Source organism: Peromyscus californicus, unplaced genomic scaffold (genome assembly GCF_007827085.1).
Source record: "Peromyscus californicus insignis strain IS unplaced genomic scaffold, ASM782708v3 Scaffold_23__1_contigs__length_62951481, whole genome shotgun sequence".
NCBI classification, from domain to species: domain Eukaryota; kingdom Metazoa; phylum Chordata; class Mammalia; order Rodentia; family Cricetidae; genus Peromyscus; species Peromyscus californicus.
This window is the reverse complement of record NW_026294534.1, coordinates 23052360-23196538: the sequence shown is the minus strand read 5'-3', so window position 1 is coordinate 23196538 and position 144179 is coordinate 23052360. Positions and strand designations below refer to the sequence as shown.

Here is a 144179-nt window from a genome sequence, read left to right as displayed (position 1 = left end):
CCTGGCTCCAGGTTTGTTTTTATTAATGAGACCTTTTAAGATTCACGCTACAGTTTTGTCTGCCCAGTTCATGGCAATAGTTCAGACCCACAATGTCTATCAAATCCTCAGAGAGCTAGAAAGCCATTTCAATCCTTTCTCTTCATCACCTAGAATTCATAAAGCTACTAGTCTAAAAATGGCCATGCAACCCAGCCTCCACCCGACAGCTATCCAGTCTCCTGGATCAGATTTCTGAAACATAAATACCAACCTCTCTCCTCAACCTTCCTACATCTGCTGCTGAGGCTGCACTGATCTGTTCATTCAGCCAGTGATATCTATTATTAATACCTATGGAGAATGTGCTTTGTATAATAAACTACTAAGCATTGGGAATGTATGAAGTTGAAAACCGGACTCTTGAAAAGGAATTCTCATAGGTGAACATCATAAATTCAAGTATTGATACAGACTCTAAGGGAGAATCAGGTAGAGATGTTTGAAAGGTTTAGGAGCAGATGCCATTTTGAAATGGCAATATATTGTCAGCAATTCCTGGTTAACAAAACAGAACTACCAAGAGTACTTGGTACAACCACAAATTCTGTTTATGGCTTTGACTGGCTGTGTTTCCTCATGAATGTCTAGGACATATCATCCTTCATGTGCCCTGAGCATCACTTTTGCTCTCATTTCTTGGGGGAGGCTTCTCTTCCAGCCCTCACCACCGCCTAGTTGTAACACTCCCCTCCCTTTGGGGCTGATGGCTGGAAGCTTGTTGTTGGCTCTGGGCCAGATGTGCTCTCTCTGAGCGTGGTGCCCAGAACTGATATCCCTTAATCCACACTAATGCAGTAAAAGGGACCCATCACCTCTGCTATTCTTTATTCTGCATACTTTATGTCTGATGGTGCACATGTGACCATGCCTATTCTTCGTTTTCTTTTGTAACCATTTTACACTATTGTCTCATACAGAGTCTACCAGATTGCTAAGGAATTTTTGTTTGTTTGTTTCCCAATTCTTCAACCCCAGGCTCTTTCTACTCCATGGTGTCTCCCCCCTCTTGCTTTTATTGACTTTAGGAAAAATTAGAGTCGGGACAGTCGCTGTGGCAACTGGGACACTCAGCATGTAATGACCTCTAGGCATCCTCTCTGCTCCCTATAATTCTGTCTAGTTCATTTAGAGATTTGATTAATGCCACCCTAAATCTTCAAAACACCGAATTACCATCTGCCTGTTCCCTTCTTCTATTTAAGAAATCAATCAGTGGGAGAACAAGGAAAGAGATACCATGATAAATGAAGGCACCATGGGAATAGGGAGAAGCAGAGTGCTAGAGAGGTCCCCAGGAATCCACAAAGATGACTCCACTATAGACTAGTGGCAATGGTCGAGAGGGTCCCTGAGCTGACCTACTCTAGTGATCGGATGGCCAAACACCCTAACTGTCATGATAGAACCCTCATCCAGTGACTGATGGAAGCAGATGCAGAGATTCACAGCCAGGCCCCAGGCAGAGCTTCAGGAGTCCAATCAACAAGAGAGAGGAGGGATCCTATGAGCAAGAGATATCGAGACCATGATTGGAAAAAGTACAGAGACAAATAGCCAAACTAGTGGAAACATATGAACTGTGAACCAATAGCTGAGGAGCCCCCATGGTACTGAACTAGGCCCTCTGGATAGATAAGCAAGATAGTTGTTTAGCTTGAACTGTTTAGGGGCCCCCAGGCAGTGGGATCAGGACCTGTTCCTAGTGCATGAGCTGGCTTTTTGGAACCTAGTGCCTATGCTGAGACACTTTATTCAGCATTGGTGCAGGGAGGAGGGGCTTGGACCTACCTCAACTGAATGTACCAGGCTCTGCTGATTCCCCAGGGGAGGAGACATTGCCTTGGAGGAGGTGGGAATTGGGGGTGGGTTGGAGGAAAGGCTAGGGGGTGCGAGGAGGGAGGAGCCAGGAGAATCCATGGTTGATATGTAAAATGAATAGAAAATCTCTTAATAAAAAAAAATTCTATAATTAAAAAAAAGAAGAAATCAATAGCAGTTCATGTTTCTGTTCTTTGTTTCCCTTGCCAGAGGTGAATCTTGTTGTCCCCGAGCATGAGCAGGCGGTGCGTCTCCCTGAAGCCTCTGTAGTTACTAGTGAAGTCACAGAAACATTTAAATTTTCCTCTCTGCCTGACACTCCCTCCTCTAATTATGATAACTAAGCTGTGTGGCACAGAGACTAACCCTCTCGCTCTCAACACCAGCGTATTCTTTTGTACTCTAAAATCCAAAGTAACAAATAACAAGGCACCAAGAGAGCCTACCGCAGCTGTCTTGGCGTTTAAACCCACTAGCGAGTAGCTGCAGATTACTGGGCACACTGCTCAGCTTCACATTAGCTGTTCCCTTCCTGTAAAATGAAGTTAATAACAGTAGCTGCTTTCAAATCACTCAGTAAACATTAAATGAATCCACATGTGAAAAGCACTTGAGACAGGAACCCGCACATAGGAATCACCACTGAAGAGTTCCTTTCATTTGGTCTTAAAATTAAATGCATGAGATTCATAGTTTGCTTCTGAACATTTAAAGGCAGATTATCTGCACTGTGATTTCCTCTGAGAAAACAGAGTCCTGGCATAGGTACTCAAGCCAGGCAAAGAAGCAGTAGTGTCTGAATTTAGCTGCATGACATTGAAAATTGTATTTATCCCAGGTGAGCCTCACCTGCATCCTGGACAGATGTAACAACATGTCCTAGAGCTGCCGTGAGAGTGAAGTGGCCATATTGGACATACAGCTTCAGACATAAAGAAAACAAAGTGCATTCTCAATCTTGGAATACCGCCTTGCCTTTTCGTAGACTCACACAGCACAGGTTGACCTCTAACTTGGTATGTAGCTGAGGATTGCCTTGAACTTCTGATCTTCCTGCCTCAGCTTCCTGAGTAGTGGGGTTACATGTCTGTGTCACCATGGCAGTTTTGCATGGTGCTTGGGAACTGAACCAAGAGTTTCATGAATGCTAAGCAAGTACTCTACAAATTGAGCTGCAGCCCCAAACCCTGACTCACTTTTTCTAACAAGAAGCCATACTCCTGTTCTGCTGATCCAAGCCACACTATCCAGCGGGTTTAAAAAAAAATCCTCAGTTCCAATCCTATATGCTTTGCCTTCTGGCCCTATGATTCCACAAGACTATCCTCAACCTAGCTGGTTCCCTTTGTCAAGACCCTATTCATTATTCAGAACAATTTTCTAAATATGACTCCAATTATTGAAACCATAAAGACATTCCCAGTAATTATGGACTTTATAGGTTACTCTTTGTGGCTTGTTAATATTAAAGGCTTTCCTTGAACAAGGTCAACAGTAAATCAGCAGTAAGATGGGCACATTGGAAACTGAACCAAGTGTTGATGAAAGTGGGAAACATGGCATCTCAAAAACAACTCAGTCACTCAAAGTAAGTGGCTAGCTAAGTAGCCTGTGTGTATAAGATTTTTTTGTCAGAGAAAAATCACATAATGCCAACAGAACATTATTTCCAATCCTATCAAGTTTTCCTTCGGTAAAACAGTGACAGAAACTTACAGAACTACTTAGAAGATAGTAGAGCTCAAAGTACCTGCAGGATCACTTCTTCAACGTCACACATTTACATGAATAAACTTAAAAGTGACTTATTCATGACCACAAAGGGAAGGAATGATAGCTATGTCTAGAGCCTGGTCCCAACTTCTGTTCTGTTTGACACAGATTTTACTATAGAGTCCAACCTGGCCTTGAACTTGCAACCTTCCTGCCTTTGCTTTTCTACTGTTGATATGATAGACAGTCCCACACCAGGCCCATAATTTGTTTTCTCATTCTTTCCACTGCATTATGCCTTATTCCTTCTGGAACTCAAACTCTGCCCTACAATGAGTGTTCTAAGTAGCCCATACTTTTCTCATTCTATTACTCAAACCCAGATTGTTCACTTTAAAGGAAAAGAAATCACAACTGTATTTCACGCCAAAGCCAAAATGCTCCAAACATTTAACCTTAGAGAAAAGGATGCTCAAAATGTGCCAACCATCCCCCCAATCAACCATTCTGAATGCATTTGGGGCTTGTGATCTAATGTTCCAGGTAAATGTCATCAGCTACCTTGAAGCAGGTCATTTCCTGCTGATCAACAGCCCTTAACAAGGGTATGGGCAGTCAGTGTTTCCACCTGGTCAGTAACTGCTGGAAATGCCCTAGCTCCACGTTCCTAATTGCTTAAACAAATGGTTTCCATGGGTGATTAAGCGCTAGAGTGAGCCTGGTGCCTGCTGATAACGAAAATGTATCCACACAGTTCCAGGAACATGGAATGAGAGAACAGTGGTGGTCCTGAAGAAGGGTGTGAAGGTCACATCATTCTGAGAGCAGGAGGGAACTAAAGAGTGTGGGCAAGTGTGACAGATGGGTCTGGCAGGAACACTCCAGTGTTAATGGGATTTAAGTCTCAGTTATAATTATGTTGAGAAACTTTTGATAAAGGGAGCCCTAAATGGGAGCTAAGGAGCATTGAGTTGAGAAATGGTCTCAGTGTCATGCTATACCTGCTTCAGCATCTTTCTGTTGCACGTGCATTAACACCTAAGCACTTGAGCACTGTTTTCCTGCCTTGAGTCCAGGAGACACTAAGAAAGGCTATCTCAAAGATAAAATGAGAAACAAACTAACTCTAATAAATGAATACATCAGAGGTGGCTGTGGGGAACTTTATCCCTCATTCTCATTGTTCTCAAGCACATCTGAAACTTAAGGAAGACTCCCCATCATTTGAATAAGAAGATCCCTTTCACTTTAGCTAGAGAGGAACCGGCTTTGAAGAATCGATAATATCTACTTTTTTCTTTTGACTTGTCTTCATGGTGGACTGTTTAAATCCAAAGACCTCACCCATTCTATTCGTTCTTTAAAACAAAATGTTTTCCTCCTATTTAGATTATAATTATAATGAGATGAGGAGCTTAAGACATATGTAATCTTGTCATTTTTCAATACTGTCTAGTAGTGAGTACAGAAATTACCACTGCTGCCAACGATCTGAAACTCCTGTATCCACCTGGAAACATAGCCAATGCTAATACAGAAGTGTTGGCCAAGGGCCGACTTTCTTCCCTATATCTCCTGCTACAGTGGATCTCAACCTTTCTAATGCTGCAACCTTTTAATACAGTTCCTCATGTCATGGTGACCCCCAACAATAAAATTATTTTCATTGCTATCTCATAATTGTAATTTCTCTACTGTTATGAGTCATAATGTAAATATTTTTGGAGACAGAGGTTTGGTAGAGGGATCGAGACCCACAGGTTGGGAACCTCTGTCCTATTATATACTACAGAATGATTATCATTATAGCTATGACAAGGCATGAGTGAGTGACCCTTGGATGTGAACTTGAATAGTTACCTTCCTATTTCTATGGTGCTGAGTAGGATCATGAGGTAGGAGAGACTCCTAAGATTTGTTATGCAAGAACAGTTTCTCTCTCCACTGCTCAATTTGTCAGACACATCAGAGCTAAGGGGAAGTCTCTCTGAAGTCATCTATGGTCACTAAGTAGAAATAAAATTATGGTTGTGGGCCATGAAAACTGATTTCAAGAGCAAAATTAGGCCATATTTGTGACTATGATGAAGGGTGATACAGGGTGAAGCCAAGCAATGATTCTTTTCTCCTGTTCCCTTCTCACTTGTGGTGAGGTATTCACTGCCATTAATGTCTGAGTCTCCATTTGAAGGCAACTTCTGAACAAGTTCACAAAGTAAGGGTTCAGTGTCTTCTGGCTCCTCCCACTCTGCCTTCAGCACCCAGACACCAAATTGAGTTCCTTGCCTGTTTTCATTACCTCTAAAAGAGCCTGAGGCATTTCCAGCCTTACTTCTCACTTCTTCATCCTCCCCTGTCTTAGTTAGGGTGACTATTGTGATGATGAAATACCAGGACCAAAAACAAATTGGGAAGGAAAGGGTTTATTTGCCTTATACTTCCACATCCATGGTCCATCACTCAAGGAAGCCAGAAAAGGAACTCAAACAGGCTGGGAACCTGGAGACAGGAGCTGATGCAGAAGCCATGGGGAAATGCTGGTTACTAGCTTGTTACCCATGGCTTGCTCAAGCTGTTTTCTTATAGGAGCCAGGACCACCTGCCAAGGGATGGCCCCACCCACAATAGGGTAGGGCTCTCCCAAATCACTAATTAAAAAAATATTCTACAGACTTGTCTCCAGCCTGATCTTATGGAGGCATTTTCTTAATTGAGGCTCTCTCCTCTTAATGATCTAGCCTGTGTCAAACTGACATAAAACTAACCAGCACAATTGACCCCTTGTCAGTTTGACATGTTTTAAGATATAACATTTTACCATGATTGGAAAAAGCACAGGGGCAAACAGCCAAACAAGTGGAAACACATGAACTATGAACCAATAGCTGAGGGGCCCCCATGGAACTGGATCAGGCCCTCTGGTAAGTGAGACAGTTGATTAGCTTGAACTATTTAGGAGGCCCCTAGGCAGTGGGATCAGGACCTGTCCTTAGTGCATGGGCTGGCTTTTTGGAGCCTGGGGCCTATGCTGGGACACTTTGCTCAGCCTAGGTGAAGGGAGGAGGGAACTGGACGTGCCTCAACTGAATCTACCAGGCTGAGCTGAATCTCCAGGGGAGTCCTTGCCTTGGAGGAGATGGGAATGGGGGGTGGGTTAGGGGGAGGGGAGACAGGAGGAGGAAGGACAGGGGAATCCGTGACTGATATGTAAAATTAAATGAATTATAAAATTAAATATATATAAAGATATAACTTTTTTTGGTTCATTCCCAAGCTGTCAGATTGATAAATATCACAAATATAAAACATATTACGAACTTAAATGTCTTCCAGTCTTTACCAATCCCAACACTTTGCAAACCCAGTCTCTGTAAAAATTCAGTCTCTTTTAAAATCTAAAATCTCTTTAAAATTCAGTCTCTCAACTCTAGGCTTCTATAAAATCAACAATAAGTTAAATACTTCCTTACTTCAAGACAGAAGAACCAGGCCACAGTCATAATCTGAACAAAGCAAAACCACACCCCAACAGTGTAAATAACCCAACGTTCAATAGCCAGGACTTACTCGTGATACTCTGGGCTCCTCCAGGGGATGTGGATCACTTCTCCAGCTCTTTTCTCTGTAGCACACGCAGCTTGTCTTCTAAGTTTGGGTCATCCCCATTCCACTGATGCTGCTGTTCTTGGCAGTAATCCCATGATAGTGGCATTTCCAAAAAGCTGGGGTCTTCTACTGCAACTGGGTTGCACTGGTGAAAGTCAGTAGCCTCTCCTGGGCTCTCTTCATGGTTCAAAGTCTCAGTTGCTCTCCATGACCCCTTCCATCCTGGGGCTTCCACTGCTACTCCAGCTGTACCCTCCCCAATGGCCTCTCCTGGCCTCTCATGGTGCCAAGCCTCAGCTGTTCTCCATGAACCCTTCATGCCTTCAAAACCAGTATCACCTGGGAGACTCTTGCACTTGACAAAGTTTGGCTGCCAGCACAAGGTACAACCTTGGCCCCCTATGCACAGAGTTTGCATGTGATGACTCTGAAGAAACACTTCTCAGACGATTTCACCTCAATAATGCTGACCTCTTCTTTATCACAGCTAATGATTCTACAGTCCCAGCTGACCAGCATCCACTGTCCCAGCAAAACAAAGGTTTGACTTCAGTAGTTCTGGGTTCTTGTTAATCACAGCTGATGCTTCCATTCCAGCTGATCCGCTACCACAGATTCTTCACACAAATGGCCAGATAAAGTCTCTCCTTCCCTCTGAAACTTCACAAGCCAGGCCTCCATCATCTGCACTGCTCTCAATTCTTATCTTCCAAGTTCCCAGAGAAGAGCCCACTCAATGGCCTTTCTAGTCCAAGGTTCCAAAGTTCTTCCACCATCCTCCCAAATGCAACATGGTCAGATCTGTCACTGCAATACCCCACTATCCTGGTACCAATTTGTCTTAGTTTGGGTTACTATTACTCTCCATGGCAAAAAGCAAATTGGGGGAAAGAGTTTATTTGGCTTATACTCATCCTTAGTCCATCAGTGAAGGAAGTCCATCACTCAAACAGGCTGGAAACCTGGAGGCAGGAGCTGATACAGAGGCCATAGAGAGGTGCTGCTTACGGGCTTGCTCCCCATGGCTTGCTCAGCCTGCTTTCTTATAGAACCTAGGACCACCATCCCAGGCATGACCCTACCCACAATGGGCTGAGCCCTCCCACATCAATCACCAATTAAGAAAATGCTCTACAGGCTTGCCTCCAGCCCCATTTGTGGAGGCATTTTCTCAACTGGGGTTCCCTCCTCTAAGTGGATTCTAGCCTCTGTCAGACTGACACAGACTCAGCCCTCACATCCCCTCAACTGCCTCCTGTGGGACCATGCTCATGATCTCACAGTCTTGTTCTCTGTTGCTTTCTCAATGGTCAGCTAATCACCTGTTTAATATATTTGCAAGCAATGAGCCACGAACAATATCCCAGTCTCAAAGGAAGGGGATGAATGATGGGACCGGAGAAAAGGTGTTGGACAAACTGGGTGTTGAATCTTTTGAAGCTGTAGGCACAAACAACCTGTTACCTATGCTTCAGTGCAGCCCATCTTTACACATGGGTTCCCACATAAGAAGTCCTTGCAGTAAAGTATGTGGGCTCATTTTGTTTCATACTGTTATACACTTATTGAGAGCCCTTCTTCCTGGAGTTTAAATTGCTCCACAGCACACTGGTTCTCTCACCATTTTGAGAAGAAAATATTGAGTGTTCAGAACTTTATGCATGTTTTGAAAATTCAAACTAGGATCAGACACATACCTTAGTCCTGTGGTATCTATTATTTCCCTTATAACAAAGAACAAGGTAGGTAAGAAAAGGGAAAGGTTTATACATATGTACAAATGCATATTTTATATATATAAACGTTGTTAGCTCCAACTTCCTGCTCTGCTACTGGTTGGAAATCTTTCGGATTTTCAAGCCAGCTGAGAGCTTTAGAAGGTACAATGTCACCTGAGTTAGGGAACACCACTCAACCCTGAAGTTCCATATGATACATTCAGTGAAGTGTGACTATGGGTCTGCTACTATCAGTCCCTGTTTTCCACGTTTCTGCTTATAATTTTGCATTTCCACAACTACTTCATATAACGACCATTTTGGAAAATTCTGAGGTTACCTAAGAAAAGGGATTTTACCTCAACTATGAGAGTCTTAGACTTAATTTGCTAGTGGATTAACTGATGCTCTGGCTGCCAACACATTTGTAAGCAGATTTATGGTTTTGTGTTCTTCCCTTCTCAGAACGAATTAAGAAAGAGTATATCCAATAATATGTTGACAATTTTGTAGAACAAAATTAAGTCATAATCAATGGTAATAAGATCATTTTCAAAAAGCTGGTTCTTCTTTCAAAACCTGGAATGCTACATTATAATTTTTGTTTTTGTTGGTGTTGATCTAAATTCTTCTAGTCTTGGAGATTTAATAAGAAAATGTTCCAAAATAAGTAAGAGTTGCAATTGATCCTCTAGTTATTTATCACTATATACACTTAAAATCAATAATTAAATACCAGGCACACAACTATAATTCAAGCACTTGGAAGGTTGAGACAGTAAGATCATGGATTTAAAGCCATGCTAGATATCTAGTCTCAAAACAAAATTCAACAATTAGTTGTTAACTTTTATGGTTCCCCTGTAGTTGGGCCAAAATGGGTCTTCTTACCTAGGTCTCATACTCTACATGGAACTGGAGCTTCTGTGAGCTCATCTGAGCTGTACAAATAAGACAGCCCCTCTGAGGCCATGGTGACATCTGGGCCCAGGAGAACTGGCTCTGCCCCTTGCCTGAGGGAGGCAGTGTTGTTTATTTTTTACTCCTTGGCTCTCTTTGGGGGTCCACCACCCAGATCCCAAATAAATCACACTTGGAGGCTTAATCTTACTTATAAATGCCCATCCTTAGCTTGGCTTGTTTCTTGCCAGCTTTCTTTAACTTTCTTTAACTTAAATTAGCCCTATCTATTTTTTGTCTCTGGGCTTTTCTTATTCCCTTAACTCTGTACATCTTACTCTTACTCTGTGGCTGGCTATGTAGCTAGGTGGCTGGCCCCTGGAGTCCTCCTCCTTCTCTGGCTACTTCTCTCCACTCCTCCCAGATTTCATCTTCTGTATATTCTCGTCACCTGCCAGCCCTCCTTTCTCCTGCTTTGCTATTGACCATTCCGTTCTTTATTAGCCCATCAGGTGTTTTAGACAGGCACAGTATCACAGCTTCACAAAGTTAAACAAATGCAGCATAAACAAAAGTAACACACCTTAAAATAATATTCCCCAACAGGGCAGTCCCAGAAGAGGCCTGGACTGACCACTCAACTACCACCTAGATCCACATCCAGTGCTTTGAGTTGGCCCATCCCAACATCTACCCCATCTATGGCCTGCTGGAAAGCATGAAGGAACTGGTCCTGTGGAACCAGAGCTGCAGGATCTCCATGACTTGGGGCAACAGGATACCTGAGTTGAGTTTCAGTGAGGGTTCAGTATTGATGGTGTACCAAAAGCCAGAGAGGCTTTGAATCACACCAACCACTCATTACAATGAACAATTCCAAGTAAAGTTGTTTGGACAAAAGGGTATACTACATGACACACTGCAGCTCCCAATGTCACTAAGAATAATGAAGAGGTGAGAGGAAGATGGAGGATCAAAGTGTTTTTTTTAATTAATATTTTGTTTATTTGTTTTCCTTTGTGGGGGAATGCTGCAAGAGTGAAAAGTTGATATTGAGGGACTGGGAAATGAGTGGAATTGGGGGTACATAATGTTAAATTCCAAAAAAATTGATTAAATAACTATGTTTTTTAAAAAACATAGTCATTCTGTGGCTGAGGCTGTAACACGAATTGCTAAATGGTCTTATTAATAAAAAAAAAAAATCTGGAACCAGATATTGGGGTAAAAGCTGAAAGATCAGAGAATTAGAACAAGCCAGCCACAAGTTCTTACCGCTAGGAAATCCTCAGTACAAGAGAGAGCTACTTCCTGTACACTCATGCCTTATATACCTTTCTGTGCCCTGCCATCTTACTTCCTCTCTCTGCCCAGCTACATCACTTCCTCTTTCTGCCCAGCCCTATCACTTTCTGTCTGTCTGTACAGACCTCCAGACCTCTATAGTGCTGGGAATAAAGGCATGTGCCACCATGCCTGGCTCTATTCCCAGTGTGGCCTTGAACTCACAGATATCCTGATGAATCTCTGCCTCCCAAATGCTAGGATTAAAGGCATGTGCTACTACTGCCTGACCTCTATGTTTAATATAGTGGTCGGCTTTTTCCTCTGATCCCCAGGCAAGCTTTATTTGTTAAAGCACAAATAAAATATCACCACAGAGGGCTGATGCTGGTTAAAGACTGGGAAAAGGCAGGGGTTTAAACTAGAGTGCTCAGTGGTAGACTTCATTTGGGATTTGGCTTCTTGTAGCTAGCAAGGCTCCTTGGAAGCTGAGTTTTAAGAGGCAGAGTCAAAAAAAACCCAAACATTTCAAGAGGCTGCAGGGCCCAAATTATAAAGCCTTTTGCATCAGACATTATCATCTATGATACATTTTGCTTGCCAGTAGTGAACCATTCAGATTCAAGCGGAGAGGATAACATTAGGTAATAGTCAGTGGCTTGGTTCTCTGGAAAGTCATCCTTAGAGACCAGCAACAACAGACCAGTGAGTCATACGCTTCACATGTGCAAATGCATTTCCCTCTCTGAAGGCATCTAAGTCTGGTCTCATTATGCCATAAAGTTTCAATTGTAAAGTCTTGTATCCTGTCATTAAATCAGGTCAAGGTACTGAGAGGCTCCAAGGGTGTAGTTCCCCAGATGCAATTTCTCATTTGGTATTAATCCTCAACTCCTCAGCTATCTCTGCATAACAAGCTACTCCAAGTCCAGCGACTTACAACAAGCATGGTATCTTGTGAATCTGGAGCTTCCAAAAGATACAGCTGGGTTGCTTGTGGCAAGGTAGCTACTGAAGTAACTGTGTCCGGTGTATTACTTTCAAGATGCTGTCTTCCACTTACAAAGTCGGTATCTTAGTGCAACCTGTTCTGTGTTAGAATATTATGTTAAGGTGTGTTACTTTTGTTTATGTTGCACTGGTTTAAATCTGTGAAGCTGTGTTACTGTGCCTGTCTAAAACACCTGATGATCTAATAAAGAGCTGAATGGCCAATAGCAAGGCAGGAGAAAGGATAGGCAGGGCTGGCAGGCAGAGAGAATATAGAGAAGGAGAAATCTTAGAGGAAGAGAGAAGGGAGGAGGAACCAGAGAAGGAGGAGGACTCCAGGGGCCAGCCACCCAGCTACACAGCCAGCCATGGAGTAAGAGTAAGATTTACAAAAGTAACAAAACAGGAAAAGCCCAGAGGCAAAAAGTATATAAGTTAAGGAAAGCTGGCAAAAAACAAGCCAAGCCAAGGTCAAACATTTATAAGTAAGAATAAACCTCTGTGTGATTTATTTGGGAGTTGGGTGACAGGCCCTCCAAAAAGAGCAAAAACAAACAACAACACTGTTCTCTATCTATCTACCTACCTACCTATCATCTATCTGCCTATCATCTATCTAGCCTCTATCTATCATCTATTTCCCACCTGCCCCTCCATAACATGGAGGGACAAATCTTTTACATATCTTCATATGACATCAGCTTTTTTTTTTTTTTTTTTTTGGTTACAAACTGTATGGCCGTACCAGGCTTCTTGCTAACTGTTCTTATATCTTAAATTAATCCATTTTTATAAATCTATACCTTGCCACATGGCTTGTGGCTTACCGGCATTTTCACATGCTGTTTGTCATCATGGCAGCTGGCAGTGTCTCTCTGACTCAGTCTTCCACTTCCCAGCTTTATTCTCCTCCTTGTCCTGCCTATACTTCCTGCAAGGCCACTGGCCAATCAGTGTTTTATTTACTAACCAATCAGAGCAACACATTTGCCATACAGAACATCCCACAGCACTTCCCCCCCCCTTTTTTTTCATAAAGGAAGGTTTTAAGACATCAGCTTTTGATAGCAGGGTACTTTTGGTATATATAATATTACCTGATCACTGTCTTTCCCAAAAGATGTTGTAGAAAGTCTCAGAATATTTCTTTTTACCATTATTCAAATGAGAAATGCTCAGATTCAAGGGGAAAAAAAACAGATTTCTCTATATCAGTGTTTCTCAACCTGTGGGTCACAACGGCTTTGAGGTTGAACAATGCTTTAACAGGGGTCCTATATCGGATATCCTGATATCAGATATTTACATTATGATTCATAACAGTAGCAAAATTATAGCCATGAAGTAGCAATGAAAATAATTTTATGGTGGGGAGAGGAGGATCACCACAACATGAGGAACTGTATTGAACTGTATTAGGAAGGTTGAGAACCATGACTCTACATGAAGGCAAGGAATGCATGAAGGAAATGACTTGAAGGTAGCCATTCTAGAGACAAGCTACCAAAACTCTTTATCATCCACCCAAAGCCCAGAACTCTCCTAGGAATTTGCTTTTGTCTGCCAAAGCTCATCCTAATACTACTTGCCTCGATCCCCCTAGAACACTTAGGTGTCCCTTCTGACTGTGCCTATAATAGACACATCTGCCACGTCCATTCCCACTCCATTTGCTAATGTGCCTTAACAATGTGTGCCCTTGACTAGTTGCTGCGGTGAGCATCTGTCTCGCTCACCTTTGCATCTCTAATACTCAGACTGATACACTGCCCATGGTGGACCTTCAGTGAATGCTTTATGGATGGGGAGTTGAAGCTGACTGTGTCCACAACTAACTTGGAGCAATCCTTTGGTTTCTGAGGTGGGACAGAATCCTTGGTCTTTGTGTTACCTTTCTATGTCCCCCCCCCCCCCAAGTATAGAAGAGCAACATTTTCTGTTTGTTTTTGTTGTTGTTGTTGTTGTTGTTATTTGGCTCTTTTGTGGGGGGGGGCTGCCACCCAGTTCCCAAATAAATCACACACAGAGGCTTATTCTTAATTATGAATGCCCGGCCTTAGTTTGGCTTGTTACTAGCCAGCTTTCCTGAACTTAAATTATCCCGTCTACCTTTTGCCTCAGGGCTTTTCCTGTTCTCTTACTTCTGTAAATTTTACTCTTACTCTATGGCTGGCTGGGTGGCTGGGTGGCTGGGTGGCTGGACCCTGGACCCTGGAGTTCACCTCCTTCTCTGGCTACTCTTCCTTCTCTCTTTTTTCTCCTCTCTCCTCCCAGATTTCTCCTTCTATCTATTCTCTCTGCCTGCCAGCCCTGCCTATCTCTCTCTCCTGCCTTGCTATTGGCCATTCAGCTCATTATTAGACCAGTCAGGTGTTTTAGACAGGCAGAATAACACAGGATCATGGAATTAAACAAATGCAACATAAACAAAAGTAATACACCTTAAAGTAATAGTCTACAATTTTCATGTTAAGAATGTCCCTGAACTCACTTGTTCTGCTTTAGCTCCTGAGAACTAGAGGAGTGATCATCAGGCACAAGACCAAAGGAGAGGAGCCTCAGTTGCTTCTGGAAATTAATCTACCATGATGCACCAGCCAGGAGATGACTTAATAAGGAATGTGATCTTCGATTTGCTAAGCATAGCTCTGCAAGGAGCCACAAGTGGGGCTTGTGACAGGCCACTTCCCAGAGGATTCTAGCTGCAACTGCTGCTATTGGGAAGGATTGATGACACAGAAAGGGATTTGAACACAGTCCTCGTATAATACAGAGGGCTAGGATTGTCAGGCTAATTGGCAAGGGAGGCATGTTCGTGTGCATACCATCCATAATGATGCATATAGATTATACGAGTAGCATCGTGGAAGGGTAGACTCTTTAAGGGTAAAGCAAAAGCCAGAAGGACAAAGGCAACAGGCAATCTAATCCACTTAATGGGGCAAGAAGCTCAGAGCGGAGCCACAAATGCATCATTTGATAATGGTAATGAAAAAGACAGCAATCTATATGTACAAATAGCATTAAGGTAGATTTGGTTTAGAGGCCAAACCAAGTTGATGTGAAATTTACGAGACTGACTGTCTTCTCAGATATGCTTGGTGAGGGGGTGGAGTGCATTCAATTCCTTTTATTTTCCTTTGGAGAACACTGGAAATTAGATTCTGTCTCCAAGGTGGGCTTTCCTAATATGTGGGACTTCGGTGTTTTTTGTTTGTTTTTTTTTAATAGCCATTAATCATTTGTTTCCCAAGATTGTGTTGGTGATGAGACTGCCAATTTTATGAGTGAGGCCTATTTAAGGATGCTTGAGAGTATTGTATTTCCTATCCGGTGTTTGTGGCTCTTGCAGGGAAACTGTGTGTGTGTGTGTGTGTGTGTGTGTGTGTGTGTGTGTGTGTGTGTGTGTGTATGTGAGAGAGAGAGAGATGCAAGTGACTTAAGTTGTAGTTTGTACTAGGACACATGTCTGAATCCTGACTTAGCAGCTGGTCCAAGAAAATATTTATAGTCGAAATGTTTCTTGATGATTTGGAGTGTGTGCTTCACAACTGCAAATCCCATTATAATATTCCTGTGCAAAATGCTATTGGCAAGGGGCTTCCCTTTCGAACAAGGTTCTCAGACATTCTCCACGGTAATGACAGCCCACTGCATTACACATATGCAGGGTGCATTAAGCTTTTTCTGCTTATGATGCCTCGGTTGATATCAGGTGGCAGGCACAAAGGGTAATGAAGTCTGCTTTCAACACAACTGTGTGCTGATTGACCTTCACTTCCCACCGCACCTGGGCTGAACGGAGACCTGATCTACAGTGCAGCGCAGAGCACGTGCAAATCAGATGCCTGGGCAGAAGCTGTGAGCTGGTCCCAGCTGCATGAAATGGGAGGATTTACTCGGTCCCTGTTCCTAACTCAAGGAAAGGGAAAGCAGGTGGAGGGACAAAGGAGAGAGTTGGAGTGAGCATGTGCAAAGTACGAGATGCATGTATGAAAATGTCATCACGAAACATACTTTCTACGCTAGCAAAAATGTAATCATAAAAAAGTATATGTGATGATGAACCAAGTTAGAAGTTTGGAGATGTATTTGAGGAACTCGGTCTTGTCTAATGTCTTCCAAAGATCTAAATTGCTTTGTGAGAAATCCTGTAATGAGCAGTCGCATGTCTTACTCCACAAAGCTAAGCATCCCTTCTCCCTCGGCAATTCTTTCCTTCCCACCATTTTCAAACAACCCAAAGAACAGGAACCTGATCTTCATTCCCAGTATCACATTGTCACAGAGGCTCATGGTTTCTGAAGAAAAAAAAAAAAAATCACAAAACTCCTTTAAATATGGATCCTTCTTGTCTCTGCTTCTGGTAACTTCCTCTCAGCACGATTGCCAGAGTAGATATCTCTACAAGGAATCTTCTCACACACTTCTATAAATTCCACACTCCTCAAACATGAGAACTCAGGTCCAGCCAGATGAGAAGCCCCGCCACTTTCTTTATCCCAACCTTGCACCTTCTCACACATCTTCTCATGCAACTTACTCGCCATATCTTCTTGATGCTGGTCCTTATATCTAGAAATCCCATCTCCATAAGTACCAGAGTAGCAGTCTACCCCAATGAGACTTCACCTGGACCACATGTTTTTCCTCTAGCATTTTATTCAACTCTAGATCCCTAGTATTGGGAAGCAGGGACAAATGGATCTCCAGGGTTGCTTTGTTAACCTAGTAAACATGACTCCCAATTCAGTAAGAGACCCTGACACAAAAAATAAAGTGGAGAGCAACTAAGGAAGACACCTGCCAGGCATCTCTGGCCTATCATTTGTCCCATGGTCATTAGTTGTGAGGAGCCTGTCCCTATTTGATTATGACTATTTGAATGTACCTGAGCAGTTAGGCATCAGCACACAACATTTGACATGTTTCTTTTTTATGTTTCTCAGATCACTGAGGCATAAAACACTGAAACTTTCATTTTGGAAACTGCCAGGAAACTGCCGACAACAGGGCTGAATCAATTCCCTCTTTCCAACCAAGCAGAGGCCGCTTAACAACATCAAGACTGATGTGATCGATTTTTAGTAGCTATTAGATACCATAAAGTTTTGTGATCTGGATGTAAGATAGCTGTTCCTTCTTTTTCTAACTTGAACATTCTCAGCATAAAGAGGAAGGAAAAAATGGTGCTGGAAGCAGAGTCTCTTTGCATGGTTTTTGTATTGCTAAAACAAAATACACGAGGCTGCGTACTTTATAAAGACGTTGATTTCATTCGGAGTCTTGAAGACTAAGTCTGAGGCCAGAGGGCCTCATCAATTTAGCCCTAGGTAAGGGCCCCTTGGTCTGCATCACAACATGGCAGATGGCATCGTGGCAACGGTATATGTGAGAAAGAGGTCGTCTACTGAGTCAAATAGCCAGTGTAAGCAAGAAGGCATCAGTCTTGATCTTATTACTGCATTCTGCTCTCTTACTAACTGAACAGGGTCTTGAAAAACCTGCACTCATTCAACTCAATGGGACAGCTTTCCCATGATCTAATCATTTCCCTCCCAGCTCCACTCAAGCTTCAGTGCCGCTCTACCAAGTTCAGGGTTATAGAGCTTGAACCTTAGAAGGACAAGCCAACTATATAACCATAGCAGGCTATTCTTGGACTCACTGTGGTTCCATCCAGTTCCATCAAAGTTTGGTGGCTTCCAATTAATAGTGTGAATAGTGTGGTTTCAGAGACGATTAACTTCAACCCAATACCCTCTACGACTGAGAGCCTCTCCCAGAAGGGCCCCACCATCTGTTCACACACAGAACTACACCTGTAGGTTAAGCACTGTGCTGTTACGCACAGTGTTGAACAGTTAGGCCTGCCGTGGCTACCTCTCTGGCAGCTTGGTGATGGTCACGTGGAACTTCTGAGAGTGATGGGCCCTTCCTTACCCCACCCCTTCTACATGTGGCTTCTTGGGAACTAAGTTGAGATACAAGTTGCTGCCTCAATTCCCCGCTTTGTACTACAATCTATTTCAAGATTTCTAGTATGCCTAAGTGGTAGTCCTTTTCGCTTCAAATATCCCTAGAACCGAATTCTTGGCGTTCAAGGATGCCTCCAGAGTTCAGAGAACATGTAAGATCATGGGCCTTGAAGGAGGATGTGGTACTGCTCCAGGATTCCAGTATGTTCCTCTAACACCCTTTAAACATTCACTACTAGCCGGGCGGTGGTGGCGCACGCCTTTAATCCCAGCCCTTGTAAGGCAGAGGCAGGTGGATCTCTGTGAGTTCAAGGCTAGCCTGGTCTACAAAGCGAGTTCCAGGAAAGGCACAAAGCTACACAGAAAAACCCTGTCTCCAAAAACCAAAAAAATAAAATATAAACATTCACTACCTAGAACAACTTTGTGATTCTAGAGGGTTGAGGGCTTAGCATTCACTCCGTCCAAGCCAGGGGCATCATTCTCTAGTTCCTGGAGCAGCCTCCAGGCTTTGGGTGACGCTCTCTCAGATCCCCTCTGGCTTGGCCTTGGGCATGAGAATCATTAACTCCTCCCCTGGAGTACTGCATTGCTCACTCAGCCAAGACTTCCCTTCCTTCTCGGCCCATCTGCTGAAAAAAAGAGGCTGAGGAGTGGTAACAACCATACCACATACACTTCCCTGCCTTCTCTAGGCATTCCTGGAGAAGGGCTGCTGGCCTTGTATACTGAAGAACTTGCAGGATATGGTATGTTTAGGGGCTTTCTTCTTCAGCTTTGTATCTTGTATACAGTCACAGTACTGAAAAATGACTGCTTTGCAACTATTTTTAACATCTTTTACTATAGAGATGTAGACTTCTGGGTACCTTGTCACTGTTTCATTATATAAGTGTGTGTGTATGTATGTATGTATGTATATATATATATATATATATATATATAATAGACTACATATTCTAAGTATGTGGCTCTCTGCATATATATAGAATATATGTATTATAATATATATATATTTTCTAAGTATGTATGGCTCCCTGCATATGCTGGAGACCCTTTAGAGGAATACATCCTCCTCCTTTTCTATCTCCATTTCTCAGCACAGCCTGCAGCATCTTGTGGGCATGCAATCAATGTCTGCCATACTCTTTTCTAATCCCCCAACAAAGCTGAAGGAAAACCCCAGCATTGGGAGATGCCAAACTCCTCATTTTTCAGAAGAAATCCAGGCCCAGAAAGATGAGGTCATTTATCCAAGGGCACACAGCTAGCTGGGATTCCATTTCTCATACAAATTCATACACTTAATGGTGCTGCAGAAGCAGAAGCAAGCCAAGCACATTTGATGACTGGCCTTTGGAGAGTCGAGAGTGGGTAATGGAAAACACTCTACAAATTCCAAAAGTTAATTTTTGCAGATGAAGCACATTTCTCATTCCCTGATCTGGTAGAGTTTGCCAGTGTGCACCGTGACTAATGTTGGCTCAGCCCAGACTTCCTGTTTTCAGGGCAGCATGACAGATTTGTTGGTATAATTTGGCTTTAATTCATTTCAGGCCAATCCTGGAAAGGGGAGGCTATGTCATGTCTCATTGCAACATTAACTCCATTTCTCTGCCTTCACTCCTTCTATTAATAAGCAGGGGCCACTCGATGGGGTAATCTTAATGGCCTGCTGCAGGTGACAGCCAGAAGTATAAATAACCTCTCATTTGGTCTTTTATTCCTTTCCAGGAAAGCTGATGGTTTTGCTCTCATATCTCTCCAGTGGATCCCAGGCTGATAAACTCATTCAAGGCAGTTCACATGTTTCTTGGTGAAATGGATTTCCAGGGCCGACTGTTAGAGAAGGGGTTGCTTTTGTGGAGATAGCTGATGGCCTTAAAGTTGTTCAGGGTTAAGAAAATAGTTCCCCTGGCCCCAGTGGTGTGTCCTCATTTAACTCCATCTATTTAGAGAACAGGGTGGATGGAATCTTTTTCTCCTGCTTTTCCTAGAGTTCGCCTTTTCCTAATTCTAGATTGAAGAGGAAAGTAAGAGAGGCGGGAAGCCAAAGTCTGCAGATGTACAAGGAGTTCTCCATGTGAAGGTGGCTCCAGATACATGTGATGGAGAGCGGCCTTCAGAAATAGGCCTAGGGAGGAAACACTGGGTGAGTTGGCATTATCTTTCACTGCATGGATACCTATGTGGATTGTCACCCTCAGGTGTTGAGAAGTTCCTGATCTAAAAAAAAAAAAAAAAAAAAAAAAAAAAAACTATCCACGGTCCAAAGCTCTCCTTGGTAGAGAAATAGAAGCCATAATTATTCATTCCCTGGTGAGCTTTGTACCCACCAATTACCATAGCAGACTTAGAACATAGGCTGGCAAGACTGTAGTGGCCACATCAAATCCCAATGAATGACAAAGCAGCACCTGAAGAGACTTGAGGGCAAGGGAGGGGCATTGCCTGGGGGATGAATGCTACTGGGCAGACATCTGTTCATGGGCAAAGACCTCAATGCACTTTTTAATTCATATTTTAAAATTCACTTATTCACACGTTACCTATTCTGGTATTCCATGTGACTTTTGGGTATCTTATGGAATGCTTGGTGAATCGTATTTGGACATAATGCCCAAATATATCCTCCATAGACTGTTAAACTGTGTATTTCATGCCTAGGAATTGTATACAACACTGTCTTCTATTTTCCCAAAAACACATCACACAGAGGTAGAGTCGGAATTTGACCCAGGTGGGATGCAGTGTGAGAGTGTGACTGTATATTCCAACTGTTTCATTTCCTTGCTTATGACTTCAAGGAGTCAGGTGGGGAAAAAGTTTAGAAATAAGAATGAAACATATGGAGAGTCTTCTGTATTCCCCTTGACTGAAAAAAAAAAAAAAGTTTTCTATTAAAAAGAAAATGGCCAGGCTGTGGTGGTGCATGTCTTTAATTCCAGCAGAAGCAGAGGCAGAGGCAGGTGGATCTCTGTGAGTTCAAGGCCAGCCTGGTCTACAGAGAGAGTTCAGGACAGCCAAGGCTATACAGAGAAACACTGTTTCAAAAAACAAAACCAAAAACAAACAAACAAAAACTTGCAATGTTCCAGGACATTTAGAGAGTCCACAAGGACCTGATGATTTCCCATTACAGTTTGAGAAAGGAAAGGAACAACCAGATTTTCTGGGCTTGAAATCTGGTTTTCACAAGGTATTTTATAAGAAACTCTGATGCCTTTGTTTAGGCTGGAAAACTAAGAGTCTCTCCTCCCGTTGTGTTTCTTCTCTCTTTATTATAATACTGGACTCGCCACTATTACTTCTGAGACAAATTACCTTACACTGCAAAGGGAAATTAGTCTCTTCTCCCATTCATCACAAGATGTGACTTGGAGTCCCCAGTGTTCCAAACAATGCCACTCCCCAATCCCATGGACTTGCATTTCACTCTTAAGCAAATATGGACAGCCAAGAATTATGAGAACTCATAATGAAGCATTCTGGCAAGATTTAATATGTTTCTAGGCGGCCATCAATGCAATAATAGGCCATGGATATTTTTATAAATGGACCTTTCCTCTTCAGAGTGGTTTTACTTGCTTTCCATCCAAAGATTCACTTAAGCAAATGCGTGGCTGAGTGGGGAACAAAAGAATAATGATTCTTTTTACCTTCTCATTCACCTCAGCATGAAGATGCTTTCTGCTAGGGAGGAGAGATGAGAGAAAGAGGGAGCATCTAGAGAAGGAAGATGCTTTGGGTGAGGCAAGGTGGAAACAGGGAGAAGGGATTACAGTTCCTTAAATGTTTGCTACATTCCAAATGCTCCTTGTCACCAGGGTCCTGATGAGGAATGTAGGGCGGGTGAGATGGCTCCATGTCTGCAGTTCTTTACACGACCCCTTGTCAAGCCAGATACAGTAGCCCCTGTCTACAGTCCCAGCAAATCCGTGCCTGGAAATCGGAAACAGAGACAGGAGACTCCCCAGAAGGGAAGAGGAAAGCCATGCATTTATTATCTAAGCAACAAATTTGTTTTGTGGAAGAAAAAAAAAGTTGGTTTCATTTTAGCTTCTCTCCTGCATCAATTATATTGACGCATGAGCACTGGGAAAGGAAGGGGTCTGAGCTGTTTGACTGACAAGCCAACAAATTACAAACAACTCTTATTGCCATTAAATCTCTCTTCCTTCCTCCAAGCATCCTTTTCCCCAGACCATTATTTCCCAATGGCCTGCAGGGAGCTCACTCATTCCTTAACAGGCACACCACTTCACTACACAACCGCCATCCCTTGTGAGATTCATCTTAGTATGAATTCATATAGAAGTCGACCCAGAGACCTACACTTTGGGGACAGAAGACTTTACCAGAATTGCCTCTTTGTACTATGTTGATAACAGCTCACCTGTTTTCAACTCAAGTGGGCAAGAAAACAATCCTCCGGAAAGTAGGGAAAACACACTTAAACCACGACTAACTGCTGAACTTCCCATGAGGTCTGCCTCTAGTATATGACAGGGAGTTGGCCCAGAAAGTGAGGAAAGGGCCCACAGGGAAGAATCAGCCAAGCCCCACGCAGGATGGACTTACACAGAGCATTGAGAGACAACAAGCCAATCAAAGTGAACGAAAGGAGTGAGGACTGGAGTGATCAGAAGAGGCGGAAGCAGGGGGCCCCAGGGTCCCTGGGAAACAAGCGTCAGACCACCCAGGAAGCAGACAGCTCTGACAGCATCTGTGGGTGAACAGACATGCCCACTGCCTTCCTCTCCAGTATACCGAGGAAGAAGGGCATAAAAGTAAGTTATCGCCAACAGAAGAACTGTGAAACAGAAAGGAAGGAAGGAGGGAGGGAAGGAAGGAAGGAGGGAGGGAGGGAGGGAGGGAGAGAGGGAGGGAGGGTGTGAGGGAGGGAGGGAGGGAGGGAGGAAGGAAGGAAGGAACGAAGGAACGAAGGAACGAAGGAAGGAAGGAAGGAAGGCATAGAATGCCAAATGCATAGAATGAAGGGGGAAATGTGTCTGTGGGCTTTACAAAGGGCTTCCCGAGCTCTTTAAAAACAGCTATCCATGCATCAATAGAAGACATGAGAATTCAACATTCCCAGGACAGGAAACAGAATAGGCAAAGGTCAAGCATTGAGAGAGTAGAGAGCGTTTGATAAAAAGTCGGTGAAGTTAGTCATCGAACCTAGGAGCAGAAGAGTGCGGAGAAGTGAGACAGGCAGGCAGGACAGCTGCAGCCAAGGAGCCCTTGTGAGTCATAGCATAGACTTAGGTCCGCGTCCACAGGACACTGAGAAGCCATGCTCGGCAGTGGAGTGATACAGTCAGATTGAAGTTTCAATAAGGCTGAGTTGTTAGGTAACAGCGTGGTGGGCACAAGTGACAGAAGAGACTGCCAAAGTCACCAAGGACAAGGTTGTGTGAGAAAAAGATCTAGGAGAATATTCTAGGAAGGAAGGAAGGAAGAGAGGAAGGGAGGGAGAAAGGGAGGGAGGGAGGGAAGGGGGAAAGGGAGAGAGAGAAGAAGGAAGGAAGGAAGGAAGGAAGGAAGGAAGGAAGGAAGGGAGGGAGGGAGGGAGGGAGAAAGGGAGGGAGGGAGGGAAGAGGGAAAGGGAGGGAGAGAGAAGAAGGAAGGAAGGAAGGGAGGCAGGGAGGAAGGAAGGAAGGAAGGAAGGGAGGAAGGGAGGGAGGAAGGGAGGGAGGGAGGGAGGGAGGAAGGGAGGGAGGGAGGGAGGGAGGGAAGGGGGAAAGGGAGAGAGAGAAGAAGGAAGGAAGGAAGGAAGGGAGGCAGGGAGGAAGGAAGGAAGGAAGGAAGGAAGGAAGGAAGGAAGGAAGGGAGGGAGGGAGGGAGGGAGGGAGGGAGGGAGGGAGGGGAGGGACAGAGAGAAGGAGATATAGAAGAAAGGAGGAAGGGGAGAGTTTAGCAACCTAACATGTAGTAAAGCATACTGACACTTATCTTCGAAGTATCCCTCCCTCTTCAACTGACTTCCTTTTTGGTGACCAACAAGGCTGAAAGTTTCTTTTTTTAATCTTATTCTTTGTTTCACATGGGTCATTTATATTAGTTATTCTCACATTTGCATGTCTATATTTGAGAATCCTCTGTACCATTTTAAGAGGAAATTTCTTATCTATGCCCAGGTCTGGAGTAGAGCCCACAATGTTCTATTTCTAATGTGCTCTCTGGTGGTTCCCTGCACGCTGGGCAGTAAATCACAGTTCAAATAACAAGGCCATGTACAGTTCTAGAGCCAAACAGACAATTAAACGAGTTTGAAACACACATCTGGCCCAAAGGTATGGAAATGTGCCCATAAGTACTAGAGGTAGAAGTCAGAGAACCACAAGTTCAATGCCATCCTGGGCAACTTAGTGAAATGGTGTCTCACAATAAGATAAGAAGGGCTTGGGTTAAAGCTCAGTAGTAGAGCCCTTGCCTGGCATGTGTGTGTAGGCCCTATGTTCAAACCCTAACATCACCAAACAAAACCTCATCACCAAAAAAAAAAAAAAAAGCTCTGTCATTTTATTGTCCATTTTCATAGCACATGGGTGTGACATGTTTTCCACCACGTGAATTTAGGAGATGTTTAACTCTAAATGCAACCTCTAGTCATTCCTCCAGAAGCCTGGAGCCCTTCTGAATGTGACCCTACACCACAGTGACACCTGCTGGTCAACTGATGAGTTACATATAAAACCTAAGCTATAGAAAAAAACTGCCAACAAGTGAGGACACTTTTTCACACTTCAGACTTTACTGAAGTGCACTTTACCTAGGTAGGGGCTAGGGGAGTTACATATAAATTATAAATTTTATTGATATAAATGATCATAGCATGTGGATCACCAGAGAGCACGTTATATATAGAACATTGTGGTCTCTGCCCCAGACCTGGGCATACATAAGAACCTGCCTTTTAAAATGGTACAGGGGATCCTTAAATATAGTCAGGCAAATATGAGAATAACTAATATAAATGACTCATGTGTTGATAATCACAGTGAAACTAAGAATTAGATTCTCACAGAATGCCTTAGCTTATTGTTACCAAATTTGTGTAATAGTTCTGATCTATAATTCCAGTCCAATCATTATTTGACATGGAGATAACAACTAAATGCCTCATTAGCATGTAATTTAGCAAAGAAACCACCCAAGTCACTGGTGTCATGAATGTAACCCTGATACTGATGTTGACTGGGGTTTGTGTTTGTGTTTCAAAGGCAAGAGGAAAACAACACAGATGTATGCTAGAACTCCACTCATCTGTCAGTACAAGCCCAGCATCTTCACAGAACTTGATAGCAATTTTGAATAATGGAAGACTTTCTTCAATTTGGAGGCTATTTACAATGTAACTGCTTCAGACATGACATAAATTTTAAATCTAATCCATGTCAACATTTTCCTATCTTTTCTTGAGTAGATAGTCAACAAAACAACAAATCCAACTCACGTATGTAGCACTTTCCAACTTCTTTAGCATAAAAATCATATTTAAACTGTTTCATCAAAAAAATGATGAAAGGAGGCTTAGCTTGACTGTTCGGATACTGCCAATCAAACCATGAGATACCACTCATCTCCATTAACATGGTTTCTATTAGGAAGAGTGTGTGTGTGTGTGTGTGTGTGTGTGAGAGAGAGAGAGAGAGAGAGAGAGAGAGAGAGAGAGAGAGAGAGAGAGAACAAGTGTGTTTGTTAAAAATGGAAAGAAATTGGAGACTTCATTTTTTGCAGATGGGAATGTAAATTAGTATCCCCATTGTGAACGCAGTACCATGGTCCATCAGAAAATTAAAAATGGATCCAGCAATTTCAGTGTATGTAATTTATGTATGTATGTAAAAGAAACGAAGCAGGGAATAAAGTAGATACTTCTCCACCAAGTTGTTAACAGTAGTATTATTCACATTAGTCAAAAGAGACAAGCAACCCAAGGAGCCAAGAAAATGTAATATATACATGTGGTGGTATATATTCAAGTTTAAACAAATGAGAATTCTGAACCATGTCACTCAATGGCTGGAACTTGTAAGCACCATGCTTAGTGAATAAGCCGAACACAAAGGAAAATATTGCACCTTCTATTTTTATAGGGTACCCAGAGCAGTCACACTCCAAGGCAGAGCACAGGAGCGTGGTTGCTCAGTACTTCGAGGAGGAGGAGGAGGAGGAGGAGGAGGAGGAGGAGGAGGAGGAGGAGGAGGAGGAGAAAACGCAGTTCACATTCAGAGGTTTACTTTGGGAGGATGAAATTTTCTAGAGGCAGATGGTGGGGGGTTGCACAGTAATATGAATGTTTTTAATGCTAGTGAACTACATGCTTAAAATAGTCAATGTATGCTACCCTACTTTTACCACAACACAAATTAAAAAGGCAAAACACAAAAGAAATGACCATGGATCCAGACCCACTCATGCCGAGGTTGAGTGAGGAACCTAGACATTCACTCTTACAACACTATATAAGTGTCCAAGCATCCATGCCTGAATGCTGTTGAAGATTGCAAAACAGGGAGCTCAGGCTGCATGAAATGACACATCATTTTAGAGAGTCAGAGAGCATAGTCTTCCTCATTGCTAGGCAAAGACAAGATTTCCCTCTTGACCCTATTATGATGAATACAGAGAAGGTCTAGAGACTCCTCACAATGCCCATTATTACCCAGCAAAAAGGAAACCACCACCACTACCACACTCACGTGCGTGCGTGCGCGCGCACACACACACACACACACACACACACACACTTCAGTATCAGTGCATACAATATGGGAAGTTGAGCTTCCATGCCTACCCATCAGTAATGAGTGCCATCAAAAACAAAGTGGGACACCAAGGTTTATCCCTAAGTGACGGTGATAAAACAGTGTATCCCTTCCTTCCGCTGCTGGAGAGGGGTTATAAAGTCAGTTAAAACTAAATGAAGTCCAGAAATTAAGGCATGGTTGTTATATGTCCGTGCTTCATTTTAAAACTTCATCCATTATAGCAGGAGTCTGGAAGTTCTTGAACTAAATGAGAAGGAAAGAAGGAAGGGGGGGGGGGGAGTCAATGGATGCAACATCAGGATTCATGGGGGGTGGGGCAACAATTAAAGCAAATGTGGTATTTTTACATTCCTGGTGCTCAAAATAGCACGCTTGAAAGAACTGAAGAAATAGAAAGTTTCAGCGAAGGAACTAGAAAGTTCCAAGAAAGATCTGGAAGATACAAAACAGATATGAGTGGAAATTACAGAACAAAAAAATGTATAATATCTAATTCCTTAACACTCGCTGAAAATCAACAGTGGCAGAGAAGGAGAAAAGAACCCATCAAATAAAAGCTGGGGACGACGGGGGTGGAGGAGAAATTACCCAAATCACAACAGAGAAAGCAGGATAGAGCAAAGCACAGAGAGCCCTGCCTGCAGGACAGCAGAAGATCAGCATTTATCTTTGCAGTTCTGAAAGGAAAACAATGGGAGAAGCTGGGAATGTACACAAAGAAGTAAGCTGAAAACCTCTTAAACTCGGGGAAAGACAAACTGACAGATTCAAGATGAGGAGACGCACATGAAGACACAGAAAATAGACTCAAGAGTCCACATCAAAATGTATCATAATTAAAACTCTTACAATTAGGGCTGGAGAGATGGCTCAGTGGCTAAGAGCATCGTGCAGAGGATTCTGGTTCACTGCCCAGCACCTAGATCAGGTGGCTCCTAACAGCAATAATTTCTTCCAACATCCTAATGGACACCTGCACCCATGTGGTACACATAAACTCATTCAGGCACATACCCATACACATAAATAAAAAAAATCATTTTTAAATTCCGAAGATTAGAGATAAAGAAGGAATATCTTGAAAGCACCGTGGAATAATGATTTTTCCTACTCAGGAAAAAACAGCCCAAAAGAAAACTAATTGTTCCCCACCAAAAGTACAACCCAATAGTTTCTAATGTGGTTTTACACCAAAAGTCTAGACCAATAGTTTCAACAACAAAAAAAAAAAATCACCTTGCCGCATATCCCTTCTACCCAATCCCAAACTGCCAAAGCATGTAATTCCCAGCTTGTGGTTTTTCCCTATAAAAACTCTCTACCCCTGGGCCTGCCACTGCCACTGCCACTGCTGCATTTCCCTCCATCTGCCTGGTGGTGGCCCAGGTTGAACCTGACAATAAAAGGACCCTTATGTGCTTGCATCAGAAAAAAGAGAGAGAGAGAGAGAGAGAGAGAGAGAGAGAGAGAGAGAGAACTAATTTTTTCATCAAGAAACTATGGCAGCCAGAAGACTGCCAAGACCTGAAAGGAAATGAATGTCAACCTGGAGTCCTATACCTGGAAACATCCTTGAGGAGTGAAGAGATGCATATATGTTCAGATGAAGGAAAGCTTGTGTTTTGACATAAAACTACCTTTTAAACATGGCTCAACAACTTCTCTGAAAATAAAGTAAGTTATCAAAGAAAGAATAATAGAATAATAGAAAATCAGGAAGGGCCCACTAAGTAAATACTTTTACATCTTTTCAAGTTGTCCAACTTAGTATGATGAGTGATAGCATGACCTGATAAGACTCTAAAAGCATCCTGAGTGGATGTTTAAGGCAACTGTAGGGCAAGAAGTTTAAAGAAGGAACAAAAGCAGATTCTGTTTCTTTAACCATTCAAACCGGTAAATGGACGACGACATTGGCACTGTCTATTTCTCATGGTTTTGGAGGCTTGGGTTTTGGTTGATTGGTTTTTGATACAGGGACTCTTACTGACTTGGAATTTGCCAAATAGGCCATGGTAACTCAACAGCAAGCTCTAGAGTTCTGCCTTTTGCCACCTCCTCCTACTGGGATCATAAGGATACACCACCACGTGGGCTTTTACTGTTCATGTGGGTTCTAGAGATTCATGTCAGACCCACATACTTGCAAGACAAGCACTCTACCCACCAATCCATCTCCCTAGCACCATATATGATTATTAAATTGTACATATAAAATAATATTAAATGCCAAAAAATACAAATTTACTCCATACTTACAAAGAAAAACATATAAAGGCAATGATAAACATATATTGAATGTAAAACAACCTAAAATGAGATCTCATGCAAACATTAATCAAAGAACCACCACTAGCTCCATTCATTTGAAATAAGGTATACTTCAAAGCCAAGCACACATAGAGAGGGTCACTACATAATGATCAAAGGGACATTTGAACAAGAAAACACAGGAACCAGGGTAAGCACTAAATGGTAGAGCGACAACACAGGCGAAGTGAAAGATAATAGGAAAGCTGAAAGAAATAAGAAAACAACCACAGCTGAAGATGACAATATTGCATAAACACTAACAGAGCATTAAATAAGAGTAAAACTACTGAGAATTCAACCATCAACCAATGGGATCTTATTTATACTTTAAAAATCACTCTGTATCAGAACACATACTTTTCAAGTGCTCAAGGAATACACACCCAATATAGGCAAACCCTGAATAACAATCAATCAATCAATCAATAAACCTAAAATGTTTTGAAATGTTGAAATCATAGATTGTGTTCACTGGCACAGGAATATGATCAAAATGCATTGTGTGTGTGTGTGTTAAACTGTCAAAGAATAAATTTTTATTTTTAAATATATTCTAAATGAAGATGTAATCACATCATCTCTTCATCCTCTTTCCTCCCTCTAGTCAGTTCTATGGCCCCACCTTTGCTTCCTCTCAAAATCACGGCCCTTTTCTTCATTATTGTTACATATATGTATAAACCTGCTGAGTCTGTGGAGTGTTGCTTATATGCGTATGATTTGGGGAAATACCACTTTGAATTGGATAATCAGTTAGGGGGCTCATCCCTGGGAATGACTAACTCTCCTCTCGTAATCCTTTGATATTTATCTGTAGTTCTCTTAGGGGTGGGGCCCTGTGAAATTTCTCCCATTCCTGATAGCATGTCTACTAGTATCATTTCTGTTTAGGCAGCCATATTGTTAAGGTACCATTAGTGTGGCTTCCCCACCATTTCTAGGAGACAAAATCTCACAACAGATTTCTTGGTCCTATCTAGTTTTAAAAAAAAATTTTTTTTAATTAACCATTGCCTTGCTATAAAACCAAGCAATCTTACCGTACTGTATATGTCCAAAAGAACTAAAAAACTGATGCTAAAACAAAAAAGATGAGATACACAATTTAAATCCATATCACTCAAAGAGACTGAAACAGTACTAAAAGACTCACAACACAGAAAAGCTCAAGACCAAATGGACTCACTGACCAATTTTCTAACCCTTTAAAGGCTAACACCATGCTCTTTAAACTGCTCTATAAAAGACAGTGGGTCTTCTCCATATGGCTTCTTAAACAAGACCTGAATAGTAACAACACAGGTTGACATGCCAATGGGGATGAGGGGAATCACATGGGTCTCCAATTCTAGATGAAGAGCTATAAGCAATTAACAACTGATGAGAGAGCATTTGTTTTCCCCTGGGGATGAGCCCCCTAATGGTAATGGGTGGCCATGAATTTGAGAAGCAGAAGCAATGTGGGGACATGAGAGAAATCAGAGGAGATGATATAATTTTATTTTAGGGAACACTACTGAACTCATTCTATGAAACCAGCATTTACTGGGATATTAAAATCAGATAAGGACACAACAGAGAAAGAAAACTATAGACTAATTTCTCTAGTGAAAGAAAAATATTTTTGTATTACTAATAAATAAAACTTTATCAATAAAATTCTTACAAGCTGAATTCACAAACACGTGAAGATCACACACCAAGACCAAGCTGGCTTCACTCCAGGGAGGCAAAGTCAACACATGCAAATCAAAAAGTGTAATTTATCCTATGAATAGACTTCAGGATAAAGATTACATAATCACGTCAATGGCTGCAGAAAAAAAGTTCTTTTCCAATGCTCAAGTTTTCTTTATGAAAAAGGCCCCCAAAGAAACTAGGAATAGAAGGAATGAAGCTCAACATCAGAAAGGCTGTCTGTGACAAATCTACAGTCATTATACTAAATGGAGGGAAGCCTGAGAGCATTCCCTCCAGCACCCAGAAGAGGACACGGGTGCTCATTTTCTTCACTCATATCCAATATAATTCTCAATAATGCTTTGTCACCCACAGCAGTAAAGCAAAGAGGAAAAGTAAAAAGGATTCAAATAAGAAAAGAAAAAGTCAAATTTTCCTATTCTGCAAGTGACGTTGTCCTATACGTAAGAAACTCAGGTTAAAGTCACAGAAAATATTTTAAACAAAATCATAGAAGAAAATGTCACCAACCTAAAGAGGAGATGCCTATCAAGCTACAAGAAGCTTGCAGAACACCAAATAGATTGGACCAGAAAAGAAATTACCCTCAGCACACAATAATCAAAACACTAAATGTAAAGAACATAGAATATTAAAAGCTACAAGGGGAAAAAAACCAAGTAACATATAAAGGCAGACCTACAAGAATAAAACCAGACTTCTCAATGGAGACTGTAAAAGCCAGAAGGGCTGGTCAGATGTACTACAGACTCTAAAAGACTACAGATACCAGCCCAGACTATAATACCCAGTAAAACTGCCAGTCACAATAGATGAAGAAAATAAGACATTCCATGCTAAAAGCAAGTTTAAGCAATATCTATTTACAATTCAGCCTTACAGAGGTGCTAGAAGGGAAACTCTAACCTAAAAAGGTTAACCACACCCATGCAAATACCAAGAATAAATAATCCCAGACTAGTAAATCAAAAGAGAGGACACACACACACACACACACACACACACACACACACACACACACACACACACACACACACACACCACAACAGGAAAATAACAAAAATCAACAGTGTTCATTGATATCTCTCAACATCAATGGTCTCAATGTCCCAATAAAAAGACACAGAGTAACAGCAGAATGGATACAAAAGCCAGATCCATCCTTTCTGCTGTATCTAGGAAACACACATTAACATCAAGGATAGTCATAATCTCAAGGTAATAGGATGGAAAAAGATTGGACAAAGCAAGCTGATACAGTCATTTTAATTTCTAGCAAAATAGACTTCAAGCCAAAACTAATCAGAAGAGATAGAGTAGGACACTACATATTCATCAAAGGAAAAATCCACCAAAAAGATATTTAATTTTAATTTAATTTTTAATTGCAATCTATGCACCAAACACAAGGGCACCTCAGTTTGTAAAAGAAACATTACTACAGCTTAAATCACATGTTGGTTGACCCTCACACATTGATAGTGGGAGACTTAGTACCCTGTTCTCACCAACAGTCAGGTCAGCCAGACAAAACTAAACAGAGAAAAGCTGGAGTTGACTGACATCATAAACCAAATGGACCTAACAGATATTTACAGAATATTTCACCCAAACACAAACACCTTCTCAGCACCTCATGGACCTTTCTCCAAAACTGACCACATACTTGGACACAAGACAAGTCTCAACAGATATAAGAAAATTTAAATAACACCCTGAATCCTATCTGGCCACCATGGATTAAAGTTGGATATCAGCAACAACAGAAAGCTTACACACTCATGGAAACTGAACAACTCACTACTGAATGAAAAATGGGTCAAGAAAGAAATTAAAGACTTCCTAGAATTGAATAAAAATAAATATACAACATACTCAAACTTATGGGTGGGATATAATGAAAGCAGTTCTAAGAGGCAAGTTCATAGCACTAAGTGCCTATAATTAAAAAAAAGGAGTTATCTCATATTAGAAACTTAACAGCACACCTGAAAAATCTAAAACAAAAAGAAATCACACCAAAGGGAGTAGATGGCAAGAAATAATCAAATTAAACACACACACACACACACACACACACACACACACACACACACACACCATAAGAAGAAAAAAGGAGGAGGAGGAGGTTCTTTAAAAATAAAGTTAATTTTCTTGATACATATCACTTACTAAAGTTAAATAAAGGTCAGGTAAGCAATTTAAACAGACCTATAATCCCAGATGAAACAGAAGCAGAAATTAAAAGTCTCTCAATCAAAAAAAGAAAGAAAAAGCCCAGGGTCAGATGGTTTTCGTGAAAAAAAAAAAATCTACCAGACTTTCAAAGAAGAGTTAATGCTAATACTCCTCAAATTATTCCACAAAATAGAAACAAAAGGAATGTTGCCCAATTCTTTGTATGATGCCAGTTACCCTGATACCAAATGACCCAAAACCTAAGAAAAAAAGAAAACTGCAATCCAATTTCCCTTATGAACAGAGATGCAAAATTTCTCAATAAAATACTCACAACCTAAATCCAAGAATGCATCAAAAAGATCATCCACCATGATCAAGTAGGCTTCATGCCAGAGATGGAGGAATGATCCAACATATTTAATTGATAAGTAGTCCACCATATAAACAGAACGACAAAAACTATATGATCAACTCATTAGATATAGAAAAAGCCTTTAATAAAATCCAACACCCCTTCACGATAAAAGTTCTGGAGAGATCAGTGCTACAAAGGACATTCTTAAGCATCATGAAGACCATTTACAGTTAACCCATAGCCAACATGAACTTAAATGGAGAGAAACTCAAAGCAGTTTCACTAAAATCAAGAATAAGACAAGGTTGCCCACTCTCTCCATACCTACTTGATAGAGTACTTGAAGTCTTAACTAGAGCAATAGGACAATTAAAGGAGATCAAGGGACCACAAATTGGAAAAAAAAAAAAAAAAGTCAAAGTATCTTTATTTGCATATGATACATAAGTGACCCTAAGAATTCCACCTGGAAACTCCTACAGCTGAAGACAGAGAGAATTCTTGGGAAATGCCATTGTCTGGGCACAATACAGCCATTACAATCGTGAATTCACAGCATGGTGGTTACTAACACTCGCCCTACACAAGACTGGTCCTAACAATAGTCAGCCATAGATGGGGAAGAAGCTCATGGGGCCCACCCCCTACTGCTGAGCTATTGGCTTCTGACAGATTCTGGGTGAGGGGGAGCTATTATCTTCAGTCATTTACCCACTCCGTGACCCTACCAGGCTCCAGGGGATAGTTCCGAACCCACAGCACACACATGGCCCAGGTTAAACTCAATGGGCCACAAAACCACACCTCTTGATTATAGAAGAGATTAGTTGAAATGAAAGGAAGTTGAGATGGGTAGAGGGGGGGATAAGAAAGCGTGGGGAGAATAACCATAATGCACTACATAGGAATGAAACTGTTGAAGAACAAAATTATTTTTAAAAAGTAATTGTGTTGTCACTCTATAACCATTAACAACCAGCGTCAGATGCCAACATCTAGGCAAGGTCCTCTAACATAAAGGAAGAGTCACTGAAGACTCCTATGATTAATGTTTTTAAATAAGGTACTTTGAAAGTCAGGTCTATACGTTGCTTTTTTAGATATAACTGCACTGCACATTCCATAGACCATAATATTATGTAAACATAAAGTTTATATGTACTGGGAACTCAAAACATTCATGCAGGTCACTTCGTTGTGGTATTTGCTTTACTGCTGTGATCTAAAATTGAGTATCGTATCTCCAGGCTATGTCTGGTTAATGTCTCATTAATACTCATGCCAAAGTAGCACTAGCAATCATGAAGTACCAATACGGAAACTGAAGAAGGAGGAAGCAAGCCACTCCCTGTGCTTGCTAGCTGACCTCTCTATGGTAGCGCAGCCATGCTTGCCTTCAGAACCAACACTAACCCAGGTGTGGTAATACTACAATGCTAGCACTGTGTATGCTGACGCTAGAAGATCATGAGTTCAAAGCCAGTCTGAGCTATATCGAGAGAGAGAGACTGTCTCAAAAAATAATAAAAAAAAAAAAACATAACTTCTTATTTCAGGTCAACAAATTTTCCTATAGAGTAAAAGCATTTTACTTATCCCATCCATCACAAGCATCTGACTTGTCCAATCATTCATCACAAACATCTCAATTCTGGTGATCCCTAAGGGGAGAAAATGGGAGATGATCATTCTAGAAAATTTGCAACTCCAAAATTTCAAAGAGAAACTTTTTCACCATCATCATCAGTCAGACTAAAGAGTCCTCAGGGTAGGAAGTGTCTGTGCTACGTCAGTTGCCAAGTGGTAAAAAGGCAAAATGGGAGGCCAAGCCTTCCAAGCCCACACGCCTTAATCATCTTTCCACCTACACAGATTGCATCACACAGTGCTGGGAATTTGTAAGCTTTTCAGGTTTCGAAAATTAAGCGATTTTTATTTTTCTCTGTTAGTTCCCTTACTCTGTTAAGATGAACGATCACTAAGAACAAACAAATGAAGTTGTGTTAAACTGTCCAAGCCTTGATGTTCTTAAGCCTTTCGAAGAGGGAAAGGTGCCAGCTTCTTGAATCCTTCATGGCTGAGAACAAGCTGTGCTCAGGGATTTGAATTCATCACTGGCTACTTTGGTGCTGTGTACCTTACAGCCAGACTCCTTGCGGTAAGGTCCCTTAGTAACCGTGAATCTATGGTCGATGAATATTTGCAGATTGGAGGACCAGGCTTCTAAGCTGGCCTGACACTTGATCTCTGGAGTCAAACTCATACTAACAGCTCACTGTGCCCTCCAAAAGCCTTTCTTGCCCTTAATTGCTGCCAATCTCCCACCTTGTCTCAGGCAGCACCTGAAAGCTTCAAATTAAAATGGCTAATTGGATGATGGTGGAAATGCATCCTTTTAATGGAGTGAGGGATTATTGTCTGGGTTTTCTCCTTCGTTTGCTGAAGCAAAACAAAAACACACGTGAAGACTGTCATGTGGAAAAACAAATTAGCTCATGCTAGAGCCACAGAGTGTATGCCTCGGCTAACCCTAAGGTGTTTGAGAGACTACTGACTCATATCCAAAATACCTACCCAAGATAGCAGCTGCCAAATTATCCAAGAGGCAACCTAGTAATCCCTTGCTCAGTATACATTTTAACAGTGCAATTTACCCCATCCACAAGGCAAGTTATTCATACATAAAGATAATTTCATCATGGCATGGTTTTATGGCAATTTTATAACTGTGACACCTTATGTGGGTCTCAGGAATAAACAGAGCAGAATAATTAGACATCAAAATAAGGATTGAATGTGAAATTACCTAATGCAATTGAGAGTCACAGGAAAGCAAACGTGACATCTTTTTCATGAACATTCTGTTGTTCCAGTAATTTCTTATGGACTAATATGGTTTGCATTAAAATCAAATCTGCATTTGATTCAAGAGAGAAGACTATGTTACATCAACCTATTTTATGTAAAGATGTAATTAAAATGTACACGGAGCAATTTCATCTTTTTTATTAAATTTTCGTAAAGAAAAAGCAGTATTGCCACAGAGTGATTAAGACACTCATATTCAAAGGAGTTTGAGGGTGAGATAAGTTACTGAATTCATGCCATTTACAAGCTGGGTCCAAGATTAAGGTGGTGATAATTTTCTTCTGATGGTTCATGTCCAGTGTGATACATTTTAATGTGTTTTTATACTCTGTCCTTGAGGGCTAGAATTAAGTAAGTGCAGTGAGGAAGTACTATCATGATGGCAGAGGGGGCAGTGAAGAGGTACTACCATGATGGCAGAGGGGGCAGTGAAGAGGTACTTACATGATGGTAGAGGGAACAGTGAAGAGGTAGTACCATGATGGTGGAGTGGGCAGTGGAGAGGTACTATCATGATGGTGGAGGGGGCAGTGAAGAGGTACTACCATGATGGTAGAGGGAGCAGTGAAGAGGTACTACCATGATGGCAGAGGGGGCAGTGAAGAGGTACTATCATGATGGTAGAGGGAGCAGTGAAGAGGTACTACCATGATTGTGGAGTGGGCAGTGGAAAGGTACTATCATGATGGTGGAGGGGGCAGTGAAGAGGTACTACCATGATGGTGGAGGGGGGCAGTGAAGAGGTTCTATCATGATGGTGGAGGGGGCAGTGAAGAGGTACTACTATGATGGTGGAGGGGGGCAGTGAAGAGGTACTACCATGATGGTGGAGGGGGGCAGTGAAGAGGTACTATCATGATGGTAGGAGGTGGGGGCAGTGAGGAAGGAAAGAAAGAAGTTGGTCAACAAGAAATAGCAGAATCCTGTGTCTATTCAATATTTAAAAAGTTGTGCAATGCTTAGTTCAAGAGAAAAGACAATTCTGTGAGAAATGCTCAAAATACATAATTAATTATAAGCTAAATTTCCTTTAGTTCTTACTGTACAGTGTTTCAAACATGGTGTACATTCGTTGTATGTGGTACTGGATTTTGCAAAGACATGTTCATACATGTATATAATGTACCTTGACCATGTCCCTCTCCATGCCCTCCTCTCCTCCCCTCCCACTAGTCCCCTTTATTTCCATAGATACTTTTGTCTCTATTTTCATGTTATATATACATGCATGATTTTTTCTCTCCATATAAAATCTAGGCTCCACAGCTGAGAAAAACTGTGTTGTCTTTCTGAGTCTAACTTAATTTGCTTAATATAAGAATCTCCTCCGCATCCATTTTCTTGCATATAAAAATTTTTTTATTATTTTGGCAGGATTTTTTTAGATATTCCATGATGTAAGTGATTTTTTTTATTATTCTTTGACAATTTCATACATGTATACAACGACTCATGGGCATTTTCATCCCCCATTGCCTCTCACTGAATCCTTTCCTCTTCCCAGCACGCCCCCTCCTATAGTTTGAGGGATTGGTTTAGTTTTGTGATCCAGTGAGTTCAACTACAGTTGCTAGTATGAGCATGCGTGGGAGTTTATTTGCTAGAACATGGGCAAAGAAAGCATCAATGGCTACAGCACTGAAGAATGACACCCCTCTTCCCCAAGCATTTTCACCTTGGAAAGAAGTATGATAATTATAACGAATTGTAATGATAAACCTGAAATTATAATGCATTGTTGGTGTTTGTAAGGCATCTAGATCTCCAGGGGGGCTTCTTGAGAAATTTACTGACTACTTGGGTACTTGGCAACACAACCTACTCTTCATATCATTTATCAAAACCCAAAGGACCTCCAGGGTTCCCTCTCCTGGGCCTGTCACAGGTGCACAAGAACAAGAGAACTCTCTGGGTTCTTCCAGTCCCCGAGGAAAAATATACAGCCCCACCCCAGTTTATATCATCCACCTGCTACACAGACACTGTTTCCTCCTCTCAAAGTACTGATGAGAAAAACTGTGCATATCTTGTTTGTTTGCCTCTTCTGTGATAGTTAATTTTCTTCCCTGTTAAAATCTACATGCTCTATGAACATGAGGGTTATGTCTATGGGTATACCTCCAGCAGTGAGACTGGAAAGCAATCAAATGAATTATCCAGGCTTGGATTGAATTTCTATCTTAAAATGTAATGCAATGGTTTAAAGGCATCAGCACTTGACAGTATTGCCCAGGCTTGCTCCTAATTTTAACAGGGAAAGTAATCCAAATTAAAACACATTTGTAGATATGCAAGCACATTTTCTCATGTTCATAAGCAGGTTTTTAATTAAGTCAGAATATTGTACTTAATGTGTCATTAACTTCAGTAATAGAAATACAGGTAGGATTCAAGTCCATAATTCTGCCAGGTGCTGTTCATATGAGAAAAGATGTCACCTGATCTTCAAGGAACTCAGTCTGCAGGAGACAAATAGGTAAACAGGTTCTAAAAAGAATATGAATCCTTCTCTAGGCTCCTGGTGCTAAGAGCATACTAGACTAACATATTGGACAGTAACAGGAAAGGCAGGTGATAATTCAGCAATACTCAATGGACCATTCATATAGTATTGTAGATGCTACATAACCCTAAACACAAGAGATAATGAACACACTGTTCCCCTTCTAACCCTTCATTGAGACCTAAAGAACTGGAATGTAGAATTCTACCCAAAAGCCAACAGCGTCTGTGTTACTCCGGCTCAAAAGTATGTGATTGCGCACACACGTGAGTATGTATGTATGAACTTTCCCAGTTACCTGGTGTGACCATTTGGGGAATGGGATACAGTGCTCACTCCATTCTATAAGTATATCCTGGCAACTCTACAAGAAACACACACAATGTGTAATGAAAGGAGGAGGAGCTGGGCACCCTTAATCCCAGCACTTAGACGGAGATGGAGGCAGGAGAATCAGAAGTTTAAGGCCAGCCTCAGCTATGTAGTGAGCTCAAGTTCCATCCCGATGTGAGATCCTGCCACACAGAGGAAGGAAAATGACCACCTCTTAGACTTTAGGACAGACTTCACTGAGAACATAGTCAGATCTGAGTCTTGCAGGATACATGGAGAATCGTCAAGCGAATATTCCCAGCAAGGGAAATAAAACAGTGTGCACAAAATGTGGAAGTGTGAAGATAGCAGGGAGAGTCCAGACAGCTTGTAATTACACTGTATAGCCAGAACCTGACTACATACTGGTTATATACTTGAAAAGTCAAGGGAAGGTCAGATATGACCGTTTTTATCAGGATAGAGTAAAGGGTGTTTGATTTGGAGGGGGTGGTGCCTGAAGTGAGTGAAATATAGTTTACCCACATTTGGAGGGAAGACTATATAGGAAAGTCAGAAACCGGAACTGTATGGACATGACCTTGGAAGAGTGACTAAGCTGGGTATGCACAATTAGGGAAACCTAGTGGGAAGGAGTGATTGGTGTTAAAAGTGCATCTACTCTGAAGACCACTAGTGCCAGAGAAGTGCAAGGAGTGTAGTGGCCACAGGCAATGCCCAAGAAAATAGTGCTGCCAGCTGCTCTTCCTGTGGCTTTCTAACAAGGGCTCTGTGTGTTTTCTGTGGGACATTGTAAGTGTGAGATTTGTCTGTTACCTGTTAAGTCCATCTGAAATGACCCACTGTGGCCATATCTGTTTTCAGCATCCTGTGTTCTCATATACTCCTTGAAACATGGGGGGGGGGTTCCTTTGTGACAAAAGGGACAAACTATGTGGTGTGGAGATGGAAATGTCCCTGTTCTGTGATGATGCATCTCTGCACATTGCACAAGAACTTGCTGGCAAAGCAAACAAGGGACTATGTTTGTGTCGGTGAAGATTAAGAAAGAGCAGCCAAGTGTGGTGGCCCACTAGTCCCAGGACGTAGGAGGTGGCAGCAGATAGTTTAGTGATTCAAGGCTAGCCTCTACTACACAGTGAGGTCAAGGTTAGCCTAGGTTACATAAAACAATCTCTCAAAAATTAATATAGAGAAAATATGGAGATGCTGCCTAACACATATTTTAAATACTTATTACATGTATTTGTGGTGTGTGTGTGTGTGTGTGTGTGTGTGTGTGTGTGTGTGTGTGTGTGTGCATTCATGTGACAGAGCACAAATATGGATGTCAAAGGACAGCTTATAGCAATAGTTCTCTTCTTCCACCATTTAGGTACTGGGGATTGAACTCAGGTCATCAGACTTGGCAGCAAGTTCCTTTGCCCCCCTATTCAATAATTTACCAAGCCAAGTATGTTTGAATTTTCATTTTTCATAACTCTTCTTCTGTTTACCATGAAAGAGGAGAAAGAAAAATAGATTTTATCAGTGAATAGCTAACAGATGGAACCAGAAACATTTAGGGGAGAGGACACAGAGACAACTATGGTTGTCATGGTTTCTTTGAAATGAAGCAAACATAGGGACCCAAATGGACAGTGAAATCCCCCACTGGGAAGAGCCACATGTTGCTGCTTTCTTCCTCGGATAACGGCCAACACACAGTTTGAATGATGGGAGTCCATGCAAGATGAGTAGAGGAAATGTCACTCACCCCTAGCTATTCTCATATTAGATTAGCCTTGATCATGCTATCCTTCTACACAAGTCATAAACAAGCACTGGCTATTTTAAATTAATCAATTATCCTGGTGGGCAGTGCCTAAAGGAAATACGTAAACTCAAGGGAAGATGAATATGGCCCAAGCCAGAGCTCTGCTTCCCTGAAAAACAGAATGTAAGAGAACATTTCAAATGACTAGTCAATTCTGGTGTACACATCTGGTCCTTAGCATCACTTTTGAATCATCTATAAATTTGTTCAAACCCCAAACTTCCATATAACAGCATATCATGCTTTTATTGTTCAGTGTTTCCCCCAAATATGTTTGTGTGGATGATAGAAAAGGAGAGAGTGGGTGTAGGTAGAGCTCTCTTGATATTTCCCAGGGCAATGAAGACCAGGCCCGAGTGCTGTCAAACAAACATTGAACACATGGTTTGGCTGAACTCACATGTTTCGTCTAGAGGGTCTGATCAAGTTGACACAGACTGAAAAGTCTTTTCCAAGGTCACTTCAGAGGCTGCCAGAGATGAGATCACTGTTGAAAAGAGTTCTACAGCAAGGCCTTTCTCACCGCAGCCCAAACAGATTCTAGTCCACACCAGATCACCACGGGTGGGTCTCCTTGTTGTTTTCCACGTCTCCTACGACTGACCCTCCAGTTCACCGGGGGATTGTGCAACCTCACCCGGGACTGTGTGAGGTTGTGGGGGTGATGGTTGCGTGGATCAGACATCAGTCTGCCGTGATGGATGGCAGTGCTGAGGGCTTCTGAGCCTCCCACATTGGGAGCCAGACAGTGCAGCTTCTCCTTGGCTCAGTGACACGTCTTCAGAAGCTAAAATGTCACAGAGCACTTTTTAGACCATTGAAATTTGTCTCTCTTATGAAGAGTCTGTCCCCGAAGCCCAAAGCTTGCAACATCATATTTCCTGTTTGGGGATTTCTTACAAATGAAGTGTAGGCATTGTAGGGGGAAAAAACCCACAGGGAGCCTTTCTTTCTAGAACTATCTGTGTATCAGCTTCGCTGAACAATCTGCCCCAGCAGCTTAACACTCTTCCAGCACTTCAGAAAGGGCTTCTATGATTCTTTCTCTACGTTTTCCATACTCGTCTGTTCCATGTTGCTAGTCTTCCAGAGTTTGGGAAAATTTGAGGCTTTTTATAACAGATGGTCCCAGACTTATGATGGATCAACTTACAGTGTTTGCAACTTCATGATGTTATGAAAGTAATACACATTTATGGGACTGTACTTCAAATTTTGAATTTTAATCTCTTCCCACACTGGGATCATGCAATCTGAGACTCTCTTGTGAGTTTGGGTGGCGGCAGCAGGTCAGGCACCAGTGAGGCGCAGGACCCTCGGGGGGAAAACAACAGGACCGCACTGTACTCTCTGGCTGAGATGGAATTCGGCACTCTAGATGGACAGAAGGCATTTTTAACTTACAAATGTTATGAAAGTACTTTCAAAGTCAAGGAACATCTGTTTAGTAAAGTTTATTTGGGGACATTTGTTTTTCAATAATGGATGAGAATACAAATTTGGTAAGAACCAATATGAGATATAAGTGATATTGATATAGCTATAGATGAAGACAGGCGTATACATAGACAAATGTCATGAGATTTGCCTCATGTGATTATAGTTGTCAAGAAGCCCCTCTACCTACCATCTGTGGCTGGAGAACTAGGGGAGCTCTGAGGATAATTCCTGGTCTAGGAATCATATAAAGACTGAAAAGGGCGGGTTGTGGGGGTAGCAGGGGAATTCCAAGCTTGAGTCCAAATGCCCCCAAGCCAAGAGCATCAGCATTTGGGGAGGAGAAGGTGGAAGTTCTGGCTCAGGAAGAGCAAGGAGATGCTCCCTACTAGGCCTAACTTCATCGTGGTAAATTATAAAATCCAATTCCTTTTAATATGAGCATCTATCCTTTCTGTCTCAAAAATCCTCTTTTGTAACTATTCTGATGAATCTAATAACTTTAAGTGATTATTAGTTCTTGGTTATTATTGCTTTACAAAGAGAAAATTGGGAAATAACTTGTTCACTGAAAAACCCCATTTTCAAATGGCTTTATTCATTTGCTATCACAGGTACTAATGTGTTTCTCTGTAAACCTTAGTGTTTCGTTTATTTGTTTGTTTGTTTGCTTTTTGCCTACCTGTTATGGTTTAAAATGTCTCTAAAGGCCATTTGCAAAAGACTTGGTCCCTAGAGGGTGGTATTGTGGGAAGGGGTGGAAACTTCATAGAGAAGAACAAGTTACAGGAGATTAGATAACTAGGATCCATTCGTGTGTGTGTGTGTGTGTGTGTGTGTGTGTGTGTGTGTGTGTGCGTGTTATACTGTATGTGTGTCTTCATGTGTATGTAGCAGCCAGAGATTAACATTAAGTGTCTTCCTTTATCATCTTCTGCCTTATTTTTTTAATTGTTGTTGTTGTTGTGTGTACATGTATGTATGTAATGTGGGGAAAGGTATAGGCCTCCGTGCACATGTGGACATCGGAAGACAACTCTACAGTCATTTCTCTCCTTCCAACTTTATGTGGTTTGAGGGGTCAAACTCAGGTTCAGGTGCGTGTGGCCAGTGCTTTACCTACTGAGCCGTCTCTCAAGCCTGCCACCTTAATTTTGAGACAGGGTCTCTCAGTGAACCCAGAGGTCATGCTTGGTTAGACTGCCCAGCCAGAGAGCTCTAAGGATCTGCCTGTCTCTATCTCTACTCCCCATTGTCCAGTCCTAGGGTGGCAGATGCATACCACCATGCTTGACTTTGTGATTCCTTGAACAGTCTATTGGAACCCTGACTTCCTTCTCTCTCTCTCTCTCTCTCTCTCTCTCTCTCTCTCTCTCTCTCTCTCTCTCTCTCTCTCATTTCTAACCCCCCTACCTTTTATTGCCTTCTTGTACCATGAAGTCAGCATACCCAAAATGATGGTTCCAAGTTACATGGATGGAAAACTCTGAAATTATGATATGAAACAAATCTCTCCTCTCTTTAAGCTAGCTCACCATTTTGTCATAGAGGTGAAATACACTCCTTTTCTTTGTCTTAATCTCAAGCATTTATTTCACACACCATTGCATACATATGGGTATCAATAATGGGTCAATAATGGGTTACCATCCCTGGCTTCCTTTCCCATAAGTCTCTATCTGGAGGCCACTGATGTCTTGTGATAAATGGTCTCAGCCATGGTATGGTTCCTTCAGCTCATCAAGATGTTCTAAATAATAGTAAACTTAAAAGAGAAGGAGCCTAAGAATTTAATAATGAAACAACAATGTTCTGCAAGACAAATGGCTTTGACCCTTCATAAATGTCAAGGTCATAAAAGACCCAAAACAAAGTAATATCAGCAGCCAAATTGTTCTAGACCAAAAGATATAAAGCTGAAAAAAAAACACTAATTCAATGTGTGATATGCAATTGGATCTTAGATTGGGAAGTAAGTGAGCCATAAATACCAGTGTGTGCTCTGGAGCACTGGTTGTGTGGGCACTGAGAAATGGGTTGACTTTGACAAGACACAGTGTTGCAACATGCCTGAAGGGACAAGCTCAGTCATGACATCTGAACTTTGGAAGACACTCCATGGCAAGCCTTAAAAAGCACAAGAATTGGTTCTTAAACGATAGGACTGTGTGCTATTTTCCATGGGAGTTTCTGAAAGATGAAGGGCTGCACTGCTTGGAGAGGCTCTATGTGGGAAGGAACACCTAACGACCTTGGCCCAATCACTCAAATAACAGTCATTGGGTCCCTGAGCCATTAGGTCCCTTGTAAACCTCTGAGAACTGCCTCAGAAAACACTCAGAAATTGGGCATCAGAGAGATTCACTTCATCATTGTTTAGCCAAGAGCCAACTATAATTCTTACCACCAGAGGTTTATGATTTCAAGGATCTGCAGACCCTAGCCACTTCTATCAATCATTTGGAAACTGTACCTTTCTCTATAATACCCCACTGAGGACTGCAATCAGCTATGGCATGTGCCATGGCATCTATTCCAGCTGCCCAGCTTCAACAAGGTCTCTATGGCTGGAAACATGTAACAGTTTGGGCACTTAATTTAGGTCGATATAAAGACCTACGATGCATGAATATGGAAAACAGCACACCTGACAGACTTACTATTTTATTTGTAAAGTAGTGTCACTGGGTGCAGTGACTGTGGTGCCCCCTTCAAAGGACTATGACAGTCATGTACTGTCTCTAAAGGAGTTGACCATGTGGAGTCTCTATCATGCCCAAGACATTTCTGGAGGATTTGAACTTTCTGTCTCTATTATCATCACCAGAAGTCTCAGGAGCTCCTGTATTGCCCAGTGGGGCACGGTCACTCATGTAGTGAACTCATTTGCCTTCATCTACTCCAAGCTCCTCCCCTTGAAAGAGACACGGATGACAGGGATCTCTGAGAGGACAACTGCTGTATCATTGTGGTGACAGGAAATTGAGAGTACGGACTATCAGTTATTTCCAATGATTTGAATATGCTTTGTCTCCTCAGAAAATATGCTGAAATTAAGCAATTGTGGAACATTAAGAATAAAACCTTTATGGTGTCTAGATGTGTGGCCTTCAGGAGGTGATTAGACTTAGGAAGGTCATCAGGTGGGATCCCCGTAATGGAATACTGATGGCTTTATAAGAAAAAGGGGGATGGGATATATTTCAGTGGGATGGGGATGTATCTCAGTGTTAAAGCATTTGCCCAGCAAATGTAAAGCTCTGGAGTTAATTCCCAAATTGGATAGAAACCATGAGGGAAAAGACCAGAGGATATATACACCTTCCCTATCTCTTAGAGGTAGTGCCCTGCAAAATCCTGGGACTCTTAACAGTGAGAAGCCATCACCAGATACTGCCCTTCCACCCAGGAACAGAATGACAAGCCAAAATAGTCCTCTCTTCTTCAACACTTAACCCAGTCTCCGGTACTGTGCAACAGAGCATCTATAAGATGGCCATTGTTTCCGCTCTATCACTTCCAGGCTGACTGAAGACTGGAGCCGCACCCAGGAGAACAGGAAGTGAACCACAGCTGTGATTAACTCTGATCCTGAGGGATGCTCACCTGAGTCACCTGCGATCTCTCAGACCAGCAGACTGAAGGGCCAATGGGTCTTCTTATTAATGGTGTGTGAACTATTTAGATTCTACTTGACTGCAGCCCGAAAGATAAAACTTTGCCTTTTTGGAGCTGCTCTGGCTAAGGAAATGCTGACTCACGAGGGCCTTTCTACAGATATGCACAGGCTGGCTAACTGTTTGCTTCCATGGATTCTCCATTGTTAGTTCCACAACCGGCCCCCAATCTGAGTTCTTGTCAAAAATTATCCAACTCCTGGGCAACAAGATTAAACACTGTGTAAAGAGAAAGGGGGAAATACACACACACACACACACACACACACACGCACACACACACACACACACACACACACACACACACACACACACACACAAATGATTGCTTCTAGACATGCCAACTGTAGAACTGAACTCTTCTTGTTATGAATATAGCCCATTTAATACACTCCATAAATATTGCACACTTATATCACATTTCACATGAAGTAGTCAGGGCCCAGAGGTAAATTTCATCTCACCAGGCTCTTATGAAAAGAAGTAAAAGCTTCTTTGAATGTTTTATGTTCTACTGTAGCATTTTAATTTTCATCCCCTACTAAAATTATGAACATGGTTTTCATCCGTTAGACTCATTCTTGTATGCTCAATAAACTTCTTTAAATGCATTAATAAGTTCTGGCTATTTATCAAAACAATAATTATTTTCTTGTTTTAATACATATACACATTTTTCTCATTCCTTAATTTATATTTTTGTTCCCCAAATAAAAAAACTAAAAACCTTCTTTTCCTCATTCATACCTATAACCGTTACTTATGTTACTCTCATTTTCAAATAATCAATATTTCATTTTGATACTTGTCTTTAGAAACAGGGTTTTGAGTTGTCACCTCAGTTGGTCTTGATATTGTGATCCTCCTGCCTCAGTTCACTGAGTACCTTGATTAAACTGGTGAGTCATCAATGTCATATTTCTGTCAATATTGTTGAAACCTCACTTAAGACATGTTTCAAATAAAATAAACAAACAATTCTCTCTCCACCACATTCTCTCTCCCTTCTTTAGAATTATAGAAACCAACACTGAAGAACGCCCCCCCCTTATCTAAGAAGATAAGAATCATCTTACCTTCATTCTGTGTCAAACATAGTATTTGTTAGTATAACCCTCCCACGTCTCCTCGGGAAAGTCTGTCCTGGGCAATTATCATGTTCATTGCAAGTAGATATTGGTTGCCCAAAATTTCAATTTTCACTCAAAGGCTGTTGTTTTGTTGTTTTGAATCACTGACAACCAATTCTATCAGTCTTTTAAAGTGACAGTCTCACTTGGTTTTCACAAAAACAAGTGAGAAAAACCTCAAGGTTGCATTTGTGTAGTTTTCCAGATGGTCCTTTCGAGTAAACATGATGTTCTCTGAAAGCACGTGCACTCTGCTCACACTCCCCCCCACAGGACTTTCCCTCCATATCTGGCTATGCTTTGTAACACAACTGTTTTTATTTGAAATCTGTATGTGTACCTGTTCATGTGTGCCTGTGCACGTGTGTGTGCACATATGTACACATGGATGTGGAGGTCTGAGGATACTGTTGGGTGACTTCCTCAATAATACTCTTTTTTTTTTTTTTAACAGTGTCTCTCACTGAACCTGGAGCTCACAATGTGACTACACTGGCTGGCTAGCAAGCCCAGAGATCCTCTTGTCTCTACCTCCCATCACTGAGATTATAAACATGTGACATATACCCAGAATTTTTATGTGTATGGTGGGGATCCAAACTCAGGCTTCTCAGGGGTCCTCAGGCTTCCACAGCGAGCACTTTACCAAGCGAGTCCTCTCCCCAGGCCAGCAGCATGCTCATGCACATTCCCAGTTTTGTCACTGTGGTTGGTTTTAATGTCAACTTGCCACAAATCAGAGTTATCTGACTAGGAAGCTTCACCTGAAGAACCATCCTGATTGCCTTAATTCTGGGTGAAAACCCACCAGATTGTGAGCAGAACCTCCTGGAAGCAGTCCACAAAGAAAGGGGCAGCAGAAGACTCCTCACCTTTTGCTCGCCTGACTTCCCTCTTAGGGGGTTGACTTCAGTTGTTGCTGCTGCTCATTTCTTCGCTGATACCATAACCAGTGTTGCCAGGCTGCCTTGGTGGACTAAGGACCAGCAACTCTCCAGGAACCTCCCAGATTTCAGGTGCCAGAACAAGACTGCAGAGGCACCCAGCCTTGCGGACTGAGCAGCTCTCTCTTGGGGAAATACAGCTGCTTCAGGACCACTCCCACATCGAAGGCCCCTGGCCTCAGGGCTGAACACCTATACAGTTTTCAGTTTCTTGGGTGTGATTCGGCTGCTAACCTAACCTAATAAATTCTTTATATATTAAATATGAATATATACCCATCCCATAATTTCTGTTCCTTAGAGGATCCTGACTAACACAGTCACACAGAATCAAAAGACACACAGTGGTTTAATTAATCATTTTTATTGCTTTATCAAAGGCATTCTTTGACAAAACTGTCCTTTCTCCCCTCCTTTGAGTAGACTCACCAAAAAAGTTTACTCTGTGATTGAAAAACAACTTGAGTTCATTTCAAAGGCTCTTGGAATATGCCCAGCCTCAAAACCATATATATCCCATCAGCTACAGTGACGGTCTTTAAGTCTGCTAATCAGCTCAATCATGGTTAAAAATTAAGTCCATGGCAGTACAATTTTGAATATTCATAACAGCCTGTGTAGGCTGGTTGTAGAATGTCTTCTCATGCTCTAGATTGGCTGACGCGGTTCTCATTTTGCACGTTAAGTAACATGGAGGACACATTTTTGGCCTCATGCCCAGATGTCCTCAGAAGCATTCATCACTGTCCATTCCTGTCTCATCGCAGAAGCTTCAGTGGCAGAGACTGAAAGAACCTTTCAGATCACTGTTCCAAGGAGTAGAAAGGAACAAGGGAGACGACCAATCAGGTTTCTCTTCTTTTCTTTTCCTTATTGATCTTCTGTGGATGAGTAATTGGGGTCCAGATCTGCAGACCTACATCCTCTTTCTTGGTCCAGATACATTAAATGGTCTGGTTCCAAGATTCAGGACAAGGTAATGGAAAGGCAACAAAAGATCTTTCTTGGGTTTCAGGTCTGAACTGTACTCATCAATCAAGCAGGAAGGTTTATTAAGGCTTGTCACCTACTGTCATGGGACTGGTTCAGGGTCATTATGTCATTTGAAGCTATGTGCAGAACTATCAGAAATCCTAAGGGGGTAACCAAGAATACTCTAGGCATTCTTCAGTACGTTCGTTTGGGTTTTTATGATTTATTTTATTTGTGTGTGTGTGTGTGTGTGTGTGTGTGTGTGTGTGTGTGTGTGTGTGTAAGAGAGGCAGGGTTGAGGGGATATGAGAAGGCACTGGATTCCCTGAAGCTGGAGTTCCAGTCTGCCAAACATGGGTGCTGGGACATGAACTTGGGACCTCTGCAAGAGCAGCAAGCACTCTCTTCACTGGGCCATCTCTCTAGCCTCCTAGGCCCTGGTTTCAATGTAGCTAGAGTTTTCCTGCCTGGCCCACAATCAGGACAAATCTCTGTCACCCGCCAGTCCCGCAGCCTCTCAGACCCAACCAAGTAAACACAGAGACTTATATTGGTTACAAACTGTATGGCCGTGGCAGGCTTCTTGCTAACTGTTCTTACAGCTTAAATTAATCCATTTCCATAAATCTATACCTTGCCACATGGCTCGTGGCTTACCGGTATCTTCACATGCTGTTTGTCATCGTGGCGGCTGGCAGTGTCTCTCTCACTCAGCCTTCCACTTTCCAGCTCTATTCTCCTCCTTGTCCCGCCTATACTTCCTGCCTAGCCACTGGCCAATCAGTGATTTATTCATTGACCAATCAGCAACACATTTGCCATACAGAACACCCCACAGCATTTCAACACCAACACAAAATCACAAGGCCCTCGCCAGAACCCTTCTCCTTCTTTCTCTCATGTCTTACATCACTACATTGCCTGTCACAATACCTACGTCCTAACGGTCAATAAATGCATATCAAATCACAAACAAGAACAAAGGGGCATCCCCCTGATACTATCACTCATCAGTCTGTCTTACTGGACAAATCTCTATCACAGTCTCCACGAGTAGAAGAGTAATGGCTACAGACACCACCAGCATTTACGTAAAATATGAAGTATGAACACCTGCTCATTTAATGAGCACGACTGTCTCACGGGAGGTTAGCTAGTACAGTAGGCATATGGTAGAACAGGTAGACGGACCAAGTAATTTGAGCAAGACAATGAAGACAATGCATTGCAGAGAATCAATGTAGGCTACGTTCTTCTTACTCTAGAGTCACAGTACATAATTCCATATCCCCTGACTTTTCCAACACTTTTGGTAATCATATATATAATTTATTATTATACTGTATGTACTATATGGTATATATTTATTATAGTATATATAATATGTTGATAATATCATATGCAGTGAAAATATTCACAAATAATAAAAATTTTTTAAACCAAAAAAAATTTGAAGAACCGTAAGGATGTTTTATAAAATATTCAAGACTGCGAAGTTTTTAAAATATAAACTAATCACCACTATTCTTTGAGCTTCCACACTACATACTTTGATGATTCCAAGACACATGACTTATGTAGAATTGTGCCCATCTTACTCTAGAGTGGTCAACTTACACTATACTGGTGCTACGGACTGAATATGCTAAAATTTTAATGTCAAATATTAGGCATTTGCCAGGTGTGGTGGTGCACACCTTTAATCCTAGCACTTGGGAGGCAGAGGCAGGCAGATCTCTGTGATTTGAAGCCAGTCAAATCTACAAAGAGAGTTCTAGGCCAGCCAGGGATACACAGTTAAGACCCTGTTTAAAACACAACAAAAACACATATATAGAAAGGTAGGGCCTTTGAGAAGTAAGTAGGGCATGTGGGTGGATAGGTGTTGTTATAAAATAAACCCCAGAGAACTCACTCACCCATTGTCATGTGAGTCACAGGAAGAAGACTGCTATGTGTGAACCAAGCAGCCCCTGACTGGACACCCAATGGACCAGCACCGTGATTTCCCAGCTTCCAAAACATAAGAAGTAAATTTTTGTTATTTCTAAGTCACCAAGTCTGTGATATTCTATAAAACAACCAAGAAAGACAAAAAAAGAACTTGGTATCCGAAGTGGGGTGCTGCCGTATAAGTACCCAAAGTGAGTTAAGTGTCTTGGAACTGGGGAAAGGGAAGGCCAGAAGAGATCCCTGATTATATTTAGCAGGAATTGTACTGTAATGGCTTTGAAAAGTATTTATCATATGAGGTTTTTTTCAAGTTCAGGTCTGTACTAAGCTGTGTTCTGCAGATACTGAGCTGGCCTTCCTATGTGTAATACATAATGTATGACTGGAAAAATGACATTCGTTTTCACTTTTTTCTTCTGAGCAACATACTATGCATCCAGTTACTACTACTAATAATGGCCCTAACAGATATTCTAGGTACTAGAAACCAGCTCTTACGCTAGCAAGAACTTAGGTTCTAAAACTGTAGGTTTGTTACATGACCAAAATCGAAGTTGTCTCCATTTTCAGGTGTAGAAGTGAAGACTACTGGCAAACATGAATAGTCACCTTCATAAAAATTCTGGTAGGTTTTCTGTTCACTTTCTCAGACCGCTTTGAAACTTTGTTCTTGTGAATAATCTATGTAAAATACACTGAGGCACGGAAGCGACTGCTGCATTGGTATTCCTTACTGTCATCCCTTGAGGCAGTTCACTGAGAGTGAGGCAAAGAGAAGCATGGCATGATAGCACCAACACAGGCAAGGTACACTTAGACATTCAGAGTGTGGCTCTTATTTGCAGACAAGAGGCCTTTTAGATTAGGAGACACTTCTCACACTATAACAGCAACTGTCAGGAGCAAGAAGGCATCTTATTAAGGAAAACCTAATAAAAATAAGCCTTGAAGCACATAAGTCTCAAATCTATGGGCACATAAAAGTCCCATAATACCACATTTATTTGCATTGAAATGTGTTCCATTAAAAATGTTTTTATTGGGCTGGAGAGATGGCTCAGCGGTTAAGAGCACTGGCTGCTCTTCCAGAGGTCCTGAGTTCAATTCCCAGCAACCACATGGTGGCTCACAGCCATCTGTAATGAGATCTGGTGCCCTCTTCTGGCCTGCAGGGATTCATGCAAGCAGAGCACTGTATACATAATAAAAAAAGGAAAAAAATGTTTTTATTAATTCTTTGAAAACCTCATACAATATATTTTGATAATATTTACCCACAAGTCCTATCCCTATATCTTCCCAAATACACCTGACCTCCTATACCCCACAATGTCCTCATTTTTCAATAACCCACAGAATCCAATTAGTGCTCTACATATAGTCCTGGGTGTGGGATGACCCACATGAGCATGGCTAACCTACCAGGATCCAAGCCATTGAGGAAAATGACTCTCCCTTCCCTAGACTACATCAACTGTCCACAGCTCTTTGGTTGCTGGTCAGGGCTCAAGAATCCATTCCCCCTCCATGCCAGAATGACTGGTTTGATCTTGTGCTGGCAGCCAGAGTTTCTGTGAGTTCAAGAATACAGCAGTCCTGTAATGTTCAGAGGATACCATTTCACTTCAGTCTTCCCTGACCTCTGCCTCTTACAAGCTTTCCGCCTCCTGTTCTTCAATGTTCCCCGAGCCTTGGGGAAAGGTGTGATGTACGTGTCCCATTTTCAGCCAAGCCCTCCACTGACACTCATTCTCTGCACTTTGACCAGTTAGTGAACCAGAGTTTCTGTGTTAACTACTATCCACTGCACAAAGAAACATCTCTTTGGTGTCCCACAGCTAGACTAGTATCCAGTTACAGAGATCTGAGTTCAGAAAGAGGTTTGACATGAGTGAACATACTACTATTATTTTGCTTTATGTACCGAGTACCAAACTGCTTTTTTTTTCTGTACTCGTTTTTATAGTTTTGGTTGTGAGCCTAGCCTTTAACAGCTAAGCCATCTCTCCAGCCCTGTACTCCAGTTTTTAATCCCATGGAATTCCCTCTTCTCCATCGTCAACATTGGGAAGGGTATTGCATAATCAAAGATTTTATTTCATATAAAAATTCCTAGTGATATACTCCAATGAAGTGTAGACAAAATTTCATTATGGAACTCTGGAAAAAGATCTATGATGGAACAAGATGATATGAAATATGCAATAGTAGCACTTATATCTTGATGGAAACTAATTGGACTTAAGGAACTCATGCTGGAGAGGACACAGAACCAAGAGGTGAACTCACTACTACCATCTTCCTAAATCAATACAGCTTCTAGCTGAATTCTAACATTTATTATTATACCCACAGATAATGGTAATTCTCATCCCAACAGGGGAGCATCATCATAGAAGGCTACTCTAGAGACCCACAAGTGGTTAAAATACAGAGAATAAATGAACATGGGGTATTGAGCTCCAATAAGTACATGTACCACACAACACTGAGCAGGGGAAGTGGACACAGGTTCCCACCCACTAACCAAGAAGCTACGTCTAATTGATGAGTGCTGGCAAAGGAAAAATTAGCTTTCCCCATTGCAGTCTCACTGGATATATCAACCACACTTCAGGGTAGACCCCATGCCCAGGAGTAGTTGCCCAACATAACACAAACTTAATGACATTTTTGTAGACTTCTTGTCTCATTTTGCTTTGTTTAGGCATTTTTTTTGTCTTGTTGGTGGTTTGCTTGTATGTTTTGTTTTCAGTTTTTGTAGGGTCTTGGAGGTGTTTCTTGTTTATTTGTTTATTTTTTTTTAGAGCAAGGTCATAGAACTGGGTGGGTAGGAAAGTGAGGAAGATCTGGGAGGAGGAGGAGGGGAAAGCAAGGTCAGAATATATTGTATGAAAGACAATTCAATTAGAAAAAAAAAAAAACAAAAAGATAGTAAGAGCCAGAGGACCATGATACCTGGTACAAGACAGTGTCTTCTAGACACAACAGGAATGCCGCACCCATGACAGTGTCTTCTAGACACGACGGGGATTCTGCACCCATAAAACCTCAACAGAATGGCTGCCCAAACAAGACCCGCATAATGACCACACCAGTGAACATGCCAGTGGAGATGGGCAAAACTACACAAGGGCCCATCCCTAGAAAAAGAACTATAGTCAGTGGCTGCTGAGAGAGGAAAAATCTGTTCTCTCTAGGTACAAGACCCCTGACAGGTGATCCAGTATCAAGTGGTCAGCCCTAAACACATGAACATACAAACAACACTAAATGAGCTCAGTAGGTTATATATACATACATGTGTGTGTGCATAACATTAATAATGATACATAAACAAGTCATGAATTTTAAAGTGAGTGAGGGGAGGAAGAATTAGGGGACAAAGATGGGTGGAAATGATGTAAATACAGTGTACTCATGTACAAAATTCTAGAAAAAAAATTTATTTATTTATTTTGAAACATGAAATAAATTTTGTTTATACCTGTAACAGAACCTTAGTGGAAGAAACTTCGCTTAGCAGTGGGCAGCAGTCACTGGAGAGATGTGCAACTAACTGGTCAACGTACTAAGAATAAAATGCTAAGTGCTCAGCCATAAATGGGACTTCTGTATCAATCACCTGCCCCAGTGAAGGTTCAGCAAACGTTGAGAAAAGGGGATAGAAAGAATGTAAAAGCCTGAAGGCAGGAAGGAGTGTTGTGAAATTCTGTCCGCCAGACACAGCATCGCTATCACACGGATGAACTCACATCAGCCTGTGTTACCTGTACAAGACCTGCACAAGATCATGTCAGTCGAAATCCCCGCAAAAGTGGGAGAGATGATCTCCAGGCTGTTAACAACGGAGCTTCTACGAGAGAGGATGTGGCCACTGACAGTGTTCCTATGAGCTAATGGATGGCCCCTCACACATGCACATATGAGTGGAACTGACTGGATTTAGTGTGTTCTAATATATTCTTTTTTTTTTTTTTTTTAAAGATTATTTATTTATTATGTATACAGTGTTCTGCCTGCACATACTCCTGCAGGCCAGAAGAGGGCGCCAGATCTCACTACAGATGGCCGCGAGCCACCATGTGGTTGCTGGGAATCGAACTCAGGACCTCTGGAAGAGCAGCCAGTGTTCCTAACCTCTGAGCCATCTCTCCAGCCCTTTTTTTTTTTTTTTTTTTTTGGTTTTTCGAGACAGGGTTTCTCTGTGTAGCTTTGCGCCTTTCCTGGTACTCGCTTTGGAGACCAGGCTGGCCTCGAACTCACAGAGATCCGCCTGCCTCTGCCTCCCAAGTGCTGGGATTAAAGGCGTGCGCCACCACCGCCCGTAGTGTGTTCTAATATATTCTTAAAGGACAAAGTTAGGAGGAATGGACACAGCAGGGACATTGGGAGAGGTGGGGAGGATCATATTTTAATAAATATTTGTCATACTCATCATATTTGAAGTTCTTGAAAATGTTAATAATTCCTGAAATACTGAGATTAAAGACACACGTGGAGAACTAAGCATTTGTTGTAGACATTTATGGAGAGAAAGTAAAACTACTATATTATTTCGTCAAAGGCATAATTCCTTTTGCAGACCATTTTCGAGGATTCAGAAAGAATTCCACTTCATTCAGTATACAGTTTAAAGCCTGACCTTACACCAACAACCCCCTTTCAAAGCTTTACTGCTTTGATGTTATCAGATAAAATGGTAGAGAATCCCCTCCATTCCCAATACTAAGTAAAATACATATGCTCCATTCTCCGAAAAATCTACTTCTATTGAAAAACACACATCTAAGCCAGTTTCTTCCCACATCAGTAAAAGCGCCTATAAAATTAAACATCTTAAATTTTCATGAGGAATGAAAGAACATTACCATCTCAAAGATCAGCTCAATCATTTCTTAAGACACAAAACCCAAGGCCCAAGGAGGTTAAGAGACTTACCTAAAATCATGTGGAATTATGACAGATGTAGGGTTCAGGAGAACCTCTCCACAGACAGGTTCTCCCACCAGCAAGGTGACCCTACTGCCCATCAAGAATGAGTTATTTTTCATCATTTCTTGTAGGCTGGACGACACAGCTAGAGGGCAATGCTTATGTATTCCCACAGTTAAGAACACAGAAACCAACACAACAGTCACCAAGAGGCCTTTGTGTGGACCGGCATCTCCTTACCATCTAATGGAATGAAAGCTGGTGTTGTTTCTCCTTGTTTTCAGAGAGCTCCAGGAGGTAACCAGACAATATGGTTGAACATTCTCTGACAGCATTAGAAACCAGGAAACACCCCTCAGCAGACTGCCTGCCAACCATGACAGGCTGTCTACATCATCCTAATGACAATCAACTTGGAACCAAGGAGAGCCCAGGCAGGGCATTCACTTCCCTCACCTTGATCAAAATAAATGGCTGTTTGCCATGAATATGACAATTCTTCCTCTCCTGTGCCATAGTGTAAGAAACAATTAGTGACATCTCACTGATGGGAAAACTGGGAGTCATGTCTTTATAGAAATTCCACTTCAGAGAGAAATGGGAGGCCACAGGTAAAGAGAATATAGACTAGGCTAGTTGAAAGGACCTTGAACTCAGCACAAGATAGCCCAAGACCAAGTTCTCAGCACAAAGGAGATTTATTTGCCCCAGAGGGACAGAGGACAGGGAATAAGAGAGACAAGGGAGAGAGGATGAGGGGGGAGGGAAGGATACAAGGGAGAGGGTGTAGGGGTATTTGTCTCAGAGGGACAAAGGACTGCCTCTGGATAGAGAGGAGACCCATTGGCAAATAAAGAAATAAAGGGAAACTCCATGTTAGGGTGAGGTTTGTTGGGCATGTTAATTAGGGCATCCAAAAGGAGCTTTTGATTGTTGGACTTCAATACTTTGATAGCTGGACCTTGGTGGTCCTCCTCAGGGGCAGGAAGTGGCCAAATAAGGGAACAGACCTTGGAGGCTAGCTTTGGAGATGTAATCTAACAGTTCAGCAAGGCAGAGGGAACAGGGATGGTCAAGGCCTACCAGAGCCATGTCCGCTATGGTTGGGCCAGCTACAGCCCCTTCGCTAGCGAGGTGGCTTGGAGGTGTGGAGACGAAGGAAGACATGCATGTGTCCTTTGGACTGGGAGAACAGAGATGCTTGACACAGCCTTCCTTCCTCACTCACATCCCTGAGAACAACAGCTGGAATCTCTCACGGCCAAGTTCTAAAGTGTTTCCTTCACTCTCAGCATCAAGAAACTGGGCTTGCCAAACACCAATGAGGTGCTGACAGGGCAGTGAGTCTCACACATCCACAGCTAGGTCTGCAGCTACGAAAGCACTTGACCTTAGGTCAGGTTCCACAGGAGACGGCGAGTCCGTGGGTCCAAACACATAAACTGAAGGCAACCAATGTCCATTCTAAAAAGTCTTAACTTTTTTTTAATATAAAAATATAGAGGCAACCACTAAAAGTAATTCACAGCTATTATTTGACAGGGCTCTTTGTGAGAACTGATGCAATTCGTTCTTATTCTAATGGCTGCTCAACAGAATAGCTGTTCTCTCCAAATATTAAGGCATCCAAGAAAATTAATTGAATTCTGTCATTCTAGCATCTTTTAAAATTAGTCTTTAAATACTAGGGCCCAAAACTCTTCAGATGAAAAATTTCGATTCCTATCCACCAGCCACCTTAGCGCCTGGGCTTCTTTCTTAGACTGCTGAAAGCTGGGGAGCCACAGCTCTCTCAACGATCTCCCACGCAGGGCCGGAGAAGCTGGAGATGAGAAGGTGAACAAGGCGGGCTCTGGGCAACTCAGGTGGCTAACGTCCGCCTTCCACTGTTTGGGTGGTAAGCCCTGCATGGAGAGAAGGAGAGAAAGAATTTAAAACCCCACATTCCTGCCACTCAACAGTAGGCACAACACACTTTCCATAAAGCTAATACTTTCCCTCCACAGTCTCAGCAGTTGTGTGGTTGAAGTGTCCAAGGGGAAAGTATCAACATGTACTGAGACTATTCTATGCACTGGACACTCTACCTGAGTACTAGCTGAGACAGACTCACTGAATTCTCCAGGCAATCAAATGCAACAAATACAACCACCATACTTTACAGAGACGGGAAGTGGCGTTCTAAGTACTGTCCCAAAACAATACAGAGGCACACTTAAGACGGAGCCTAGTTCTCCCTGGAGTCCTCTTCCCCTCTCCTGCTTGTTGACTTATTTAATTACTCTTCTCCTGTATGTCAATGCCCATATCCTCCTCTGCACAGGAAAGCTTTTTAATGTGATTAATATAGTTCTCGATTTTTTTGATATAATGTTAATTTTCTTTTTTTTTTTTTTTTTTTTTTTTTTTTTTTTTTGGTTTTTCGAGACAGGGTTTCTCTGTGTAGCTTTGCGCCTCTCTCCTGGAACTCACTTGGTAGCCCAGGCTGGCCTCGAACTCACAGAGATCCGCCTGGCTCTGCCTCCCGAGTGCTGGGATAATGTTAATTTTCTATTCCTGTGACCAAACACCAGGATGAAGGCTACTCATAGAGAAAAAAGTATTTAATTGGGTTTATGGCTTCAGAGGGTTAGAGTCTTGGATAGTGGAGCAAAGACACAGCCACAGGAACAGCTGAGAGCTCACATCCTCATCTACAAGCAGAAGGCAGAAAGGACACACTGCGAATGGTGTCTTTGAACACCTCCAAGCCTGCCCCAGTGATGCACCTCCTCCAATAAGGCCACACCTCCTAACTCTTCCCAAACAGTTCCACCAACTGGGCACCAAGTAATCATCTTTCCCCTCGGCCACATCTCCTGACACACACATGAAACTTGATGTTCTTTCTGTCTCTTAGGGAAAAAAAATCACACACACACACACACACACACACACACACACACACACACACACACAAATCACAAATAGGCCCACAGCCTCCTCACCCCTTCTGCAACACACAACTCCAGGATCTCCCAACCCCTCCTGAATCGCCTACCAAAACAAACCAAACAAACAAAACAAAATAAAAAACCTAAATGAAGCCAAAAGGACTCAGTTATCTTTAAGGGACTGGCCACTGGAGTTTGACCATGTTCCAATGAGTATATGAGCAACACATATGGGACTTGACATATAAGAATACATCTTCTTTTGTAGGAGACCAGGTCCGACCTATTGAAGGGTTCTTGCAGGGAGGAGAGAGGAATGAGGAAGTATTAGATAGAAAAATAGACAGAGACAAAGGATAGCTTCAGGAAGGCCCTGGGTCAATACCCAGTTGCCTTAAGTTTTATTCAAATGTTTTTTTTACATACTATCAAGGAGAGAGGCAAAAGACCTCCCCTTTTCAAGATCAAAGCACAACATACAGCCAAGTGTAGACCCTTCCAAACACCTGGTAACCACACCCCTGGCCAAACCATCCTATTACGCAGCCCTGCTGGGTAAAGCAAGCTCAGATTCTCTGACCTTGAGTAAGGTCTTACCAGGGAACCTCTGAGGGCCCCCACATTCTTTTTCCTTTCTTTTTGGGGAGGGGGACTCGAAGGTGCAAGGGTGAGCCTGGGAGGAATGAGAAGCGAGTGTGAAGCATTGTATGAAATTCCCAAACAATCAATAAAAATATTATGTTGGGAAAAAAAAACCTAAACAACCTGATTTGTGTTAGCCAATTACTCCTGGGCATAGGACCTGCCCTGGAGTGTGGCTGACATACCACTCCATTAGAGAAAACTGATTTTCTCTCTTCCAGCAGCTACCAATTGCAAATAGCTGGAGAGATTTAAAAAGAAGTTTCTCTAAAGTGAAACATGCCTGAAATCTGTAATTCAGTTAGTAGTGATGTACCAATAGTAATTTCTTAGTGTTGACACATGTACAGTGGTTATATAAAATGTTAGCATTAGGAGACGCTAGGTAAAGGGTATACAGACATTAGCTTTTCATTGTGACTCTTCTGTGAATACAATTTCTTCAAGAAAAATCATTTTTAAAGGCAATGGCAAAATGCCTTAAAATCCCCGCATTCAGGAGGCAGAGGCAAGTGGATCTTTGTGAGTTAGAGGCCATCCTGGGCTACAGAGTGAGTTCCAGGAAAGGCTCCAAAGCTACACAGAGAAACCCTGTCTTGAAAAAAAAAAAATTCCCAGGAAAACTGATGTGTCCATAGTTGGTATTTGGCTAAGGTATGTCATAAGCATTAGAGAAGAACGAAGACACCCCACACACTTGTCAGGAAACCACTGGAGGCTCTGATCAACCAAAACAAGGGAGCAAACGGAGATAGCAGAAAGCAGTGCCACCACGAGAAAGACCGGAATTCCTCAGGCTGACACTCCACATGCAGTACAGAGAGCAACAGTACCCGCAGACATGGTCACAAGGCTCAGACAATCTCTACACGGCCAGACGTCGTCATTACTGTGAGCAAACACTTCAGAGAACAACTTAAGGAAGGGGTTAGTTAGCTCATGGTTTTGGAGGCTTCAGTCCATCATGACAGAGGGCATGGTGCAACAGACCTCACAGCAGCTAAGAAGCTGAATGAAGATAGGAAGGAGCCAAGCAAGACATGCCCTTCTCTTTTAGATGACAGCTCATTTATTTATTAAAGGGGGGAGGGTGTCATGGTGTTCATATAAAAGTTACAGGACAACTTGCAGGTGTTGGTACCTACCTTCTATCATGTGGGTTCCAAAGATTAAACTCAGATTGTCAGGCATAAAAAAACATCTTTCTACACCATGCCATCCCGGTGGCTCAAGATATACCTTGAAGATTCACCCTCAGTGACCTGTGCCCTTCATCCAGGCTCTACTTCCCCATTCCCACCATTTTACAATAGTCTCTCAAAGTTAAGCCATTGGTCATATGAGAGCCCTCATGATCTAACCCCGTCCGGAAACGTTCTCACAAACACATCAGATGTAGACTCAAAATTGGGATTGCTTTGGTCAGGCATTGTGTTCGGGTACACCTGGGCAAGAGCTCAATAGATGCTGCTAAAGGAATACCAAAGGGATGACCAGAGACAATGGTTCACGTTCTCAGCAGTGGAAGAACCAGAGGCAGGCAGCGAAGAAGTGACCACAAAGGGGAAACACCGCACAACTGTCCAAACTGATGAGGGATAAACGAAGCTGTCTTTAAAGAGTAATGAAATCACCAGTACTGGAGATGCGCTAGAGACAGCGTGCACAATTAGTAACTGTATGGGCCACACAACCAGGAGTCCTCCTCAGCCACGACCCTGCCTAGATGTTTATATGAGGCCTTCAGTAATAACAGCATCTTTATGCCCCTCAAGAGAAGGGTCCACTGAATGGTGTAATGTTAAATTCCATCTGAAGGAAACACTACAGAGAGAAGAAACGTATGAAATGCCCTGTTTCAGTTTAAGGTTCCAACAGGAGTATTTCACAACATGATCTGAAGTGTGTGTTTGAGGAAACAGTCATGGCATTTTTAGAAATAACTAAGTTTCTACATCTCCTTCCAGCTGAGGACCTGAGTAGCAAAACCGGCTGTTTCTAAAATACGATTTTAAAAGACTCTGCTTCCAAAGAGAATATGGTTCCTAGGCTGAGAAGGAGAGACAATTCTGAGAGTCCTAAGATTCGGAACTCTTCCACGGTCTGTGAGAAACTGAATTCAGAGTGAGAATGCCTTCCCAGGAAAGATGAAGTGTGAACTGTAGCTTTAGGCATTAAACAGGAAAGAGATGGCTACCAACAAAGAGAGAACAGGGAATCACCAAGGATTTCCACAAATTCCGAAACGTCAAGGATAGGCTACCTTATCAGTGTGGCACAGCCAGGAGGCCCAAGTGCAAAAACGTCCAAAGGCACTCAAATGCTCTTCTCTCTAGGCGTCCAGTAAATACCCAAGGAGGAAGATAAAAACAGAAGAGAAAGCACCAAGGGTCCCCCTCTTCGGGACAGTGTAAGAATGGTGGTCATTCCCAATAGCTGAGGAGCCCCCATGGAACTGGACTAGGCCCTCTGGATAAGCGAGACAGTTGTTTGGCTTGAACTGTAAAGGAGGCCCCCAGGCAGTGGGATCAGAACCTGTACCTAGTGCATGAGCCAGCTTTTTGGAACCTAGTGTCTATGTTGAGACACTTTGCACAGCCTTGGTGCAGGAAGGAGGGGCTTGGACCTGCCTCAACTGAATGTACCAGGCTCTGCTGACTCCCCATAGGAGAACTTGCCTTGGAGGATGTGGGAATGGGCAGTGGGTTGGGGGGAAGGCTGGGGGGTGGGAGGAAGGAGGAGAGGGAATCTGTGGTTGGTATGTAAAATGAATAGAAAATCTCTTAATAAATTAATAAAAAAAAAAGAATGGTGGTCATTCAAGAATCCCAGATTCTTTTCTCATAAAGAAAAACCATCATGAGCCACTAAGGGACCCTAAGAAAATCCTTCTACCCCTGGATCTACACCCATGGGGAAAACAAAACAAAAATCATCTTTCTAATGGTTGTGGGAAATCTAGAAATGACTTTGTGACTAAACAGGCTACGGTGATACTAGAAGTCACCTGCCATTGGTGAGGGACATGGAATTCTCCCACCCAAACCACCCAGAAATACAAAGCATAGTCTGTCATGGGAAAAAGAATCAGGAAAATCTACACAGCTTTACCCCTAGATCCAGGAAATCAGAGCTGCCCTGAGTTTGAGGCTTCCAAGACAAAGAACCCAGCATGCCCCATCATGAACCTACCACATCATAATCCACAACTTTACTACACACAAGAGGAAAAACATTGAAGCCTCTGGAAAGTTAAAAGCAAGTAACAAAGGCCTGGGACTACTGTTCAATAGTGGAGTACGTCACTGATATGTACAAAGGCCAGAAGGTGATCTGTAGCACTGGGGGAGGGGGAGATAAACACGCAATCAGACTCCATCTCCACTCTTAACTAGACTGAGGAAAGCATATCCACTTTTGAATACAAGTGTTAGACTACCTCCATGTCTGTCCTGTTTCCTGCAGCACCAGCAACCAGTCAATCAGTCAAGGACCACGGGCCACATGAAAAATAAGACAACAGCTAAGTAAGCATGGTCAAGGGAAAAAAGAAACAAATGGAAACAGAACTGGAAGATGACTCAGACACTGACACTCTCAGGGAGGGCATTTAAAATGATTGCCAGTCACCTGCTAAAAAATACACAGTGGATAATGGAGGAAGTAGGCATGCTCCGGGGATCTGACTGAGAAACAGACAACGAGTCAAACGGAAATGCTATGTTTCAGTAGCTGAAAGGATGTTGAATCCAGTGATGCCCACGCTACTTTCCACTGATGTCCTACGACTGGAACTTTTTAACATGATTTGCTTAGGGAGGGTGGGGGATGCCATAGTGTACATGTGGGTGTCAGAAGACAGCCTCTGGGAGTCAGGCCACTCCGTCCCTGACACAGGTTCTTAAGGACTCTAACTCAGGTCACTAGGCTTGGGCAACAAGCATTTACCTGCTGCACCATTTCACCAGCCCATCCACCTATGATTTGAAAACCACTTCAAGAGGGGGGAAGAAGAAAAACAAAACAAGGACACTCGTGGTTTCTATGGGGGGACTGTGAGGCTACCAACAATCTCCAACTTGGAACTGTCTCCTCACATCTTTTATCTATAACGTAAAAAGCAGAGAAATTTCCAGGCAACATCCGTTACAGTAAATTCTATTAGCCTGAGGTCAAGCTGCTTTGTTTTGTAGAAGTGGAAACAGGAAACGTTTAAATTCTCTTGGATGGTCAGACCAGAAATATCCCCCATCTTCATATAGTATTTAGCATTCGAATCCCTCCAATGTCATCCAAAGTACATGAAATATTCTTTAACATTCCAAAATTTTGACCCAGGATATGTTTGTTGGATAACTTTTAACAGCTAGTCTCTGTGATACAGGAAATACTAATTGTGCATTCAGTAGACGTTAGATTAAAGCTTATTCATAGTAAGGGCTGAATGCTGGGGACAGAGCTCAGTGAGCAAACGCGCTTGCCTTTAAGACCTGAGTTAGAATCTCCAGAGGCCATGGAAAGCTGGGCTTGTGATAGTGTACATCTGCAAACCCGGTGTCGCTAGGGTGAGGTAAGAGGCCAAGACAAGGCACTCCCCAGAAGCTCACAGGCAGCCACACAACAAAAGCCTTATTTCAGATATGGTGGAAGATAAGAACCAACCCAAGGTCTTCATCTGATCTCCACACCTACTCTGTGGCACACATAACCATACTCACACATGTAAATGTATGCACATATACACACGCATACACACACACACACATACAAAAGAATAAGTGTGTGCTTGTGCGCTCTCTCTCTCTCTCTCTCTCTCTCACACACACACACACACACACACACACACACACACACACACACAAGAATAAAGCAATTCATTCTCTCCTGGCAAGTGTCCAGTTGATGAATTATGGTTATGATGAAGGTGCTTATTTAATACCAATAGCTGTATCTTACCAGAAAATTCTGAAATGTGACTCTGACTCCATTTAATTCTATCTTTTGTTACTGGAGTGTGCACTCTCTGGGTAGTTAATGGAGTCACTGTTAACAGTTAGTGTCCTCAGTACTACGGCAATTGTACTAAAAAGTTTCTTCCAATAATGAGGATGGCCCTTTGGAAGATTTTAGTAGAATCTGTACTGTAAATATTCTTGTTCCTCATCAGAGAATCTTTCCTTCACAGAGCCCATCCAAGTTGATTTCCGTAATTATTCAATGCTGTCTGTTCAAACTGCAAGCATATGACAAAGGCAATGTCTCTTATTGATGGCCATTATCTAAGCCAGTCCGAAATGAGGGAACTGCCTTAGTAATAGTTTCACAGCATTTTTTTTTCTGTAAATAAAATGCAGATATCCAAGCAAAATAATATTGACTGGACACATAGATTAATTCCACTCTCTCTTGAATTCCCACGAGATGAAAATAATATATTTTGTGTTACGGTACGGATTCATAAAGAAAAATTAAGATGATGAAGAAAACAAGAACCAAATTTTGGAGACTGTGAAGTTAATAGATGGGTGGCAGATGACCTCACTGAGCAGAGAAAGCCCAATCCCAACAAGCAGCAAGCACAATAAGATATTGTGGAATCTGGTGACAGACGGGATCCCTGGACATGGCTGTAAGGATGGGCTAACAGCAAGGCTAAGGCTCCTTGTTTAAGAAGCAGCTTCGGTGCCATGTCATTATTCTGCACACACACACACACACACACACACACAAAATGATGCTCACCATTCACAGCAAAAACAGGTCCACTTTCGAGGAATTTGAAGAGTGGGACTTGATTTTCTTAATAATGAGTTACGCTGCACTTTATTTACTTTGTGGGCAGGAGAGGGAGGGATGTGTATTGCTGAAGTAAGAGAATGACCTTGCAAGTCAGTTCTCTCCTTCCACTGTGTGGTTTCTGGGGCTCAAACTCGGGTTGTCAGCCTTGGCGTCAAGCACCTTTACTCACTGAGCCATCTCGCTGGCCTAACAGTGAGACTTTAGATTCCAAGGGTTAAGGGAGTGTAGATACCTTATTATTTAAATATCAAGTATCTCCTCCAAAGGCTATTGTATTAAAAACTTGGTGCTCAGCTGACGGCCCTGTTCTAGGAGGTTCTGGGACTTTAGGATATAGGATGTAACTGGGTGAAGTAGGTCACTGAGGGCCCCTCAGGGTGTCCCACTCCCTCTCCTTCTACCCCTGCTCCTAACTTCCACTTCCATTCTTCCCTGAGGTAAATAACTGACCACATTCCCGCTGCCATGGTGTTCTCCTATTAACACTAAAAAGACAAGCTCCAGTGCTGAGAACTGACATTTCTAAAACCATGAGCTAAAACAACTCTTTGCCTTACTCTGTCTGCATTAGGGATTTGTCACAGTGACATGACGGACATACATCTCATGTACCTGAAGAGCTCAGCTCTCTCTTGTTGCAACTGAGCAGGGCTGTGACCAAATGCATACCTCATCTCCCTCTGGGTGACTCTCCTTTATGACCCTCAAAGTTAACCAATGAAGCCATGGAACTCATCATAACCTTATCCCAACCCAATACAAAAGAGGAGCTAGGCTCTAGGGGGCCCTCTGTCTTTAACCAAAGGAAGACAATTCTGTCGCCTTCCTTACTCTGAAGACATGGTCCTGAGATGCATCTCGGTGGATAAGTACGAAGGTTTAGCCAATGAGGCTCATAGAAAAGAACTTCACCTCCCCCAACCCTCGCTCCTCTCTGGGGCTGTACTCCCTAATAAAACCATAGTCCTTAAGACTCAGTTTCCATTTTTGCTTCCTGTGGAGACCAGGCGAAGTAATCGCACAGAGCATTTGTTACCTGATGACAGTAAATGCTCCAAGGTGATTACAGAGCCTCGAGTATTAAGAACATCTCCAGCTCTGAGAAGAGCTAGCCTGGATGAACCACGAGAATCCTCTAGCAGCCCTGACCAGGCTGTGCTGACAAGAACAAGGGAAGCATGTGGAGCCCGTCTTTGAGGTGTGTGGGCTGAGGTGAAAGGGACACCGAAGAGCTTTCACAGACCTGGAGGGACACGCTCGTGAAACTCAATGCTGTAGCAAGAATAACTGGAGCTGTTTCCAGTGACATGTTGAATGGCTCCTTAAACTTGGATGTGGTGACAACCGACTGTAAATAGAGATGTCAAAGCTGCCCTGGCGTAACATTGAGCAAGGTGGTCCAAGAGCTCTGGGAGCTGGAAAAGCTAGGATAGGTTTTTACCATGTGATTATGATCCCTGTGACAGAAGACATTCCCCTTATGATATCAATATGGAAAGCACTGGTGGGAGGACTGTATCTACTTTTTAATTGTCCATAGGATCCATAATGTTGCATTTAAATAACAGTAAATACATAATGCGACCCTTTTCAGATTGTAATTACATTTCTCCCTTCTCTTTTCTCCCTCCAAACTCTCCTATAGGTCCCTCCCTGCTCGCTTTCAAATTCATGGTCTCTTTTTTCACAATTATTTTTGCATGCGTACATGTTTATGTATATACATATATATTCTTAAATATAACCAGTTCTGTCTATACAGTGTTACTTGTACACATGTTTTCAGGGCTGACTATTTGGCACTGGACAACCAATTGGTGTGCTCTGCCCTGGGCAAGACCACCTCTCCTGTTCCAGCTTTCCTTGGTTGCCTATAGTTCTTGGTGTGGGGTTGATACAGAATTGGGGAGCCCAGTGCCAATGGAGATACACACACACACACACACACACACACACACACACACACACAACACTCCCTCACCCAAGGCTCAGGGAACACTGCAGAAGAGGTGGGGGCGGGGAGATTGTCGGAGCCAGAGGATCAAGGAGTTTGCTTTGAGATTGTGCCTCCTAGTAACATCAGAAGCTGCACCCATAAAGTCTCACCAAGATGATCACCCAAATGTGAGCTGAACAAGGATGTCACCAGTGGACAGGAAAAATCCTACAAGGCCTCAACCCTACATTTTATATTTCTTAAAACCATATTATCGTATATATTTGTTGTACCTGTTCCTGTGTTATGTATAGACATTATACAAGTATATATGATACACTGAGTACTATCCCTTCCATATCACTCTACTCTCTCCTAAGCCCTCCCATTTCCATTAAGTCCCTTTGTTTCCTTAGACAGTTTTGTTTTTATCTTTTACATTTTTTCACATGTCATTTTATGAATCTACATAATCAAGGAACCATATATGAGAGACATTTATCTGAGACTGGATTAATTCATTTAATGTGATTCTCTCCAGTTCATCCATTTCCTTGCTAATGATTTAATGTCTTTAGAGCTGAAAAAAAAAAAAAAAAAAAAAACTCCCTGTCTATGAACCACGTTTTCTTTCTCCATTCCTCTGCCGCTGGAAAACTTGCTGATTCCATAACAGGGATTGTGAATAGTGCAGTAATAAATATCAGTGTGCAAGTTTCTCTGAGATGGGTTGATTGGCAGTACTTTACATAAATACCCAAAAGCGGTATAGCTGTGTCGTATGACAGATATATTCTTAGCTTCCTTAGGCACCTCCGTACTGACTTCCATTGCGACTGGACTAATTTACATGCCTACCAGGGTTCCATTATGACCACAACCTCATCATCATCTGTTGCTTTCACAATGACTGCCATTCTTAATGGAGATGGAACTTCAGTGTTTTCATTTATCTTTCTCTGATGACTAATGAGGTTGAGCCTTTTTTTTCATATGTTCCAGTGGCCATCCGTGTTTCATCTTTTAGGGCTTGTCTGTTCAGTTCATGGGCCCATTTATTGTTTTGCTTTCTAGTGTTCATATTTGCAGTTCTTTATAGATTCCAGATATCGACACCCCTGCCTGAAGTACAGCTGACAACAACTGTCTCCCATTCTGTAGACTGTCTGCTGCTTCTGCTGAGAGTTTCTTATGCTGTGCAGAGCTTTTTAACTTCACGAAATCCCATCTGTCATTCCGTGAGGGTATTTGCTGTGTTAATGGGGGGGGGGGGTCTATGTAGAAAGTCCTTGCCTATTCCTATACCCTGAAGTATCTTCCTCTAAGAGTATTGGCTGTTTTTAAATTAAGGTCTTTGAATCACACTGAACTGATTTTTGTTCAGGATAAGAGAAAGGAGTCTAATTTCATTCTTCTGCAGGTAGATATCCAGTGTGTTGAAAAAAATTTACTGAATAGGTAGTCTTTTTCCAGTGTCTATTTTTAAATCTTTGTCAAAAACATGTAGGAAGTCTTAAATTTCAATTAATTGAGATTTTAATGCAATGTATTTTGATATATTTACTGCTCAGTCCTCTCCCAGCTTCTTGCAGATCCACCCCTACACCTTTCCACCCTCCTACACACTTCATGACTTCCTTTAGTTTTTAAATAATCCAGCCAGTCCAACATGTGCTGCTCACATACTCATAGACTCCTGGGTGTGGGGCCATCCACTGGAGTATGGCCCTATCTACCAGGGCTCACCCCTTAAAGAGAACTAACTCTTCCTCCCCCAGCAACGACTAATCCCCAATAGATCTTCAACTGAGACTTCTTGACCACCGCCCACCTCCACACTGACATTGGTTTGTCTTGAGCCTGCATAAGCCTTGTATGTGCCGTCACGATTACTGGGAGTTTGCGTGTGCAGCTGCCCTGCTGTGCCCAGAAAACACTGTTTCAACGCTAACCCTAACCCTAACCTACCACCTCTGGTTCTCACTATCTTTCTCTTTCCTCTTCTACAATGATCCCTGAGCCTTGGGAGGAGAAGTGTGATCTACACATCCCATTTAAAGCTGAGCCCAGGCTCTTATTCTCTACTCCCTGAGCAGTTGTGGGTCTCTGTCCTAATTACCAGGAACTACAAAAAGAAGTGTCTTTAATAAGGCTGAGAGATACACTAATCTATGGGCATAATGATAAGTCTTTAGTACTTAGTTTAATACTATATCCATTTAGCAAAATAACAGTAGAGGTTCTCTCCTAGGACCTGGGGTCTATCTAGCCATAGCACAGATTCTTAGCCCTTATAATGGTGCCTGGTAGAAGTACTAACTTACAAAGAAGGCCTTAAATCCAATCAGAAAGTGGCTGACTATTCCCCTAACATTCATGCCACTGTTGTACCAGTGGGCATATCTTGCCAGGCCAGTCATTTTTTTAAGCTCACATAATTCACAGCTAGCTAAGACTAATGGTGATTTTTCTCCTCAGGTAGCATGTACAGCAAGTTCCAATACAAATAGCTTCCAGCGCAGTACCAGCTTGATTTCTCCATGTTCTATGGCTTGAATATATGGTATCTTCAGCAAGAGTGTCTGGAGGGAAGTCAAAAGTAATAGCAATATCCTATAACATTTGTGGGGGAGTCCACGGAACCAACAACTCCAAAAGAAGAGGTAACTCAGTCTTATAATTGGCTCTTGATAGCCTATGGGGTCTGGGAGGGGCACTATCCTCACATTAAAGGGTATCTCCATTATGTATATATCTTCTATAGTAGTAGGTTTCCATATGACTTTTTCTTTTTTTCTTTTTTTTCAAAAGATTTATTTATTTATTATGTATACAGTGTTCTGCTTGCATGCCAGATCTCACTACAGATGGTTGTGAGTCACTATGTGGTTGCTGGGATTTGAACTCAGGACCTCTGGAATAGCAGCCAGGGCTCTTAGCCACTGAGCCATCTCTCCAGCCCCCCATATGACTTTTTCAAAGGTCTGAAGTGTTATGTTAGTTATCCTTCCCTGTAATCCCTCTTCTACCCTAGCAATCCCACTTAATCCTTCTTGCGCCATTATTTCCCATCCCCCTTCATGTTACCTACATTCTATATCCCTGACCTTGAACCCAATCCCGCAAGCCTCTTACCAGTTTCTTGGCCTCTACGGATATTCCAAAACTATCTAGCGATTCAAAGCTAACATCCACAAATGTGAGAAAACATGCCATGTTTGTTCTTCTTGGTCTAGGTTATCTCACTAAGAATAATTATTCTAGCTCCAACCATTTACCTGCAAATTTCATGTCAGTTTAAGTCTTCTACTTTTCCACCTATGTTTTCTATATATTCATTTGTCAATTGCTACAAAAATACTTAATAGGCTTTCTATTGAGATTATGTTAAATCCCTATCAATTTTAAAACTGACAATATTGACAAAATCCTTGGGCATGATTTATCTTACCATTGATTTAGCTCGCTTCTCTGAACAGCATTTTTCACTTCTGGTGTATCTTATTTTCTAACTGGCCAGACAACTCTAATTAGTTCATATTTTATGATACTATCATAATATTTTTAAGCAATTTATTTTTTCTAATTGTTTATTGCTAGAATATAGAAAAATCATTTTATCAGCTTTGTATACTTCAATTTTATTTTCACAAATTAGTTCTGCCATGTTTCTTGTACATAGCCCTTGTTTAATATCCTTCCTTATGTTTTAGGGTAGTCACTAAGTATTCTGCTGTAGCAGAACACTATAAACTAGGTGTTTCTCACAATTCTGGAGTCTGGGTAGTACATGATCAAGGAGCTAGAAATTCCAGTGTTTGGTGATGTATTGTCTCTGCAACAGCATCTAAGATCTGACCCAGAGTTGACTCCCTCCTTAAACCCCCTCCTGTGGAAGAGTCCCTTAAAAAAATTACCCAATCTTGTCCCAGGGACTTGCGGTCAAGATGCCTCAGCTAACTGCTGCTTTTTACATCTGTTAAACAGCTTGTTTGTTCTACATCTATTTGCAACTGACAACCAGGATATGGGTTTTACCTTTAAAAGCTCCCTGCAGCTAGGCGGTGGTGGCACACGCCTTTAATCCTAGCACTGAGGAGGCAGAGGCAGGCGGATCTCTGTGAGTTCGAGTCCAGCCTGGTCTACAGAGCAAGATCCAGGACAGGGACCAAAAACTACACAGAGAAACCCTGTCTTGAAAAAAAACAAAAAAAAAAAAAAGAAAAAGAAAAAAAGCTCCCTGCAGAAAGTCATCAGTGTTAGCATTTAAGCATTACCTGGCTGGCCCCTTGGGAACCTTGACATCCTAGGTAGCTGCATGCATAGCCTGTTTGTGCATGTGCCAAGGCACCCCTCTCTCTCTCCCTCTCCTTCTCTCTCCCCTGTCTCTCCCCCCTCCTCTCCCCTCCCATCTCTCTCTCTTCCCATAAGGTCACGTCCGCACCTCCTCTCTTCCCCTTTTCCATTCTCTTCTTCTCTCTTCCTCTCTTCTGTCTCCAGAGGCACACTCTGTGTCCCTTCTTCCCTTCCCTTAATAAAATACTCCATGTGAGTGCTGTCTGCATGGTGTGAGTGACTTTCTGCCATGCCCCTTGACTCCAACTTGCCAAGGCCATCACCACACCACTTTTAAATACAACAGTCAGAGATGCTCTATGAGAACTGTTTCTCAACAGACAGTTGCCAGCCAGCTTAATAAATACCATCAAATTAGTAACCCTGTTTTGTTGAGTAGTCCTTGGGGTCTCTGCCCGGTGACATTAGCCTCATTGTTATTTGAAGTCTTTATATAGGTTGAGCATCCCTCACCTGAGACCTGAAAAAATCTTACAAGCTGAGCATCCCTCATGTGAGATCTAAAGATCTGAAATCCAAAATGCTCTGAAGTCTGAAACTTTTTGAGCAACAAACTTTCTAATTTTACAACATTTCAGGTTTGGGATTTGGGGATTAGAAATGTTCAACTGGTAAAGGCTATGCAAATAATTATAAGACGTGAAAAACCTCAACATCTGAAATTCTTCTGCTCCCAAGCATTAAGGTTAGGACAATTAAATTATATTAGCCAGCATGAGTATATGTCAGAAAGTACAAGGTCAAGAATGGAGACAGAGAGGTTGGGCGGTGGTGGTGCATGCCTTTAATCCCAGCACTCAGGAGGCAGAGGCAGGTGGATCTCTGTGAGCTAGAGGCCAGCCTGGTCTCCAAAGCGAGTTCCAGGAAAGGTGCAAAGCTACACAGAGAAACCCTGTCTCAAAAAACAAAAGAAAACAAACAAACAAAAAAAAAAAGAATGGAGACAGATGTAGCTAAATGCATATGCAAGATGAGTTTCCTAATGGCAACCTGTGGGCTTCAGGGAAGGGGACTTGCACAAACCACAAAATAGCAACAGAACTGATGAAGGGGTTACAGGACTGCTCATGCAGGCAGCAGGCAGACCTCTTTTTCTGATTTGGGGACCTTCTTCTGCAGTCCCATGTGTCAATGGCCAGCACCTGTAGCAAAAGTATCCTTCAGAAGGAACAAGGAGAACTGAAGGTCCTAATTGTAAGCATGCCAGCGTCCCCAAAGAGTAAAGCGATCTTCCACCTTCTTGCGTGGCACACCTCTCTGTTAGGAATGGAGAATGGTGGCGGGCAGCAGCCACAGACAGAAGGTCTGCACACACACACAGAGAGGCAGAGCCAGCCCACACCCCTCCTCACACACAGCAAACTTCCATTCACTCACCTGCTCCCGTAGCCGACTGTTTTCCCACACCCGGCGGCACACCATACACTCAAATGTATCAATGTAGTTGTCCTGGCTAATGTCTTGCACGCCCCACTTCCGCTCCCGCAGAGCTGTCAGAAGCCGCTGGTTAGAGATCTCCCCCTTCAGCTTCCATTCTACATAGGCCTCATACAATCTGTCATCATGATCCAGCTGTCTAATGAAACTGGCCAGTTCTTTGGGGTGAGAAAATTCGGAAACAAGAATGGCACTTCTGTTACTTGGGAGCCAGTCTGCGATGGTGGGGGACCCGTAATACACAGGCACGACCCCCAGTTTCAGCGGTCTCCAGAACTTCTCTGTGATGTAATCATCACAAACTGCATTCTCAAAAGCAAGAATGAACTTATACTGGGCGATGATCCTGTAGAAGCCATCAGCATCCATGGAGGCTGGATTCTGCAGCGGCTGAGGAAGATGTTTGTTCTGTAAACACTCACCGTACGAATCAACTTCAATGTAAGCCATCAGCTCACGAACATAGCTGTCCCTGTCTGACGGGGGATCACAGTCTGACTGTACATATACCAGTGGAGCAAGTTTTTGTCTCAGGTTGTTTTTAGACTGCAAAGGTACGAGGTATCTGAGTGACTTCAGGACTTCCACACCTTCCAGGTACTGGGTGGTCAGCGGCAAGTGGGAATGCCTGCTGAACGTGGCTGTGTGGTTGAATAAGGTGATGACTGGCTTGTGGAAGAGCTTATAATTGTTTTTGGGGGACTCTTCATGGAATAGGGCCCAGTCATGATAGACTTTCCGAGGCAAAGGTAAGCTGTCTATGTTCAAGTCAGTACCTAGGAGAAGAAAATAAAATATGAATGAGTATGTAAAAGGAAGTTTGGGATCTCGGGGTAAGAATATAATATAAAGGAGTGTTGTGGTGATCTGTTGTATACCCTAATAAACTTGCTTAAGGATCAGAGGACAGAGTCAGCCACTAGATTAGACATAGAGGTCAGGCAGTGGTAGCACACACCCTTAATCCTATCACTCGGAGGCAGAGATCCATCTCCATCTCTGTGAGTTCAAGGCCACAGTGGAAACAGAGCCAGGCAGTGGTGGCACACACCTTTAATCCCAGTACTGGGAAGCACACATGCCTTTAATCCCAGGAAGTGATGTCTGGGCAGAGAAAGGTATATAGGGTGTGAGGAAACAGGAATTCATTCTCTTTAGGCTGAGGATTTCGTAGCAGTAAGAACCAGTGGCTGACTGTTCTGCTCCTCTGATCTTTCAGCTTTCACCCTGATATCCAGCTCTGGGTTTTTTTTATTATAAGACCATCTGAGATTCAAACAACAGAGTGCAATGCTGTAAATAGCAAGTGCATATGTCAGTGCCCCTCCCTAGTGCCTAGAAGTCAACTGCGAAGCACGCACCTGAAAACTAGACAGGGAAAGAATCACCAAATATAAGGACTGTCCTTTTCATTCCTTAAAAAAGGTACAGGGAGGAGTGCCTGGGCAGACTTCAAAAGAGGTATCATTCTACTGCCTTCTGCAAATGGCTCTTCATTCCAGAGGCACTGTCTACAAGAAATCAGGAGAATGAAGATATCAAGACAGACAGTTCCTTTAAAAAAAAAAAAAAGGCAAGAAAAGGAAGCAAAATGGAGGAAAGCAACCGGTCTGGCAGATTGATTAACCGGGTTAAGTGGGAAGGAATCATCCAAGAGCGGCCTTAAGAAATATGCAGGATAGATTTTTTTTTTTTAATCCAAAATGATTGATTTCAACAGAGTGCAGTCGATCAATCTTAGTCAAGATGGTAGACAGGGGGCTGTTAAAGACCAAAACACTGATACTAGTCCTATGTCACAGACGGCTGCAGGGGTAGGCATGAATTAACAAGTACATCAAAAAATAAAGAGGCCTAACAGGCTTATAATTAGGAGTGATTCTGGCTTCCACGAGATGAATTGGAAAAAACCTCTGAAATACGATAATATGTAGATAGAGGTGATGGATGTGGTCAGCAGTTATTTCCTGACCATGTGGGTAGAGATCCGCTCAGGAAGAACTAATTTCTATGACTAAGGAAGAAAAATTAAGACTTTATCACAATATGGAATTTCTGAATGCTCCTGACAATGATACTGTGTACACTGGCTTGAGGTTGTTAAATATTAATGTAAAGAAACAGCAAAACCAAAACACACACACACACACACACACACACACACACACACACACACACACCAGAAGAAAACTCCATCTTCTGCCACCTACTAGGGGATTAAAATGTACCAAATAACTATAGCAGTATGAAACACAGTCTCTGGTGGGCTCACAAAAATTAGTTACGTAAGGTTAATTCAAATGCTCTCAAATAAGTACAAACTCTTTGATGTCAACTGTACATCAGTAAGAAATTAGGTAATCAAAAGGGGCTTTTAGTCCAGATTGATGAGACTGAATGTGGCCGCCACCTGAAGCTGCTTATTCACAACCTACTGAGCTCACATGGTAGACTGGGTGAGAGTCCTGAGGGTCACCCTGTACCTCCAAGCCAGCAGTCCAAGGTCCTTATTAACCAGATGAAATTCAACCCAAACTTCACTAGTAGGTAATATCTAAGTGGTGGGGCCTGTGCTTATAGAGGCAACAGTATCTCATACCTGGCTGACTATGAGGTATGGGCATGACAGGGCATTTCTGAGACTAGATACCACATGCTGCTGGGGTAGACACGCTAGAGGGTCCCTGCAATGCCCAGAATCTGGTGATCTGTTCCCCCTTCAAGTGCAGAATCCCCTACATGCTGCAAAGTGATGAGGGAACTGAGACATAACCAACTTTGAATTTTGTGACCATGTGTACCAATGTCGATAACGAATTCTTTCCTATTCGCTAGTTCTGACATGCATAATGCCAGCTCAATCCAACAACACACTGAGCAATGTTCTTGAGCTCCACAGTCCCTGTATTTTTCTCATTTATAACTCAAAACAAAGAAGCAAAAAAAAAAGGGGGGGTTGAAACCATCCTAGGTGACATTAAATTGAGTCAGAGGATACATACTGAGCACAGAGAAATTGCCGAAAAGCCACCTCTACCTCGGTGACGGGCTTGTGTTCTCAATCACGAGCTGCTGTGGCTTCTTCAGCAGAGAGTCAAGACTACCCATTCTCAGTGAATCGTGTGTCCATCTGTCTAATTTTTTTCCTTCAATCCCTCGCGACCTAGACCAATATGTCTCTGGAGCCTTGCTGTGTGCAGCTGAGCAGGGACACAGAGACCACTGCAAAGCATCCTCCAGTGTTCACAGAGCAAAGAGAGCCTGAGCTCACCTCTGCTTATCTACATCCGTAAAGTGCAGCAGAAAGTAAAAGCAGCCACATCAAGATTTCTGTGACCACCGGGCGGTGGTGGCGCATGCCTTTAATCCCAGCACTCAGGAGGCAGAGCCAGGTGGATCTCTGTGAGTTCGAGGCCAGCCTGGTCTCCAAAGCGAGTTCTAGGAAAGGCGCAAAGCTACACAGAGAAACCCTGTCTTGAAAAAACCAAAAACCAAAAACCAAAAAAAAAAGATTTCTGTGACCACCCTGAAGGTCCAGTCATGGTGTGTGGGTAATATGATTGGGGCTGAAATGAGCCTCTTACTCATTACAAGTGGTGAGCTGCTACAGAATCTCAATGACAGAAAGAATGGAAGACGATGAGCCCCTCGCACATGCAATCTAGAGTAACAAAATCAAAACAAGACCTTGCAGAATCTAAGCAAAACTATATTTGTTTATTAAGAATCAACACACAGAGCTGGACATGGTGGCACACACCAATAATCCCAGAATTTGGGAGGCTTGGGGAGAAAGAATGACTTCAAAGCCAGCCTGGACTACAGCCTGAACAATACAGCATGACCCTGTCTCTGAAACCAAGTATTGAGAATTTACCTTAATGGCAGAACGTTGTTCCTAGTGTGACACAAGAATATAGGCCCAATGCCCAGTGCTCCCCCTCCCCGAAAAAAACTAAATGTGAAAGTTTCCATTCTCTCCTCTTAATTCTGTTGAGTCTGCAGGGGTAGGAAAATGCCTCTACTAGTGAGATATGTCACTTTAGTAGAGAGAAAAGTTAAAGTAACTTACCAGAAGTACTTCACATATTTGCTATTTTAAAAAGCATTTCCCAGCACTGGACGGTGATGATGATGCATGCCTTTCATCTCAGCACTCAGGAGGCAGAGGCAGGTGAATCTCTTAAGTACGAGGTCAGCCTGGTGTACAGAGAGAGTTCCAGGACAGCCAGGGCTACACAGAGAAACCCTGTCTCAAAGAAAACAAAAACAAACAAACAAGCACTTCTCAGTATCTTTCCTGAGACATATGTGAAAAGTAACACAACCCCAAATCCCTAAGCACAGACATCATCATCACATTAAGTAAGTCTTCTGTTGACTGTTTCAAGCTAAAATTCCCCCAGAAAACAATTTTTTAAATGTCACTTTGCTCACCCCCTCATAAGCTACTATCAATCTTAGGCCTAAGCATTGGCTAGAAAACACTCAGAAACAGTAAAATCAAAACCACCACAGATCTCAACTACCACACTGGGGACATCACAGCCTACAGCAGAGTCTCAGTGCTGGACCATTCTACAAGGGAGTGGCTGAAAAAAACAAGCGGATGATTTAACTTCAGCTCCAGGATAATGTCTATCACCAGAGTGGAGCTGCGTAAAGCGATGGAAATAAAAATATGGTGCTCCATAAAAATCTGACTCACTATATATGTTCACCAGTTTATATAGTCACTTTTGTAGCCTCTTACATTTAACAGCTTTGGATTCAGACTTTGATTCCTCTGGGTGATTTTGTGTGTACTGAATATTGATACATTTATTAGTTCCTTTAAACAGCTGCTGATGAACAGAACTTACGCACTAAAGTACATTGTAAAGGGAATTGCAAATTTGGGATAAAGTTAATGCTGGCAAACCATGCCAGACCTGCTGACGACAGAGACCGATTTGCAATACCAATAAGGAGGAGCGACATGCTTCATGGGACATGTTTATGTGCCTTCCTCCTTCTAAGGGCACGCGGACATCTTTCATCATCCCCACACAAATTGGAGAAAACAGAAGACAACTTGGATTACTGACTCCACTTCAATCACAAAGGCTGGCTCCCTCATCTAGAACTAAAAAGCCAGACGAGGAGCAGGAGTCAAACTGGCCAATGGCAGATGGCCAATGGCAGACTGGCCAATGGCCGGAGACCAGAATAATCACTGGCTGATTCTACAGAGTGAATGAATGAATGAGTCTGAATGAATGAATATGGGCACCCTCCAGTGCTCCCACAAAAAATAGGCAACAACTTTAGCGCTCTGGTAATATGACAAATACAGTCTGCTTAGAAAAAAGGCACGGCTTAACCTAGAAGAGAGACGCGCTTCCCAAAGTGGCTTCCAAACCTAACAACAACAAAATATCCCTACCATGAAGCCAAATAAATACCCAGTGCTACAAAAAAAAAAAAAATCCTCAACAAGGACTAAAACTTTCTGAGAAAAGCAGTCTAGAACAGCCTGGTGTGTTATTCAGTGAGTACGTTTATTGCTGCTTTTAAATCCTTTTCCTGTGAATTTTCTTGACTCCATCAGGTTATTTAGTTTTTCCAGGGTTGTGAGCATAACTAATATTTTGAAATGACATCAGGGAAAATATTTTGAAGTGACATCCTGTCACTTGAAGCTAAATTCTGAACAATTCTGAACTCGCTACACACACCTCTATAGACACCCTATCTCTCTAGCCAGTTCAGAAGGGGCTCTGACAGGACACCTGACTCACAGAGTCTTCCAACTAACTGCTGGGCCCATAATCCTCCCTCCCCTTCCACTAACTCTCTCCAAGGGTCCCTGTGCCTGCCCCTTAACCAAGTCGCCATCATGCAGCTGCCTCTCTCAATTACACATACACTCATTAAGCACACCTAGTCCGTCCCTGGACATGGAAATTTCTCAAGCTCCTTATGGAGCCTGTGTTGAGGGCCAGTCAATAACTTTGGTTATTAAGGTCCCTTCTTAATATGTGCAGGACCTGAGGCAAAAGAAATATCAAGTCCCACACACCATGTGCCTAAATATTTTAAAGGCTAAAGATCAATCTAAAAAGCTATTCAGTGTTGTTGCCTTTTACCTTTGCAAACATTACTTTATGGCTACTAATGTGCACACACATGCACATGTGTAAAGCAGTAAATGACGTGTATTTGAAACAAACTTTTTTGTAAAGTATGGTACTACTTGCCCTTAATCCTAGCATACTGAAGGCTGAGGCAGAAAGACTGAAAGTTCAAGGCCAGCGTAAGGTACATAGTAAGTGAAAATAGCTTGGGCTAAACATCATGAGACCAGTCTTTAAAAAAAAAAAAAAAAGTCAGGCATGCCTATTACCCAGGATTCCGGAGGCTTGGGCAGAAAGACCACTTAAGACTAGCCTGGGCTACAGAGTGAAATCCTGTCTCAAAAAGCTAAGCTCAAAAACATCGTTTTTGTCAAAGATGATGATTCTCTTAGGAGGCTTGTTGGCATGAGGTGAAGGAAACAGAAGGTTCTGTTTAACATCATCAACATGACAGAATCCAGAGTCACCTCGGAGACAAACCTCTAGCTGTGTCCATGAGGGAGTCTCTAGGTTGGGTTGCCTGGGGTGGGATGATTGTGGGTAGCACCATTCCGGGGTCTGGAGTCCAAAATGGAATAAAAAGCAAAGAGGAAGCTGAGCACCAGTATTCACCTCTCTATTGTGACTGTGTATTCAATGTGACCAGAGGTCTCAAGTCCCTGCCACTATGATTTCAACACAGTAATGGTAGCCTTGATCTGTGAGCCAGATAAGCTCTTCCTTCCTTAAGCTGCTGCTGTCAGAGTTTCTGTTCTAGCAACCAAGAAAGCAGCTCAGACACTGACTCCCCTTTCATTCACTTTGGGCTGCCACAGTTGAAGCACCCCTCTTCCCTTCCTCCCACTGTTGGCACAACTCCAGAGGCACCTCAGCTTGTGGCTTCTGAGGTTTCTCCCCAGCTTCTCTTCCACAGACGACCTCTCTCCTACATCCCTGCTAGTACCAGTGGGTTCAAGGTCTTCAAAGAAAACAGGAAGATGAGGTTCACATTTAGAATGCTTAGGTCCTCAAATGTGTAAGCAAGACTTCTCCTGCTGTTGGACCTGTCCCACACCTTGAAAGATCAACCTATGAATATGCATATGGCTATCTCAATCTACAACTCCAGATTTCAGAGCTCCAGTCTCTCTCTTCTACCAAACTTTAGTCAAACTCCCCAGAGAGCCCTTCCCAACTAGATCCTATCTTCAGCCTGCTGAGTCGAGGTGTTTTAAAGAATCTCCTGCCTGGGTATCCTAACTTCCTACACTGGATGTCAAAGATCGCTGTCTGCCTTTAGTAAGAGCTTCCATACTCTTGATTTACTCTCTTCAACTTTCTTTCCCCTATCCCCACCTTACTAGTTGACTATAAACCCCAGCTGTCTTTCCTACATTCATACTTGAGCCCAGGTTTACAATAAAGTATCTATCCCCTACTGTAGTAAAGCAAATAAAGTGTCTTTCTGTTTTTAACAAGTATTTAATACAGAACTTTTATGGCTCATAATCTGCTATCACGCTTTGGCTAACCACCAAGCCCTAAGTACACACTAGCAGTACAGCCTGCCCTGGAGACTACAAACCAGGAGAAATGCCAATGTAATTCTGGACGTGGACTGACTCTAGGCCTTTGGGGCAGGGGATTCTGTAGTACTATTTCTTGAATATGATTTGTGCCAATGCTCTGTATTATATGGGACTTTGTCCTGCAAACCTGCTCTCTCGGAATCCCTGAACAACTGGTCTGTAATCAGGTCTGGCCACTGGGAGCATTGGGGGTTGGAGAGTGAGAAGGAACCTCCTCCACCTCCAGTGGAGCCTCAAGAGGTGCAGCCAAGTCACTCTTCATGAAGCCACTGCCCCTGTGTGGGGGGCCCACAAAGGCTCCCTAGTAAGGCTTTACTCAAGGTCAGAAAGTCTGAGCTTGCTTTACCCAGCAGAGCTGCATAATAGGATGATTTTGGCCAAAGGCGTGGGTACCAGGTATTTTGAAGGGTCTACACTTGTTGGTATTTTATACCTTAACCTTGGAAGGGTGCTGTGGGATGTTCTGTATGTCAAATGTGTTGCTGATTAGTCAATAATTAAAACACTGATTGGCCATTGGCTAGGCAGGAAGTATAGGCAGGACAAGGAGGAGAATAAAGCTGGGAAGTAGAAGGCTAAGTCAGAGAGACACTGCCAGCCGCCAAGATGAGAAACAGCATGTGAAGGTGCCGGTAAGCCACGAGCCATGTGGCAAGGCATAGATTTATAAAAATGGATTAATTTAAGCTGAAAGAACAGTTAGCAAGAAGCCTGCCATGGCCATACAGTTTGAAACCAATACAAGTCTCTGTGTTTACTTGGTCGGGTCTGAGGGGCTGTGGGACTGGCAGGTGAGAGAGATTTGCCCTGAGTGTGGGCCAGGTAGGAAAACTCTAGCTACAAATGGCGTCCAACGTGGGGCAAGAGTTTCCACCTAAAAACTGAGAAAAGATTCTAAAACGGAGCTAAAAACAGTTCCTAATTGTCTCTCTCAAATGAGCGGCAGCTGCCGGTTTGAGCTACTTGTGGGTTCCTGGTGTGAGCGTTCGACCTGCAGTATGGCAGGAATGAGGCCTCTGCAAGTGGCACATTAAGCTGCATGGTGGATTTAGCCTTTGCAGGTACAAAACAAAAAAAGGTTTTTGGGCTACATGCTGCTTGGATAAAAGCATAGACCCACGATAGCTCCCAGAGCTGGTGGTAAACTACCACTGCCATGTTGGGAAGCTGAGGTGGGTGGAGCTAGCAGCCACAGCTGCTGCAGTTTAAGGCAATAGATTCACAATAAGACAGATTCAGATGTAATAGTTTACATCTGTATGTAATGTATGTAAAAGATACATAGGCTTGAAAGAGACAAAAAAGATGATATATAGAGTTATAGAAACAAATATAGAGTTTTAAAAAATAAAGTCTTTAAAGAGACAGTAAAATTAATATAAAAATAAGCCACGTGAAGATGAATATTACACAGAGAATCTGGATTGTGTTGTCTTTGGGATTTTTAACTGCAGAAAAACATTTGATTGTAAAAGCTGTTGAGTTATGCCAAAATGTATATTTTAAAGAGATCTTGACTTAAAAATTTGGATGTAAGGATGTGTTGCTTTGGAAAGGAGACTCTGCTTTTGTTCCCACAGAAAGCCAAAGGCTATGGATTTGTTCCAGATTAAGATACATCAGGTTTGACCAGCCAAGACCCCCTGAAAGGTCTCCGATGACACCATGGCCCAGATGATCCAACATCCAGAATGGTTTGAAGGCAACTGGCTCAGACGATACACCCTCATGGACTTTTCCATGATCCTAAAATTTTCTTTGTATCCCCATAAGATACAGCGCCCCCCTCCAGCAGGAAGTAGTAAGAGAAGCTACGCCCAAATTCCCAAATTATATGTAATTTTACTTTGTTAAGGCTAAAACCTTCCTTTTTTTTTTTTAAAAAAAAAAAGGGGGGGAAGTGCTGTGGGATGTTCTGTATGTCAAATGTGTTGCTGATTAGTCAATAATTAAAACACTGATTGGCCATTGGCTAGGCAGGAAGTATAGGCAGGACAAGGAGGAGAATAAAGCTGGGAAGTAGAAGGCTAAGTCAGAGAGACACTGCCAGCCGCCAAGATGAGAAACAGCATGTGAAGGTGCCGGTAAGCCACGAGCCATGTGGCAAGGCATAGATTTATAAAAATGGATTAATTTAAGCTGAAAGAACAGTTAGCAAGAAGCCTGCCATGGCCATACAGTTTGAAACCAATACAAGTCTCTGTGTTTACTTGGTCGGGTCTGAGGGGCTGTGGGACTGGCAGGTGAGAGAGATTTGCCCTGAGTGTGGGCCAGGCAGGAAAACTCTACCTACAGAAGGGGGAAGTCTTTTGCCCCTCCCCTTGCTGATGGATAAAAGGCCCATTATGAATGAAGTTGGGCGACTGGGTATTGACCTCCCGAAGCTATCCTGTGTCTCTTTCTCTGTCTAGATCTATATTTCTATCTAATACTTCCTTGTTCCTCTCTCCTCCCCGCAAGAACCCTTCAACAAGTCAGAGCTGGTGTCCGACACTGCGCTTCACCAGCCCACAGTGGTTTGCTATGATTGTTCCTTTTCATAGCCACCTCCTCCTCCTTTTGCTTCGTCAGTCGGTGTTTCAAGTGCTGTGCAGCTGACCCTCTAACAAAGCTCCACTGCTTGTCACTCCAAGCTAACTCTGCTTTCTCATCAGAATATGAGCGACACAAAGCCCATTTCTGCTTTCCTTCTGCCAACGGCTTCCCCCAAACTTTATTGTAAATTTCCTCTTGTTCGTCCATTCCCTCACTCTTCTGAAAACGCTGTTTGTTTGTTTGTTTGTTTGTTTCATTCATTCATGTGTTTAACACCTTGTCAGCACCATTGGGCTTCAATTTTCCGTGCCAAGATTAACTTTCCAGCTTATTTCCCTTAGTACAGCTGGTGAAATGTGGAAACATAAAAATGCATGCTTCCTTTTTATATAAAAATTTTAAAATGTTTTGTTTTGTTTGTCTGGTTTTGATATTTTCAAGACAGGGTTTATCTGTGTAGCTTTGACTGTCCTGGTCACTTTGTAGACCAGGCTGGCCTCGAAGTCACAGAGATCCACCTGCCTCTGCCTCTCAAGTACTGAGATTAAAGACATGTGCCACTACCTTGCAATTAAAAGAATTTTTTTTTAAGAAAGAACCATCAAATGACTTACAAAAACAAAAAAACTCATTCCTGGACTACATCATAATTCTCCTTTGAGATGTGACTTAAAATGTACAGGACACTAAGATCCATGTAGCAAGATATATATATATATATATATATATATATATATATATATATATATATATATATATATATATATATATATATATATTAAATCAAAGGAAAAACGTATCAGAGTAGAGTCAGAAAGATGGCTCAGCAGGTGAGGGTGCTCGCCACCAAGCCTGAGGACCTAAGTTCGATCCCCTAGTCCTACCTGGTGCAAAGAAAGAACTGGCTCCTATGAGTTGTCCTGTAATTTATGTGTGTGCACGCCTTCTTCCCTATGCATACATGCATGCACATGTGCATGCACACACACACACACACACACACACACACACACACACACACACACACACATCAAACAGGAAATAAATGTAAAAGAAAAACTAAGGTCATGTTAACAGCTTTCCACAAACCACATCCTTGTCACTCATACATGCAGCCATTATATATGGAGACAGCAGAACTAACTCTGAGGTACAACCACTCTGGAAAAACACAGATTTGCTAGGTCCTGTTAATTGGACATTAAACTAAAACCCTGGAACTTCAAAGAGGAACAAAATGAGCCTCAGGGGATCTTGTGGTGATGATGCAAATGTTAAACCATTAGCTGAAATTCAAACTGGCGTATGATACATACATGCAGTCATTGCAGAAGAAAGAAAAGAGTAATTATGTCTGACTAGTCCAATAGACTGGTGCTGAACTACTGACAGGTACACAGAAAACCTAGTAATCAAAAAATTAGGCTCAATTACGAGCTCAAGACAAACAACAAAAGCAATCATTGTCTTCTCTGGTTTAGCTATGAATATAATCTATTACCATGATGATGGTAATGTAAGGAGAGACTATTGATCTACCAAACATAGTAGTTAACCATACAGGAAGGCAGAATACGGGGCGACTGAGTCTCATGAGTGTTAACAGGAATGAGTAAATGAATGAGTGCTCATGTTGCAAAACAGGGAGTGAGCGGACAATGTTTAATACAGAAAATCATAACAAGATGCTATCAAGTGTCACACACATACTGATTTCAGAAATAAGAAAATCTGAAAAGGGGGAAAATGTTTTATAACAAGGAGAGCTTTTTCACATAAATTGAAACATGTACAGTTGTGAACCTAGCATTATTCACGTAAACAGCAGGGAGTATTTCCACACTGGTGCACACAGAGCTGCCCTGTTCTGTCACATGGCATTACTCCACTGTGCATAACACAGTCATGTCAATATTCTTCCAAGATCTCTAGCTCGTGAAGATAAATCAATAGTATGAAAAGGGGGTCAAGAAAACACTCATTTCACAATTTAGGCACACTGAGTCCTAAGGCAGTTGATACAGAAGTTATCTTCAATCACAAATAAAATTTCAGTGCACAGTATGTATGTCTGTCACAGACCCTTGGCTAAAGGAATATTTGACTTAAGTCAAAACATAATACTGAGTCAGTCTACAGTCTAATCAAGATACCAATGACACACATTTTTCAAAGCAAGTCTATCAACCTAGTATATATGTAAAGTGCCAAGTCACTTTACCTAGAAGATAAGACTTATTAAAAATGAACTCATTCTCCAAACCTGTGGTCTTAACTCCATTTAATCATACTAAAGTCTCTCTCTCTCTCTCTCTCTCTCTCTCTCTCTCTCTCTCTCTCTCTCTCTCTCTCTCTCTCTCTTTAAGGAAGAAGCAATGCAGGATAAAGCAATGGCCTCTCATGTCAATCACAGCCTCATCGAGCCTTAATGACATGCCTCATCATTCAAGCGACAGACTTCATCAAGATCTGAGATCCACACTAAGAATCTCCAGTAATGCAAACTCCATGAATTCCATCTTAGAAGGCCATATCTAATGCTACCTACCGACAAGACTCAACTCTCTGTCAGCAAACAAAAGGTAAGGTGGTAAAAGTGTGTAAAGCAACAGAAAACAGGTGTTTTCAAATAGCTTTCTTTTATTTAACTGTTCTCAAGAAATGCCTAGTAGTAAAACATACATTACTAGCATAAATCTATTGAACTCAAGTGTGTGTGTGTGTGTGTGTGTGTGTGTGTGTGTGTGAATAAAAAGGAAGCAGAAGAAGAGGAAAAACAGCCCTACCCATATTCCTTACTCAACATGTAAACTTGGGGACTTTTCCCCATAGCATGTGCTTGTTTTGTGTATGTCACGGAGAAGGAGAGCATACATGTATGTATGAGCAAGAGTGTTTGTAGAAACAAATGAGGATATATTCTCAATTCACCAACAGGGTCACTGCTGACAGGTTTGCATTCTCATGTTCTCTGTCTCTCCTCTCTCTCTCTCTCTCTCTCTCTCTCTCTCTCTCTCTCTCTCTCTCTCTCTGTGTGTGTGTGTGTGTGTGTGTGTGTGTGTGTGTGTGTGTGTGTGTGTATGTGTGTGTATGTGTGTGTACATGAGTTCAGGCACACAGGAACCGTGGCACATGTGTGAAACTCAAAAGACAACACCAGGTGTTGGTCCTCACCTTCCACCTTGTTTGAGACAATGTCTCTCTTGTTCACTACTGCATACGTCACTCTAGCTGGCCCGTGAGCTGCAGGCAATTTTCCTGTCTCTGCCTCCCAATACCCAGTTGGAGGCACACTGGGATTACTGATGTGTATGCAACTGCATCCATCTTCTAGTGAGTTCTAGGGATCTGAATCCATGTCAGGCTTGCACATTTACTTATGGGGCCATCTTCTCAACCCCCAACAAGTCTTGAGTAAAATTAGGTTTCCTCGATATTGCTTATATATAAATTTGAGATATGTATTCAAAACTCCATCCTGTAAAGACTATGACTCAAAGAAAGAACAGAACAGGCCCCAGACAAGAAATGACAATCCCTACCACTCTGATCATAATAGGAATGCCTGACAGGCAAAGCTCCCTGATTCCTGACTCATTCACCACTATCCCTGGATGTGAGTGCAGTTCATGTCTGCAGCTGGGCACAGAGGCAATCAGCAGGCAAGCAGATACACAGAGGCACAAGCACAGCACACGGAAACTTTTCAGGGAGGGAGCTCATTATACAAAGTTTAAGCTTTGCTGGCTATTCTTGAGTAAGCAATGTCACAACATCTTCATCTGGTACAGCCATCATTTTATGGCATGGAAAGCCTCACCAACATGTGGAGAAAAGAGGGAATAAAAAAAATATGTTTCAATGACACTGAACTACTAAACAAAACAAGTCTACTTGCTCTGGACTTCTGCTTAAGTTAATAAATAAAGGTCCTTACCACTAAGCCACTTTTGGCCAGGCTTTTGACACTCATACACCTGAATGACACTGCCATCAGAGTGTGGTCTAATATATGGAGGTCGACACATGGGAGTTTAAGAAGCAGTGTAGATGGGACCTTTCCTGCTCTTCTTTTTCTGAAGAGTTTAAGTTGATTCTGACAGTGAGACTCTAGGAAGCAACTATTCCTCCAGGAAGAATTTTTCAAGTTGCCCAACTTGATGCTCTGCTTGATGCTCCCATTCGGTTATCACTTGGCCTTTTGCAAGCATCTTGACAGTAGCACTTACCATATTTCCTTCTCTTACTTATCTCAAGTATTTTGTGAAAGGGGTAGACATCTGATTAACACAGCACAATGAAAGAAGGGAAGACAGAAGGGGGAGTGGAATAAAAACAAGTACTGGTACACTAAGGAATCAGCACAGCTTTGAAACAACAAAGTGTGAAAAGTACTTAAATATATGTGTGTGTATGTATGTATGCACATGTATATATGTATATTATATGTGTATATCTATATATACATATGTATATAGTACATGTGTGAACCAGCTCAATAAAGTAGACAAAACTACAGGCCAAACAATTTCACATTAAAAAATTCTGGAAGAACAGCCTTTAATACGACTGGAATGTGGCTTGTAAAGATGAAATTTCATTGTTTCCTGGGAGACTTCTTTATGGTTTAAATTTTTCTACAGTGATATATTCGTGCACTATTTGTCTAATTTTTCAAACCCAGAAATTTATGGAGAAAGCCGAAGAACAGCATAAGAAAGCCTCCGAAATTTAGTAAAGTGTGGAAAAGGGCTCAAGCACATTCCGAAAACTGCCACATGGTCCCCGCCGCTCTTAAGAAATACTGCCTCTGGCATCCTGCCGGCTCATGAGTGAAGCGTGGATCATAATTTATATGGAAAAGTATGTGGCACCGTAAACTGCCAGGGGTTTCATCTACTCAGAGAGGGAAAGCACACATTATACTTAACATCAGCAGGGGAAGCACTCTGCCAATTCCCACCTGATGAATTATTTCAGAGGCAGATGAAGATCAACACACCTTCTGAGAAGTCATGTTAGAAAAACGCCCTTACAGTTCCGCCTAAAAATTGGCCATTAAAATTAAGCTAACATCAAAATAATCAAACCAAGCACCTTACATTGAAATAATAATACCTCATAGTTTAATGTATCAATCTTTTTTTTTTTTTTTCCAAGACAGGGTTTCTCTGTGTAGTTTTAGTGCCTGTCCTAGAATTAACTCTGTAGACCAGGCTGGCCTCGAACTCACAGAGATCCGCCTGGCTCTGCCTCCCGAGTGCTGGGATTAAAGGCATGCGCCACCACCGCCACCGCCTGGCAATGTATCAATCTTAATGCTTTTGACTGGGTACTACTTTTCAGTATATTTCAAAACTAAATGTTGATGAAGTTGGTGCTCTTAAAATAGCATGGTGGAAGACAGAAAAGTAATAAAACACAGAATGTATATGATTTTAAAAAAAAAGAAATTAAGTTATAAAAATAAGTTTTTTAAAAACTTGACTAGTTCAAATCAGGTGATGCTTATGCCTCCAGCAAATAATACTCTAGCTGGATTGGGCTTCCAAACGGAGCCTCTCCAAGTGCCTATCCCTGTCCCCTAGTGTTCCCCAGAGTATGTCCTAAAGAAGGGTACAGTGGCCGATTAATCCCAATTTACTCAGAATGCATATTTTCCCACTGAAAATCCTGTAATGAAGTGTTTCCCTGGTTCTGGGCAAGTTGAGATGGATCCACACTCATATTTAAAACAAACAAAACAAAACAAACAACAACAAAAGCCCTCCAATAGTATCAGCATGAGCAGGAAAGGCACGTAACTCTGCTCATCTACGCCTAAATCCTTGTAATAAAAGCGTGCAATGTGGGCTAAAGATCAGAATTTTGTTCCTCGACTGGAAAAAAGAGGAATGCCGAAAGCATCCTGTCCAAGAAGATGCCAAACACAAGAGGCAAGAATACAGAGTGTACGATCCAATTTACATGAAGTCCTCAAACTGACAAACATGAGACTCTGGTGACAGAAATCAAGTCACTGCTTGCCTGGCTCCTGGGGAGGTGACAGGAAGGGAGGTAACCTTAGAGAGGGCCACAAGGGAACTTTCTGGAGTTTGGAAATTTTCTGGATCTTGTCTAAGGTAGTGAGTACAAGATGCATTTGTCCAAGATCACCAATTGGAGACTTAAAACATAAACTTCCCCTTTCAACAGCTTCAACTGAAGTAATGCCTGTTCATACATTGCTGAGTGCCATTTACAACAGCAAAGCCAAGAAATCATCCAAAGCGTCATCTGCAGGTGACTGCATCCGGCATATACACACAACGGGTATTAAACACATGAAGAGTGGAATTCTGACATCTGCAGTGCTGAGACATAATCCTTCTGTCCACTGTGAATATGTATTGCTCTGATTGGCTTACTAAAGCAGCTGACTGACCAATAGCTGAACAGGTTAGATGATAAGGTGAGGTGAGAGAGCCAGACTGAGAACGCTGGGAGGAAGAAGGGTGGAGTCAGGAGTCACCAGCTGATGGAGAGGAAGCAAGACATGCCGGAGAGGTAAATACCACGAGCCTCAGAGCAGCGTATATGTTTGAACAGACTTAACGTAATTAGATTTAAACAAGCTAACCATGGCACATATGTTTACATAATGTATACATGTGTGCTGTGGGATGGTCTGTATGTCAAATGTGTTGCTGATTGGTCAATGAATAAATCACTGATTGGCAGTGGCCAGGCAGGAAGTATAGGCGGGACTAACGGAGAGGAGAATAGAGAGGACAGGAAGCTGGGTGAGGGAGACACTGCCAGCCGCCATCAGGACAAGGAAGATGTAAAGTACTGGTAAGCCACAAGCCACGTGGCAAGGTATAGATTAATAGAAATGGATTAATTTAAGCTGTAAGAACAGTTAGCAAGAAGCCTGCCACGGCCATACAGTTTGAAACCAATATAAGTGTCTGTGTTTACTTGATCAGGTTTGAGCGGCTTGGGACTGGCGGGTGAGAGAGATTTGTCCTGACTGTGGGCCAGGCAGGAAAACTCTAGCAACACATGTGTTGATGCAGTATAACGTAGCATCTTGTTTATAGGTCCAACAAGTATGTATCTGTTTGAAAGACTCACTATGTTTACAAGACTGACCTTGAGCTCAAAATACGCTTGCCTTGGTCTCCTAAATGCTGAGATTATAGCCACCACACCTGACTCAACTTCTGTGCTTTTACGTATTAGCTTAAAAAAATATTTTTAGGGGGTCGGAGAGATGGCTCAGCACTTTAAAATGCACATTGTTCTTACAGAGGACCAGGTTCCATTCCCAGTCCCCACAGAGTGTCTCACAACCATCTGTAATGGTTCCAGGAGATCCAATGCTTTCTTCTGACCTCCTCAGTTACCAAGCACACATACATACACACAGGCAAAGCATCATACACAGAACATAAATAAAATCTAAACCAAGATTTAATAATGATAATAACTGAGTAACATCCTTGACCCAGGAGCCAGTCTGTGATCTGATCTCGATGCCTTAGCTGCTTCCTTCAAAGAATGTTTGTGAGTTGGCTAGGTACGAGCTAACAGCCATTGACATTCAAGAGAGAAGGGTAAATTTACCAACAGGGGACCAGGGAATTCAGACAGATGACCTTCTGTGTACAGACGCAACCTTTGAACATTTGGGTTTTAGGCTTGTTAGCTTGCCCTGATCCGAGGAAACCGTGATTCTAATGAACCCCCAGAGGACTGGTATATGCGCTGCACATAGCTGGCATGTGGGGCTGCAACTGATGGGATCCACCTTGTTGCTATGCAGCCAGAGATAGAGCACAGCAACCAAAGGAAAGGCAGTGCTGCTGTCTGGTGGTAATGGTAGAAGAGCAAGGCAGCTCAACCCTTAAAATGACCCACAAGGACCCTTCTGGGAACTTGCATTGAAAAAATATCTCAAGTACAATAGCCAGAAGTCTCTCACTTGATGCATATTTGGCAAGGGATAAGGCTTGGGAGCGTGCGGGTGTGTGCAAGCACATACATTTCTACGTGCCAAAAGTCTTGCCGGTTTCTGTTAGCCAACAAGGCGGCTCTTTGCGCTGCACCAATTGAGCCAAACATCTTCCTGGAATTATTTCCCGGTTGGGAAATGGAAAGTTGTTGGATGGCCTCTTCCATCTAATGGTATGTAACGAAGTCTAGTACACAGTGGAGATCCTGGCCCAGTAAAACATCAGAGCCAACTGGATCCTCTGCAACCTGAGAGTCGAACTGGCACTCAGGGGCCCCACATAGTGCAGTCTGCCCAAGCCGGATCCTTCAGGACGGCCGCCTGTTCCTGATGACCACCGCTAAACAGCCACCGTGCTCAGGTTTCCTACCACACACTGGTCCCCTCTGCCTAATAATGTGCAACGGACAGCCGTCGGGTGTTATGGGCTGGGCTATGTAGATGCCAAATGGCGAAAATAAATCCTCCCCCAAGTACCTCGCAGCTAGTGCTTGGGAAAATAATGGCACTATAGAGATATCACTGTGTCTGCACGAAAGGAGTTTAGAGGCTTAGAACGGGCGAATGACGTTATGAGAAAAGTACCGCACGCACTGATCCAAGGTGAGAAAATTAAGATAGAATAACACAAAGTAGGAGGACCGGGAGACAGGGAACACTGAGGCAGTTTTCATCTACAGCACAGCCAGACCTGGGCCGAAATCGGAATCGTATTTTTACATTTGATGAACCTGCTCTCTGACAGACAGGGTAAAGAGGGTGTGCTAATTTCAATTTATTAAATGACTGTTTCAAAGAGAGAAACCTATAACTAATAAGAAGATCAAAGACAGACATGGTTGCATACACCTATAACCTCAAAATGAACTCTATATGGTTGAATGTTCATTTTGGATCGAAAAGAATAGTATGACAAGCTAAGAGGGTGTAATCTAGAACACTATCGTAGGACCATCTATATACCAAGCACACTGAGTATCTCCAGATGACATCGGAAAGTCCTGCAACTCAAACTCTCATGATGGCTGTTCAGGCACCCAGTACTCACATCTCTCAATGCACATGAATTTGCTGGGTCCTGAGTTTTGATTCTGCACACCAAGAATCAAGTCTTGGGTGCTTGGGCAGTAACAGGAGACATTTGACAGAGCTGACACATGAACACTTACTAAGAAACAATCTGTTGTATTGAAAACCCACCCTTACTGAATACACACTTTCTCGTCTTCTCCTGTCTAAAGACCCGGGGCTGTAAAATCTTCAATATTCATGAAACTCGGCCCCTTTGAAATCAGGCATTACCAAGTTAGTTTTTTAATGCCTCAACATTTCTTCAAGGACATTAGATACAAGGCCAAAGAAAATGAAAGCGATACACTGAGGATTAAGAGTAAGTCAACTGTGAACTGGTATAAAGGCCTCAGAAATAGACAGGGATGGTGCTCACACAGGCCGCACACGCGTGCTTCTGTTCCATTCGCTCTCACATGACAGAGACACACACAGGAGGCAAGAGTTAAAACCACTGTCACTCACATGCCCCAATGCAGGCACAGCCTAGGGAGCTACTCAGGCTTCTCCATGAGTGTTACTGTGGGTCTAAGTACAAATCATGGTGCAAAGCCTGCCCAGTCATTTACAAAAGCGTACTCTGTACCTAAACCTTTCCAAGCAATTATTGTATCTCTACTCTTCCATCTTAAGACCTTGTTTACTGAGGTAAGAGTCCATGAACTAGAGAATGAAAAAGTGTACTCCCTAGGTATATAGTGCCATAACAGTTTTATCTTTTCATTTGTTTATATTTATCTTCAAAAATGAAAATGCTAACATGCTCCCCTAAAATTTAATTGTTAAAACCCTAATTTGGTGATATTTTTAAGGTGTGACATCTAAGAAGTAATTAGGTTCATATGAGGTCATGAAAGGTGGGGACTTCTGTCCCTCTGAGAGGAAGAGAAACTACCCTCTCATTATCTCCACCAAGTGTAGACACAGCAAGAAAACAAATATCTACAAGCCAGGAAGAGGACCTTACCCAGTGTGGGCTTCAAAGCTCCTTGACCTTGTACTTCCCAGGTTGGAGACTCTGAGACGTGTTCCTTAAGCACTCAGGCTATGGGATTTTGTAACAGCAGCCCAAGCTAAGACACACTGCTATCCTGGAGAACTGTCATGTCTGTCTTCCTTTTTTCTGCTGCCTCTATGTTGCCAAGTTACTCTACCCAATTTCAGAACCATATTTCACCAAATAAGTCAGCAAGAGATTAAGTAAGCAACGTGATGATGATGTGGCATGTATACATTAGTGTACAATGCCATAACATCCCATCAGAAAAAGCAAGCAGATTCCAACTCATACAATGCCAGTACATCTCAAGCTCTAAAATAAGCTAAAGCAGCTGAATGTTTAACACATGCAAGGTCATGGGTTCAACTCCCACTGCTTATAAACAATAAGTAAATAAATAAAACTAAAGCATTGGATATCAAGATGAACCCGACTCGTACTTATAACTTAGTAAGTATATGCACTAACTTTAGGATTGTAAGAAACACCTGGGTGGATCAACTTGTAATGAGAATGTATATGGTGGCACTCAGCTTTGGAGCTTTCAGTACCTGCTTTAGGCGCACGGTGGCACTTCCTGACTAAGCACGTGACGGAGCAAAATTGCTTGTTTCATGACTGGCACATGAAGAAACACAAAGGGAGGGGTTGCAGTCTCCTTACCCCCATCCGTGGCATGCTTCCCAAGAATCTAAAACCTCCCACTAGGCACCACCTTTTAAAGGCTCTACTATCTCCTAGTAGCCCCTCATGGTGGACCAATGGGTTTTGCGGGGAGCAACTAAAATCCAAACTGTGGCAGCATCTTTCTTTCAAAAGCACAAAGCTCTGAAATTATCAACCAAAAATCTAACAATTTAAACTCCTTTACCTTAGTCATATTCTTCCTTCTTTTATTCCTAAATGAATATACCGTCTATTTCTGTGTGTGTGTGTGTGTGTGTATGTATGCATGTATGTATGTTTTAAAAGCCACAAAGTTAAATTGGGCATGTGAAGCTCGCAGCCAGGGTAAGAGATAGTACTGGGCTCAGTTCAGTGGGTTACACACTCCTCAATCTCCTGGTTAAACACAAGCCAGCTCTTTCCCCATCCCCAAACCACCACTGAAATAGGGAAAACAGAAACCTACAATACAAAGTTGGAGGAAATCGCTGAATCAGTAAGGGATTCACATGCATAGTTTGAAAGGTACAGACTGGTAGTTTGAATGTAACAGGCCCCCATAAGCTCATGGGGAGTGGCACTATTAGGAGGTGTGGCTTTGTTGGAGTAGGTATGGCCTTGTTGGAGGAAGTGTGTCACTATGGAGGGGGGCTTTAGGGTCTTATATATGCTCAAGCTATACCCAGTGTCTCAGTTCACTTCCTGTTGCCTTTGGATGTAGAAACACCATGTCTGCCTGCACATCGCCATACTCCCAGCCACCAGGCTCCCCATCGTGATAATGAACTAAACCTTTAACCTGATATAGGAGTCAACCCAATTCTAGAAAGCAATATTTCTAGTGAGAATGCATGGTACATTTCCTTGCATGACACAACATGGGATAGATAGTAACTCACAGGGAGATCAACAGGCTGATGAACTGTAATGAAATTGCCCTGTGTGACGTACTGATTACAAGAGTCACTGAAGGAAGAAGAAGCAGAACAGCAGCCATATCTAAAAGACAGAGGAGCAAAGCCTTCAGTTCTCAGGAAAGCGATGTTCAGCCTCAACTCTACACTCCCTTCACACCTATCTCAGTTAAGGTTTCTATTGCTGTGAAGAGACATCATGACCACAGCAATATTTATAAAGGAAAACATTTTGATTTGCATTTCCCTGATGACTAAGGATGTTGAACACTTCCTTAAACGTCTTTGGGGCATTTGAGATTCTTCTGTTGAAAATTCTCTGTTTAGCTCTGTAGCCCATTTTTTAATTGGATTGTTTGGTATTTTCATGTCTAGTTTCTTGAATTCTTTATATACTTTGGAGATCAGCCCTCTGTCAGATGTGGGGTTGGTGAAGATCTTTTCCCATTCTGTAGGCTGTTATTTTGTTATTGACCATGTCCTTTACCCTACAAAAGCTTCTCAGTTTCAGGAAGTCCCATTTACTCATTGTTGCTCTCAGTGTCTGTGCTACTGGTGTTACATTTAGGAAGTGGTCTCCTGTGCCAGTGCGTTCAAGACTACTTCCTACTTTCTCTTCTTTCAAGTTCAGTGTAACTGGATTTACGGTGAGGTCTTTGATCCACATGGACTTGAGTTTTAGTGGAGAGGGTGCCTGAACTGGCCTACTCCGGTAATCAAATCAGTGAATATCCCGTCATCATTGAGCCTTCATCCAGTAACTAATGGAAGCAGATGCAAAGATCCACAGCCGGGCACCAGGCCAAGCTCCAGGGGTCCAGTCAATGAGAGAGAGGAGGGATTCTATGAGCAAGGGGCATCGAGATCATGATGGGGAAATTTACAGAGACGGTCAGGCCAAACTAGGGGGACTTCATGAACTGTGGACCAATAGCTGTGGAGCCCCCATGGGACTGGACTAGGCCCTCTGCATAGGTGAGACAGTTGATTAACTTGAACTGTTTAGGGGGCCCCCTGGCAGTGGGATCGGGATCCGTCCCTGGTGCATGAGCGGGCTTTTTGGAGCCCAGTGCCTATAGTGGGACACCTTGCGCAGCCTTGGCGCAGGGAGAAGGGGCTTGGACCTGCCTCAACTAAATGTACTAAAGCCTCTGCTGACTCCCCACGGGAGGCCTTGCCTTGGAGGAGGTGGGAATGTGGAGAAGGTACGAGGGGAAGGCTGGGGGGCAGGAGGAGAGAGGAGCGGGGAATCTGTGGTTAGTATGTAAAATGAATAGAAAATTTCTTAGTAATAAAAAAAAAGAAAAAAAGAAAGGAAAACATTTAATTGGGACTGGCTTACAGTTCAGGGGTTTAGTCCCTTATCGTCATGTTGGGAAGCATGGTGATGTGCAGGCAGACATGGTGCTGGAGAAGTAGCCGAGGGTTCTACATCTTGATCCATAGGCAGCAAGAAGAGACTGCCACACTAGGCATGGCTTGAGCATCTATGAGACCTCAAAGCCCAACCCCACAGTGACACACTTCCCTGAACAAGGCCACACCCACTCCAAGGCCATACCTCCTGGTAGTGCCACTCTCTATGGGCCAAGCATTCAAACACGAGTCTATGGGGCCATATTTATTCAAACCACAACACCCTTCCTAGGAAATGATTAGAAAATGGGCAACAGCTACTCAGAGGGAACAAAACACAGTACCTAGGCAACGGGAGGGACTCCATTATAAAGCAGCAAAAATAGGAAGGAAAAAACCCCTCAGGCTACCTGAACCTCCAGAATGAGGATATTCCAGAATATTCAGCAGTATTAAAAACAAGAACAAATGTTCCCTATGGGAAAATCAAATTAACAGGTCACTGTAATAGGAGACCATTTACTTCGATTTTATTCATTTAGAACTTATTTATAGATAATTTGATGTGTGTTTGATCTGTCTAATGAAACACAAAAGTAACCTTAATTAATAAAATTTTACAAACTTTAAAGATTTAGTTCAAGGTAAATAAAATAGACAATAAAAAGGAAAAAGAGAGAAAAAAGAAATGGAGTCATTGGAACTAAGTTAAGCAAGGTTTCCATGGTGACAGTAATGTAAACAATACTGGTGAATGATGATCTGGGATCTATTTACAGTAATGTGAAGAAGATGATTTGGGAGTAATCAAACCCAAACAGGAAGCTGATGGCTGCTGCGGAGGGTGAAGAAAAGGAGATTTTTTTTCATTCTATCCGCTCTGATTCTCATGGGAAACGCGCCATGAGGAAAAGTTAAATTACAACATTATACTGTAATCGATTTCTGATGTAATAGACTATAACTATATTAGATTCGGGATAGAGGAATATATGCGTCTGGGGAAATTTATTAAAAAGGAAACTAAGAGGGCCAGTGAGGTGGCTCAACAGGTAATACACTGTTGCACAGCCTGATGACATGAGTTCAATCCCCAAGACGGACATAAAGGTGGAAGGGGAAAATCAACCCCACAGAGTTCTCCTCTGACCTCCTCCCGTGCGCCATGTCACACAGGAACCCTTCCAGACACACCACACACAATAACAATAAAGGGCTTTTTTAATTTGCTAAAACTAACAGTCCTCAGGAGCTGGAGGGGTGGCTCAGTGGTTAAGAGCACTAGCTGCTCTTCCAGAGGACCAGGGTTCAATTCCTAGCACCTACACGACAGCCCACAGCTCTCTGTGACTCTAGTTTCAGGATTTCTGACACCCTCACAAAGATACGCACGCGCAGGCAAAACACCAGTGCCCATAAAATTAATTTTAAAAAATGAAACAAAACAAAACGAAAATGTCTAACAGCCCTGTAACTCCAGTTCCAGAGGACCCAGTGCCCTCTTCTGACCTCAGCAGACACCTGCATACAAATGCTCCTACCACACATGTACACAAACACAAAGCAAAATCAAATAATAAAATCAATTTTAAAGGAATAGACATATTATTTAGAAGTGGTAATGCATTGCTCTCGCTGCAGGACCTGGAGAAACCAAAGGAGCTGGAAGCGACTTCCCTGCTGGGTAGCCTTCATAATGATGGAAGGTCACAGGCTGCTAAGGGAGAAGTGTCAGGTACACTCTTACTCAGCTGTGAACCCTTCATGCTGTGCTACTGACCAGCCACACAAGATATTCCCCTCTGGCTCAACCATAGCAAATAACTCTGGGGGGTAACCAAATGCTTTCTGATTCCCCCCTCAAGAGGAAATTCACACATCTGGTCCTATAAATCTGGCCAAAAGCCCATGGTTGGGAAGGCTATGTGTCCTAATAGGAAAGCTATGGCTGTTGTCTTTCTATGTGATCATGATGCACCTTCTAAATACTAATATTTACGTCCACAGAGTAGTGCTGTTGTCAGCTTCATTCGAGGACGTGTCCTCTGCAGAAAGTGACGAGAACAAGCGATGGTTGAATGCTCAGCCCTAAGTGAGACCAGCTCTATCACTCCCTCCAAGTCCTGGGGGGCATCAAAGAAGAGGAGGCAGAAAGATCGGAGCTGGAGTTTGGAGTGTGGTGGTCTACTAGCTTACTGGCATCATGTGGACACTGCACTATTAAGTTCACAGCAGCTGAATTTATTTGCAGAAGACCTGAACAACACTGGACCCCTCAACATCTGCCATGGGCAGGCTGGATGTCTGAGTTGGTAAACTCGCTTGATGTCAAGGCTGACAACCTGAGTTTCACACCCTCCCCCCAAAACCAACATAGTGGGAGGAGAGAACCAATTCCTCCAAGTTGTCCTCTGGCTTCCACATGTGCACCATGGTATATTACATGCACGCATGTACTCTCCCCCGCGCGCGCGCACACACACACACACATACACTCCCAATAAATAAATGTAATAATGTTTTAAATGACATCCTATCATGGATGGGGAAGAGAATGTAAAGGTCCCACCCTTCCCTGAGTATTTATAGGCAATAGCCTGGGTGGAGGGTTTCCTAAGGCCCCAAACCTCTCTGGAGAGCTACTGGAAGTTAAAGGTTGCTGAGGTAAAGGAAGGCATTCTCTCCCACAGTGGAGTCCCTGGCAAGGTGGCCATGCTCCTAGAAATAACCTCTCGGCTGTGATTCTGTAAGTAACCCTAATGAAGTTCTGAGATCACACCCGCACCCCAAAAGGAGGGGGACGAAGGGAAGCAATGGTACAGGGGGCACACAACTGTAATCCCGGCATTTGGGAGACAGGGGCAGGAGAATCCCAGGTTCAAGATCATCCTCAGTTGTACAGAGAATTTGAGACAGCCTGGCTACAAGAGATCATGTCTAAAAGTGAGAGAGGAAAAGGTAAGAGAGAGAAGAAATACAAACATAAATTCCAGAGAAAAACTTCAGGATAAGTAATTATAGAGGAAAAGAACTACCATTTTTTCCCCCAGAGATTACTACATTGCCTTGGATTGGTCTTGCATTAAAATTCTGCTGCTTCAGACTTGCCAGGCGGTGGTGGCGCACGCCTTTAATCCCAGCACTCAGGAGACAGAGTCAGGTGGATCTCTGTGAGTTCGAGGCCAGCCTGGTCTACAGAGTGAGATCCAGGACAGGCTCCAAAACTACACAGAGAAACCCTGTCTCAGGAAGAAAAAAAAAAAATCCTGCTGCCTCAGCCTCCTGAGCTCTACAATTATAGGCAGAGGCCACAGCACTAAGAGCGCACGTGCGTGCGTGCGTGCGTGCGTGCGTGCGTGTGTGTGTGTGTGTGTGTGTGTGTGTACTATTATTTTTAAATTTTTTTGACTTTGAGCATTACATTTAAATACTAACTTGATAATGTTATCAAAATTCTTCATCCTAAAGTAGATTTTGTTCCATGAGTACATAACCCCATCACTGCTTTCCTTCCTTTGTGCAGTGAAATGAAGCGTTAAAGACTGACACAGGAACATTTTAAAGCAGAACTAGAGGAATGAAAATCGATGCCCTGCTCCATTACCAGGTTTAACTGTACATAGCGCCCTCTAGTGTCACCTCGTGGGAAACCATCCTGAAATCTGCAAACAAAATTTACTTAGCAAGCCCCCTTGAATCCTCTACTGTCTTCACGTGTTCAGTCTACTCATTCTAGGTCCCAGAACTTAGCTAGGATGATTTCTTTGATAGTATTGCTTCATTGTGGTCTTTTTCAAAGGGTTTCACTACATCATCATGGAACCTAGTTAATGATAAATTTAGAGAGAAATATGTCCTAAGTTCCAAGCAAATGCTTCTTTAGTTGGAGAAAAACAAACAAACAAACAAACAAACAAACCCTGTTACTGTTCCCAGCGCTTTTTGAATCTACAGGTGCTTTCCCAATCAAAGGCAGCGTCGATGGAAGCTTGATGTCATGGGGTGTGCACACAGAGAACAGGAAGTGCCTGTGGCAGTTGCTTCTTCCATGATCACACTGGCGTCCTGACTGCCCCCACTGTCCTCACTGCCCTCACTGTCCCCACTGCCCTCACTGCCCTCACTGTCCTCACTGTCCTCACTGCCCCCACTGTCCTCACTGCCCTCACTGTCCTCACTGTCCTCACTGCCCTCACTGTCCTCACTGTCCTCACTGTCCTCACTGTCCTCACTGTCCTCACTGTCCTCACTGCCCTCACTGCCCTCACTGTCCTCACTGCCCTCACTGCCCCCACTGTCCTCACTGTCCTCACTGCCCTCACTGTCCTCACTGTCCTCACTGTCCTCACTGTCTCCACTGCCCCCACTGTCCTCACTGCCCTCACTGTTCTAACTGTTCTAACTGTCCTCACTGCCCTCACTGTCCTCACTGTTTTAACTGTCCTCACTGCCCTCACTGTCCTCACTGCCCTCACTGTCCTCACTGCCCTCACTGTCCCCACTGTCCTCACTGTCCCCACTGTCCTCACTGCCCTCACTGTCCTCACTGCTCCACTGCCCCCACTGTCCTCACTATCCTCACTGTCTCCACTGTCCTCACTGTCTCCACTGCCCTCACTGTCCTCACTGCCCTCACTGTCCTCACTGTCTCCACTGCCCTCACTGTCCTCACTGTCCTGTCTCCACTGCCCTCACTGTCCTCACTGTCCTCACTGTCTCCACTGCCCTCACTGTCCTCACTGTCTCCACTGCCCTCACTGCCCTCACTGTCCTCACTGCCCTCACTGTCCTCACTGCCCTCACTGTCCTCACTGTCCTCACTGTCTCCACTGCCCTCACTGTCCTCACTGTTTTAACTGTCCTCACTGCCCTCACTGTCCTCACTGCCCTCACTGTCCTCACTGCCCTCACTGTCCCCACTGTCCTCACTGTCCCCACTGTCCTCACTGCCCTCACTGTCCTCACTGCTCCACTGCCCCCACTGTCCTCACTATCCTCACTGTCTCCACTGTCCTCACTGTCTCCACTGCCCTCACTGTCCTCACTGCCCTCACTGTCCTCACTGTCTCCACTGCCCTCACTGTCCTCACTGTCCTGTCTCCACTGCCCTCACTGTCCTCACTGTCCTCACTGTCTCCACTGCCCTCACTGTCCTCACTGTCTCCACTGCCCTCACTGCCCTCACTGTCCTCACTGCCCTCACTGTCCTCACTGCCCTCACTGTCCTCACTGTCCTCACTGTCTCCACTGCCCTCACTGTCCTCACTGTCTCCACTGCCCTCACTGTCCCCACTGCCCTCACTGTCCTCACTGCCCTCACTGTCCTCACTGTTCCCACTGTTCTCACAGCCCCCACTGCCCCCAAGGTCCCCACTGCCCTCACTGTCCTCACTGCCCTCACTGCCCTCGCTGTCCTCACTGCCCTCACTGCCCTCGCTGTCCTCACTGCCCTCACTGTCCTCACTGCCCTCACTGCCCTCACTGTCCTCAATGTCCTCACTGTCTCCACTGCCCTCACTGTCCTCACTGCCCTCGCTGTCCTCACTGCCCTCACTGCCCTCCCTGTCCTCACTGCCCTCACTGTCCTCAATGTCCTCACTGTCTCCACTGCCCTCACGGTCCCCACTGTCCTCACTGCCTCCACTGTCCCCGCTGTCCTCATTCCTCTCACTGCCCCCACTGCCCCCACTATAGGCTTTGCCTTGCTGTGCCTGAGCACCCCAGCCCCGGTCCCTGACTTCATGATCAGCAGAGCCAGTGTGGGTTGGAGGTCTGTGACCTGGGATGACAGCGCCTCACCTCAAGGGACTGAAAGCCAGCAGAGCCAAGGCAGTGCAGGGCACTCTCTCTGTCACCTGGCAGCAGAGAATTGAATACGAGCTGATGCTTTGGCAGGGAGGGAGAAATACGCAACTTTATCAAACAGTCAATAACGCTTAGGAAGAAAACACATTCTTCTCAGGGCACAGAAGTGAGTGATAAAAGCAGTTGTTACTGTTGAATTGTGTGTTTTTCCTTTCTAGAAGGGATGGAAGGCTTCAGTGTGGGCTGTTGCTAGTGGCCCTTCCCATTTCCACCGGCAGGAATGATTTAGGTATATTATCTGTGTGGTCTTGTCCTTCTTAGGTAATTGTGGTCAAGCAGTTACTAATGGCAACAGTGTAACTGCTCTTCAGATGCCTGCAGATGCCAGTATGGGTGGTGGAAGCCATTACTGATGGCGACAGTGTAGCTGCCCTTCAGATGCCTGCAGATGCCAGTGTGATCATGGAAGAAGCAACTGCCACAGGCACTTCCTGTTCTCTGTGTGCACACCCCATGACATCAAGCTTCCATGGACTCTGCTTTTGATTGGGAAAGCACCTGTAGATTCGAAAAGCGCTGGGAACAGTAACAGGGTTAGTTTGTGGTTTGTTTTTTTTTTCCTCACTGTGTGTGACAGTGGAAGCAGTGAGGACAGTGGAGACAGTGGGGACAGTGAGGACGATGAAGACAGTGAGGGCCATGGGGTCATATGGGTAGTGGGAGTAGTGGGGGTCAGAGAGCCCTCTCCTGAGCAGGGGACTCTCTTCAGAGGACCTCACAGAAACCCTCTGGCTCACGGTCAGAAATTCGATGTCTCTGAAATGATTCTAATGCCGGTTCTTGAGCTGTGAGCTGAGGAACCGGTAGCAGCTTTGACCAAAAAAAAACCCTCACAACATGTTTGTTTGCTTCCACAGAAAACCAAGAGAACAACCCTGACAAATTTTCCCTTTGCAGACCAGCCATGCAGAAGTTGGACATCAGCCTAAAATGCAGCATTACTGCCCAGGAACCAACAAATACATAATCAGGGTAACAGCTTCCAATGGAGCTTTTCTGTGTGTGATGCTGGAGCTGGAATCCGGGGCCTTCCAGGACACTTAAGCAAATTCTCCTCCACCAACCTCAATCCGCCACCTTTCTCATAAAAAATCTGGTCCTACTGTGACACAGAAATGAAAAGGACATACTTATCTTTACACACTGAAAGTTTTTTTTTTAAATGCCAGAATCTTCACGTCTTCTGAGTATATTAGAGAGACATAGATTTGTGCACCAAAAAGGCTTGGATTAAAAATTCAGATCAGCGTGTGGATGATTGACAATTATAACTCACAGAGCAAGGCACATTCATCTTTCAAATGAGTTAAAGGGTGGTCTCAGTGGACTATTCCGTGTGTTTATAACAGAGTACTTTGGAAATGTTAGTTTCTACGCTCTTCCTTGTCTCAAGGTCCAGCCTGTTAGTCCTGGATCCTGTGCAGGGACAGAACTGCCACCATCTGTGTGCCCTGAGCTCCCAAAGGAAAGAAGCTGCTGATCAGAACAAAGTGTGCCCGGCCTCAGGCACCGCCACTCTGCAGCATGGCTTCCCTGTGTTCTGACTGGGGCAGGACCCTCTCCAGTCCTGCAAGGACCCCAGTGAATAAGAATGCCCAGACACAGACGGAGGCATGCTCACACATCCTGCCAGCCCCCGCTCCCTAACTCCAGCTAGAAACTTCTCACTCTCACCCCATTTTTCGTCTGAACAAATTGTTCTCTGGCTTCTCGGTTTCCACACTGACATCTCTCCCTCCCCTAGCCTGCTCCTAATTAAACAGCCTGACAAACTTGGTTTGCTAACCTCACTCACAGCGGCTTCTACTCTGGCAGCTCTCTGCTGCCCCCTCTTGTCTCTTGTGGAACAGGAGACTCTTAAAACTCACCGAGTATTTTGGCCTATTACACCTTCCACATGCCCAAACACACACAGATTGAAACACTTACTGAATGCAAATTATTTGTCTTTATATGTCAGAAGGGCATAATATGCATTCTAAATTGCTATTTGTTGAATCCGAGTGGGCATTTAGGCTGATGGGATCATAAGCCACTACTATCCCAAGGAGGACAACCAGAATGCGGTAGCAAGCCCTGGAGTGAATGGTGATGAATTCCAGCTAGTTCCAGCTAGGCAACGGTGGTCTGGCAAGTCAGACAAAAAGGGTGAGAAGCCAGAAATTCGGAATAGGTGGAGACTCATCCCTGTCATCAGTACTAGAATGAGGACCCGAGACACCTTCATCTTATCGGGGTGATTTTACAACAGGGGATCTGGGAGAAATAGGTAAGAGCTAGAAAGCAAGGCTGAGGAATGAGCAGAGACTGTGGTGAAAAGACAGAGATGGTTCTGCCATACTCCTGTGGAACTTAGAGTATAAAAGGGGAATCGCCCGTGGGCAGAGGAAGATGAACTGGAAACTGTGTTTTCAAGGGAAAGACGATACACAGTTTACTAGTGCGGTCTTCCCTCTGTCGGCGGGCACTAATTCTCTGGACTCCATCAGCAAGTGAGGAAGGGAAGTTGTGATCCCAGGTGCACCTGGATGAAGAGTCCTGGTAAGATTTAGTCTGGTCCCTGGTTAGTCTGTGGCACTTCAGAGTGCCCATAAGGCTGACCTGACTGCATTTCATGACATTAAGATCCAATCTACGATCTCTAAATTAACCCTTCACACTCTAGCATCTCAAGGGCAAATCATCAGCTAAAAAACGGCAAGGCCGGGCTGGAGAGATGGCTCAGCCGTTAAGAACACTGGCTGTTCTTTCAGAGGTCCTGAGTTCAATTCCCAGCAACCACATGGTGGCTCACAGCTGTCTACAATGAGATCTAGTGTCCTCTTCTGGCCTGCAGGGATACATGCAGACATTACACTGTATATATAATAAATAAATCTTTAAAAAAAAAAATGGCAAGACCTGCCTGACTCAACCAGTTATCAAGACAAAAAGAAAAGATTTTTTAAAATACCACATCGAAATTCATCACATCAGGACAAATATGATTAAAAATACATTGTGTAAATGTATCAAAGAATTAATAAAATATTTTAAATGTGACTAGTTTTATTTTGAATTTTCCAGAAATTTAAATTGAGTTTTCCAGGAATGCAGGATTACATAACTTAAAGAGAAAGTGGTCTGCTGTTTGAGTATCTAGTCAATGCACTCTCAGTTGAGAAATTTGTTTCGGTGTTCATGGAACTCAGTGCCAATATGGCATTTCTCTGTTGTCTACACTCAGGACTCTGTAAAGGACCCATGGTCACCATCAATGACTTCACACAGCCATACAAGTGTTCTTTATGCCTTCTGCGTGCCCCAAAAGACTTACAGTTACAAGAAAAGGATTGTGACCACAAATTATTACCTCTATGTGTGGACAGTACTGGGTGAGTTGGGAAATGGAAAGGCGTGCACAGTGGGGAGCACCCCCTTCCATTTGCTGCTGGCTATTCTTATGAGCAGTACTGCCTGCAAGCTGAGAAGCTTAGCAATGGTCTTATCTAAACAGCTTGAAACACTGTGGGAAAGACAGGCAGGCAAGGATGCAGTGGAAGCCACAGAAGGCATCTGTTTAAAGACAACGCTGTCAGATTTGCTCACGCGGTATGCAACGCTCCGAGGACAGGAAGTGTACTTTCTGGAGACCAGTCCAGTTTCTCTCAAGAGTTCCCATCCACTAGGCATAAGGGAAAACACCAAAGGTGGGCAGTGGTGGTGGCGCACGCCTTTAATCCCAGCACTCGGGAGGCAGAGGCAGGCGGATCTCTGTGAGCTCGAGGCCAGCCTGGTCTACAGAACGAGATCCAGGACAGGCACCAAAGCTACACAGAGAAACCCTGTCTCAAAAAATAAAAAAAAGAAAGGAAGGAAAGAAGGAAGGAAGGAAAGAAGGAAGGAAGGAAGGAAGGAGGGAAAAGAAAACACCAGATCAAACCAAGCTTAAAGCAAAACCTTGAAACCATTCTCCTGGGTAATGTTCTCCCTCTCTAGGTGAGAAAGTCCTATCTTCCAGATTTCTTAGATTAAAGATGAACAGGCCTGAAGAAGCATAATACTTACTGATGGGTGTTTCATTGACGTTTTTACCTGCCAGGACGGAGGTGAATAACTGAACAGACATTTTTATACACCGTAAGTATGGTAAGCTGGTGAGATAAGGATGGACAGAGTGCCTAGCAAGCCACGGAGTTAAATGAGTATGTTGTTAATTTTTCTCTTTCGACATAAATAATTCATCATCAAGTCATAAACTCCACCTCCAGCTCACATCTCCAAGCTTCCCCGTATTTCTTCTCCACTGACACCTACCCCGGGCTAGGGAACCAACCATCACTGACACTTACTTCGCCCACTCTAGTCTAGAGCACTTCCACCAACGCTTATTTTGAACTACATTTCTGTTTTCTGTTTTCCAGGAAGAAGCAATGAAGAATTTTTGGCACATAAATCAAAGCCAAACAAAATAAAATGCTGGCTGTGGTGCTGGACATCCCAACACTTGGAAGATGGGGACCAAGATAATCATGAGGGTTAGGCTAGCCTGGGCTACACAGTGAGACCTTGTCTCAATACAAAGAGAAAACAAAAACAGAAAACAAAAAAAAAATCAAATGAGTAAACAAATATCCAATCATGCCATCCCTGCTTAAAACTTTGATGCTTTCCCACATCATCTTTAACATATCAGACTTCTAAGATGTAGCTCTGTAGCTCTTACCTAGCACACACAGCCCTGGACTCCATCCCCATCTGGTAGCACCCTGCTTATATGTTTTACAAGCTCCATCTTATGTGCCTAACACCTGACACAAATACCACTGCATGCTATTTCCTTGAAAATCAGAACTCCAAGGACTGTTTCATCCACATCAGACCACCAACTTAGATCAGTGTTCTACTCTTTATTCTATTAATGTGGCTATTGTCTGACTAAAAACTGTAGTGGGTAGCCATTCCAGCTTTGGTCTGGAAGTTCCAACCCCCATTGAGGCTTCGGTAACTATCACGCCTATAAGGCGGGGCCGAGAGAGGGTCCTGAAGACCCAAGATCCGGATGCGCACGCTCTCTTGTTTCCTGGACCGTGGACACTAGAGGTAGGAGCAGAGTTCTCCAGAGAACACCGCCGGACTGCGCTGCGTCTTTCCCAGAACCCGCAACCTACCTATCCCTTCATTTGTAAGTTACGCCATTAAATAAATCTCCCTTTTAACTACGTGGAGTGGCCTTAATAATTTCACCAATAAATAACTACTGCTTGTTTTTTCTTACTATGTATGGATGTTTTGGCTGCATGCATGTCTGGGCACCATGTGTGTGCCTGGTGTCACAGAGCGCCAGAAGAGGGCATCAGATCCCCTGAAACTGGACTTAGACAGTTGCGGGCCATCACGTGGCTGCTGGTAACGGACCCTGGCCCTCTGGAAGAGCAGCCGACCATCTTAACTGCGGAGCCGTGTGTCCATTCCCATATGACTGTTTCTAACACATCAGACCTTTGCCCTCACTTCCAGGACCAGCACTCACGGTTGGCTTGCATCAGAGGGGCGATGTTTTCAGCATTTCCAGGGAGTTCCAGCACACGATGCAGTGTACGACACAAGTCCACTGTGACAAACGCTGGCCGACTTTGCCTGCACAGCAGTGACTCTGCTCCCAGACACTTTCATTTCTCAAAAGCCCCTGGAATCTACACTGTAGACCAATCCAGGCAGGGCAAATCCAGCTGCAAACATAAACATGGAAGGCAAGGTCCTGCTGCACTTACTCCATCAGTCTACACTGATTTTTGCTTTTAAATGTATTGATTCTGTTTTATCCATATGAGTATTTCACCTCCATCTATATATACGCACCTAGGGAGGCCAGAAGAGGGCGCTGGATCCCCTGAAACTAGTTACAGATGGCTGTGGGCTGCCATGTGGGAGCTGGAAACTGAGCCCATGTCCTCAAGAGCAGCAAGTGCTCCTAAGAGCTAAACTATCTCTCCGGACCCCTAATTTGATTTTTTTTTAGAAGAGAAACAGACTAAAGCTACAATTGCAGTCTGTATTAATAAGAAATAGCTGTCTGTGCCGATGACAGAACCCCCAGCTTGTCTCAGGGGACTTCTGGGCATCAGAGCATCTGACTAGAACTGAAGGAGCCAGACTCCCCACCTGCCCAAATTCATGAACTGCAGTCTTAGAAGCCGTCCGCTGCCTCCCGCTGCCCCCCGCTGCCCCTGGGAAGGAAGAACCTGGAACGGGCACTCATTTCTGCTTTCTTTCAGAATTGTAAAGTTAAACTTGCGAAAATTGGCCAGATTTTCAGGGAGTTATGCTCTTCCATTCTGCAGTTCTCATGTGCCACGCCAGACCAGAGTGCTTGCTCAGAAGGAAGCTGGAAACTCCTGGCTGATCAACCCTTATAATGAATGCTATCTATGTCCTTGTATCACACGATTGTGATTTTCTTTTTTCTTTTTGTTTTCTGAGGCAAGGTTTCTCTATATAGCAGTCCTAGCTGTCCTGGAACTCGCTCTGTAGACCAAGCCTGGCTTGGAACTCACAGAGATCTCCCTGCTTCTGCCTCCCGAGTGCTGGGATTAAAGGTGTACACCACCACCGCCCAGCTATTGTGACTTTACTAGGCAGGTTAAACGTCAAGTAACATTCACAGAAAGTTTTTCTACGAAAGGAAAGTTGACATTTCTTAGCTGTGAGAAATATTAAATTCTTTACACGTTAACGCTTTTCCTAAAAGCTATCTTAGAAAGCAAAAAAAAAAAAAAAAAAAAAAAAATCCAGGGAGCTGTTAATTTGTCCATAACTTTTGTTACTGCTTTTGTGCCAAGCTATCTCTGGAGAGGAAATGGCTTTATCGATTACACTTTTTATTTAAGCCAAATTAAATTACAGGTCTTTAACTGTGAAACACCGATTTTCTCAGGCAGTACACAGACATCAGTGTCTTCCCCATCCCCACTCCTTATTGCCCCATATGCCAGAGAGCACTACCCCCTCAAGACTTGCAAGTGACAATTCCTATTTTCTTCAGACATATCACACAGATAAGCAAGGGTTCCTTCCCACCATAATTCTTAGGAAAACAACCGGGTATTTGGGCTGCAGATACAGAGCTTAATTGAGATCAGAGGATCATACTGAAAAAAATAATTAGTTTACAGACTAGATATTAACAGCTCAGCTGCCTTTTCCAACTCAAGTCCCAGCAGGTTGTGATTCTCATGTTAGCCTTTGAGGACCCTGTTCTAGTCTGATTTCTGCTGCTGTGATTAAACACACACACACACACACACACACACACACACACACACACTGAACAAAAGCAGCTTAGGGGAGAAAAGAGTTTGTTTTGGCTTACAAATTCTAAGCCCATTGTTGAGGGAAGTCAGAGTCTGAACTCATCAAGCAGAAGCCTGAAGCAGAAGCTATGGATAAATGCTGCTGGCTGGCTACTGGCTAGTTTTGTTGTATGAACCAGGACCACCTGCCCAGGGAATGGTGCTGCCCCCAGTGGGCTAGGCACTCCTACATCAATTAGGAGCCTACCACCAAGATAATCCCCCTCAGACACACCTAAAGGCCAATCTGATCTGGGCAATCTCTCAACTGAGATACCCTTCTTGGGTGACTCTAGGCTATATCGTGTTGATAGTTAACTAGGTCAGATCCTCACCGGGAAATCTGACCAATCCAAGAGAAAATTCTGTGTAATGGCGACATCGGGCAATTTTAAGTTCACTGCAAGCTGGGCTGTAACTGTAATGTGGGGTTACGCTCATATAAATTCTGATAATAACCTAACTAAAATACTTATATTCCTTCGTAAGAAGTTGATGGATAAGGCCTAAAACAAAAACTGCAAAATATAAGTGACAATACAAGCATGTTCCTTGGAAAACAGCTAAAGAGCTAAACATAATTGCTTCTACAGACTGGGAAATAAGGATATTTTCTTCTGTCCTTGGAAATAAGCCTTATACCCAGATGTATACTCAACTATGTACATGAATAAATGTGAGAAAATATAATTTAAATAAAATAATTTTTAGTCACAGGTTCTGAATAACTCTTAGGGTAAGATGGCCAGGCACAGCCTGGGTAAGTAACCTCACATTCCAAGATCATACGAAGAGAAAATTACCCATATTTCCCATTTCTCGGCCAACGACATTTTATGAGCATGGATGTTCTGTCTGCATATATGTCTATGCACCACGTGTGTGCCTGGTTTCCACAGAGGACAGAAGGTATCTGATGCCCTGGGACTGCAGTTACAGACAGTTGTGTGTTAACATGTAGGTGCTGGGGGAATTGAACCTGTGTCCTCTGGAAGAGCGGGCAGTATTTTTTAGCCACTGAGCCATCTCTCCAGCCTCTAGGACAACAATACATGAAGATCAAGTTGGTGTCACTTATTCAATCATTCATTTAACAATGCTGCTTGAAGTTTTCCAGGCCCTGTTGTAAGTGAGGCTACCACAGAGAACCAAAGTTCCGCCTCTTGCCAAGATGAGTAACCAGTCACCAGGTGAGTAAGAGAACTTCAGGAGGTATTTGTAATTAGGAAACAAAAGATAAAGCAGAGCAAGGTTTTACACCAGGAGAGGTGGTGTGGAAGAAGGCTACCAGTCTAGAAAGATGAGGGAAAAGGTCTCTATGGGAAATGTCACCTAGGCAGAAATCTGTCTAGCAGGGAAGAGAATGCTGGGAAGCATTGCCAAGGCAGTGGAATGGCATGTCAAAGGTCCTGTCCCTGGAAACCCTTTGCTCTGAGAGAGAGAGCAGAGCAGTGGAGAGGGGCCAAGCACAGAAGGACAAGGGCAAGAGTGAACCTCAAGAAGTGAGCACAAGCGGGACAGGCAGAGCCGCGCAGCCAAGTGTAAGGACTGGGGAGGTGAAAGATTGGTTCCATTAACTCTTAATCATGCAAAGCTGTGTATGTCTGTGAAGGGAAATGCAGACACCTATGAAGCCAGAGGTATTAGATCCCCTGGAGCTGGAATAACAGATGGTTGTGACACACCCAACATGGGTCCTGGGAACAGAACTCAGGTTTTCTTCAATAACAGCAAGTGATCTTAACCCCTGAACCATCATCTCTCAGCCCTTCTCTTTTCTTTTTAATATTTGTTGGTTTTTATATTTTTATATGTGGGTGTGTGCCTGCATTTAAATCTCTGCACCATGTACATACCTGGTGCCCACAAAGACCAGAAGAATGGGCTTGGTCCCCTAGAACTGGAGTTCAGATCACTGTGAGCCTCCATGCAGGGGCTTGGCATCAAACCCAGGTCCTCTGCAAGAACAGCAGTGTTCTTAACTACTAAGCCATCTCTCCAGTTCCAAGACTTGAGATTTTAAGGAGATGTTAGTCACTGAAAAATCTCAACAGAGCTCCATGACTGGACTTCCATACATAAAACACCACACAGCTAATCGTTTGAATAGAACCAGAAAGTCTGTTTAAAATAAGGGAGTGGGTTACAGCATACAAAGTCTTCATCTGGTTATAGTCTTATTTTCTATATTTTATTTTATTACTAACAAACTTTCCAATTAAGCCCATTTTTTGCCACCTCCATAGTAAGTCTTGATAAATTTGGCATGCTGTTAGCAATTACCGATTATCTGCCTTCAATACACAGAGCAGCAGAAATGTCTACCCCTGAGGATGCTGAAACCAAATGCAATTCAAACAGCCAGGGGCAGCAGCCTATATTACATCAATGGTGATACAGTGAAGGTAAAACGCACCAGTTTACTTCGGTGCATCTGATACAAAGGGGGTCTGGTAAATGGCCTCTCACCTAACACATATATAATTGAACATTAGAACAAAGCAATAGGGTATCAAGATTGTCAAGTAAGTGTGAGACAGAATCTCCCACCTGCCTTCTCTCAGAGGGACTTACAGGGGGAAAGAAGGAGAACCCAACCCAGAGCTCTTGGTTTGCTGCACAATGTCAAGAGCACAGAGACAGGAAAAGTCTCAGAGACTAGGAAGAGTTTCAGTGGAAAGAGCTGTGGGCCAATTCTGAATGTCCAAGTTCAATGGTGCTTCCCAGAGGGCTTCAAGACATGCTAGACTGCATACATGCCTAGGCAACTCAAGGAACTGTATGCCAGGTCCCAACTCCCTCAGCCCATCTCCTCTGGACACTGAAGGTGGTGGAGGACCCCAGCGGAATGCTGCACTGTGATCTACAGCACAATAAACATGGGTGGGGTAAGAGTGGCTGATTATATAACTTCTCAGGTGTGAAGTCTTGGCTTCTCCCAATAAAGCCCTGAAAAGACACCGACCTCCAAAAAAAGGGGCTGGAAGTGTAGGATACTGGGAAAGGGGAATTGGCGTGCATAGCTTCTCAGAACAGAGACAGAGCTTTCTGGAAGGGAAACTACATAAAGCTAGATGTTCAGCAGGAAAACTTTACCTACCAGGGAAATGCCCCAGAACACAAGAAGTATACGTTCATCATCGGCCAGGTCTATCCAAGGACACCAGCTCTTGTCCCCTGGCAGGTACAAAGGATATGAAGTCATCCAGTCAACTAAGACCTTAATCCTCTCTTTCCTCACTGCCTCCATCTCTGACTGGCACAAAAAAAAAGCATAGAGTGAGGGACAGAAAAGAGCAATAAAGATGGGGTTCAGAGGAGAAAGTCCATGGCAGACTTCAACACGAAAGTGGTCCAGGAAAAAGATACAGCACAGGCATACCCAAACTTTGGGACTACATGGGACCAACTTCATGCCTAACAAGTTTGAATAAAGTGATCATAACTTTGCCTTTATTAGAGTAATCTGCCAGAGTTTTTATGGAAGGGGGCGTGGATAAAAACTAACCCCCTCTGTCAGGTTCTAATGAGACGGCAACAAGGAAAACTTAGAATTCTAATCTGCTGGTGTTATTCACACACCATGCCTGTTTATCATTCGGGTCATGAATGGAAGAATAAATGAACAAAGGAAATACCCAACAAGCAACAATGAACAAAATCCTAAACAATAAACAAAAACAATAACAAAATAAATAAAAACAATAAACAAGTCTGTCTGCATGAAACCCAGATAGGAAGAAGATTCATAGTGACAATCCCTGTTTAGAATTCAGGAGACCCCGAGTGTGTTTGTCAGAATTCCATGTGTGACAAGTATCTGTGATAAGATCAGCTCATTAGGAAGAAAGATGTACTGTGGCTTGTGGTGTCAGGGGTTTCAGTCCATGGTGACTTTAGCCTTGGATGAGAAGGACATCACTGCAAGGAGTGTGTCCTAGAGAAAAACCGCTCACCCATTGGCAGCTGGGAAGTAACAACGAAGTGTCACGGGCTGAGTTCCAACACCCTCCTCAGGGGGATATCCCCAATGACCCAGCTTCTTTCTATTAGGTTCCACCTCCGAAGCCTCTGTCACCTCCGTGTGGGGATGAACTGGGAATCACACCACCGGGAGACATTAGATCCAAGTCATAGCACTGGGTCTGACATGCTGTTTCTGAGCTCTGCTGCAGTGTGGAAAACATGAACTGGAAGAGCAGGGTGTTCTAACGGGACGCTCAGGGTGGGTACGAACTCGGGCATTAGCCATCCCACACTAAAAACCACTTATCTCACCCCTCAAGTAGAGTCATGCTTAGACAAACACGTGGTGTTGTGGTCACTTGAAATGAATATAGGAGGGTGTCTCTTCAGTCCCTGGCACAGAGCAAGCAATGATTAATGGCAGTGATTGGGATCCCAGTATTGTTAGGGATAGAAGCTAATCAGGCTCTCGCATTTTCCCTTACAAGCAGTGTACCGCTGCCAAGCTCACTAAGAACATAATGATTCAAGCTGCCTGTCTAGCAAAGCGGATGGTAGAGAGTGGATACCCTCTCAGTGAACATCATGGTCCTGTTACTGTGAAGAAACACCAATAAACCAGCTTTTACTGTAAGCACGAATCTCCTATCTAGATCAGCATCATTTGGTTCCGCAGGTCTCAAGGATTCCTTGGGAATCGGGAAAAGCGACTAGACACTGATACCAGTTCTGCCAGAAGACTGACCATGGAGAAGCCCTGCCTGAGCAGCTGGATTCCGCGACCCACCTCCCTCTCTTTTTAATTGCCCATGGTCACAGCCAGACCCTGAGCATGGACCGCTAAGTGTCCTCTGGAACAAAGACGACACCTACAAGCCTTGCCGCCCTCTGTCCTCACTGACTTTCATTACATCTCTCTGAAAACCCAGAGTCCACAGATTGTATCCACAGGACACTTTCAATCACTCAGGACAAGTACCAGCTGCGTCAGTCACTTGTCACCACAAGGTGGATTTATCTCCATTGCTCGTGGTTATTTCAGGACTCGGTGCACTCTCCCTTTTTATATCTATAACCTCTCTTCCAATTGCTTCCTCACAGTTTGTGATCATTAAGAGATCTCCCTAGGGGGCTGGAGAGATGGCTCAGAGGTTAGGAACACTGGTTGTTCTCCCAGAGGACCTGGGTTCAGTTCCCAGTACCCACACGGCAGCTAACAACTGTCTGTAACTCCAGATCCAAGAGATCTGACACCTTCACACCAGTGTACATAAAATAAAGTTAAATAAATTATTTTGAGAGACAGAGAGAGAGAAAGAGAGAGAGAGAGATCTCCCTAGGCCAGATGGCAGTAGCACATGCCTTTAATCCCAGCACTCGGGAGGCAGAGGCAGGCGGATCTCTGTGAGTTCCAGGCCAGCCTGGTTTATAGAGTGAGTTCCAGGACAGGCTCCAAAGCTACACAGAGAAACCCTGTCTCGAAAAAACAAAAATAAAGAAAGAAAGAATAACATCAGATCTATGTTACATCACACCTCCAGTGCAATCTGCAATTAGATGATGTTCAGAACAAGCACTCAGTGCTGTTCTGGCTTTTGATCTACTCTCGGGATAACAAGGCTGCAGCCTGGCCCTGAGGAGCCAGACCTCACTCTGATCCACACTCACATGTAGCGGAGAAGCAATCAGCCAGATCTGAATTTTTAAATACAGGTTGAGCATCCTCAATCCAAAAATCCCAGCTCCAAATACACTCCCAAGTCCAAGCTTTTTGACTTCCAACAACATGTTACAAGTGGAAAAAATCTCCTATCTGATCTTGTGTGACCGTCAAAATTCAGACACACTGAAAATACCATGTAAAATCATCTTCAGATGGTGTGCGTAAAAAATCTGAGACATGAGTAAACAGAATCCTACCCCAAAGATATGGAATTGCATGTGCACGTGTGGCGTGTGTGCGTGCGTGTGTGTGTGTGTGTGTGTGTGTGTATGTGTGTGTGTGTTTCCAATCTGAAAAGAAAAACTAAAAAACCTGAAACAGTTCCGGTCCAAGGACTTCAGTTAAAAGATACTCAACCTGTATTGTGGATTTCTCCAGGTTTTTAAGTGCCTAGAATTTTAGTGAACGCTTACTTACACTAGGACACTCACACCCACTTCTCTGTGGCCCTGACTCTGTGGGACATACAAACCCCCTGACTCTACTTGAAAGAACACTGAAAATGGCTCAATTCTGTCTTTCCAGTACCACCATTAGACACTCACACACCACACACACACACACACACACACACACACGTGCTCACACATACTCCCACATATATACATGTGCACACACATGCAAACATATACACTCACAAGTGTACACATTCGTACACACACACACTCAAAGACACACGCCTAGCCACATCCATACTCATTCTCAAACAGTTTTCCTTTCCCTGACATCTTAACTCATCTGAGTAGCTTTGCCTCTCTCCTCCCCTTCCTCCCTCCCTTCTTCTCCGTCTCCCTCTGAGTAGTTTTGTGTGTGTGTGTGTGTGTGTGTGTGTGTGTGTGTGTGTGTGTGTGTCTGCAGTGTGCATGCACACGTGATTATGGAAGCCAGAGGACAGCAACAGCTATCCTTCTCCAGGCACCATCCACCTTAGGTTTTTTGAGACAGGTCTTTCACTGGCCTGGAGTTCACAAGTGGGCTAGTCCAGTGATCCCCTTGGAGAGTCCGAACTCTACCTTCCCAGCACTGGATTAACAAGTGCACACCATATGTCTGGCTGTTTTATATGGCTCTGGGGATTGAATGCAGGTCCCCATGTGTGGTGGTTAGAATGAAAACGATCCTCACAGGCTCTGTGTTTGAATGCTTAGTCCCAAATCAGTTGAACTGTTTGGGAAGGATTAGGAGGTGTGGCCTTGTTGGAGAGGTATGTCAATGGGGGTGGGCTTTGAGGTTTCAAAAGCCCTCACCATTCCAGATGGCTTCCTTCTTTCTCCCTATCTCCAACTTTTAGATAAGATGTAAGCTCTCAGCTACTGCTCCTATGAAATGCCTTCCTGTCTACTGAATACTCCCCTCCATGGTGGTCACAGACTCTACTACCCTCTGGAATTGTGAGCTTTCTTTTATAAGCTGCCTTTGTCATCATGTCTCCTCACAGTGATAGAAAAGTAAATAAGACACTATGTTTACATACCCATCACCTTAATGACTTAGCTCCCTCCTCAACCATTTTTTTTATTTTGATTAATCTAACATCAAAGAAATAAACATCATGCTTCTTTATGTCCAATTAGACATCCGTCATTATCATCAAAATTTCGTGCCTTCATCACAAATGGATATTTGAACTGATGTCAGCAATGCCAAATTCTAAGTATCAGATTCAGTAAAGCACTACACTTACCTGTGAAACACTGAACAGCCCATCCAACTAAGCCTATGTTGGTGTCTAGGTTGCTGTTCTATTACTATGAAGAGACACCATGACCAAGGTGTTGTAGAATATTATTTTAAGATAAGTTACATTTGTTTATGCTGTGCAACATTTGTTTAATGATGCAAAGATGTGTTGCACTCTTTTATATTACATTTGTTTAACTCTGTGAAGCTGTGTTACTGTGCCCATCTAACACACCTGATGGTCTAATAAAGAGCTGAATGGCCAATAGCAAGGCAGGAGAAAGGATAGGTGGGGCTGGCAGGCAGAAAGAATATAGAGAAAAAGAAATCTGTGGAGGGAAAGACTGAGGAGTGAGAAAAGAAAAGACACCCAGCCATACAGTCAGACACAGAATAAGAAAGAAAGAAAAAATATACAGAAATAGAGAAAGGTAAAAGCGCAGTAGCAAAAAGTAGTCAGGACAAGCTAAGGCTGGGCCTTTATAATTAAGAATAAGCCTCCGTGTGTAAAGATCAAAAACAACCAACTACACCAAGGCAGCTTGTAAAAGATAGGATTTGACTGGGAGATTGCTTACAGTTTCAGCAGGTTAGTCATGATCATCACTGTGGGAAGCACAGTGGCAGACAGGCAGGTAGACAGAGTGCAAGAGCAGTAGCTAAGACCTTACATCTGCAGGCGGCAGGCAGAGACAAAGCAGACTGGGCCCGGCGAGGGTTTTTGAAACCTCAAAGCCCACCCCCAATGGCACACCTCCTCTAACAAGGTCGCACCTCTCCTAAATAGTCCACCAACTGGGACCTACTCATTCAAACATATGAGCCTTTGGGGGCCATCCTCATTCACACCAGCATAGTTGACCAGGATTGTCTGACATTTGCTAAATGCTTCAGGCCTTCCACACAGCCAACACTGAAGAAATCGGGTGCTCTAAGACTTGTTCCAGGAGAGCTCTGCCCTCTCAGGAGATGAGCAGTAACCCAGCTCTGAACAAGACATTAAGAGTTGAAAGGAGGAAGGAAAAACCCAACTCACCATAGAAGAGGAAGGCCTTGGTCATAGGATGATGCTGGAAGGTCCGGTTGATGGTGAAGAAGCAAGCATCTGGCCCACACTGGCCGAGCCTGCCAGTCTCTCCAGTCAGTGGGGACCACCACAGCACAATGGGGTAGCTCCCCACATCCATCGTGTTCTTCACATCCGAGGCTAGTGCTGCCTTTTCAGGAAAGGGATTGAGATGTTTAGGCTCCTCTTCCACTTCTTTATGTCCATCTTGCAAATTGGAATTTTTAAACTTCTTCCTTTCAAATTTTCCAAGCTCAACCACTACCTGAAAGTGAAGACAACCATTATCAGAATCTGATTCTCCCATGTCATTCGGCACAGCTCCCACTGTCTTGATGTTTTAGCTTCCTGTCGGTTTTCTGTAACAACATACCAAAACTCCTCTAAAATAACACACTTATTATAACCATACAGTTCGGGATGGTTGGAGCTAGACATGGGCTTACAGTCTAATTATCAAAAGGCCAGCATGTCTACATTCTTCTATAGACCTTGAGGGACAGTCCAACCTCTTGCTTTTTCTATCTTTTAGGAATCGTTCACAATGTTTATTTGGCTCATAACCCAAATTTCAATCTTTAGATCTATCAACACCACTTCCCTCACTCCTAACACTGCCCCTTTCCATGAAAACACCCAGGAAATGTTCTCTGCTGCTGTGGGATAATGCTCTTGTACACTGTAAAGATTTGTCACTCAAATTGGTTTAATAAAATGCTGATTGGCCAGTAGCCAGGCAGGAAGTATAGTTAGGGCAACCAGATTAGAATTCTGAGAAGAAGAAGGGCTGAGTCAGGAGTCCCCAGCCAGATGCAGAGGAAGCAAGATGAGAATGCTGCACTGAAAAAAGGTACAAAGACACATGGCTAAACATAGATAAGAATTGTGGGTAATTTAAGTATAAGAGCCAGTTTAGAAATAAGCCTGATCTACCGGCCAAGCATTTATAAATAATACTAAGCCTCCGAGTCAATTATTTAAGAAGCGGCTGCTGGGTACTTGGGAACAGGCAGGCAGGAGAGAAACTTCTGCCTACACTCTGCTTTTAATGACTTCTGTGGATAATTCAGGATAATCTCCCGTCTTGTTCCACTGGGTACTGCTATAACAGAAGACCTGAGGTTGATAATCTCTAAAGAATAAAGATTTGTTTCTCATAGTTCTGGAGACTGTGTTGTCTGACATCGAGGAACCCAACAGAAGGAAAGGGACAGGAAGGGTTGCGGTGTAGCTTAGTGCTAGTATACTTGCCCACTACACTCAAAGCTGAGGGCTTCATCCCAACACATGCCTTCCACCAAAGAGATTATTTTTAGAGCCAGAGTAGTGATATATACATGCGATCCTAGCACTTAAGAGACTGAGGCAGTAAGATACCAAGTTCAGGGTCAACATGGGATACATAGTGAGACCTTGTCCCAAAAAAAGGAAAGAGAGAGAGAATCAAATTCATCTTTTTATCAGCAACCCACTCCTAAGATAGCCCAGTTCCATTATAATGGCGTTAAGTCCTCCACAAGAGGACACACACCCAGCAGCCAAGGGCAGCTCCTTGTTAATGGGCTTGCTATGCCTAGTGTGAGAAAAGGGCCACTGACCACCATACATCACCTGGAGTCCATAACTCCTTAGGGAAAGAGTAAAACTTTGACTAGAGTCTCAATGTGCCCATGCCAACTAAGATGTTAAGACCTTCTCTATGAAAGCCAAGTGCTATTCCAAAAGAGTAAAAAAAAAAAAAAATACATTAGCTTTAAGCAACTGAAACCAAGTCAGTCCTGCCAAGAGCTTCCTCAGCATTTTTATAATGTGATAATGTGGCTCTTCCCCAAAAGCTTGATGGAAGCACGTTAATTTACAGCGCAGACCCTCTCTTCATTTGACCTTCCTTCTTACTAACGTACAACCAATAACTTAAGAAAAAGAAGAAAGAAAAGGCTGTCAAAACTCCATGAGATAAAACTTCACTACAAAATTTGTTCCGTGTGTCTCACCCATGTCTCCTGCGTGAAGTGTAAGTTCATTTATAAATAACAGAAGCAGTTTTAAGGAGAGCTGTTTCTGCAAAGCAGCTCTTAATGTGTATTCATCCCTAGATGTCATCGTCAGGTTGTAGGAAATATGAGAGATAGAAGGACATGAAGCAAAACCTTAAGGATAAGATCAGCCAAATCCACAATGCAAAGGACAAATAAACCAGTTTCTTCAACCAATCCAAGACACAGAATAAAATGTGGAAAAAAAGAAACTTCCCCAACACATAAATAAATAAACAAACAAATACACAAATAATAGATAAGATACAAATGCAAAACTTGAGATTCACCAGCCAAACGCAGTGTGTAGAAATGTGTTTACTGCAGATTCAGAATCCCATTATAAAAGGGCTTTTCTCTGGGAGAAATCTAGCACACCTGCTAGAGGGTACTGAGAAACAACTGCTCACTACCGTAGGTGAGATAGCAGTTATGTGGTTATGTTTTTTTAAGTCTCTGGGCTGGAGAAATGACTCAGTGACTAAGTGCACGTACTGTACTGCTCTTCTAAAGACCTGAGTTTGGTTCCCAGCACCCACATTAGGCAGCTCAAAACTGCCTGTAACTATAGCTCTGTAGAATCTGAAGTCTGCTTTTAATCTGTGCAGGCACCCACACATATGTGGCATACTTGCACACACATGCACACATGTGCATGTACACACACAAAAAGGAAGGAAGGAAGGGAGGGAGGGAGGGAGGGAGGGAGAGAGAGAGAAAAGGAAAGAAAGAAAGAAAGCAAGCAAGCATTTGAAGTCTTTCTGGTTAGTATAGAGAGCACACCCACAATTCCAGCATTCTGGACAAAGGACTCTAGCACAGGAGGATAGTGAGTTTGAAGTTAGCATGGGCAGGAGAGACAGGGACAGGGACAGAGACAAATGAACCCAGTCTCAAAAAGGAAAATGATCCCTACTTGTTAGAAAAACATACTAATGTACAGCCAAGTGAAGTGCTGCAAGGATTTGTTTTAAAATATCCCACATATATTCATGAATTATTTTTGCAAGTAGGTAATTAAAATTCAAAAATAAAAATACATATACACTTAGTGAATTTTCTGACAAAATATAATGAAATGTGGGTTTAGAATGATGTCTAAAAATCAATGGTTGCCTCCAAGATTGTTTGAGCTTTACTGGGGGATTGGTATTTACATTGTCATATTTAGACTATCATTTGTATTAGTTACTTTTCTCATTGCTGTGACCAGATAGTCAACAAGGAGCGAGCTAAGGGAGGAGTGGTCACCTTCGGAACACAGATCAGGGGACATAGTACATTAATTCAGGGAAGGCAGAAAGGCAGGTTCCAGGTGGTGGGGATGTATGACCAGGACTCTTCACCTCACATCTCGTCGGAGCAGGAGGCAGAGGAAGATTGCTCATTTAGTTCTCTCCTTCTTTCCCTTTTATTTAGTCTGGGCCCTCTCAGCCCATGGGACAGTGCCACACACCTCCAGGTCAGCCTTCCCTTCTCTAATAAACATCTCTGGAAAAATCCCTCAGAGACAGACTCAGAGGTATATCTCCTAGGTGATTCTAAATCCAGTCAAGTGAACAATAAAGATTAGCCCTCATACCATTGATGTTAAAATGTGCGTTATAAAATGTGACATGGGCTGAACTGTATCCTCAGAAACACGTGTCTGTATTTGGCAGTATAGCCACAAAGGAAATAAATTCAAGTATGATCTTAGGGCCTTAACCCAACATAACTGAGATTACTATAAAAGGGGAAAGTTGGGCACAGAGGTAAGGCCATATAAAGACAGAGGGAGAAGAAAACAGGGAAGCAGGTCTCAGAAGAAACAACCCAGCCAACACCTTGGTCCTGGGACAACCCAAGCTATATTTCCAATAAAGTAAATTTTGTCTTGTCTAAGCTTCTGGGTATAAGGTACTCCTTAATGACAACTCCGGCTGAGTACCAGGATCCACAATTAATTTACCTTTCCTTAACTTTACTTATGTGTCTACCCTCTGAACTAGTAAAAACAGAATGATTCAGAATATAAGCATTTTATTTTTCATTAATAGTGTTTTATAACGTTTTATTAATTTGAAATGTTAAATATTGATGTACCCGGTGTGACAGTGAAAAACAGGAGGACACAGTCCCAACACCACCAGTGACAAAACCGAAGCTGAGCCAGAAGGGGGCTCGCCGGCAGCATGCACATCACTTCCCATGCTCAGAAAACAAAAACGACATGTCCACCAAAACCACCTAATTTATTATGACATCTAAAAGAAAGCTCCAAAGTCACACAGAGAAGCCCTGTCTCAAAAAAAAAAAAAAAAGGAAGGAAGAAAGAAAAGAAAAGAAAAAGGAGAAAAAGAAAATGTTCTCCCAAATGGGCATGGTGGCTCCTTCCTTTAATCCCAACACTTAGGAATCAGAAGCAGAAGTATCTTGAGTTCCAAGCCACACTGGTGTACACACACACACACACACACACACACACACACACACACACACACACACACACACGGGGGGCGGGGGAGGAAAAAGAAAAAATAGAATTAGGGTGTTCTCCTTTGTAATGTGTACATGGGCTCACGATTGCTGTGGGATGTTCTGTATGGCAAATGTGTTGCTGATTAGTCAATAAATAAAACACTGATTGGCCATTGGCTAGGCAGGAAGTGTAGGCGGGACAAGGAGGAGAATAAAGCTGGGAAGTGGAAGGCTGAGTCAGAGAGACACTGCCAGCTGCCATGATGAGAAACAGCATGTGAAGATGCCGGTAAGCCACGAGCCATGTGGCAAAGTATAGATTTATAGAAATGGATTAATTTAAGCTGTAAGAACAGTTAGCAAGAAGCCTGGTACAGCCATACAGTTTGTAAGCAATATAAGTCTCTGTGTTTACTTGGTTGGGTCTGAGTGGCTGTGGGACTGGCGGTTGAGAGAGATTTGTCCTGACTGTGGGCCAGGCAGGAAAACTCTAGCTACACACGATGCTGAAAAGTTAAGCAAACATCAATTACTCAGGGCTTTCTGAGGAAAAGGAACTGGGCAGGAAGGAGATGCTAAGTGCCAGCAATGAATCTGCTCTACACAGCCCAGGTTCCCAGTACCTGCAGCGTGACCATCAGAAAGACAGTGGCTGTCATGCACAGGCAAGACGCCAGAAGCTTCCTCCTCTGAATCCGCACCATGCTGCCCTGTCTTGGGTGACTGATAAAGGGCTGGCCTGGCCACCAGGTGTCCTCCAGTCAGCCCACAGCCAGAGACAACTTCACATGGAGGAACCATCTGGGTGCCAATTTCCTGCTGGGAGCTGGTCTCCATGAAGGACTGAGATCCAAGATTTCGAGTGGGCCTGGCTTGATGCTGGGAGGGAACAGCATGCAGTCTTCTTAGGCTATCATCAGAGCAGCTGGAGTCCTCAGACACAGCAGCATCCAAAAACACTGGAAGGAACAAATAATCTTTTAGCCACAGTGCAAAGCTGACAGACATGGGCTTACTGCATAAAAGCACAGAAATCTTAAACTAAAAGGAACCTTTTAGATCATACACCTCATTATACCTAATACTTAATCATACATATACCTAATCATACATATAACTGATACCTCACGCAGAAATAAAGTAACTGAGACCAGAACGGTTACCTAACTTGCTCAAGGCCACACAGCCCCATTAACTCTCATGTCTCCCTAATCTCTCCCTAATTTCTCTGCCATTAGAAGACTGGATTCCAGGGTTACTTAGATGAAGTCACTTCCTAACCAGGTCTCGAAGGAATAAAGAAACAGACCGCACATCCACTTCTGAAAAAGCTAGGGGAAAAAAATAATAAAGGTTCAGGTTTTGGTTAAGGAGGGGACAGTGACTAACTAAAGAAACCAACCAGCTCATGGAGGAATTCTGCTTACTGGGTCATCTACTGAGACTTTTGTGGAAAGCACAACAAAGCAGGAGATAGTGTGGGCAATATGAGTTTCTGGAAGCTTCATTTTCATGTATCTGAACTGGTTGCTGTTTTTGGTGTTTTGGGGACAGGTTCTCATGAAGCCAGGCTGGCCTCAAACTCACTGTTGTGGCCAAAGATAGCCCTGAACTTCTGATCCCTTCCCCACCTTATTCTACCTCCTAAATGCTGGGATTATAGGTGTCCACCAGTATGCCCAGATTGATGGGGTATTAGGAATGAAACACAGGGTCTTGTGTATTTGAGGTGAGCACCATATCAACTGAGCTACCTTAGAAACCTTTTCATAAGAAAAAAGAAAAGAAAAGAAAAAAACAACTCTTAAAAGGCACAGAATGTCACACTGAATGTTTCTTTTTTTCTTTTTCTTTTTGTTTTGTTTTGTTTGTTTTTTGAGACAGGGTTTCTCTGTGTAGTTTTGGTACCTGTCCTGGATCTCACTCTGTAGACCAGGCTGGCCTCCAACTCACAGAGATCCGCCTGGCTCTGCCTCCCAAATGCTGGGATTAAAGGCATGCGCCACAGCCGCATGGCTCTGAATGTTTCTTATTCCTAAAATGCTGCAACTCCGACATCCTGGGCAAACAGTCCTATGGGGGCAAAATTAGAGCAGGCTTGGAGGGCACAATATGTCAAGGGCTGGATTATAAATCTGAGTCACATGTCTCCAGGATGCAGAATTAGAGATTAACTGGGAATATAATGATGGAACAGAGGTTAGGAGAAAGGCCTGTATCTTAACAGCATACTCCTCTCTCATGGCCCTGTTATTTTCACTTTGTTTTATGTGTTTATGTGCTTGTTGTGTCTGTTTGTGAATGTGTGCGTGTGCATGTGCGTGTGTGCGTGTGCGTGTGCGTGTGCGTGTGCGTGTGTGTGTGTGTGTGTGTGTGTGTGTGTGTGCCAACAGAGGCCACAGAAGGCACTGGAGCTAGCATTATAGGAGGGCTGTGGGCCACCCAACGAGGGAGCTCAGAACTGAACTCCAATCCACTGCCAGCACTCTTAACCACTGAGCCATCTCACCAGCCCCTCTGCTGACTGACTTCTAAATTTAGGATATTTTTCTTCCTCAATAGCATATTGATTCTTGGTCTCAGAAATCACCAAAAATACATTTTTTCCTCTTTCATCCATGGAATTCCCAGAATAAAACAGCTAAGTAGAAAGGCTCCAGAATCATCCTTCCAGAGTACAATCTCAACATCCCAGTTGGCTTAACCTTAACCTCTCAATACTTCAACCTCTGAAAGTAGATAATAATGACAACTAATTGGAGTTACTGTGGGCATGATATGAGACTGATAAATTTCCCTATCAAAACATGACACAGAGCACATGTCCAGTACCTATTTACCTTCTTTTACTTAAATAGTATTCACATTTTTTTTAACATTTTTTTAAGATGTATTTATTATGTATACAGTGTTCTGCCTGCATATGTCCTTGCAGGCCAGAAGAGGGCACCAGGTCTAATTGTAGATGGTTGTGAGCCACCATGTGGTTGCTGGGAATTGAACTCAGGACCTCTGGAAGAGCAGTCAGTGCTCTTAACCATCTCTCCAGCCCCTAGTATTCACATTATTAAAACTTTATGGAGAAAGCGAAGTTGAATTCATACAACATGCAGCTGCCTCATCAATTTGAAACTTCGAAAGGAAAGTGGCCAAGGCAAGGACCCACTAACATCTGCTAAGAAAGCCATCAGGAAGAAGGCCATTGCTAGATACACAGCAGGCAAGAGCACATTCAGTCCTTTCCCCCTGCCCACCCCCACCCCACCCCACCCCACCCACCCCGTTCCATGACGTCCCAGCTACCAGCCTCATCTTCAAAAGAAAGCTGAATCTGAAGGAAGCAGGGTGAGTGACTCAAAACTTGAACTTTACCACAGATAAGTGTTCTTACCCAGCATCAGAGAAATGTCTCCTTTGCCAACAGACCATGGGGGGTGGGGGGGGAACAGCTGGGCGGTATCAAAAGCACATGCCTTTGATCCCCGCACTAAGGAGGCAGAAGCAGGCTGATCTCTCCGAGTTCAAAGTCAGCCTGGTTTATAGAGCGAGTTCCAGGACAGCCAGGGCTAAACAGAGAAACTCTGTCTCAAAAAACAAAACAAACAAACAAAAATAACAACAACAACAAACCACCACAACCAATCAAAATGCAGAGCCGTGGAATCTGGTTGGTCCCAACTGTTACATCCACAATGCACTCCTACACCTAAGGCTCAGGGATCTTTGTGGCAGAGGGGACCAAAAGACTGCTAATAGCCAGAAGAACAGGAAGTTAGCCGTGAGATTGTGTCTCTTAGAAATGTAAGAACCTACACCCATAAAGTCTCACCAACATGGCTGTCTAAACATGACCTGAACAAGGACAACATCAATATACATGCTAGCATGGAAGAGGAAATCTCATGGGGCCCCAATCCCAGACAAAGAACTACAGGAGGCAAGCAAGGAATTCTGGGAACAGGAGAACTAGTGTTCCCCATGAAAGGGCCCTCAAATTGGTTATACAATACCAAGTGGTCAATTTGGTATTGACCAAATTTGAGAGAGAGCAAAGGGGTCCATGAGAAGGTTTGGAAGGATGAAAGGGAGGGGGCGAAATTATGTAATTATGTACACAGGTAATTATATTATAATCTCAAAAAAAACTTATTATTTTACAAAATCATAACTTTGGCAAGTACTACAAGTGGAAACCAGTTTAGCACTGAACTTCATGTATTCTTTCTTAGTTTTTAACGTTAATACTATAAAATTCACACTAAATGATGCTAACACAGAGAACAAGCGAGCCTGTGTAGAACAGCTGTCATCCGGTGGGTCCAAGAGAAAGGGACCAAAACGCTCTAAGAACCTCACAAGCACCCTGCAGGATTCTACTCAGTGCATATTAACAGCTATTAACTACATAAAATGTGGACCCAGCACTCTGAATCCCAGTTTCAGGTTCTGACATTCAAACAATATAAATTTGGGGATGCGACTACATATTTCTAATCGTCAGTGTATTTGCTGTAAGTAATAAACTTCATCCTTTTCCTTGCACGACAGAAAGATTATTAAATTTTCATTTTATGTGCAAAAGCAATTTACTGTAGCTATAATTAATATGACCCAGATTAGGCAGTGAAATATTAACCTCTTAGATGGGAATAAAATTACATCACTTTCAGACTAGCAAGACGGCTCAGTGGGCAAAATCACTTATCATGCAAAGCCACCAACCTACGTTCGATCCCCGGAAATCGTGATGGAAGACTAGAAACAACTTCCAGAAAGCTGTCCACTGACCTTCACATGTACTCACACTGACACATGCCGCCACATTCACCCCACACCAATCACATATACAATCAGATAAATCATTAAAAGATATTAAGACTGCAACATTTTCCGAAGAGTTCTAAATCTGTCACTTCATTCAATATTATTTATAACCACTTTGGAAAAACAGACAGCATAGGTATTATGGATTCCAGTTATTACAAAAATAAAACTAAGCCTTACCAAATTTAAGCAACTGGCCTGGGATCATATTTTTAGAAATAGGTCTAGAAATCAGGTCACCTGACTCCGAGATCAACGGAAAGGAAAGAGACACCAGAAACAGTGGCGGCTATTGGGACAGAAAGAGTCTGGAGTAAAGGAAAACAGAAGCTGAAGAGAGATCTGAAGCTAGCTTGGGTTATTTTTACAGCTGATGTCTCAGGACAGTTGGAGGGTCTTTTTGCAATTTTTAATCAGTCATATCAACTACCAACGAAGAATTCAAGAATACAAATTCCACAAATTCCACCAGGCAGTGGTGGCACACTCCTTTAATCCCCCACACTCGGGAGGCAGAGGCAGGCGGATCTCTGTGAGTTCGAGGCCAGCCTGGGCTACAGAGTGAGTTCCAGGAAAGGCGCAAAGCTACACAGAGAAACCCTGTCTCGGAAAAAAAAGAGAGTACAAATTCCCTTGCATGTAGAGAACCTCAAGTCAGGTTACTGCTAAAGCCAAGAGTGTAGTACGGGGTCCAGAACCTGACTGTGGTTAAACGGTCCCCACTGAAGATCAGACTCCAGTACGTGAATTACACTCTGCAGCAACCTGCCAGGCCTTAGGGTACACTTACAATAGTAGCACTCGATCTAACCCATGCCAGCAATTAGCCAGGAGCATGTCATCCAGTCAGAAGTCCTCCAACTGGTGAAGACAGATGGACCCACAGAGGGTACCAAGAAAGCCCTCAAGCTCCAATGTAATGGCACTCCAAGAAGGGGAGGCTTCCCCCTGTTTCTGCTTCATCAATGCCTACAGGGTGAACCCGAGCCCTTCAGGACAATGCCCCATAATATTCATTTCCAGCACAGAGGAATGTATCTGTTTATAGGCCGTGGTATATAACCTCTGAAATGGACTGACTAACTCACTCCTGAGCCTGAGCGCTGAGCTTCTGCAATGCTTTGGATGGCTGGTGGACACTATCCAGGGCTGCCCATCTGCTGAGCAGAAAGGGTCCGGATGAGTGGAGCGTCTATAAGTACTCTTCTACCAAACCAACAGCACCATCATCTTAAAATTACTCCTCTTTTCTTCTACAGGAGTTAAGACTGAGTATCTCAAGGAAAATCAGCAGACGGTGGGTGCCTAGCCTCAAATTTTGGCTGTGCAGGGCAGGCAACTGAACCAAGGGACGATTTCCGCCATGTCCCAGATGATGGTGATAAATCAGGGCCACTGGTGTGCTTGCTTGACACACTGAGTCGGCTAACTCTGAAACAGCCGCTTTTCTTGTTGTTGTAACAAAGTATGTGACAAAAGCAACTTAAGCGACCATTGGGCTTGGCTCACAATGGGACTAGACAATCCATCACAGCTGGGAAGGCAAAGAAGTAGCAGTGTGAGGTGGCTGCTCATCTTGTGTCCACAGTCAGGAGATAGGGATGAAGGCCAACGCTCAGGTCACTTCCTCTCTTGTTTCCAGCCCACGGGCTGCCGATACCTTACCCGTTCAGAGCAAGGCTTCCCTTCTCAACTAAACCTTTCTGGAAACACCCTCATGGCATTTTCCAGGTCATGCTTCCATGACGCTGACCATCAAAATCAACCATGACAAATCCTGATACTCCATGTGTTCCTCTCCTCCGCCCTCTCTTCACTGGCAGGAAGGAAGTGAGGCAGAAGACAGACAGCTGTACAATGACTCTTCTGATTGGTTCTCCATAGCAACGGGGGAGTCAATAGCAATTGTCTTTGCTGGGCTAAAGATAACACCAGGGAGGGGTTTCAGAAGAATCTAATTATCAAAACTTAATTATTCACAGTAATGCTTAATTCCTAAAATAGGCTTGGTTCTCCAAGAGATATTGTCACCTTACATTGCATAAATCTCTATGCCCGGTGTGGTGGCGCACGCCTTTAATCCCAGCACTCAGGAGGCAGAGGCAGGTGGATCTCTGTGAGTTCAACGACAGCCTGGTCTACAGAGTGAGTTCCAGGACAGCCAGGGCAACACAGAGAAACTCTGTCTCAAAAAAAAACAAAACAAACAAAAATCTCCAGTACACCCCTTGAATTGTGGCTGTCCTTCCAGAAATGCCACGGTAGGTGGGCAGGAATGTGTTACATTTTCAAACACTTTTACTGCCTCCTTTCAACTATGCCACATCAAGACTCCTCATTTATCTCTGCGGTGGTTGCCCTCCAAGCCCGCAAACTGGTGTTCTTCCCAGGCCCATCCCCTCAGATTCTCCACTCAGCTAGTTATAAATGAATGTCCCTAGAATGAAAACTGAGTATCTTGCCTCTGACTGGAGTCTGCCCATGCCTTTGCAAAGATTCTAAGTGTCAGTTTAAAAAGAGGCCCAGGTATGGGGCTGTAGCTCAGTGGTAGATCACCTGCCTACCATACATGGGGCCCAGGGCCCCGTCCTTAACACTGAAAAAGAAAATGGATGTGTACCTCACTGTATTTCTCTAATTCCCTTCCCTGGTCTCTTCCTCGAGGTCTGTGTTCCTGCTGCTGCCAGAACATAACTTGCCTTTTCTGTACTGCTGAGCCAACTTTGAATACCAGTACCTCTGCACTGTTCTAGACATCCCCCAGACTTTGGGGGAGGGGGCAGTGATGCTCAGGACTGAACTAAGGGCTTCTAACATACTAATTATACAAATGATCTAGTCTCCTGATTAGCCCCATTTTCCTTTTTATTTTTTGTTTGCGTGCTTTATTTTTGTGGAGTTTTTGTTTTGTTTTGTTTTGTTTTGTAGAACTGTGTAGTTCTGGATGTCCTAGAACTTGCTCTGTAGACCAGATTGGGCGTGGACTCACAGAGATTAGCTTGCCTCTGCCTCCAGGGTGCTAGGATTAAAGGTGTGTGTGCCTGGCTCCATTTTTCTTTTTCAGTAATTCAGCATTTCTTTCTGAAAACAAGGATTTTACATAATCTTCTTTAAAAAGTATTTAGAAGGCATATAAATTAAAATAAACTTAGTATTTACTTTTTCCAAAGCCCATTTCAGGAACACTTATACATATTCATTCACTGTTGTTACTGTCACAACAACACAAACCCTGGCAGAAGCAGTTTACAGGAGGAAGGACTCACTTTGGCTTTCCCTTTCAAAGGATTTCGGTTCACCCCGGTGGAAAAGAATGATGGACAAAACAGCTCCCTCCACCAAGTGATGGGTGTTCCCACAAACCAGAACCAGGAGCTAACGTCACCTTCAAAGCCCATCCCTAGTCACCTTCTTCCATCACCCAGGCCGTACCTCCTAAAGGTTCTACAACCTCCCAGAACCGCATCGCCAGCTGAGGACCAAGCGTGCAAATGTGAGCCTGGAGGAGAGGGGGGTTTGGTGTAAAACGATGAGAGCTGAATAAGACGCTCGCTCCGTTTCTTGGGAAAATCAACTGTACATAAGTATAAAAGCACTTAAGTAGAGGCTGGGAAGGCTTCTGTACTATGCCATATTTATGCATACAAGTAACACTGGCCAAATTATCATCTTTTCCTTTATTTCCCAGGTATAATCCTGAGGAGGGTTTCTGAATGTTGTGTATAAGAACTTGAAAACTGTTTAACGTTTGCCCTTGAGAAGGCAAGATGAGCAGCAACACAGTAACAATGGAGTCTTTGATTCGCTATTAGACACTGCCATCTAGCAGGGAGCCAGCAGATGAGTTATTACAATTTCAGAATTTTAACACACCTTATTGGTCACCTGATGCATTGCCTTTGGCTTAGAGGCAAGACACGGGTTTGGGTTTTTGTTTTGTTTTGTTTTTTTCCTTTTCTAAGACAGGATCTGTCTGCATAGCCTAGCCTGGCCTCTAAATCACCTTCTCCTGCCTTGGCCTCCAGAATGAGTGCTAGGGATGCAGGCCGTTGAATGAAAACAAGAAATAAAAGGACATGACTGCTCCTGGGTATGGTGAGGACAAGGTTTATTGTAGATATGAAGGAAAGCATAGCCAGAGGCAGAGACATCCGGGAGAGTCCAGAGTGGACATGACTGACAGACTGAGCCAGGGGAGGAGAGATGGGAGAGACAGGAGAACAGGAGACCAAGAGGCCAAAAGGGCTGGCATAGCCAAAATGGCTGAGTTTTATAGGGAAAAGCAGCTGGGAGAGAGTAGTCTAGTCCAGTCCCCTGGGCTGGAGAAGTGTAGGGTAGGGGCAGGGTGTGCTAACCAGGTGGATCCTGTAACAAGTTAGGGCTGTGGGATGCTGAGAAAAACTGGATGGAGGCCAGTGTCAGCTTTGATATGTTAATGGGCACCTCAGTTAGCCAATTGTGCACTACACGCGTCTTAGAAAGCACGTTCTAAGTTCTAAGATTGATGCTGTGGTGCTTTCTATACTGGTAGTTGGAAACTTCAGTGTTCAAACACCTGGGCTGGTTATTCAATTCAGAAACCAACCCAGGCCCTACCTGGGAGGACTCCACCTGAGAGTATGATGGACCAAAGAGATGCATGACGTTACTTTGTAGTACGACATCTCTAGCAGGCCCAAGATTGGTCCCAAGCACGTGAGGAGTGGTGCATTTCATCTGAGAGAAAGAAAGCTACATTTGAAGACATTAAGGTCCTGAACATCAGCTAGCCTTACTCAAAACTGGACCTATCCGGGTTGCACGCACTGCACAACACAAGACACTTCATTCACTGCCTAGTCTACCAGCTGTTTCAGAGCATCGAGTCAGTGGTCAGGGGGCTAATCTGCTGGAGTTGTTACGTTAAGAAAAGGTTATTTCGTGTAAAATGTGCTAGCAATTAACCAAAGATAGGGAAGTCCCAATCAAATATCATTAAAAGTCACAAGTTCTGTATCTTATGATGCAAAATGAGTCTCATATTGAGCACCCTAGCTGGGAACAAAAACCCTAAAAAACAACCTGGGTGGATAATCAAAGCCAGCTCTTGGGAGTCTCTTCCAAAGTATATAATAAATGCACACTGTTTCCATCTCAGGAAAGTCAAAACTGTTAACTCGCTGGGCACAAGATTCCATCAACAAGTTTCTCGGTGTTGCACCCAGGTACCAGGGGCAGCTCTCAACACAGCGGGACAGGGAGACTTTTGCCTGGGGCCTTGTAAAGGAAGCTGAGCTGCGCCCCGGCCCCTGCACGGTCCGGGGAAGAGCACTAAATCATACCCTCGGGATAGCGTGCTCCTCCTCCCTGCTCCCGGAGCCCAAGGCTCCAGGGTCACAAGCTCCCACCTGCTTTCACAGGCCACATCAGCTTGCCATCCCGGTTTCTGGCTCTAAGAAGGGTGCCAGGGTTTCTAGGATCTGCCAGCAGACGCGGGTTGTTTGCCCGGGCCCAGCAAACTGTTTTCTCTTACACTCTGCTTTCGCGCAGAGCAGCGGTGTCCTTCAGCTAGCTCCAACAGGCGCCCCAGTCTCCACTGGCCCAGAAGACTCACCTCAGGCTTTGGAGCATCAAAACAAGTCCCCATCACTGTACTTCAACCAGCCTCAGGGGTGCCCGATGCTCCGCGCACCCCTGAGAGTCCTCATTTTCTATTTACGCCCCTGAGCTCTCCCGAAGACCCGGAAAAGCAGAGATGGAATGGCAGGCTCCGCTCCAGGATCACCCCCGCCGCAGTCAGCCCGCGAAATCCGGGATCCATGTTTTCATGGATGCGGAGTTTAAAAGCCAGCGGTCTGGGCTTCAAAAAAGTTTGGACCGCCCCTCACCGGTGCGTCTCAGCGCAGTTGGCTCAAGAAAGAAAGCATCAGGTCCTGAAAAATCTGAAAAGTTCTCTATAAAAGCCCCCTGGAGCTGCTCTTCCAGAGGACCTTGATTCAATTCCCAGCAATCACATGGCAGCTCACAACTGTGTAACTCCAGGATTCAACACCTCACACAGACATACATGCAGGCAAAACACCAATGCACGTAAAATAAGAATATTTTCCATATATATATTGTTTGTTTCGAAAGGAAGACTCTTGATGACCCTGAGCTATGTGGTGGCGAGAAGAGGGGAACCAGGTGCAGCGGCCAGGAGGCCCAAAGATACAAAAAGAGCAGGCAACCAAAATGATTGGAAGGGCAGCTCAGCCCCCTAGGCTAGAGAAGTTTAGGATAAGGAGTGGGATATGCCCTCCAGGAGGGCCCTGTAACTGGTAGGGACTGAGGGATACTGGGAGAGCCTGGTTGCCAGGTCCTCTTTGATGTGGTAAATAGACGCCTCAACCTTGTATCCCAGGTTTAAACCTGACACGTTTAAGTCTCAGGAAACTGTCCTCACTCTCTGGGAGAACTGAAACACAAAGTCAACTTTCACTTAAGTTAAACCAAGGCTCCCAGCAGGAGTTTGCTGTGGTCTCAATGTCTTAGATTCCTACACGTTCCTGGTGCCCACGGTGTTGGAAGCTGGGTCACCTTGGTGACTAAGTCAGTCCTCACTAATGAGATTCGACCCCTTATGAAAAAGTAGGGGCGCCCACTTCAAAAAATGTCAGTGTACACATTCAAATCCTAACAGGTATGTTACACTAGCATGACTAATTGTAAAAAAGAAAAAAAAAAAAAAGGCATCTGAAGTGGTCTTTGTTTGTTTGTTTGTTTTTGTTTTTGTTTTTTGGAGACAAAGTTTCTCCTGGTTGTCCTGGAACTCACTCTGTAGACCAGGCTGGCCTGAACTCAGAGATCTGCCTGCCTCTGCCTCCTGAGTGCTGGGATTAAAGAAATAAACTGTCCAGCTTGAAGTGGTCTACGTTGTTGTTGTGTTGTTGTTAACAAGACCACTATGGCACTGACCTTGGGACAATGTGGTGCTCAAAGGCTGAAGGAAAAAAAAAAGTAATACTGCATTTATTTGCCCGAATTTAATTACTGTATGCTGAGCCCCAATATGGACACAAATAAAAAGCATAGTGTGCTTTCTGATCAATCATTCCTAAGGCTGAATGGGGAATATTCAGGAGACACGTGGCTGATCCTGAGGAAAACGGAAATTTTGCAGCTGAGAAATAGCTTTACAAATAACAAAAAATATATTTGCTGTCTGTGGTGCTGGGTGTTGAATCCATGGCCGTTGTGCTAAGCAGTCTGCATAGCCAGGTCTAAAGAACCTGCTTTACTCCAAAAAGAATATAAAATTTGGAAGGTTTTTTTTAATAGTTAAAGTAATAAGAAATTGCATCTGGTTGTTGTGAGGCATGCCTATAATCCCAGCACTCAGGAGACTGAGATGGAAGTATAATGAGTTCAAGGCCAGTGAGATACTATCTAAAATAAATTATTTTTTAAAAGTATACTTGAAGCCCACTGGAGCATGAGGCTCTGGCAGGCCTTGCCCTTCTCCCCCATCCCCTCTGCCTTGCTAAAATCCGTTAGATTACCTTCCTAAAGCTAGCCCCCAAGGTCTATCCCTTATTTGGCCACTTCCTCCTCCTGAGGCTGACTATCAAAGTCTAGCAACCAGAAGCCCCCTTTGGTTCACCTAATTAACACGCCCAATTAAAATTAATCACCTCATTCCGACATGCGGTGTCCCCCTTTCTCTTTATAAACCACCATTGGCTTATGTGCCACATCTGTCTCCTCTCTATCCAGAGGCCATCCTTTGTCCCTCGGGGACAAACACCTCTTCTCCCCTCCCCTCGTCCCCTATCCCCTTTACCACCACATCCTAGCCCTTTCTAACACAGACCTCCCTTTTCCTGCTCTGAAAAATGACACCTGCAAGGTCATTTGCTGCCGTATTCTCTGCTTGAGTCAGAAAGCAGCCACTTTAACTTTTCTTCCCCGCTTAATAAAGGATCTCTCTGTGAAAACAGATGTTTGGGTGTGGTTTGTACCCAATCCAGGGGCCAGAGGGAACCCCTCTTCTGCAGGAGTCCCCTTCAGTACTAGTTGGGTGTTTGTTTTTTTGTCAACTTGGCACAAACTAGAGTCAATTAATGATTGATGTGGAAGGGCCCAGTTCCCTGTGGGAGATGCCACCCCTGGGCAGGTAGTCCTAGGAGGTATAAAAGATAGCTGAACACGGTCTTGAAGAGGAAGCGAGTAAGCAGCATTCCTCCATGGTCTTTGCCTCACTCAGTTCCTGTCTTAATTCCTGCCCTACCTTCCCTTCATAATAGACTATAAACTGTAAGCTGAAATAGTCCTTTTCCTCCCCAAGTTGCTTTTGGTCATGGTGTTTTTGTCCCAACCACAGAAAGTTAACTAGGACAGAAAGAAAGGAAATTGTTGCAACAAGCTGTAGAACATTCATGATGCTTTGCATAGTTATGAAATGTATGGTAAACTCTCGCCCCTAGCAACTGCTCACAGAGAAAGCACACACACTGAACTGCTATATCTTCAGATGTCAGGTAGAATGGTAACTGTGCCCGATGGTATAGCTGCATCTTGGTAGGGGGTGGGGGGTGGCCCAGAGGTGCTTTACAGACAGAACCTAGAAGAAATAGAAAAGAAGTATCAACATTTATAAGATTGTAAAATAAGTCTGGGCTCTTCTCCAGGATGTCATGCCTGTAAAAGAGCCTCAAGGTGAGGCTGAAGATTCTTCGTTAAGACTCCACACAGCCTGTGGAGGTACATGGCAGGTCTTTTTAGTCAAACAAAAAGCCAGTAGGGATGATAACCATGTCTCCCCTACCTCACAGCAGCTTAACATGCCCAAGGTCATCAACCACAAATCCAGAGAGTTTTATTTGGAAAAAAAAAAAAAAGAATGTGTCCAGCTTTTGTCTGATTAAGTAGATTTAAATGGAGAGGCTGCACAGGATGCTTGCAACAGTTTTTAAAGTTTCACACGGTGAAAAATGCACTCGGCTTGGGTCTAAAGGGATTGGAATTATTTGCACTGAAGAAAAAAAAGAACACTGGGTTGCTACAGTAGGGCACACATTTAATCCCAGCGCTCACTCTGGAGGCAGAGGCAGGTGGATCTCTGTGAGTTCGAGGCCAGCCTGGTCTACAGAGTGAGATCCAGGACAGGCTGCAAAGCTACACAGAGAAACTGTCTTGAAAAAAACAAAAATCGAAACAACAGCAACAAAAGCCCAGACAAAGCCTTGCAAGACAAAACCTCCAAAAGTTCTATTGAGTTCAGTTTGTTTTGGCCATCTACTTACTGCTGGGCATATGCAGCTGTATGTATGTGGTGTGATTAAAGGTGTGTGCCACCACCATCTGGCTGGGCACGTTTTTTTGTTTGTTTGTTTGTTTTTGGAGCTGAGGACCCAACCCTGGGCCTTGTGCTTGCTAGAAAAGCACTCTACCACTGAGCTAAATCCCCAACCCTGGCACATTTTTTTAACCTTACAAATCTTTTGCTTATATATTATGGTTTCTGGTTTTATTTTTATAGGTTTTCTGTGTGGGCAAACATGTGTCTCAGAGTCTGTATGTGTTTCTTGTTGTTTTTCTTTGGGCTCTTTTTTTCCCTGCTTGTTTGTTTTGTCCTATCCTGGTTTTTTTTTAACTTTATTATTATTATTATCATTTAATATTACTATTCTAGATGCCTGTTTGTATTCTAGTGAGAGAAAGAAAGGGTGTGGATTTGGTGGGTAGGAAAATGGGGAGGATCTGGAAAGAGCTGGGGGGACACACAATCAGAATATATTGTATGAAAATATCTATTTTCAACAAAAAACAAATATCAAAACAGATAAATAGATGAATAGAACATGATATTCACATATAATGGAATACTAAGTTGTCTCACCTTGTAACCCAGGCTGGCCTTGAACTACTCACTGTGCTTCCCAAGAGGGCCTTAAACTGTGGCAACCCTCCTGCTTCAGCCTTAAAGTCCTGAGCTTGCAGGTGATACCATCATGCCCAGCTATTATTTATATTTTTGAAGTTTTGGTTGTAAGTCTTAGCCTTTAACAGCTGTACTATTTTCCTTTTTTCCAGCCCTATCATTCACATTTTAAAGGAAATGAAATTCCAATATATGCTACAAAATAGATACTTGAAAACACAAAGTAAAAAAAATATAGAATTCTATTAATAAAAATTCATGGATTCATAGGAACATAAAACTTGCTGGTGTATGGTGTTTGGAGAGGACTGGGGATGTTTTGTTTAACAGTGTCACTTGGGGATGATGAGAAAATTCTGCAGATTGACAGATAGTGGTGATTGCTGTTCAACCATGGGTATATGCTTAATGACACTGAACAGAACACTTCAAATCGGTAAAGTGATAAACCTTCAGTGTGTTTTGTCACAATGAAAAATGTCTTAACGTTTAGCCCCCAGTGATTAAACATACACTGTATCTTATTTGTCAGTACCTACCATTTAATGGCAATGACCCAAAGACCCTGATGGAATTCAGCTTTCTATGGGTATATCTATATATATTTCCTACAGATTCTCATAATTTAAATTGCATTGCCTCTATTATTTTGAATACTTTTAGAGGCCTGTCATAAACAGTGAACGGGGAGAAAAATCTCTTCCCATATTTCCATGTCCCAGAGCTTTCTGCCTCCTTCCCTAATGCTATGTCAGGAAGATTCCAGCACCTGGACTCAGTTTATTACAGTTCATTATTTTGCCAAAGTCTGAGGAAATCATTCTGGTAATGGATTGTTCCAGTAACCTTGCCAGGACAGAGATTTAAATGAAGAAAAAGTGCCCCTGTGTCTGTGAGACCAAAATGAGCCATCTTAGAAATAAGACCAAAATGCTTTCACCCAAAAACTAAGGCCTAAGATTTCTCCTTCTAGGAATAGGCCAATAGTTACTGAAACAAGTCAGTCCAGATTCCAGAAACCAGGAAGTATAAAAGTACAAAGTCACAAGGTAGTCACAAGGTGACTGCCGGACTATAGAATATTCCAACCCTGGTTTCCAGGGTAACTGACCATAAAAATGTTCCCACCTGAGGGCAGCCAATGAGCAATGGTGGTGGGCAACTACCCCCTTAGAAGTAAGATTAAGCCATGATTTCTAGAAAGCCCCTAGAAGCGAGCCAATCAGAATTGTACCCGTACTAGCACCCCTAAATGATGTAACCTTGTGATTTTTCCCTTTAAAAACTGAGCTTGCAGATAGGTGGGCACTTCCTCCAGCCTCCACTACGTTGGATGTATTGGATGAAGTCCCTGCCTAGGCTTGTATTGCTTTTGGATATCCAGAATTAAACCTTGTTTTTGCATTCCAGCATACTTGTCTTTGGTGGTCTCTCTGGGGGTCACGATCTGGGCACAACAGTGTCCACAAAGTTTGGGTTATCCAGGTTTCCTATTTCTACTCTTTCCCAACAGCCTCAGGACTTAGTGCCATAAGCACATCCAGGTTCCTGCCTGTGTGCGTTAAGCAAACCCTTCCATTTCCTCAGTAAAGCATTTCCTACTAGAGTGGAGCCACGTTTCACCATCTGCTCAGCCAAGCTCTGTCTGTGACTGTGTTTCTAGAGCCTGTGCGTGGATGTGGATGAGGACCCAGAGAACAAGCATCATTCTGCAGGGCAGATAAAGTGGTCAGGGTCTTGTAGTAGGGTGAGTCAGAAGCCCTGGACAGGTAAAACACACCAATGACTCAATATTTTCAAAACTCTTCCCAGCTCTTTAGATTTTATAGTTTTCTGAGCAGGACCCTAACTTTGGAAGAGGACACCAGTTTTGGCTTTTCAGCCTGTCTCCTTCGTAACTGTTACTGGATGGTTTGATTTTTCAAGACATCATCCCTTGTACCTGCAAGAGATGTTACTTTCAATGTTGCCATGGAGACCTTCTCTAGTCTCACTGTGCTTGAGTTATCAATTAACTTACCTGATTCTGTCATTTCCTCTTTTCAAGACTTCCAAAGCAATTCCAATGAATTCTCCATCCTTTATGTAGTAATTATCATTACCACCATCTTGTTTAAATACCACAGCTACCACGTGACCTATAGCTCCTCCTTCCCAATCTACTTCATCTCTGTCCTCCATAGATCCATCATTATCAGAGAAGCTTCTTCTGATAATGAGCACTTCTTCTAAATGAGAACTAATACTTTGTTAGAACTGACCCACAACCAGACAGTATTCAGAGAGTAAGAGACCTTGAAGCACTCACTCAATCCTAAACCCTCTCCCCTCAGAGCTCAGGGATCTCTGTAGAAGAGGAGGCTGAGAGCTTGTAAGGGCCAGCAGGGATGGATGACTCCAAGGAAGCTGTCTTCCAGACACAACTGAACTGACATCCATATGAACTCACAGAGAGTGGTAAAACACACAGGATCTGCACAGGCTCAAACCAGATGGGGGCCTAGAGCTGAGAGGCGGAAGCAAAATAGGTTCCCACCTCAACCAGGAAGTCATCTACAATTGATACCTGCTGGCAAAGGAGAAATTAGTTTCCTCCAATGGAGTCTCACTAGGTATATTAACCAAACTTCAGGGTAGGCCCCATGCCTAGCAGTAGTTGGCCAACATAAAACAAATTCAATGATGCTTTCGTAGACTTTAGGCCTCATTTTGCTTTCATTGGCCATTTTCTGTCTTGTTGATCTTTTGCTTATATATTTGGGGTTCAGTTTTCTTGTGTGTTTCGGGGTGGTGGTTTACTTATGTTTCATTGTTTTTTAATGAGAGAGAGGAAGGGCATGCATTAATTTGGGTGATGGGAGGTGGGAAGGATCTGGGAGGAGTTGGGGAGGGGAAAAGTGTGATAAGATATATTGTATGAAAATGTTTTCTCAAAAAAGGTTTTGTTTTGTTTTTAAGGTTTATTTATTATGTATACAGTGTTCTGTCTGCATGTATCCCTGCCTGCCAGAAGAGGGCACCAGATCTCATTATAGATGGTTGTGAGCCACCACTGGGTTGCCAGGAACTGAACTCAGGACCTCTGGAAGAACAGCCAGTGCTCTTAACCTCTGAGCCATCTCTCCAGCCCCTCAAGAAAGTTTTTAAAGGCAATGCACACACACACACACACACACACACACACACACACACACACACACACACACACACACACCCATAGCGGGTAACAAAGTATAAGGCCATACATTACTTGTATCAGACTATTTCTCTGACTTCATTTTGCATAGCTATCCATTTACGCTGTCTCCACCCATACCTGTGTAGGACCTTTGCTGTTAAAACACTAGAGACGGGGGCTGGAGAGATGGCTCAGAGGTTAAGAGCACTGACTGTTCTTCCAGAGGTCTTGAGTTCAATTCCTGGCAACCACATGGTGGCTCACAACCATCTGTAATGAGATCTGGTGCCCTCTTCTGTCACGCAGTCAAACATGCAGACAGAACACTGTATACATAATAAATAAATAAATCTTTAAAAAAAAAAAAAAAAACTAGCGACGGTCTTTCCCCAGAAACTTATACAGATACTCCACTTCTTGCCGTATCAATATTATATTGGCCTCCTAAGAGAGGCTTTACCTGAAGCCTTGTTTGAAACAGCCTTCCTTCCACTCCTCAGTCCTTGTCATATTTTGCTTTTCTCATTCAGCATGACATTGTTATTTGTTCATTTTGTCTGTTTGCCCCATCGGAATCTTAAGTTTTCTGAAGGCAAGGTGGAAAGAGGTTATACTTTCAAAATCCAGGCACATTTAAGAAATGTAGCTTATTTTCATCGAATCAAACATTGCAGAATGTGTACTGTCTAATGGATAATATAATATACACATAATATAATTCTTATACTGAGATAGAAATCCATGCATTATGAAAAACATGAGCTTTTCCTTGGAATTTTAGAATCTCTCTCCTTTTGGACTGGGGTTACAGAAACATACTTTTCTTTCTTTATCTTTCAGCTCATAAGCTCTTGAAGAACGCCTTAAGGAGACTCTGTTGGAGAATGCTTTCAAAGCGAGAGATCAAGGCTAGAAGATCAAGCTGTCAGTTGAAGAGGACTCTTAGCCCTGCTATTTCAACCACTCCAGGGTTGGGTGAAGGCGAACAGCCAGGCTTTCAAAGTACTTTAAGTGAATTCAAGGCCCCTCATCTAAGACGTCCCTGTGCTAAACCTAGAGAGCTAGAAATGGGAGCTACGAGGGTCACTTTACTGAAAAATGAAGGAAGCTCTTGATAATATCGCTGTTCCACCTTCCGCATGTCAAGAAGTACACCTAAATTTCACAGCAAATGCTCCTCCAGGCTTGCCCCTGGAATCCTTCCACTTCACCAATCCAGGACAAGCTAAGGTCCTTCTTAAAGACAGGGGAAGAAAACGTAAGCATTATTCTTCTCATTCCCAATAATAATGTTCTAACAAGTCTCACTTAAATAGATGCCCGATAATCAGAGTCACTAATACAAAAGCCAAAAACACAAACAAAATATATTCAAGAAGTCCTCTTCTGCCAGAACATTTGCTATTTCTCCTTGGAAAGAATGTGCCCACTGTTTCTGACTGACCAACAGATGTGGCTTCTGCAGATCAGAGCAGGTGACCTGTTCAGACTAAGTTCAGACTGAGTCACCCACAGTGCCCAATTCATGAGAAAACACACCGGCATCAGCCACCGGGATCTAGCATACTGAATTAAAAGACTGTGTACTCAGGTACAGAAGCCACACAGGAATTTGTGAATTAAATTATTCAAAGACTGAACTGGATTCGGTGGGTTTGGTGGGGGGTTGTGTTAGTTGGTTGATTGGTTTGTGTTAGTTGGTTGATTGGTTTTTACAGTCCTGGAAAACAAGGCTTAAAGAGAAAGTTAATTATTGCAAAGGACTTTAACAGCTGAGCCGTGATATGGTGGTACAGATCTATAATCCCAGCTGCTCGGGAAGCTTTGGCAAGAGGAATGAACGTCAAGGAGACCTATGGGGGCTACAGAGCAAGTTACGAGTCAGCACTCTGGGCATCTTGGTGAGCCTCTCTCTCTCTCTCTCTCTCTCTCTCTCTCTCTCTGTGTGTGTGTGTGTGTGTGTGTGTGTGTGTGTGTGTGTGTGTGTGTGTGTGTGTATGTGTGTGTGTAGGCTGAGACCATAGCTTTGTCTTAGGAAACTAATCTAGCATGAATGAAGCCTCAATCCAACCCCCAGGAAACCCCCATCTCCTCCAAAATACTTAAACACAACCTGTTGATGTGCTTAGGCACTGCTCTGGGTGTTTTGGACAGCCAAGAAAAGTGGCCTGGTAATCCTTACCCATGTGAACAGGATTCCCGTTTGGCTTTCCATCCTCAGTAATAACAGTATACAGACAGTATTAACTAAGCATCAGGCAGTTCTGTTACATCCTTCATGAAGATCACATCATTCCGTGTTCACCTCAACACTTTGAAGTTTTTCTTACTGTTGCCACTTGACAGATGAGAAATGAAGACAATAAAGAGGTTAAGCAAGTTTCCCAGGGTTGCAGTCTTAGTCGCTTTTCTATTTCTGTGCTAAAACACCATGGCCAAGGTAACTTATAGAGGAAAGAATTTCTTTGGGGCTCATGGTTCTACAGAGTTTAGAGCCTATGACAGTGGACAGCAGGGGGCAGGCGTCTGGCTGGAGCGGAAGCTGAGGGCTGAGGGCTCACATCTTGAGTCACAGCAGGAAGCAGAGAGGGTTCGTTGGGAATGGTGTGTGGCCTTTGAAACCTCAAAACCTGCCCCGCCCCACTTCCCAGTTAGACCCCCCCATTTCTCTTCATGGCACCTGTGTCCTACCATCCCTCTCCCCAAACTGTCAGTGTCCCGTTTACTTTCCTAGTTTCTGATGTGACACAAGGTTATATGTGTTGTGGAATAATCTTTTTGTACACTGTGAAGACTGGTTTAATAAAAAGCGAAATGGCCAATAGCTAGGCAGGATTTTCGGGGCAGAGAAAACGCTAGGAAGAAGAGGGCAGAGTCGTCAGCCAGATGGAGAGGGAACAAGACATGCAGAAGGACACACAGGTAAATGCCACGAGTCGTGTGGCAGGACGTAGATGAATAGAAATGGGTTAATTTAAGTTATAGGAGCTAGTGGGACAAGCCTAAGCTATAGGCCGAGTTTTCATAGTAAATAATAAGTCTCCGTGTCTTTATTAGGGATCCAACGGTCCCGATGAAAAAGTCGGACTACATATATATTCACATCTAAAGATTCAGAGCTAGGATTCACAATTAAGACAGAACATGCAGGCCTGGAGAGATGGCTCAGAGGTTAAGAGCACCGACTGCTCTTCCAGAGGTCCTGAGTTCAATTCCCAGCACCCACATGGTGGCTCACAACCATCTGTAATGAGATCTGGCAACCTCTTCTGTATACATAATAAATAAATAAATCTTTAAAAAAAAAAAAAAAAGACAGAACATGCAGCGTTTGTTTTTCTGGGTCTGGGTTACCACACACAGTCTAACATTTTCTAGTCCATTTACCTGCAAAATTCATGATTTTGTTTTTCTTTACAACTAACTGAATAGGATTCTGTTCCGTATATGTGCCAAATTGTCTTTATCTGTTCATCAACTGAAGGACATTTAGGTTGCTTCCATGTCTAGCTATATAAACAAAGCAGCAATGAACATGGCTCTGCAAGTGTCTGTGGAGTAGGATGTCAGTCCTGTGGGTATGAGAAGCAGTGCTACAGCTAAGACATATGGTGGATCTCGTGTCTGCTTTTTGAGACTTCTCGACACGGATTTCCGGAGTGGCTACACAAGTTCATACTCTCATCAACAGTGCATGAGGGCTCCTCTTTCCCCTGACTTTAAAAAGCCAAGGCCAAGATGGATTCACAGCAAAATTCTATCAGATCTTGGAAAAGAACTACAACCAATGCTTCACAAGTGACTCCACAAAACAGAAATAGGAAGGCCACTTCCAAACACCGTTTATGAAGCCAATACCCAAACCAGACAAAAATAAAAC

General features: G+C 43.2%; 1 protein-coding gene across 3 annotated transcripts; it reads right to left on the bottom strand.

Annotated features, from left to right (window-relative positions):
* Nucleotides 1–55403: 55403 nt before the first annotated feature.
* On the bottom strand, nucleotides 55404–132920 carry Fut10 (fucosyltransferase 10). 3 transcript variants are annotated; one of them, XM_052751956.1, is made up of 5 exons: nucleotides 132814–132920; nucleotides 123020–123355; nucleotides 117871–118165; nucleotides 72988–73823; nucleotides 55404–57848 (listed from the first exon to the last, which is right to left on the bottom strand). In XM_052751956.1, exons 2-5 carry the CDS (start codon nucleotides 123098–123100, stop codon nucleotides 57615–57617), a joined length of 1446 nt encoding a protein of 481 aa, XP_052607916.1. In that variant the 5' UTR covers nucleotides 123101–123355; nucleotides 132814–132920; the 3' UTR covers nucleotides 55404–57614. The 3 variants fall into 3 exon arrangements, with proteins under 3 accessions (XP_052607916.1, XP_052607918.1, XP_052607917.1); XM_052751958.1 differs by lacking the exon at nucleotides 72988–73823 and having other exon boundaries at nucleotides 57704–57848; XM_052751957.1 differs by lacking the exons at nucleotides 55404–57848; nucleotides 72988–73823 and adding an exon at nucleotides 77148–77296.
* Between the last annotated feature and the right edge of the window lie 11259 nt (nucleotides 132921–144179).

What these genes read in the sequence shown, in the direction of transcription:
- Fut10 (XM_052751956.1), bottom strand. Translation starts at nt 123,100, where the DNA reads ATGGTGCGGATTCAGAGGAGGAAGCTTCTGGCGTCTTGCCTGTGCATG. An exon ending in TTCTGATGGTCACGCTGCAG is followed by an intron (nt 118,166 to 123,019) that starts GTACTGGGAACC and finishes CTTCACTTTCAG; the next exon opens with GTAGTGGTTGAGCTTGGAAA. An exon ending in ACAGTCGGCTACGGGAGCAG is followed by an intron (nt 57,849 to 72,987) that starts GTGAGTGAATGG and finishes CTCTCCATGCAG; the next exon opens with GGCTTACCACCCAAACAGTG.